The sequence below is a fragment of the Pelobates fuscus genome, chromosome 9 (genome assembly GCF_036172605.1).
Source record: "Pelobates fuscus isolate aPelFus1 chromosome 9, aPelFus1.pri, whole genome shotgun sequence".
Lineage (NCBI taxonomy): Eukaryota > Metazoa > Chordata > Amphibia > Anura > Pelobatidae > Pelobates > Pelobates fuscus.
Window position 1 is genome coordinate 86,854,281 of NC_086325.1, and position 144,179 is coordinate 86,998,459.

General features: G+C 43.1%; 1 protein-coding gene across 1 annotated transcript; it reads right to left on the reverse strand.

The window, feature by feature from the left end:
- Positions 1-6,914: 6,914 nt before the first annotated feature.
- Positions 6,915-120,173, reverse strand: CHRDL1 (chordin like 1). Its single transcript, XM_063432149.1, has 10 exons — positions 120,006-120,173; positions 96,237-96,357; positions 61,884-61,996; positions 60,175-60,268; positions 36,127-36,194; positions 35,527-35,704; positions 33,368-33,562; positions 21,999-22,166; positions 21,783-21,872; positions 6,915-9,131 (listed from the first exon to the last, which is right to left on the reverse strand). The coding sequence occupies exons 1-10, from the start codon at positions 120,009-120,011 to the stop codon at positions 9,001-9,003; spliced, it is 1,164 nt and encodes a 387-aa protein (XP_063288219.1). The 5' UTR covers positions 120,012-120,173; the 3' UTR covers positions 6,915-9,000.
- Between the last annotated feature and the right edge of the window lie 24,006 nt (positions 120,174-144,179).

Consider the following 144,179-nt stretch of genomic DNA (forward strand, 5'->3'; position numbering starts at 1 on the left):
ACTGTCAGCAGACTAGGTAGGGCGTGTGCGGGCCCGGGAGGGAGGGAGCGGGGGGACCTTGTGCTTTGTCAGGGGTCCCAAAATTTCTGATGGCAGCCCTGGTAATACATCATTGTTGTTTAAATATAATTTACTGAAAATATTATACCGTACTTTTCGCTCTATAAGACGCACCTGAACATAAGACGCACCTAGTTTTTAGAGTAAGAAAATAGTTACATAGTTACATAGTTACATAGTTACATAGCTGAAAAGAGACTTGCGTCCATCAAGTTCAGCCTTCCTCACATATGTTTTTTGCTATTGATCCAAAAGAAGGCAAAAAAAAAACCCAGTTTGAAGCACTTCCAATTTTGCAACAAGCTAGGAAAAAAAATCCTTCTTGACCCCAGAATGGCAGTCAGATTTATCCTTGGATCAAGCAGTTATTACCCTACATTGAAAGATTATATCCTTGAATATTCTGTTTTTGCAAGTATGCATCTAGTAGCTGTTTGAACATCTGTATGGACTCTGATAAAACCACTTCTTCAGGCAGAGAATTCCACATCCTGATTGTTCTTACAGTAAAAAAACATTTCCTTCGCCTTAGACAAAATCTTCTTTCTTCTAGTCTAAACGCATGACCTCGTGTCCTATGTAAAGCCCGGTTTGTGAATAGATTTCCACACAATGGTTTGTATTGGCCTCGAATATATTTGTATAATGTTATCATATCCCCTCTCAGGCGACGTTTTTCTAAACTAAATAGGTTTAAATTTGTTAACCTTTCTTCATAGCTGATATGTTCCATTCCTTTTATTAGGAAATAGGAAAAAAAAAACAAGTGTTCCTTACCACCCACTCCCCTCCCCTGTCCCATAGGGTTCCTTACCACCTTCACCCCTCCCCATAGTGTTCCTTACCACCCAATCCCCTCCCCCCTGTCTCATAGTGTTCCTTACCACCCAATCCCCTCCCCCCTGTCTCATAGTGTTCCTTATGAGCCACTCCCCTCCCCTGTCCCATAGCATTCTCCCCCCTCCCCTGTCCCATAGTGTTCCTTATCACCCACTTCCCTCCCATGTCGCATAGTGTTCCTTACCACCCCCTCCCCTGTCCCATAGTGTTCCTTACCACCTTCTCCCCTCCCCATAGTGTTCCTTACCACCCAATCCCCTCCCCCCTGTCTCATAGTGTTCCTTATGACCCAATCCCCTCCCCCCTGTCTCATAGTGTTCCTTATGACCCACTCCCCTCCCCTGTCCCATAGTGATCCTTACCACCCACTCCCCTCCCCGGTCCCATAGTGTTCCTTATCACCCACTCCCCCCTCCCCTGTCCCATAGTGTTCTTCCACCCACCCCCATCCCATAGTGTTCCTTACCACCCCTCCACCCATCCCTTAGTGCCCCTGTCTCTCTGAGTGAGCACTTCCTTTCAGTCCTGCTGGGTACAGGAAACAGAAGTTCCTGTACCGCGGTGCGCACTGCTCAGCCACGCTACAGTAAAGGTAGGAGACCTACCGGGGACCAAGGGGGAGGTTGAGAGAGGGGCACATTCGCTCCATAAGACACACAGACATTTCCACTCACTTTTTAGGAGGAAAAAAGTGCGTCTTATAGAGCGAAAAATACGGTCCTTGCACAGAAAATTGTAAAAACGGTTGCCAATTTTTAATATCTGAAATATACAATGGCACACATTTCTAAATATGAATAAATAGATTAATGAGAAACTCTCAGTAACATAAAAAAAACAATGCAGCTTGGTGTAGCGTTTATATTGCCTAGAGTTTCTTGATGCCATCCTGTGACTTATGTCAAACCTTTTAAATGCAATTTCACAAAATCCACACCACTGCCGTTTAAGACCATGACCGGGCCCTGTAGTATAAGTTGCTAGGAGGAACTGACAACCTTTTACTTCCTCCCAGACTTAGAGCTTGCTGGTTGGAGGGAGAGAGGGAGCAGTGGGGAGTGAGCAGCTGCCGACCTGGCAGACCAGCCTTAGCCAGCAGCCTGAAGGACTAAAGGCAGTCACCACCCTACAGAAAAAAACGTAAGTGAATAGGAGGGCGACTACTTTTTAATACACTGCAGGCTCTTTTTAAATGCTCTTATTGTGAATCAGTGCTTTTATATTTATATTAGTAGCATTGGGAATTAATTAATGAAATAGTTATTGGCCATTTGTGCAGCTGAAAAAAAGAAGATGGAATAAAAAAGATGACTGTAAGTATATATATATAAATATATATATATATATATATATATATATATATATATTATTACAGTAATTAGAATAATTGGGTCCCTTTACTATTATTAAGGTTAGTGGGATATGCAGTAATTTTATTTTAGGGAGTGGAGAGGGTCTTGCTTCCCGCCCTGGGGGGACCTGGACCTAGCACAGCTGGGGAGGACAACAGGTTCCCCAATTTATTATATTAATAATCACCACCCATAGGTGAGGCTAGGGTAACAATAGATACCCCCGTTTCTTATATTAGCAGCCAGCCTAGAACCGCCCATATGTGGGGCTAAGTCCTTCTTGTGTATTTTATTAGTAGCCCCCAACTGCCACTCGTGAGCTGAGTGGGAGAAATTTTAAGAAATGTTGCCTTTATAGCCATGCCATGCATATAATTCCACTATAAAAATAATGCAATTTGATTCTTTTAGTTATTTTCAATACTTGTCAGTAACCATTTCTAAGAAACGTGAGTGCACTACCCTACTGGCAGAGAAAGGGTATTTTTCTGGCTGTTTACCACTTCGAAGGAAATTAAATTGGCAGGTGTTAGTATAGTTGTATAATTTTGTAAAAACTTAGAATGTTGAGTTATCATTGAATTTTAATATGAAAATTTCCCTGTAAACCCAGGGTTACTGCCAACTTGCAATCACAAATCTACTGCTATTTCTATTGGAAAACTAAAACTGGAAGCTATCATCACTGTTGCATCTGCCCATACTTCAAAGCTGAGAATGTTATGCAACATCCTGTTTTTCAATCTCATTTACACATCTAACACATACAGAGCAGCCCCATCACTGGTGTTGTGAAGTGGACACAAGCTAGCAATGAGCTTCAACCTTTCCAGCCAAGAGCTCATTAGGAATCGTGTCTAAACCTAGGGAAATCTTCACACATGACATCCACAGTTCTGTTCAAATGAGCAGTCTTCTTTTGTTGTGCTCTGTCGATGCTTTCAGCTAGAAAAATCTGCGCCTATTCAAAGGACCAGCTGTCAGATGAAGGGTTTGGGTTTAAAATAGCTCTCATGGGCCGTAAAGACTTAATGATCGAACCTCTTTCTCATTTTGCAACATTTTGGAAATTCAGCCAGCTCAAACCTCAATTTATAATTTCCACAAAAGGCTGAGGTTATTGTTACCGTTACCTGATGGCACAGTTAAGCCAAAGATATATTATTTTTTACATTAATAATTAAAATGTTAAAATGCAATTACAAGGATAACCGTTTTTTACAGTAAATGATTGCTCCAGTATTTAAAGATTCTACAGATGCAAATTCTTCGAAAACATTTTTTTCAACATTAACCATTAAAAAGGAAGCATGCTGATTTACTGCTTGTTAAAAATGTGAATAAATAGTATTGGAAAGTGGAACATTTTAATAAAATTAGACTTTTTTTAAAAAATGAGAACGAATAATCAAATACGTACATAAAACTGTGCATACTTATTTTGGTATACCCTAATACTGAACTGATATTTAAAAATAGTTTGGTCAAAAACTATATAGACCACTCATATGTTAATATATACAATATTTTGAGTTACCAAAACATCAACATTATGCTAGAATTGTCTAGCTTATGTCCATTTGGAAATTACATATGTCATTTAACGATCTTATCTGGCTACAGAATAGTATTTAATGTCTCTTGTTTGGTAAACGTATTGGAAATTAAATAAATATGCCAAGGGTATTAAAACAGACTTTATTATTGTCTAACTAACAATCTGGGGAGCTGTACTGTAGGGGTAGTTTTACACACCAATTTGTCCCAGGTATCAATCGACACCTGGGGCTCTCCTCAGTCACCTTGGACCATTTTTAGTGGCACTCAAAGTGAGCCCTTTAAATGGGGATTTAAAGCTCCATTGCGGCAATGAAGTGTGAGCAGGATTAAATCCCTGCTGAAACCACAGATACCCACTTATCAGTCAATACCTGGGGCTCCCTTCTGTATCAGGTGGGGCCATTATAAAGGGCCTCAGATTGACAAAGGAGCTGTATGCGGTGCTCAAATTAAGGCTGTGGGTATTATCATTGAGTTAGTATTTTAAGAAACACTAAAGTCACCAAAACAACTTTAGCTTACTGAAGCAGTTTTGTGTGTAGATCATGCCTTTGAAGTCTATCTGCTCAATTCTCTGCCATTTAGGGGTTAAATCACTTTTGTTTCTGTTTATGCAGCTCTAGCCACACTTCACCTGGCTGTGACTGACAGCCTGCATGAAAACAAAATCAGATGTAACTTATTTTAAAAGTTTTTATCAACCTGCTCTGTAAATTGAACTTTAATTATATACAGGAAGCTTCTGCAGGGTCTTGCAGAGCATGAAATAAGAAATTATAAATGAAACAGAATGTGCAATAAAGGAAGTGTAAACATTAGATGACTCTTTACAGGATGTTTTTTAGGAAGGCTGTGATTTAACTCGTAAATGGCAGATAATTGACTGCAAAGAGCATGATCCACACTCCAAAACTGCTTCATTAAGCTAAAGCTGTTTTGGTGACTATAGTGTCACTTTAACTATTAAAAATGAATTTAGATTTTATACATTTGAGGCAATTAACAATCAGGACTTATACGTGAATCTATTTATTTTTCTTTATTTAGTTGCAGTGGATGTGTAAAATTTACTATAATCAAAAATGTGATAAAAATGTTTTGGTGTTTTCATTTGTTTCCATTTTTAACATTTTATTCACACTTAATGCTGTGTTTGCTATACATACTGTAGAGGGTATGTTCATCTTTTAAAAAGCAATATATATGTATTGAAGAGATACCATTAAATTACGGTGCAACATACACATACCACAAATTTTAGGACAGAAAAACATGGCTGATGCCCGTCTCCCTGCACACTTACTGCTCTCACTTACTGACGTCTTCCCATAAGTTATCCTTCTATTGCTTTCTTCTCTGCGAGGGTGGCTGTTCCTATGCCCAGCAGCTGCAGCAGATACCTTGCTAAATTCACTGAGAACATGTGCATCTGTGTGTATCAGTGTGTGTGTGTTTGTGTCAGTGTGTTTTTCAGGGTCCATGTGCTGGGAAGCGTATGTGCATATACCCCAGCAATCAAAAGCCAACTTTACATACAAACATTCAACACAAACACTACACACAAGTACACCACTGATTTCAAATAGCAACAATGCATACAAACACTCAACTGTATTCTACATTCAAACACACAAAACATGCTTACATTAAAACACAAATACGGAGCACATGGTAAATTCCCAGCTGGCAAAGCATTGTGGGAGTTGTATGACAGATAGGGATCTACATTATGCCCATGCTTGCGATAGTGGCCAAAATATAAAAATAAAAATAATTCTTACACCAGTGCCCTTACTAAATTTGTTCTGCCACAGTGTCAATGCGTGTGTCTGTGTCATAGTGTGTCTCTGTGCACCAGTGTGTTTGAGTGCATGTGTGTGAATGTATCAGTGTGTATATTTACACACACAAATACAACTAAGATCTATGTTACATATTGAGAAATGTTATTTATTTACAACTCTGTTTTCTTATATGTAACTTCATTATTTGGTACATTATTTTTTTTATAAGGTTTTAAGTCCAACAAAAATTTCCATTTTTATTTTGTCATTTCCATAGAATAACGTGCTATCTATGCATACTGAAACTAAAAATATATTAAAGCATTACTTTAACGCAAAAACATCAGAAACTGGGGTTTGTTTGTTTTTTTTCAAAACACTTGGTAGCGAAGGGGTTACATAAAACATAGATGATTTCCTCATAGATAAATTACGTAATTATCCAGTTCAGACAAGGTAAAGAAAGCCCGGCAAGCATTGCAAGCGTCTTCCCTGTATACTTTCTCTAAGTTGACTGTCAGGTGCAAAGGACAGAGCTTATAACAATGATTGACGGGAAGTGAACATGGAAGCACCCAGTTTGAGGATGAACAAGACTGCATTTCTGCATTTATTCTTTTAATTTTATTTTTTTACACCTCGCATATTTATATTTGCCAAATACAGTGATAAGTAAACAAAATATTAAAAATCCTGAGAAGTGACAGTTCTCCTTTAAGAACTTATCCCTCTCCAAAACCCAACAATTTTAATTGAAAGGCATGCCATTTTTTATTACATAACCCTTAGTAGCATCATTAAGTCAATATGATATATATTTTTTCTTCTTTGAATACAAAAAATGTGGAGCTCATTTTGGGGCCATTTTTGCTTATAAACTGATTGGTTACCATACTGATTACAAAAAAAAAACTGATGTTGGAAAAGTAAGCAAATTTGCATAAAATGCCTTGCGTTTTCTTTAATCAAAATGTATAGAAAAACATACATATAAAAAAATAAAACAATAACATGAACAATTGCTACTTTTATGTGCAGAATTCAAATATATTTCTCAGAAAGCACGGTCCCTTATAAGGGCACTCTTAGTACCACATTGACGACTTACGATAAAATTTACTTTTCTAGTAACTAAGCTGCAGCAGGTGGCCAGGGCTTTGGACATAGAAAAAGTTTGGCGCTAACCGTGACACAGCCGTGACACAGCTTCCAAAGACCCTGCACTATAAGCACTACAATAAGCTGTAGTACTTATAATACTGTGCCATGTAAAAACATAAATTTTAAGGGTTCTTGTTAATTATTATACGGCTGCCGCTTGTAAGTCAATGTAACTTAGTGTCAGTTGTACACAGTTACATCTATTAGCATTTAAAATCGTGGTAATAGTGTCTGGAGGCCCCTGGCATTATTCCTCTATTCAGCGTTAAAATGGTTTTACTGTTTTAAGGTTAAACGAGAGTCCCTAGCAGCCTCATCCCCTCTGTACTGCTTGAGCGAATGAGGAAGCAATAGGAAGCAGCAATAGGTAGCTGTGATTGCCTGAGACTGTCAGCTGACCACTTTCAGCCTATCACAGCACCCAGTGCTGGTATAATTTGGTATAGCTATATGTAGATGTGTTATCTCTGCCATAGCCAAACATCCAGTAGGGACAGGCTGTGTGTGAGTGGCCATAGACCCTTAGTTAGTGTTAAATTGCCTAAAAATGATTTAACACTGAAAGGAGGGACAGCACCAGATGACTCAATGCACTAAACCCATTTAATGAAACGGTTATTGTGCTTACATTGTCCCTTTAAGTCTTACACTTCATTTTTCACTATTTCCCACTGTCTGTCTTCGTGTTGATTTTATTCTAGGTTAGTGTTTCTTAACCTCTTGGGCATGTGCCAATTTCAAATTACCATGCTATATCAGTTGCCTCCCAATGGTTAGAACAGGCACATCACCATTACTAAGCCTCAGGTAATTTCTCAGCTAAAATGATTTACTCTGGCAGTCCAGCCTTTACTAATTCCTGACACTGGGAAGATTCTAATGACGTTTTGTTTTTAAAATTGTATTTTGCTCTACAGTATATCACTCTGGGTCACTAAAATACTTAAACAATTTAAGAGAGGGTCATCATTTTTTTTACAGTGTTTTACAGTGGGACATGTCAATACATAACAATTTTGGGTGAAAAAAAAACCAGATCTGTTTCCACATTCATCGTGTGTTTCATTAAATAGTCACATACAGGCATCATGTGTCAATACTTGAATGAGGAACTTACGTGCACTTTACTAATGTGTTATTTTGCTAGAGTGTTTTAGTTTTGAAGTATTATGAATATTTTTATCGTATCTGCACAGTACCTGTTCCAGTAAATGCTATGAACCCTATTTCATGCTTAGGCTGGCCAGCACGAAAACTGGGCAAATGCCCAGTGACCCGTCATATTCACCAGCCAAATGCCAGTTGGTGGTTAAATATAAAGCACAATTTTTGGGTACTATTCCAAAAGTGAAGCAGTTGGCATGTAAAACACTGATTCTGTTTTTTTATTTCCAATAATTGTAAATAACCCACATTGTGTAACCTCGCATCACAAACAATCAGCATAAATGAATTAGCAGTACCTTGCAAAGACTTCTCAATGAGCTGCATTTATACTGAAGACATTTTTTTTTTTAGTTGACAATAAAATACAGGGATATATTATATTACATGGACTATATTAATTATATTTTGTTAATCCAGTAAGAACGCTGGTTATCATCAAGGTTTTTTTCCCCCCATATTGAGGCACCGTTGGAATAGATTATAACTTTTTGGATATACAGCAACAGCAGCAGTGAGTGAAAGATTGAATAGGAGTCTGTCTTCACCCTATGGCATGTTATTATGTAACCTTATAACAAAACATCAGAAAATGATTACAGTTATTTATTATTATTATTATTATTATTATGAGTAAAGCTCCAATATATTCCACAGCGCTGTACAGAGAAAAGGGTCTCATCGACTCGGCAGCAATACAGGCAAAAGTCATTCACACACACATACACACATGTCCTCTATTTTGTACATCTTGGGCATTTTGTTCTTGAGCTAAGTTATGCTTATTCCATTAATATTAACTTTCCAAATAAACAGTTTTTTTTTCTCATAAAGAAGAAACCTGTATTTTTTTTCTGAGTTGATGCCAGCCCTCTAAGGCATAAGAGGAAGCATTTAACTGCTCACAGACTCCTACACACCGGGATCTGCCAATTACTTTCTGCAACACACCATGCTTAATAGTCCCTACATTCTGGGTCTGGCGACAATGTTGATTTAAGCAGAATCAGGCCGCAGTCCGGCTACCAATCCAATGTCTCTAGGCAGCTTCTGGTTTTCTCTTCCCTTTAGTACTGGTTTCAACAATGGCCCTTTTCAGGCTTGTCCAGGTACAGAATCTTGACTAAATCTTCCAGTTCTGTTCGGCAAATTTGCGTTTCACACGTGTGACTGATCTGTGTTTCTCCCTCACTGAAGATTTTCCACTGGCCTTAAAAATAAACATAAGTTGGTGAGAACTTTTATTATTTTTTTTTTTTTTTAAATTCTTTATTTATAACAAGGCAAAGCACCACATGGATTCAAAAAGACAACAGTAAACCAGCAGTGACTGATGGTTATAACATTGCATAGGAAAGCATCAAAAATACAGTTACTGGTACATGAAGAGAGTAGATAAATCACTGAGCGGATAATCCTGACGGAGTCTCCATTAATTGTTGTCTGTTCGCCATATTCCAACGGGATATAAATAGTCATGGTGCAGCGCCTTGGGTTTTTAATTTTTAAGAAATATAAAAAATGATCAATCCCCATACACCGTTCGATCTAGCGTAGCACTCGTAATCAGTAGGAGGTAGGGCATGTGTTCATATCAAATAGACCGTCTATCCCCAGCAAAACATTCGAAACCCCCGCGAGGGTGGACTGGCCCACTCTGTACCATCAATATGGTCTAGCTGACCAACCGCATCTACAGTGTTGCATCGGTTCCCTATGCAGAGGTCGTGAGAGTTATGCTATAGAGGGCACAGAGTAAAAGATGATATATGGTGAAAATGGAGACGATCGTAGAAAGAAAAGTGAGAGATAGATGAAAAAGAAAAGAGGAACTTCCAAGGGGGGAGGGGGGGGAGGGAAGGGGAGGAAAAGACGTAGGGAGGGGGGGGTGCAATATACTGCTAGCCGTCAACGACTATGAATGTATTCCGTGGGTTAAGCGCTATATAGCTATATGAGGTGGTATAGATCTAGAAGCCCAACGCACTGGACCGAGGTCGGGGCCACCTCCAGGGTATGAAGTTTAAGGCAGGGGAGGACCCTCTCAGGGCGCTGTCTCGTGGGCGTGGGGCGGGGTCGAGTGGTCCGCCCTCGAAGCGAGGGCTCAGGGGAGATATCGTATCCCTCCGGCCTTAATCGCCTATTCCGCTATCTATCCACGGGGCCCAAACCCTGTCAAACTTCTTGAGGGTGCATCTGACCCGCGCCGTTAGCTTATCCATGAGGAAAGCATCCTTGATTTTCTGTATGACAGCGTCAAGCGAGGGAGCCTCGCTATGTAGCCATGCTTGGGCGAGTGCTCTCCTGGCCGCTAGGTTCACTTTATGCAATAACGCCTGTTCCGCCCTGGACCAGTCGTCCAAAGATCTGGCCAGGAGGAACACCCAGGGGTCTAATTTAACTGCTTTGTTAAAGATATCTTTCAGAAGCCCGGCCACTAATCTCCAAAATTTTTGTGCCTTGGGACAATCCCACCACATATGTAGGTACGACCCTTGCGAACCGCACCCTCTCCAGCATAAGTCTGTGGGCGATTTACGCATCTTGTATAATTTTACCGGTGTGGTGTACCACCGGAAGATGGTTTTGTATGCTTGTTCCTGCATGGAGACACATATAGAGGAAGTGGCCGCAGCATCCCAAATTTCCTGCCAATCAATGCCTTCCAGTTCCTCACCCAAATCGGCTTCCCATTGAGATATGTAAGTGAGGTCCCCCCATTCTTTCGTACTCGAACTTAGGTGAGTGTATAATAAGGAGATTAGGCCCCCAGGGGACCGTTCTTTGAGGCATATAGTTTCGAAGAATGTGAGCGATTTCTGGGCACTGATCTTAATCAAAGGGGTTTGGGCAAAGTTCCGAATCTGGAGGTAGCGAAAAAAGTCGGCAGGGCGCAATGTGGCCCTATCTTTCAATTCTTCAAACGTTACTAGGGAGCCACCTTTGTACAGATGGCAAAGACGCTGTATCCCTGCGCTTTCAATGCCTCCGAAGTCTCTAGCCTCCAGTCCAGGAGTGAAGGCCGTGTTTCTCAAAAAGGGGGCTAGGGGTGAAAGCCCGGGTGATAAACCGTATTTGGTCGAGGTAGCGTCCCAAATTCTCAGGGAATTCACTATAGCCGGACATTCGATGCAGGTCGAGGGTCGGTTTTCCTTAGGGACCCACATCAGAAATTGAGGTAAGTCGGGACCCATGAGAGACGATTCCAAGTCTACCCACCGCCTTTCCTCCGGAGGGGAATGCCATAGAACTACCTGTGACAGCTGCGCCGCCAAGTAGTAAAAGTATAAATTCGGGAGTCCCAGGCCGCCCCTCGTTTTGGCCCTATATAGGATGTTTCGGGAGACTCTTGGCCTCTTATTTTGCCAAATAAATTTACCTATCGCCTGCTGGAGCCCGTCTAGGTCAGATTTAGTCAGCTTAACCGGGAGAGCCTGGAACAGAAACAAGATTCTGGGCAGCACGTTCATTTTCACCGAATGGATTCTACCAATCCAAGAAATTGGTTTGTCTATCCATTTCTCCATATCGGTGATCAGGGCGCGCAACAAAGGTGAGAAGTTTTGTGTATATAGATGTGTTGGATTCGCTGTCAACCGTACCCCCAGGTATTTGATCTGGTCCCTCGCTATCCTAATCCGGTAGGTATCCCCGATAGTTGTTATATCTGTTTCAGTCATGCAGAGAGGAAGTGCGCTCGATTTAGGCATATTCACCCTGTACCCGGCGAGCCTGCCATAGGTATCCAATATCTCCGCCAGTGTCCCCATAGAGCCAATCGGATCTGTTAGGGTCAGCAATATATCGTCGGCAAAACCCGACACTATGTACCGCTGACCCCTGATCAAAACCCCATGGACTCCCGGGTTACTACGTATCTCCTGCAAAAGGGGCTCCAGGGAGAGGACAAACAGCAAGGGGGACAAGGGGCATCCCTGCCTGGTACCATTCCCTAGGTGAAAGGGCGTCAGTGACGCCCCCGAAATCCGAACCCGTGCTTTAACGTCCGTGTACATTGCCTTGATCATGGTAATGAAAGTGTCCGGTAAGCCAAAATGGCGAAGGACCTCAAAGAGATAGGGCCACTTAACCCTATCGAAGGCCTTCTCCGCGTCGAGGGACAATAACAACGTTGGGATTTTTCTAGTTGTTTGCCTCCAGATAAGGTCGACATTCCGCCTGGTATTCTCGAAGAGTTGCCGTCCGGGTACGAAGCCCACCTGGTCCGGGTGTACCAATCTAGTGAGTAGGGGGTTCAGCCTAGAAGCTAATATTTTTGCCAGGATCTTTGAATCATGATTGATCAATGAGATGGGGCGGAAGCTACCCGGGGTAAGATCATCCTTCCCCGGTTTTGGCAGAAGTACGATATCCGCCAGTGACATATCCCGGTCCGGCATGCCTCCCTCCATTAGATCATTAAACCACGACTCCAAATGGGGAACAAGTTCCCCATGAAAAGTCTTGTAATAGCTGCCCTCAAAACCGTCCGGGCCTGGGGCTTTATTGCCTTTCAACATGGAAATGGCAGCGGTTATCTCTTCGGCGGATATGCGTGCCCCGAGGGCAGCAGATTCGACACCCCGCAATACCGGAAGGGATAAGCGTGCCAGAAAGGCCCGGGTATCCTCCGCTTCGCGTTGTTGGTCCAAAGCAGTCCCATTAGAGTGATTGTAAAGACCCGTGAAGTACTCCGTAAAAACCCGAGCGATTTCATTAGGATCCGTACAGAATTTACCCGAAGCACCCTTAATCCTTGTTATATGCGAATGTCCCTGTCTCGGGCGGAGAGACCTAGCCAATAACGTATCCATTTTATTGGATTTCTCGTAAAAGGTCCTCTTGGACCATGTCATAGCCCTAGCGGTGTCGTCAGTAAGTGCGTCGCGTATCGAAGATCGAAGGTTACGGACGTCCGACAGGTTGTCGGATGATGGTGCCGTTTTGTGCTTTTGTTCCGCTTTCCCCAGAGCCTCTAGCAAAGATGATAAAAGTTGTGTTTTACGTTTTTTCTTCAGGGAGGCCTCGCGAATTAATATACCCCTGATTACCGCTTTATGTGCGGCCCACACCGTGGCTGGTCGAATTCCAGCCTCCGTGTTTCGCGCAAAGTATTCTAGCAATTCCCTACGAACAGTTTCAACCACAGCCGGATCATGCAGTAATGAGGTGTTCAATTTCCAAGACCACGGAGAGGCCACACACAACCTATCCAGGGTCAGCGTGACCTCCGCGTGATCTGACCATGTAATGGAGCCAATCGCATTGCCCGACACCCTGGGTGCAGAACAAGAGTTAACTAAAAACAAGTCAATCCTAGAGTAGGTGTCGTGGGGCGCCGAATAGAAAGTGTAATCTCGTCGATCAGGGTGATGTGCTCTCCAGATGTCTATGAGACCGGTATGATGCAAGAAGGAATGTAGCAACTTATCTTGTCTGCCTCTCCCGTGTGACCGCGGGAGTCCCCTGCATTGTCCTCTATCCACCGCTGGACATGGCGTGGCGTTAAGGTCACCCCCCACCACCACCATGCCAGGAGATAAGCCGTTCACCATCCGGGTCATATTGTCCCAGAAATCCACAGAGGGGTCATTGGGGGCATAGATATTGAGGAGGTGGATGGTATGAGAGTATAAGTAGCCCGAAATTAATATAAAGCGCCCACCCGGGTCGGCCGTAACAGTGCCCACCCGCAAAGGGCATCTGTGATGTATAAGCACCGCTACCCCATTCCGTTTATTTAGAGCCCTCGCCTCGTGTACGGTCCGAAAAGTATAATCCCTAAGCGCGAATTTCGCTGAGGTCGGTATATGTGTCTCCTGCAGGAACGCTATATCCGGATTCTTACGTTTGAGATCCCTAAACATAAGGCGACGTTTGCTTGGAGCGTTGAGGCCCTTGACATTTAAGGTTAACAATTTCAAAGACATTGGTAGTGATTAAGGGGGTGGCCCAACCTCCTGGCTACATTCTTCTGAGTACAATACCCTAGGGGTAGTAAACAATACATTTCCGACATATAGCCACCCGGGTCCCACTGACCGGAGCAGCACTTCGAGGTGTAATAGAGTATATCAACATCCCCTCCCATGGGAAGGCTCAAAGAGGGGGGGGGGAAGGGAAGAGGGCTGTGAAAAAGGTGGGAGGAAGAGGGGGAAGGAAAATTCGAGAAAGTATAAGAAGGAAAAAGAAAGAAAAGTAACAATGAGAACAAACTCCTGGGCTTACCTATAGCCAGGGAAAATAGGGGAGTATGTTGAAGCTCTCCCGGAGTCCAAAAAAGGCTCCAGAGTAGCAAAAACATAGACCAACAAAAAGATAAGCACCCCTAGGGTGCCAATCTAAAAATATCCTAGAAAAACAACGTGCATATACCACGCCAATGCTAATGGTCCGGACCTTAAGAGCCGGCAATGAGGGGTCAGCCTTCCCGCCCCGTCAGCCCAAAGCCGCCTGATTTCAGAAGAATAAGAAGGGAGGGACTCAGCAGGGGTCGCCTGTCGGACGGGGGAACATATAACTTCTTTACATCCCCGCAATGGAATATCCCCAGCCGCCCCAGGGGGAGAGACCGCCCCCCATAATTAACCCTAAAGTTGTAAATGTGCAAAAGGGTCCAGGCCAGATTAAGGGGCAGCACAATTCGTACCCAAAGCCGGGGGGGGGGGGGGGAGGGAGGGGGAGGGGGAGGGGGGAGGGAGGGGAGGGGGAGGGGGGGAGGGAGGGGGAGAGGGAGGGGGGGGGGGGGGGGAGGGAGAGGGGGAGAGGGAGGGGGGGGGGGGGGAGGGAGAGGGGGGGGGGAGGGGGGGGGGGGGGGAGAGGGCACATATAAGCCTAAGGCTAATGCTCCGCAACACAACGCGGCCGTGAACCATCACAAACATATTACAGCACACACCCCAACTGCATCTGAAAATCCTCCGCCCGCCCCCCAGATCAGTCCCACAGTCCCCAGGCCTAGAATGCGAGATACACGTACGGCAATTGTTGAACCATGGATAGGGGAGATGTGGAAAACAAAGATGAAACATTTAAAACGCAAAATCGCCCACCGCCATGTCAGTCCAGCAAAGTTTGTGTAGACAGAGCCCACTAGCGACACGTTGCAAATCCCTCCCCTCCCGTGGTCACATTAGCAAACTGGAGCCGGGGCTCAAACCAGAGGGTCCATAGGGAAACGTGGGCGGGCACCGGCAGCCGAAGCATAACCACGACAACGATACTATCGGTGACCATAATAGCAATAAATAAAATCATAATGCAAATCAATGAATATAGTAATAACAACAACAGCATTAAAAATAGTAATAATAATAATGAAAACCCTAGCCCGCCCCAAAGAGAAGGAGCCCGCCCGGGGCCGAAAAAAAACCCGAACTTGCCATTCTTGGGGAGCCTCGCTGCCCATAACAGAGACCCGTGTCTGTATCTGACCCGAGATCTAAAGGAGGGGAAGGGAATGCAGCCCCTGCAGCCCGCCGACCCAAACCACAGGGACCCCCCCAGGAAAGCTCACCGCCCGGAGCCACCGGTAGCCGACCAGCATTCGCGTAGCGTAGACCGATCACACTCACTCGCCCGCCTCATACCATTCACGAGGGAGGGCCTGAAGGACCTCCGCCGCCGCTCCCGGAACTGCGAAGCCCTCCGGAGGTCGGATCCCCAGCTCTCTCAGGAAGCCCGCCGGATCGCCATCTGCAAACAAGATTCTGGTTCTGCCATCTTTGAAGGCCAGCAACCTGAAAGGATGACCCCAGGCATATTTGACTGAGGCCTGCTGCAGGAGTTCAGTGATAGGACGCCAGTCTCGTCGCTTCCGCAGAGTCGCCGGGGTCAGGTCTTGGTACAAGGCCAGGGAATTCCCCTTGTACACAATGGGTCCTTCCCTGCCCCGTTTCATCAAAGCCTCTTTCGTCTGGAAAGACAGGAACTTAATTATGACGTCCCTCGGCCGCCTGTCGTCCGCCCTTCTGGCCCGAAGCGCCCGGTGTGCCCGTTCGACGTGCCACAAGTATTCCGGCACCCCTGGAAGAAGCGGCTTGAAAATGTCCAGGACAACGTCTATGAGGGAGCCTTCCCCCTCCTGTTCCGGCAGGCCACGGAGGCGAATGTTGTTCCGCCGTGACCTGTTACCAAGATCCTCGATCGCTGCTTCGGCCGTTAGCAATTGAGATGACAGTGCATTGATCCGGGCAGCAGAGTCGTTATGGGCCCGGACAGTGGTTTCCATCCGGCCTTCTAGCTCCGCCGTCCTCGCGCCCAAGGTCTGGATCTCGGCCTTCACCTCAGCAGTATTCCGGACGATCTCGGTGGCCAGGTAGGTGCGCACTTCCGATAGTTTTGCTAAAATCTGACCTGTGTCCGTATCAGAGGCCCCGACCGTGGCGCTGCTTCCCGGGCTCGAGGGCGAGCGCGGCGTCCCCAGGCCTTCCCGTCCGCCATCTTGAGTGCTCAATCGTGCAGCACGGGTGGCCGCGAACATGTCAGGGACCAATGTAACCGTCTCCGACGGTTTTTTCGTCTGCTTTCTCGGGTTCTTTTTATCCATCACAGTTCCCCTATGCTGGCACTCCAAGTTTCCAATAAATTCCGTCGAATTTCGGCTATTGTAGGCTGTTGGCACCGTGGCTGCAGCGGAGCTCTATCCGGACACGTCCAGCTTGCTCGGCCGCCAGCCACGCCCCCTCCGAGAACTTTTATTATTAAATTAATTTCTAATTTAATTTATCTTATTTGCTTCAAAATATTCCAAAGCCAAACACAGTTTATTACATTGTTGTATGTTTCTGTTTGAATGTACAAATCTGACTCTCCCCAAGACAGGTAAAACTGTGGTGCATTTTACAGCTTTAATTTAGAGTTATGTAATTTCCCATGTTTGAAAGTGAACATTTGGAACACGGGCAGGCTAACAACTTTCAGCCCAAAAGGCAACCCCAGTCTTACTGCCCAAAGAGAAAAAGTTTTACTCCCCCAATTTTTGGGGGCTGAAGAACAGAGGAATTATAAAAAAAAAAAAAAAAGACTTCAGATGGTAAGTATTGTTTTCAGAGATATTAGATTAATTGCCCTCCTTCACAATTATTATGGTGAGAGGGGTAGGTAAGAAAATTGATTTTATTTTATGGGGGGTGACTAGTGGATTTGGGAGAGATGGAATAGTCCCTCCATTCCCTCATTGTTTCATTTGAGCCCCACTGCCCAAGGTGTAGGGCACTGGTGGGGAAACTAGGCACTCCACCTGAATATTATAATTAGGGCCCCAACCATCACCAATGGGTGGGGGATGGGGAGAACATTAGGTCCATCCCCCTTTCATATTAATATTTGGGCCCTACCCACTGCTAATAATGGTGTCTAGGGATGGAGATTAGGTCCTCCTCCATGAATAGTATATAAGTCCCCACTAGCTGTTCATTGGTGGAAACTGGGAGGACAACAGCATGTCTATTTGATCAATTAGCCCCTAGCCCATTCCCACAGGTGTGGGTACAAGGATGACAATGCACAGGGTTTAGTATGGATTCTACTAAACTAGAGGCCATATGTTCACAGCTGCTTCCACAGGGGCGAAAGTCATTCAATGTTTTATAGGTTTCTCAAATTATTATAGAAAGTTCATAAATCGTTTTTCTACTATAATCGTCCCTATAACTAAAATGGCAAAAAAGTACCAACACACACAAATGGACATCTGAGGCGCTAGGAGCTTTTAAAACTTTAAAAATGCTTTTTCCTTTAGCCCACAGTTTGGTTCATTCTGACATTGCATTACCCTTTATTGTAGAAGTGAATACCCCGGAATATGCTGTAGGTGCAGTTTTGTCTCAGAGAAAGAAACCAGAAGACTCATTATACCCATTTTGGGCCAATTTATTCAACCAAGAAGTATTTGGTAAGGAGATATTACGATTGCATGAAATAGTCTCTAACAGAGGATCACAGTTTATTTCCAGATTCTGGAGGTCATTTTCCTCTGCGTATCATCCTCAGACAAATGGAGCTGCTGTAAGAGCAAACCAATCAATGGAACTGTACTTGCGCTGTTTTTCTTCTGAGCATTAGTATAGTCCGACTGGCGTGCTCCCATGCTAGAAATTCAGCTCCTCATGCTTCTACTGGAATACATCAGATTCTTGTGTTCAGCTTAGTGTCCTTTCCGGTGTTTTTTCGTATAAGGGAATACCCACATCTTGCTACTTTATGTGCTATGTGGGAACAGGTTCCGAACACCTTATCTCAAACAGAAAAAAGTTGCTGATCGTCTTCAGGCACCGTCCCTCTTTTCTGCCTGGTGATATGGTTTGGTTATCCACTAAGAATATATGTCTCAGAGTTCCTTCCATGAAATTTACTCCTAAATTCATTGGTCCTTATAGAGTTCTTCAGTGGATAAATCCTGTCTCGTATTATTTGGATCTCTCTCAGTCACTTCGTATCCATAATACGTTTCACACGTCCCTCTTGAAACCATTGTTTTGTAATAGGTTTACCCAATTTGTTCAGCGGCCTGGTCTGAATGGCGAATTTGCCGGACCAAATTTTTTTTTTTTTTTAATTCTTTATTTTTATTGTGCACAGGTTGACAGATCGTTCTGCACTGTCACAACAACAAATGCAAGAACATGCATAATTCACAATGAAACATGTGATATCAAGGTTTAAACATTTAAAGCGGTCGGCACATTTTTATGTTAAGGTTAATGTATATTTGTAACAGCCGTGCATTTTGTGATTGAAGTGGTCTGGGCTTAGGTCGGTTATGCATAGCCTGCATGTCGTGCTACATGACAAGCTAATGATATGTGAAGCTTAGATATGTACGATTATGTGTGGGCTTAGATATTGTATGTGCCTACGTGGCTCGAGTATATAGCAGGTGAGATAAGCACAGATAGTGCCAGGCAAGCAGGCTTGTTGTCATTAAATTAGCGGATGACAGGCAATCTAAGAGCTTAGCTGACGCTTGTGTTGAGGCCGTATACAGTCGTTAGAAGGCTATTATGAGAGAGCTAGACAAAATGTAAATAAAGAGCATGGCTAAGTAACGTAAATAAAGTAAATTAAAACGAACAAGCAGTGGATATTACGTTAGAGTTCCATGTTGTTAGTTAGTCCCGGTTTAGGAGGCTGCAATGTGGTGTCGTTTGCGTCCTTTGTATCAGGGGTACCAGGCCCGGACCTCCACGTCTCCCAACACGTGGTTTCTCTTTCAGCCCATACCTTTCGTAGGGAAGGGTGACAGGGATGCTTGAAAGTCCTGCTGGTGCATGGTGAGCTGTGGTTTTGTAGGTTTCAGTGATTGCCCCCTCCACCTGCTGCTGTGAGGGCCTGCGTTGACATTGCAGGTATACAGTGTCTCTGGCTGTAACTTTTGGGCTCTCCATGTCCATGTCTAGGCTTGGTGCTTTGAGGGAAGTTTGCTTGCCTTTAGTTGCTTTGCGGTTCTCGGTTTCATGCAGGATCTGGCGGGTGCCAGCTGGCCCCCTCGCATCACTGTGCGGCGTGGTCTCGCCTAGGCTGTGTGCGTGTAGGAAAGGACTCCGCTGTCTGCGCCATCTTGTGGTCACCGTTGGGCGGGAGTCTTCGCGGCCGTGACTGGTACGTGTGGGATGTTTGCTGAGTGGGTGTACCAGTGCTTTGGGCTGCAGTCCTGTCTGTACCTTTGGCAACTCCGCCATCTTGGTGACAGTGCCTGGGGTGTGCGTCTTGGCGGCCCTGTAGCTTCGCCTGTCGTGCTTGCGGCGGTTAGGTCTTGAGAGTGGGGACCGGGATCACCCCCCCGGTCCAGAGGGGGGGGGTACGGGGCCGGTTCCCCGCGGGTCCGACTCTGAGCGCTGAACGGCGTGCAGCAGGGCAGCGGCCGTCCGCCCCGCTCGCCTGCGGAGTAGGCCTCAAATGTGTCAGGTAGGATTCCTCCTCCAGGGGACTGAAGCCTGTTGGGCCAGCCTCAACCTGGATCCAGGGCTCTCTGCCCATTAGGGGCCGCCGTTGCCGGTCAGTTTTGTGCCAGAAAACTTAATTGTATTGCTTGTTAGGCCTTAGGTTGCAGGAGCTGGTCTCACTTGCGACCATCCAGCTCGGCGGTCCAGCCCCGCCTCCCCCGAATTTGGGTTTGAATGGTGGATTCGCCAGACAGAATTTGGTGCATGATTATGATGTGGACCAATACAAATTAAGTACTGCTTATATATACTTACCTCTCACACTCCATGTTGCCCTGTTGCAGTTCTAGTAGCCCAGAAGCGCTTTCCTTGTGTATCTGATTTTGTCTGTTCATATGTTTCTCCGGATACTGTACTCTTTTGACCTTGGCTAGTTGTTCATCTGTATTTCTACTGTCCCTGACCTCTGCATTCTCTCTGACGCTTTTACCGTTAGTCTGGCAACTCTGAGGACCTGTACATGGAAAGTCTATTTGTTGTATAGGTTCACCTATATTCCTGACAGGATGTATTTGGCCCAACATTGTTTTTAAAACTGTGCTTTGTGAATCTTTTAAATTCTATATATGTATAGGATTCAGATGCAAAAGCACAATTTTTTCTGAACACCGAATGCATCCGGGCGATTGCTGCAGTTTCACTCGGGCTTGAACGAATTCCGACTGTATTTAGTTTCAGTAAATATGAGAATTGCCATTGCGAATTGGAATTCAGGTCTTTTTCACTAGTGCTTAGTGAATAACCCTGCGTTAGTTTTATTGCCGTGTTTCTCGGTGATATATACAAAGACACCAAATATTCTGAACCTGTAGAAGCAGAATAGAGATTTCATTCCTATAAATGACGTACCTCCAAAAAGAGAGATATAAATGTGTTCACTGAAAAAATATCTAAATTAAATATGGAAAAACTACTTAGCCCTTTTTTTTCCAAAGAATAAAAAGCTGACAAACATCTGAATTTTGAAAATAAAAGCAACGTTCAGCCTTGGGGGAACACAAAATCACAGATCTTTACTGGGATGTTTCTCGTGCGGAGCATTGGAGTCTGCTGGAGTTGAGAAGATTAACATCAAATATATCTGCAGCCTCCATCACTATGGTCTACACTGCATGACAGGACATTCAAATGGATTGAATTTAGTACAACTCCATTGACTATAATGTCAGCTGATTTGTACTATGAATGTATTGAGCACTGTCTCATCTCACCATGCAATCACTTGAAAGTGTATCCAGGGACATCATACACACACATCAATATGGCAGCCTGCTAGACTCCAGATACTGCAGGAGTACTGGGAAATATCCAAGTTGCCTGTCAGGCCTGGAGAACATTGACCAGTCCATGCACAAGCCTGTACGATGCTGGGCTCTCAAAGGCACTGCACCAATCCTACCTGCTTCCTGAGTTTTGCACTATTGTGACAAAATACACCTCCTGCTATTTTAAACTGCAAAAAATGGTGTGAAGCTGCAGCTCACAACCACTGAATGCTTGTGGCCAGGTGGGCAAGTGCCAGCCCTCTCCTGAAAAGCCAACTCATTAACCACTTCATGATTGGCATTAAAATAGGACTGTTCATTTCTGTTCATCTTTAATAGTCAAACTAACATTTTGGAATCTTTGGTTAAAGGTCTGATTTGTACATTGTTTTACAGGTTTAAATTAATGTTTTTTTTATTTGTTATTGCTAATAAATATATAATCTCTTTTATTGCTAATAAATATATAATCTCTGTGAAATAATTACTGCATGAGTTCGACATACAGCTTCACTACTATTGCGAATTAAGGATTTTTTGGGTGAATTAAAGTGTCCTTTTGTATATGCCCATGCATGCAATTCAAACGCAGAAACACAAAACCCTCTGGAAAACATTGTCCCCTTTATCCTAATTATAAAAAACACTCACTTAGTGTAGTTCTTGTTATCTGCTTGAATTCTTGCTGTTCTTCAAATTCTTCCTTAGACATTTTTTCTGTGTAAAACTGGCTCAGGATATCTACCAAAAACAAGAGCTCATTGTGTTGGGATGAAAGAGAACACGTGTTTGATTATGACCATGTCTAGCATAGATCAATGCCCCAGCTCTGTGCACCAGTCTGCCAAGAGTAGATTCTCTTATTACCTTTCTGAATTATCCACACATGAATTTCCGCCAATGGTGGGTCCTCGGTGACCACGGCTATTTTCCTGACTGTTTCCCCTTCCTCTAGTAATACAGACTCAAACACGGGGATAGTCTCCTCTCCACATGGGTAGTCCTTGTCTCCAGATTGAGGATCAGAAATCTCTTCTGTAGAAATAACATTCACAATGAACCGGAATTCTGTTATGCAAGTCAAGAATTATTGAAAAATGTATACATTTGGAAGAAACAAGAATATTTTGTCTTTACATGGTATTGAAAAAAAAAAAAAATGTTTTACCTTTAAGGGTGTTTAATTCCAAGATTACATTTTAAATGTTTTGAAGATTCCAAATCCTTGCTTTAAAGCTATCTTTTTCCATCACTACAAGATGTCCTGCTCAACCCTATTTTTAGAATTTAGTTATCATTAGAATATAAACCCTACTTAGACTCACTCCTTTCCTTTCTTAGACTCTGTCCCTTAAAGACAGGTTGTTTTATAGTTGGCTAATCTATGCTACATGCAGAAAACATCAATGGGTTTATATTCATTTTAAAAAAAGGATAAAAGAGTTTATAAAAACTCTCCAGTCATATATATTTTCAAACGTATATCAATCTATATTTATCAATCCAGTTTTAATTCACACATTTACTTCATTAGTTAATGAAACCACAGGTACCACCCAGGGCCGGTGCAAGGATTTTTGCCGCCCTAGGCAAAAAAAAAATTTCAGCCCCCCCATATGTCCTGCCCACCATGTGACATCACAATGCCCCGCTCATATGCTCTGCCATATGGGCCAACGTCAGTCTGCACAGAGTGTCTTTTATCTGAAAAGACAGTGTGTTTACATTAAAAAGCCTACAGGCACAGGTTATAGACACCAGAACCACTACATTAAGCTGTAGTGCTTCTGGTAACTATAGTATCCATTTAATGTGAGGTAAATTAGAGGTTAGTGCCACTATTAATATATTCGATTGCCTACTTACCACCAGATGAGGACAATAGGCGGATGATGGGATCAGTCTGGCTCCACAGGCCTGGTGTAGAACAGGAAGCAGCGCCATTTTTTGGGGCCCCTTACACAGCTCAAGGTCTGGGCCCCCAGGGCTTGACCGTGAGTATGCCTACAATGCCCACACATAAATCCACCTACATGGCCCACCCATGAGTTCTCTCACAGGTAGTGGAGTGTTTGTGTGTAGGGGATGTTTTATGTGTTATTGTAGAAGATGTAATGTGTGTGTTCTTATAGAATGTAGTGTATAGGGATACCAATTTGTGTAAGGGATGTAGTGTGTGTATAGTGGATGCAGTGTGTGTTTGCGTTTTAGGAATGCATTGTATGTTTCTGTGTGTGTGTGTGTAAGGGATGCAAGGTGTGTTTCTGTGTATGTAATTGAATGCAGTGTGTGTCTGTAAGGGGTGCATTGAGTGTGTAAGAGATGCATTTTGTTTCTGTGTGTAAGAGAATGAGTGTTTGTGTGAGCGTAAGGGATGCATTGTGTGTTTCGGGTGTGTCTGTGTGTAAGGATGCATTGTATGTTGTGTGTGTGTGTGGGGATGAATTGTGTATGTGTGTAGTGTAAAAGAGAGGGTTTGTGGGGTAGGATAGGGACTGAGAGGGGATCAGCTCTTTATTTTTTTCTATGTCATAGTGCTCTCCCTCCTGTCAATTAGTGATTTCCCCTTCTCTCCTGTCCCTCAGTGTTCTCCCTTGGCCCCCTGTCCCTCTGCAATCCCCCCTTGGTGGTCTTCTCACCCCCCCTCTTAGTGGTCCTCCCTCCCTCAGTGGTCCTCCCTCCCCCCCCTTTGGTGGTCCTTCCCCTCTTCCCCCGTTAGTGGTCCTCCCTCTGGCAAACCCCTAGTGGACCTTCCCCCCTCCTCCCTCAGTGGTCCTTACTCCCCCCCCTCTTCCCCAGTGGTCCTTGCTCCCCCCCCCTCCCCCAGTGTTCCTTAGTGTCCCCCCTCCTCGCCCAGTGATCCTTAGTGTCCCCTCCCCTTCCTCCCCCAGTGGTCCTTAGTCCCCTCCCCCTTAGTGGTCCTTAGTCCCCCCTCTTCCCCCAGTGGTCCTTAGTCCCCCCTCCTTCTCCCCCAGTGGTCCTTAGTCCCCCCTCATCCCCCAGTGATCCTTAGTGTCCCCTCCCCCTCCTCCCCCAGTGGTCCTTAGTCCCCTCCACCCCCCTTGTGGTCCTTAGTCCCCCCTCCTCCCCCAGTCGTCCTTAGTCCCCCCTTTTCCCCAGTGGTCCTTAGTCCCCCCTCCTTCTCCCCCAGTGGTCCTCAGTTCCCCCTCCTCCCCCAGTGGTCCTTTGTCCCCTCTCCTCCTCCCAAGTGGTCCTTAGTGTCCCTCCTCCCCCAGTGGTCCTTTGTCCCCCCTTTGTCCCCCCCTCCTCCTTCCCCAGTGGTCCTTAGTGTCCCTCCTCCCCCCAGTGGTCCTTAGTGTCCCCCCTCCCTCAGTGGTCCTTAGTCCCCCCCTCCTCCCCCCGTGATCCTTAGTCCCCCCCTCCTCCCCCAGTGAACCTTAGTGTCCCCTCCCCCTCCACTCCCCTTGTGGTCCTTAGTCCCCTCCACCCCCCTTGTGGTCCTTAGTTCCCCCCCCCTCCTCCCCCAGTGGTCCTTTGTCCCCCTCCCTCCTCTCCCAGTGGTCCTTACCCTCCTCTTCCCTCCTGCCAATGTAGCATGGCCGGGCGGCGCAGAACGCGGGACAGGAACCTCTGTTTCCTGTACCCGGCCACTGGCGGACTGAAAGGAAGTGAGCACTTCCTGTCAGTCCGCCGGCGGCCGGGTACAGGAAACAGAGGTACCTGTCCTGCGTTACGCGCCGCCCGGCCACGCTACATTGAGAGACCGGCAGGATGGAGCGCTCTGCGCTTCCCTCCTGCCGGTCACTCAAATCCGGCCGCCCCCACACAGCAGTGCTGCGCCGCCTGGGGCTTGCTAAAGCGCTCAGGTGGCGCAGCATGAGGAGACGCACTGGTAATGACTGGGTGCAGGGATCCGGCGCCCCCTGCTAAGTTGCGCCCTAGGCGGCTGCCTAGGTTGCCTTACAGGTGGCGCCGGCCCTGATACCACCAACTCCCTATAAAAAATATATTTTTTTACACCAACGTTACTATTGTTCCTTCCCTTTTTTACTAGTGTTCCTTCCCTTCCTTTCCAAGTGTCTTCATCTCCCTGTTTTAATCTCAGTGTTCACATCTCACCTCTTCAGTGCTGGCAACGTCATTTTCCCCCACCAGTGTCACCCTTCTACCTAGGCTGATATCACCACCTCCCCTCCCCCCCCCAAGTGTTACTACTTAACTTTATTCCCATCCACATGTCACCACTTGCCCTTACCATCTCAACATCTCATCCCACTATGTTACCATCTGTTATGTTCTGTTATAATTCCATTGTCAACACAGTGTTACCATCTTTCAAATCTCTGTAACTATATACAACCATTGTGACTATCTTCCTTACTCTCCTTTATATTTACCAATGTCACCATCTGTCTACCCCACTAGCATCTTCATTTCCACCCAAATGTTTTTGTCTGTCTCCTCCATAGGTCTCTTTGGCCCACCTCCCACAGCCTATTGTCACCACCTCTATCTGCTAAAAATGTGAATCCTACTTTGGGGTGCTGAATTCGACACCTGTTATGTTAATCTGTTGCAGTTAATCTAATGTAATGGATCTAATGTCCCACCAACACCCACCCATGGGTGGCAGTTTGGAGCTCTAATATTAATAAAGGGGAGACCTAGTGCCCACCATGGCCCATGCATAGGCAGTGAGTGGGGACTCTAAAATAATATAGAAAAGGAGGATGAACATGCCATTGCCAACCTTACAAATTGCCTTTATGTAGCTCCCCCCCCCCCCCCCCCCCCCCCCAGAGTCTAATGTTTCCCAAAGCCCTAGTAACTACCACCGCAAGTGGAAAACAACTACCTACACTACCAAGCTCCAACTAAATAATAATAAGGGGGTCATGTGACAAAAGTAGACTTAAATGTGTCACATGGCACAAGATGCAGAGCCTCCCCCCATGCTGAGATATCTGCCTGGCCGATCTAGGTATGCTTTTGTTGTCAAGGTGGACTTGCAGATCGGGGAAGGGAAATGTAATTTGTATATCCTGATGTGAAATGAAAATAAAGGCAGTTGCTGTTTGTACCAAGAAAGAAGCTGGTTTTCTCTTTCCTTCCTGCAACTATGCAAGATCTGCTTTAATGTGAATGCTGGTGGATTAAGAAATTCCAAGCCCAGGCCATAGCTCTGAGTAAAGTGATCAGCTGTGCAAGTTAATGGAAGTACCCACGGACGATATTAGGGCTGTATCGTCACAGGTCAATAGGTCTAAAGAACTGTAATTGACATTAGGCCCCCCTGCTCCCACACATTGGGGCAATTATGTTCCCCAGACTTCATAATTTTATTTAAAGCCCCACTTTGGTTACATGGTGTGCTCGCTGTTTTGCAGAAATTCCCCCACACGCAGCATGGACAGCAGCGAACAGAATCACGCTCCGCAATGTGGAGGTTTCCGGTTTAGCAAACTTTTTGGTTTTCTGAAAATTTGGTTGAGCTGAACAGACACCTATTCGAGCAGCTTAATAATTTTTTTGATCTGAACAAGTCTAGTGTCATGTGGAGGTGTCTATGTCTAAATCTATGTCAGACGTCATCTCCTTACAACTAACTAAATAATAAATAAATTCCTCAGGCACAGATCCTAAGAGTTTTTGTGAAGTATAACTTTTCAAATTCTAATAAAACCTGTACTGCAGGTCACCTTGTGTTGCTATGAAAGTAACTAAGCAGTTAAGTGTCAAAGAAAAGTTAAAATTTGAATACTCCAAGCACCATAACACTCCAAGCACCATAACCACCAAGGACGCCAGCGGCATAGGGCATAGGGCAAGGGAAGCCAAGTGCACCCAGTGGGACCATAGAGTGACAGTGCCTATACACATTATGGCTTTGCACCCCTTCCCCCCCCCCGAATTTATTCTGCTTCTGCACACACCTCTAATAACCTCTACAGGCCCCTGTAGAGGGTATGGTGTCATGAGTGCCTGGAAACCTTCCAGAGATACTTTTCACTCCATTTAAGAACTGTTTGACAACTGAGTCCCTATGGGAAACTGCATCCGCAACCCATTGTTTAGATTCTTCTGAAAGCATTAGCTTTATCAGGTGCAGCTTAGCTCTGCAAAGACATTGAGCTTCTCCTGCAGTGTGGGCGCCCAGGTGACCCCGATAAATTGGCAACACGTTCTTGAATTATTTAACTGCTTACTCTGGGAGGATGCCAGGTCACTCCTTGTTACCATAGTGATGTTGAGATTATGGTACTTGGAGTGTTTCTTTAAGAAAGCAGAGATGTATCTGTTGTGCCTACTGTCTTTAATAGGGCTCTGCAAAAAGCTTACATTATGACAATTACTCTGTGCATATTTATACAAAAAAAATAACTAACACTGCACGAGTGCGGTGAAAATCAATATATGGATGACTTAGTCACTTAAGTAAGTACAAGTTTATACATAATAGAAATAAGGTGATGGTTATGCTTGTAAAATCTTGTAATCTGGACATAACTTTGTAAATCCAAGCTAACATTACATCAGATGGCTTGGTATGAATATATAAACATGCTATTAATGGTATTCCAGGAATAATCTGTGTCTGTATTTTCCATGACACTAGTGATTAGGTATGGCAATAGTACAACTATATGGTTGCTGGGAGCACTGTTATTTCCTAAGAATATTCTGGTCCAGACAACACAGGAGCCTGGACAGAAATTGAACCTGCTAATTTCTGTGACTTGTAGGTATATCGATATGTAACATTTTAGAGACACACAAACACACACACACACACACACACACTCTCTCGTTACTTGATGAGTCATATGACTAGTCATACACACATACTAGGTGAGTAGCGTTATGATAATGTAATATTTTAGGTAAACCTACCCCTTCGAGTATGCTATGTGTGGTATTTTTCCAGCCCATATAAAGGCAGCAAAGATGGATTGCACTTTTTGAAATAATGCTTTTGGTATGGTTATTGGTAAAGTATGTAATAAATATAGCAGTCTAGGAAGGACATTTGCAAGTTTAAAAAAAAAACACAACAATTTTCCCACTTGATGCCGGTAGTCAAATAATACTTAAAATTACAATTTACGAATATGCATCCTCAATTTAGTTTAAAATTGGTCCTTTGTATATATTCTAAATCCTATACTTTGTATAGGGCTCAGATGTGAAAAGCACTGATTTGACACTGAATGCTGAATGAATATGTTATTATGTTATTAAATATAATAATTATAACCTTATTAATAAAGTGTATTAGTGCAAACCCTCTAGCTAGTGCAAATATTGAATATAACCTATGCAAAAACATTGCAAAACATGCAAAAACTATTTTTGTGCAGCAACCATCAATTACTGGCATCATAACAATTGATATTTCAACCTCCAAATATTATATGGTGCACAAAAATGTATAAGTATTTAATACCCTTGACGAAGGGTGACGCTAATTTTTGTGAGAAACTCCAAACCAGTCTTATTACAGGTATACTGCCACCCCTCTCCAGAGAAAGCTGACCGGATCAAATAATCCTTAGTGGGGATTATACCACTTACGCCTGATTCATAGAGCAGTGTGCTCTGCAAAGTGTGAGTAACATTCCTCTCTCTTTTTTTTTATGTGACCTACATCATATGAAGAGCAGTATCGTACTTTTTATTTTCGTTTTTGGGTTTCCTGGCTCCGATATTGTTGCGAAGTCCATCTGTTATATCCTCATACCATCACTACTAGATATTGCTGTTGTGTGCCAGTACTTTGCTGCGGACCAGACTCTAGGATCCTTGGCGGGGATTACACCACCTATGCTTAATTCATAGAGCGGTGTATCTGCTCTTTAAAGTGTGAGTAATTCTCCTTACATTACTTTTCTGGCTTGGTCCATACAGAGAGCACTATTGTTTTCTCTTTATTATTATCCCAAGGTTCCCTGGACTTTAGTTTGCTGCAGTATAACAATCCCATATCTCCAGATCTAAGGATCCCACTGTGCTGCTATACTCAAGGAAATAATTTTTCTCTATATATTTGCCACCTTATTATAGGCACGCCATCTTTTATACTTGGAACTCTTTTGAGTTATCCTTTGTTTTTTGTTGTTATAATCTGATTTGTAGGGATATTATCATGCCTTATTGTGAATTTACCTGTTGTTAGTATTATCTTCTTTTTTTTTTTGTCTTTTGGCGCATCCTGATAAATTGCAGCTATGCCTTCTCTTTCTGCTTATAAAATTGCAGATAACTTCATTAACATGACACTAAGACATTATTGTATTACTTTGCAAATGTTCTAGTCTGCTGTTGTTAGATAACTCTTAGAGGAACTATGCTGGAGGGAGCTAATGGTATATTATGTAAATTGTCAGTTGTCGGTGAAAGGAAAAACAATCTTTATTGAAATAAGCCAAATTTTCTCAGAATGACCCCATGTAAAATGTCAATACAGTGATTTTGGTATCCAGCATCAAACAGACAAGCTTAAAGGGAAACTCTACTGCACAAATGAGTCTAACCTTATTTTAAGTGTACCATTACATATTGATGCTGGGGATGCGCCAGGTCAAATACACCATATGAAACATCTCACAAGGATTTACTAGAAAACTAGTTTGTGCATCCAACCAACTTATGTTGCAATCCATATTTAATTATTTATTTTTATCATCAGTTCTTTATTAACTGAAGGTTTAAAGGGGAATTATCGCTTTACAGGATTTTTAATATGAAGGAGACTTATCTAAGTGTTCTTTTCTAAAAAGTGGTGCTTGCTGGTTCCATTAGTTTTCATGGTGACTGCCCCATTTTCAGTATTCAGTCATGTGAGAAAAAGGTTAAAGGACCTTATTTGTTTTCCTGGCACTATAGTGCCCTGAGGGTGCCCCCACCCTCAGGATCCCCCTCCCGCCGGGCTGGATGGAGAGGAAGGGGTTAAATTTACCTCTTTTTCCAGCGCCGGGCGGGAAACTCTCCTCCTCCTCTCCTCCTCCTTCTTGTCGTCATCGGCTGAATGCGCATGCGTGGCAAGAGCCGTGCGCGCATTCAGCCAGTCCATAGTAAAGCATTGTCAATGCTTTCCTATGGACACTGGTGTCTTCTCACTGTGAAAATCACAGTGAGAAGCGCGGAAGCGCCTCTAGCAGCTGTCAATGAGACAGCCACTAGAGGCTGGATTAACACTATTATAAACATAGCAGTTTCTCTGAAACTGCTATGTTTATAGAAGAAAGGGTTAAACCTAGATGGACCTGGCACCCAGACCACTTCATTAAGCTGAAGTGGTCTGGGTGCCTACAGTGGTCCTTTAACAGATTATAGGTGATTTTCAACGTTTTATTCAATGGTGTAGTTTCTATAAAAGTGACAGTTCTACAGGTATAGATTTTTACCGGACATTGAACTGTTTTAATCATTGCAAAACATTTGAACAATTATGGATATAAAACCAGGCCATGATACAAAAAAGTCATCTGGGTCATCTTAAATTATTATAATACTTGATTATTTTTTTCATATTTTTTTTGTGGATGGTTAATACAAAATAATCCTTGCATTTCTTCTTTGTGTTAACCAATGGAAGGTTAATTCTAATATCTAATACTCTTTCACTAAAGTAGCATTTCATCTTTCTACCTGTAAGTTCGAATTTAAATCATATAGGTCAGTTTGAGATTGGTTCTTATGGTTTTCTTGGTGTGAGAGGGAGGAGAGCTGTTGTTTGGAACTTAGATAACTTGTAGATTCCATTGTAGACATATAGACTGAATGTTGGCATAGGTAATATATAGACATGATTGTTTTATCTGTGTCCTGGAGCTGAACAAGGATATCCTCATCTGACTTGTGGGAAAGTCATCAAGAATTTGACATTCTCACTAGCCAAGAGAAACTGCTGTTTATCCACTAAATGAAATCAGAACATACAGCATTTCTACAGAGCCAGAAAAAAACTGCAAAAATAAAACAGCCCGTCTAGCAAAAAGAAATTGGATTTTTTTTTTTTTATGTAAAGAAAATGTGAACAAATTATTGTGTACCCATACACGATACTAACATTCATTGACCTTCTGTAGCAAGGACAAAATTTACATATTAAGAATTCACTTAAAAAAAAAATAAAAAAAAATATATAGTTCTTGATGCTTTGAATAGCAATAGCAAAAGCAATCTAGCCGAGGTTCCACAGACTGACAGAATGGAAGGTTTGAAGAAAATGTAGGATATATACACTGCTAATTTAGCAGGAAAATATCCAGAATAAGCCTGTACAGTTTAAAGAGAAAATTGAAAATTTATATGGGCCAAGTCGATTTTACCTGCTGTAAAAATCTACGTTTCTCATATAAATCCACCTTTTATATGTCTGTAATGTATGTAACTAAAAAGCCTTGAGGATTGTGTAACAAGCACTTTTCCAATTGACCACAAATTCCTTTAAAAATATTTTTTTTTACAAAATATGACATTTGGAAAACACTGGTATACGTGAGGACCTTCTGCATTATACTTTGTGTGTCTGGGTTTGATATCCAATTGCTGGGATTTCAGACATGACTCCTCTTTATATTTCTGGTAGTATTTGGTTCTTATTTCTATCTATCTAGTCACCCAGACCACTTCAGCTCAATGAAGTGGTCTGGGTGCCAGGTCCCTCTAGGGTTAACCTGCCCAGGGACGTTTTAGCCACAAGGCAAACAAAGCATTTGCCTTGGGCGTCATTTTCAAGGGGGCGGTAAAAAAAGCCTCCCCAAAATGCCCAGGGCAAATGTCTTGTTAGCCTTGCAGCTAACTGACTCACTCTGCGGGCGGCGTGCCCTGCCCAGCAGCCAGCCCATCAGCCCGACCGGCAGCCCCAGGAAGAGGGAGAGCCCCCCCCAGCATTCCTAAAGGTAAGGAGACTGGGGGGGTTAAATAAAAAAAAAAAAAGTGAGTGCTAATGTGAGTGTCACATTCTGCTCTGTTCTGTGGAGATGTCTGGCAATGGCTTCTGGTATCCAGTACTCTTTTTACAATTCTTGTTTAGTTTTTCTTTGTTTTTTGGTTTTCTATTCTATGTCTGGTTTTCTTTATGCTGGGATTTCTGGGTTCATTCCTAGAGTCCGTCCCTGGATTTCCCAGTCTCTTGGATTCATTTAAATGTTTGTTTTATGTTGCCACACCCGTTTGTTTTCCATCATTCCCCTTGTTTCAGAGTTCCTGCAGGCAGCTCCTCAAGGCTTCTGCCCTTTCTTGCAGGTAAGTGCTATATATGTATTCTTTGGTTGTTTTAGCATACATTAGGCAGTGTAGGACCTGCCAGATATGGGGTACATTGGCGTTGTTGGCAGGCTTATGCAATGTATGATCATATAGTGTGACTAAATCCCCATGATTTCCATATGTAGTACTTAAGGAGGAGCTACCTTTTTTCAAGCTTGGCATTGCCCCCAATGTGCAAGTACCTCGCTGACGTGTGCCCCTGGCAGCTGAAAAAAGCTGAACACGGTGCAGTGGACCAAGATGGCGCCGTCAGCAAGGTACTAGTTCAGGTACGTAAATCTCACTTTTCCCTGCCAGTGATGTCACTGTTGGGGGGGGGTCCTTACAAATTATGCAAAGACCCTAGACTGCAACAGAACCCCATCAATATAAGAGGATAGTAGAGAGATTAAGGAGGATTTTGGCAAAACAATTTTTTTTTACTTTCTCCATAATTTTATCCATGAAGGTGCAATTGTCAGAATTGGTTCCAAAGAACAAATATACATGGCCAATGTTTTGGCGAAAGACGACAAAACATAATTATTAAGGATACAATGGTAAAAAAGAACTTATACATCTAGCATCCAAACACCTATTTCACAGACACTTCCTCCCAGTTTAGAATTTATATGGTCCCCATCTTGCTTTAATGACGCTATTAAATGTTTGAGTGCATTTTGATGTTTTTAACTTATGCCAATATTACTCTATGTGGATTTTTGTTCCTTTTAAGGAGCTCCTATTCGCTGTATAAGAATTACTCTGAGAGCTATAGACAATAATTCTACAATATTCTATGCTTTACTTTTCTAACTTGCAACTCATTGTTTGGATTGTATAAATGCATGGCAACACCTTATAAAAAGTTTTATGTCAATAATGCTGGCCTAGGATGGTGTGAGAATATCGTGGAACTCTGGTTACAAAAGTATGTTTCTAAGACCCACGCAGATAAAAGTGTAAATAAGTGATTACATCTGCAACTGAGACATTTGACAAATCTATGGAAAATGACGTACCTGGGCAAAGTTTGCAACATCTCCCGTCAATTTTCTGAGGGTATTTGCAAGTGTAATGCTCTGGACAACTAATTTTCTTGCACTCCTGTTTAGTAAAGTTGCAGGTACACAACACACATTCCACTACTCCAAAGGCTCGCAAGGTCGGGTGCCAAGTCTCTCCGTGGGAGTATGTTTTTCCGTTAGAGACACATACTGCAAGAGAACATTGCAAACCTAAACTGATTTTGGAACATTAATGACAGTTGCTTGGGTTAAGTTTCAAGAATAAAAAATAATAAAAAGACATGGATTTGAAACAAAGAAAGTGTTGTATAACTGAAATAAATAATAGAGAGAGAGAGTAACAATGATTTTGGAAAGTAAGGAAAAATTAAATCCAATGATCCAAGAGGGGGAGGGAGGAGGGTAACAAGTATTTAAAGGAACACTATAGTCACCTAAATTACTTTAGCTAAATAAAGCAGTTTTAGTGTATAGATCATTCCCCGGCAATTTCACTGCTCAATTCACTGTCATTTAGGAGTTAAATCACTTTGTTTCTGTTTATGCAGCCCTAGCCACACCTCCCTTGGCTATGATTGACAGAGCCTGCATGAAAAAAAAAAAACTGGTTTCACTTTCAAACAGATGTAATTTACCTTAAATAATTGTATCTCAATCTCTAAATTGAACTTTAATCACATACAGGAGGCTCTTGCAGGGTCTAGCAAGCTGTTAACATAGCAGGGGATAAAAAAATCTTAATTAAACAGAACGTGCAATAAAAGCCTAAATAGGGCTCTCTTTACTGGAAGTGTTTATGGAAGGCTGTGCAAGTCACATGCAGGGAGGTGTGACTAGGGCTCATAAACAAAGGGATTTAACTCCTAAATGGCAGAGGATTGAGCAGTGAGGCTGCAGGGGCATGTTCTATACACCAAAACTGCTTCATTAAGCTAAAGTTGTTCAGGTTACTATAGTGTCCCTTTAACCCCTTAACCCCTTAAGGACACATGACATGTGTGACATGTCATGATTCCCTTTTATTCCAGAAGTTTGGTCCTTAAGGGGTTAAGGACACATGACATGTGTGACATGTCATGATTCCCTTTTATTCCAGGAGTTTGGTCCTTAAGGGGTTAAGGTTACATTTAGCACATTGAATATTGTTCTTATGTTACTGACGAGACTGGAGTCACCTAAACAAATTTGCAGTACAAATTGCTTGGAGGCAGTCAGCCCTACACTCATTGGCTACAACTGCCACTCCTTAAACCAACCAATCAATATGGACTTTAGAAATTAAAAATAGGAAACTCTGCTCTGGTTTTAACTTCACTGAAGTCACCGCTGAAATTGGAACTTCTACAGAATTGGTATTGCTATAACTAAATTCAGCGATATAATTATTTGTGTAGCACAAGTCAAAAGAGAAATACCTAATAAAATCACATGTGATAAAAAGTGTTATAACAAACATTTTTACTATTTTATACATGATGTAGCTATATGGATAATTATGATCTATCTATTTTGATGTAGCTATATGGATAATTATTATGGATAATTATTTTCCAGGAATTTGTATAACCTATCTATAGTAATATTTATACGCAGGAAGTTTGGTATATGGTGCAAACACATTGCACCTTTTCACTTGAAACATGCACATAATCCTCGCTTTTTCATTCCTAATTTCAAACTGGAGAGACCTCATCTAGCCATATTTACATAGAAACTCAGAATCCAATACCTACATCATTGGGGATTCATGCATAGGAAAAATGAATAGGTTTCTGTATTTTGTTCCTTTGCTGTAAACCCTGAACCCATTGGGCAATGGTGACTACTATTAGTGGAGTTCTAGTACTATTAGTGGAATATATATAAATCATAAGCAATCTCAGCACCCAACCTAACTCTAATGCAATATTTGGTTTACCTAGGTGCTATCCACGTGCACAACATAAACAAGTAAGCAAAGGATGAGTGTTAAAGTTTATTATGCCATAGGCATTATATCAAGGGTACTGGTCAACGTTTCGATCCTCATCGGTTCTTGATAAACACCCACTGGGGGTCAAAACGTTTTCACCCTTAACAGACCTGTTAGTGCATGTATACTTTAATAGGTCGCTGGTTGTTAAGACTTCATGTACAAGACCTGTGAGATATACCTCTACCATGCTTGTGGCTGTTGTTCATGACTATCTGCACAATGGTTCCAGATGCTTGCTGTGGATCAGAGAGGGCTCCTCGGTTAGTTCTTGTGCTTTGAAATTTGGGCAAGTTTCCCATATGTCTGCCAGAACCAGCACTGGAGGAGTGGTCATGAGAGCGTTGATAAGAATGTCTCTGTACCAAACATGAAATACATATTAAAATATTTGCAAGTTTATTTAATAATGTGAACTTAATGTGAAGTTCATATTTAAGGCCAGATTATCCAAACTGAAAGCATAGCTGGCTTAACGTTTCCAGTTTGGCTATTATGACCTTAAATTTGAAATTCACTTTGAATTCTCACTTTAGTGAATAAGCCTGTACGAAATTAGTCCCCCTAACATGCAGCATTTAGTCCCCTCTAACATACATGTGAACGCTGTCTGTAATAAATGATGCATCCATCAGTGCAGGATGTTCATTGACATGGTAAACCTGGGAGTGATTCAGTACAGAATGGATAGGCATATGTTTTTCCATTGACAGAAGAACCTTAGGAAATGAGCATGTTTAATGCTAGATGACTTTATAGAAATTATCTATTGTACACTTACTGCTTCTCTGTTGGCTGGCTGTCGCAATGTGTCTGGTTCATGGTGTTCCCAGGATATAACACTATCTCCTAAACAGAAAGGGACATGTTGTCTCAATATACACGACACAATAAAAGGTGAGACGCTGGGCATAATGAGTAGACAGGAGTCAGAGCCGGATTAAGGTTTCCCAGGGCCCTAGGCAGGGTGCCAGATTGGAGCCTCTTTTTAGAGCCCTGTTCTTTGTTTCTGGGCTTGGTGAAGTGAGGAGGCACAGGGCTGAGGAGCTCAAGGAGGGGTCCCTCACACCATTACACATTAGGTGGCCGTCTAGGGCCGCCTAATATCACCCCCATACTCCTTCCAATCACACATTAACCCCCCATATTCCTGCCACTATACATTAAATCCCCTCCTCCTTACTCCTTCCCGTCACACAGTAACCCCCCCATATTCCTGCCAGTACACATTCAATCCCACCCTCCATACGCCTTCCCATCACACATTAACCCCCCATATTCCTGCCAATACACATTAAACCCCCCTCCATACTCATGGTAGATAGACAGTGCCTAGGCTGTAACAGGGAATTCTGTTTTATGTGGTGTCTAACCTATAACAGGGAGTTTTGCGGCCACATAAAGAGCAGCACCTCTGCAGTCAGTAGACACCTCACCTGGTATCGGTTACGGTTATCTGCAGCATTTCACATGAAGCATTGCACATACTAAGATATTAAAGCTAGCTGCCAGAGGTGTAACTCCACCTCTGGCAGCGGCATTAGCCAAGTAATGTCGATTCATTGTGTGTATATATTCAATCGAGAAAATTACTATATTATAATAGGGGAGATCTAACAATAAATGAAACAATTACAAAATGATACAGGAACAATAAGTTGATGAGGACCCTGTTTGAAAGAGCTAGCAATCTAGAGCAGGGGTAATCAACCTTTTTATACCTACTGTCCACTAATTCATCTTTCTTGATTTCCTTACCGCCCACCAGTTTTCAAATTTTTTTTTTAGCACAAGTGTGGAATAGAAAGGAGGGTGTTTAAAAAAAAAAATGTACTCAAATGTATCTTTTTATTTCTACATGTTTATAATGTTTTTAACTTTATAAAGTTTAATGAGACAACAATAAAGTAAATTGAAATTACCTTTAATTAGTGGCTGATGCTGCAAGACTAAATATTTCTCTGTTCGCTCATAATATGATTTCTCATCCATGCATCAGCTCCCCTCCTCACTCCCCCCTCCCTTTTTTCTCCTTTATTTTCTCCATTACCTTTATTCGTTTATTTTACCTTCCTTATAGCAATGCACAGCAGGAAGGCTGAGCTAGGTAGCCCACTTATTATTATTATTAGCCAACAACAATTCTCTCCTTCTCCTTCCTATATTTTTTTATTTTTCTTATTTCTCCTTTTTTACAAGTACTCTGCTCCTTCTTTCTCCCTTTTTACAAGTACTCTGCTCCTTCTTTCTCATATTCTACAAGTACTCTGCTCCTTATTTCTCCTTTTTTACAAGTACTTTGCTCTTCTTTCTCATATTCTACAAGTAATCTGCTTCTTCTTTCTTCTATTTTACAAGTACTCTGCTCATTCTTTCTCCTTTTTACAAGTACTCTGCTCCTTCTTTCACCTATTCTACAAGTACTCTGCTCCTTCATTCTTTACAAGTACGCTGCTCCTTCTTTCTCCTATTCTACAAATACTCTGCTCCTTCTTTACAAGTACTCTTCCCCTTCTTCCTCCTATTTAACAAGAACTCTGCTCCTTCCTTCTCCTATTCTGCAAGTACTCTGCTCCTTCTTTCTCCTATTTTACTAGTACTCCACTCACTGCTATCATGTATCCCCTTACTCCAACTCCTCCCCTTCCTCTACCCGCGTGTTACACTCGATCGCATTTGCACGCCCGCACTTCCTGCTAACCACTGGTGCAGGCGGCCGGATGAGGCACCCGCCTGGAGCTCAGCAAGCCGCCCGCCTTCCTGCACGTCTGCCCAAACAGCCTGGCCAGCAATCCCACTGGATCCCAGGTAAAAGGGTAGGGGGGCTGGGTGGATTTAAATAAAAATAAACTAAAATAAAAATAATCTGTGAATGGGGTGGGGGGAATGTGTGTGTGTATGTCTGTCTGTCAGTGTTTGTGTCTGTCTGTGTATATCTGTCAGTGTGTGTATGTGAGTGAATGTGTGTATGTATGTCTGTGTGTGTCTGTGAGTGAGTGAGTGTATGTCTGTCAGTGTGTGTCTGAGTGATTGTGTGTGTCTGTGAGTGAGTGTGTCTGTGAATGTGTGTGTGTGTTTCTGTGAGGGAGCCTGTGTGTCTGAGTGATTGTGTGTGTCTGTGAGTGTGTGTGTGTGTGTGTGTCAGTGAATGTGTGACATTTTTTGTCAGTGATTGTGTGTGTGTGTGTCTGTCTGTGTGTGTGTGTCTGGGAGGGAGCCTGTGTTATTTTGTGTGTATGTCAGTGAGTGTGTGCGTGTCTGTCAGTGTGTGTGTGTCTGTGAGTGAGTCAGTGATTGTCACGATTCTAGGAACCAAACACGCTAACACACACACAGAGAAAAGGTGCAGTACCGGACCTTAGAGTGGCCGGGCTAAGCACACAAAGAATAGTCAGGAAACAAGCCGAGTAAGGGGAACCAGAAGACAGAATAACGAGAGACAAGCCGAGATCAAAGGGTTGGAGAAAGTCGCAAAGTCGGATACACAAGCCAGAGAGTACGTAACCAGAGAGAAACACAAGTTCAGTAGCAATACTAGCAAGCAAAGACCACAACAGGGCACAGAGAGACAGGAAAGGTAAGTATTTAAACCCATTGATTAATTCTGATTGGATAATTTCCAATCAGAATTAACAATCACACGTGGGAGATATCCAAACCTCCCACTGTGTGATTGAGGCACTGTGCCTTTAACGCCGGGTCAGGTGGCTGTCCCTGGCGTTTACAAAAATGGGCGGTCTCCCAGCGTGCAGAGGAATATGCGGGCGGCATCCGAGGCTGGGAGGATGCCGCCCGCCGAGCGTACGCCGGGAAGGGGACTGCGGACGGCTGGAGGGTGAGTGCCGCGAGCGGACTGAAGCCTCCCCGCGCAGCCGCCCGCGGGATCCTGACAGTGATTGTGTGTACCTGTCAGATTGTGTCAAATCAGTGAGTGTGTATGTGTATGTCAGTGTATCTGAGAGTGTGTGTCAGTCAAAGTTTGTGTTAGTCTTTGACAGGAAGAGGTGTGGCCTTGACAAGAAGGGGTGGGGCAAATGTAAATTAGAGGGTGCCTGAGTTCCGTCATGCCTAGGAAAGCACAGATCCAAAATACACCACTGAGTGTGGCCCTTTACGAGATAGCGAAAGACAGGTTAATCTGTCTGGGTGGGTTTTGGGACTTCTTAAATGAAGACTAGGGGAGAGTCTGATGGGAGTAGGTAGAACAAGCACGATGTAGCAGTTATGGTGTGAGTAGCTGACAATAGAAGGTTACCGACAGAGCAGAGCAACTGAGAAAGGGCGTTTCTACTAATTAGTTATGAAATGTAATGGGGGATAGTTTTGTTTAGAGCTTTATAAGTAAGGGTTAGTTTTTCAATAGACTCCTATGGGGTAGAGGAAGCAAATGTAAGGATTGACAGAGGGGTGAGCTGTGAGAGGAGCATTCTAGCAGCAGTAGTATACACTGTAGTGAGGCACTTCAGTGTGTGGGGAGAAATCCACAACTCAGCTAAGACAATAAACGAATGGCAGGATTGGCACCTGGCTTCTGAAGCTTGTTATGACCTTGCTGTTGTATTAGGCGTCTTGACAGCTGTGTTTGATCACTTTTTAATCTTGACATTTCCTTGCACTTGCTTTGGTGACTATTTTAAAGGACCACTTAAGGCATCATAACAACTTCATCTAAATTAAGTTGTTAAGGTGCCAGGAGGCCCCTGTAGGCACTCTTGCCTCAAGGTGTTAAATCATTCCCAAACTGTTTAACCCCAGAGTTGACTCAAGCGGCGATGCCCACTCCTCACCTCACCTGAATTTTCCAGACAGGGGCGCTGCTGAGCATTAAGCTGATGCTCTCAGACAATCAGTGACTCTCCATGCACTAAACTGGCCTAAGAAAGGTACATTTCTTTTTTAAAATTCAGAAGCTGGATGTTGCATGGGGGGGAGTGGAATTTGCAACTAGAGGCAACTTTAGGATTAAACCGTTTGAGAACGGTTGAACACCTTGATGTAAGAGTGCCTCCAGGGGTTCCCTAGCACCATAAAAACTTAATTTAGATGATGTTGTTTTGGTGCCCTTAAGCAGCAATTTCTTTCATTTGTGAGGGCCACTATGGTTTATACAGACTCCAAGTAAGAGCTTTAGGAAACTGCTCTGGTGCAGACAAAGCCAGTATAAATTAAAACATTATACCATTTTTCTAACATACAAGGGATATGCACAAGTAAACATCGAATACATTTTTAAAACTTTACAACCTTAATAATTGTCTGGGGAATTAACTTTTTAGTAATTAAAATTCTTAAAACGAGTTTTTAATAGTAGGAGCAAGAAATTTCAGGACAAACCCAAATGCTGTTTTGGGTCAAAATTCTCAATAAGGAGTAATCACGATGGAATATAATGTCAATCAACATTTAGTATTTTAAAATACATTATTACCTTTTATGCTTCACTTCTTTGCTATTTTTCTAAGCAATATCTACACCATTAATTTTAAATGTAAGAATTTGTATTTTATTTTTTTACTTACCGTATTTACTCGAATCTAATGCGCACCTTTTTTGGAATAAAAAGTTTCCAAAATTTGAATGCGCATTAGCTTTGATAACGCATTGCATTAAGGACAAAATGTTACATTTTCTGACGAACTGCAATCCAAGGAATAAAAACTGGTGAATTCAAACAGGTGAATTAAAAAAGGCAAATTCAAACAGGTGAATTCACACAGGAGAATTCGCACAGGAGAATTTATGCAGGTGAAGTCAAGCAAGCGAATTGCATTCCGGTGAATTTACACAGGCAAATTTTGTTCCTGAAAGAGGGCATAAGAATGAACAGACTTGTACTTGTAACACTAAAATTTAAATGACATAATGCTACTATGGTATATGGAAATAAACATTTTCATTGTAGCACAATGTTGTATAGTAATATCTTCTTGTATTAATGCACATTCCGTTCACCAGCAAAAACATTTTTCATCTTCCAGGTTTCAAAAATTGAGGTGCACATTATATTCAATGGCGTATTAGATTCGAGTAAATACGGTATTTTTTTGCAAAATAAAGGAGGTGTATAGGGTATCTTGTAGATTACCAAGAGTTAAAAAAAAAAAAAATTGTGTTGGACGCCATATTCTTAAATATTTAAAAAATTTAAATTTTAGCTAAAGCTTCTGAAAAGCAGTTCTAAGCTGCATGATATAAGTCAAAGGGCATTTCTTGGTTTTTCTATCAAAAATTTTGTTAAAGGAAAGCAAGAAAATTGCCGGTTTTGAGGCCACTCCATTACCTTTCTAAATTTTATGTTAAATGTTTTATACAAATACTGCAATGATAATAGAATATATAGTAGGTGCATATTATACTTAGTATTGAGCTGTAGGGCAATGGCCCTCAGACCTCTTAATAATGACCCCCTAACCAAGAGTCCCCTGTAATATTGAGAGAAATAACGCCACCTATAACATAATTGGTGTCAGTATCACTTTAATGCACAATATTTAAAGGACCACTAAAGCCATCCAGGCCACCTTATCTCAATTATGTGGTCTGGGTGCATGGGTCCTGTAGTTTTAACCCTGCAATGTAAAACATTTACTTCTTTTTTAAATGGTAATGTCTACATTAAATGGTTATGAATGCCCCCAGTGGCTTCCACCTCCATAACGAAGTAAAACTCAGTTCTACAATCAAATGCTGCTGATAGCAGCATTTGATTGGAGGAGCATGGAATTTCACTGCACATGTGTTCTCCAATCCACTGCGTCTCTATAAGATGCATTAATTTGACAAGATCATTGGTTACGTCAGTTTGAATGCTGACATAAATGAAGGTGGAGCTGGAGACTGCGGCATAGGAGTCTTGGTGCTGGAGATTAATCTTTAATTCTATAATTATTTTAAATATTTTTTTTTTTTTTTAATTCTTTATTTTTGTAGTGCATATGATGTTAACATATAGGCACGTGGTACCCCAAAGGCATTCCGCATGCACATTTCAAAGACAGAGTGTATTACATGGAAAGCAATTGAGTACAGTAGAACGATGCACTATTTTTTATATATATATATATATAAACATGTTTAACTCGTAGTGTATTAGAAAGCTTGAACAGCTGTAACACGTTAGGGCTAGCTTTGCCATCTTGGAGGGATATCCAAGGAGGAAGGGTATCCAAGGAGAAAAACAGCCGCTCCATAACCCTGACCGTAAGCAACAATATGACAAATCATGGCAACCATCAGAGGCATTAAACAACATAACAATAACAATAGTGGAGAAATGATACAGAAATTAAGTGCAATCTACAACCTCGCTGGTATGAAATACAACTAGCTTATACCCTGATTGCTTTAGGTCGCTTGTGAGTCTGCTTGTGGCGTTCAGTTTACGTCATGTATAGGCTCTGCAGAGTGTTGTCGCCCAGTACCCGAAAGAAGAGAGTATGTCACACATATTAAACAGTCAGGTTTACTTGATGCTCGTAAGGTCATGTGGCCTAGCTAAGATGTGAGCATGACAAACTGTACAATATTATAACTCGCTAGGGTCGTAGTCAGGGCCGGCCTTAGGGGTGTACGAGCTGTGCGGCCGCACAGGGCGCCATGGACCAGGGGGCGCCCTGTGGCTGACACAGCTCGCACTTTCTCCTAGTGACAACCTGTGAAGGAGAGCTCAGAGCTCTCCCCTAATACAGGCTGCGCTGTGTAGCGTGGCCGCGCTCCGCCCCCCTGCCTCTTAATGCTGCCCTCACTGATAGTCCCCAGACTCCCCACTCGGATCTCAGTGAGAGAAAGGGGGCGGGGTTAAACGCCGATCGGAGGCGGAGCTACATGGGAAGCGGGGCGGAGCTACAGGCAGGCGAACCCTCTGGTAAGTTAGGGGAAGCAGGAAGGAGTTCCTGTTCCCCCATCTACCACCACACTGCCCCCTGCTTCCCCATCCACCCTAACCGTGCCCCCTGCTCCCCCCCTACCCTAACTGTGCCCCCTGCTCCCCCCTACCCTAACTGTGCCCCCTGCTCCCCACCTACTCTAACTGTGCCCCCTGCTCCCCCTACCCTAACTGTGCCCCCTGCTCCCCACCTACTCTAACTGTGCCCCCTGCTCCCCACCTACTCTAACTGTGCCCCCTGATCCCCATTCCCCACCTACTCTAACTGCTCCCCCTACCCTAACTGTGCTCCCTGCTCCCCCCTACCCTAACTGTGCTCCCTGCTCCCCCTACCCTAACTGTGCCCCCTGCTCCCCACCTACTCTAACTGTGCCCCCTGCTTCCCCACCTACCCTAACTGTGCCCCCTGCTTCCCCACCTACCCTAACTGTGCCCCCTGCCCACCACCTACCCTAACTGTGCCCCCTGCCCACCACCTACCCTAACTGTGCCTCCTGCTCCCCACCTACCCTAACTGTGCCCCCTGCTTCCCCACCTACCCTAACTGTGCCCATTGCTCCCCCACCTATCCACTGTGCCCTAGCTACCATAACTGTGCCCCTTGCTCTCCCACCTACCCACTGTGCCCCTTGCTTCCCCACCTACCCGCTGTGCCCCTTGCTTCCCAGCTACCACCATTGTGCCCTCTCTCCCCCAGCTACCACCACTGTGCCCCCTCTACCCCAGCTACCACCGCTGTGCCCCCTCGCCCCCAGCAAGCTTATCTGTGCACTGCGCCCCAGCTATCCACTGTGCCCCCCTGCTTCCCCACCTACTCACTGTGCCCCTTGCTCCCCCACCTACCCGCTGTGCCCCTTGCTCCTCAGCTACCATCACTGTGCTCCAGCTACCACCACTGTGCCCCCACTCTCCCAGCTGCCACCGCTGTGCCTTCTCACCCCCAGCTAGCTTAACTGTGCCCCTGCTCCCCCAGCTACCCACTGTGCCCCTGCTTCCCCACCTAGCCTAACTGTGCCCCTGCTCCCCAGCTACCCACAGTGCCCCTGCTCCCCACCTAGCCTAACTGTGCCCCCAGCCCCCCACCTAGCCTAACTGTGCCCCCTGCCCCCCACCTAGCCTATCTGTGCCCCTGCTCCCTACCTACCCACTGTGCCCCCTGCTCCGCCAGCTACCCACTGTGCCCCCTGCTTCCCCACCTAGCCTAACTGTGCCCCTGCTCCCCCCGCTGCACACAGTGCCCCTCCTCCCCACCTAGCCTAACTGTGCCCCCTGCCCCCCACCTAGCCTATCAGTGCCCCTGCTCCCCCAGCTACCTACAGTTCCCCTTTCTCCCCCAGCTACTACCACTGTGCCCTTTCTCCCCCAGCTACTACCACTGTGCCCTTTCTCCCCCAGCTACTACCACTGTGCCCCCTCTCCCCCAGCTACCCTCTGTGCCCCTGCTCCTCCACCTTCCCACTGTGCCTCTGCTCCCCCAGTTACCCACTGTGACCCTGCTCTCCAACCTACAACTACACTACCACTGCTCCCCCAGTTACCCACTGTGCCCCTGCTCTCCTACCTATCGCTACACTACCCCTTCTCCCCGACTGTGCCCCATGTTCCCCCACCCACCACTACTTTACCTCTGCTCCCCCACCTACCAATACACTACCCTTGCTCCCACAGCTACCACCACTGTGCCACCTGATCCCCCACCTACCACCACTGTGCCCCCTGATCCCCTACCTACCACTACACTGCCCCTGCTCCCCCAGCTACCACTACACTACACACCTATTGACACACACAGTACATGGATAAAGGGGTATGATGGGGGGGGCGCTGTGAAGATTTTTTGCACAGGGCGCCTTAGGGCCTAAGGCCGGCCCTGGTCGTAGTGGGAGGCCTTCTACTCAATATCCTATAGGATCATAGTAGGTGGTTGTTTTGTCTCTGTGGGGCCCTGATAAAATTTCCAGTGGTCTGTGCGAGAAACGAGTCAGTCTTACATGAAATGTTATGACAGCATGCGCCTACATAATAGTATACAATACAACGTAGCTCGGGTTCGCCACCATTGCTAGTAAGGGGAGGGTGCGAGGCAGAGCTAGAAAGTTACTTGTGTGTGCATTTAGGTGTGCAAAGTGTTACGGGCGCATTCAGCCACATTAGTATGCTTAATCAGCGTATTAACAAACTCAGTAACCAAGCAGGGGTCATATATTTGTAGATTATGCGTGTTAATGGATAAACAGTAATAGTCGTGGAGCTGTGCAGCTTAGCCACTCCGGGTTAATCAGCCGTGGGTTAGTAGCCTCTCCCCCTAAGGTGTTGCCTAAAGTAAATTCTGTACTTTTGAACCGCGTTTTAACTAAACAATTTGCGTCTCGTGTATTCTGCTCGTGAAAACAAAATAAGTAAATAAGGGGGGGGGGGGTTGGTGTGTGAGGTCTACGGGTGAGAACGGCTCTACTTCCTAGTGTACCCCTGTATAAGTAAATCAATCAACTCAGGGAAGCAGTAAGTAAAGTAACCAAAAAGTCAATGCCCTCCAGACGTTTAGTGTCCACAATCCTGTTGGAAGTGTGCAGCTGTAATATTCTCAGTGAGTGTGGGGGTCGCCGGGGAGGGGTTAGTAGTCCCGTAGGGTCCCGTTGTGCCTTTCATTTAGCCCGTGTCTCGAGTGATCACCACTCGTACAGATTAGGTCTTCCCGCCAAGGTACTCAGCGGTCGGCCATTAGTCGGGAAAGGCGAGTTGAGAGTCTCGTTTAGGCCTGCGGGTCGGTGTTCCTGGGTACGGTAGGTGGGTAATTATGTAGTGGCCAACTCGGCCTGTCCATATATAAGTGCAAACAATAATAACAAAACTGTGGAACGGTATCAAGACAGCGCTACGCTTTGTGGGCGCTCTCTACAGGGGAGCTCAGGTAGGGGCTACTGTCCGTGTAGCGCGGGTCATGTCTCTGGGGACAAAGGTCTCTGCGGTAGCCGGGTTCCACTCGTGTGATCTGGGTGTAGTGCGGGGCTGTTGCAGTGCGTCCTGTGGAAGCCCAAGGCGACGAGATGTGACTTTGCCTCCTGTAGGTTCGTAATAAGGTAGGTATGTGCACCTTGAGTCACCAGAAGCTTGTGTGTGGGGCGCCATTGGTATTTCACATTGTGAGCGCGGAGTAAGGTGGTGAAAGGCCGTAAAGTTGCGCGCCATGCCGCAGTCCCTCTTGATAGATCTGCGTACAGCGATAGAGCCATGTCTTCAAAGGCTAGTGGCGCGCTACTCCTGGCAGCGGCCATTACCGCCATCTTGTCCTGTCGATTTTGAAACTTTACAATTAAGTCTCTGGGTGCCGCCTGTGGTGCCGTGGGTGATTTCGGGATCCTGAACATGCCGTCCAGTACAACCCCCTTGGCCTGCTTCGGTGGGAGTAGCTTGCTAATCAAACGCAGGAAAAAGTGGGGGAGTTCAGACTCGGGGACAGTCTCTGCTACCCCTCTAACCTTTATGTTTTGGGCTCGGCGTGAGTCTTCTAGCGTCGCCAGGGTCTGTTCCAGTCTCAGGTGTGTTAGGTGTAGCGTTTTCACCTCCTGTTGGAGCGTGGACACTTGCCTCGATTGGGTGCGGCAATCTTGCTCCACGGTGCTCATGCGGTGTGTTAGGCCTTGTATGTCCCTTTTAATTTCCGCCATATCCACCTGGATGTTACTGCGGAGCTCCGCTAACAGCTCCCTCATTTCAGCCTCTGTAACCGGGGCATCGTCCGGTTTCGCTTGAGGCTGTGTCAGGGCCTGCATGGCGGGTAGGCCTGTCTCCTCAGGCTCTGAGAGACCTTCGTCTGAGTCTGCGAAGTCGTCCATGTAGGCCTCCAAATCGGGCCGTGGCGCGCATCGTGCTCGCTGCCACAGATCCCCTATGCTGGCGCCTGGCCGGGGCAGGTCGGTTTTCATTTTTTTGTTTTTCCTGCCCATTGGTGGGTCTCCTCCTGCAACAGGTGAACGTTTGTAGCTGTTTTGTGGGGTAAATTAATCAAAATCTGCTTAAATTACTGCTATGTGTCTCGGAGCTCTCTTGAGATGCGACCAGTCAGTTCGGCTGTTGGCTCCGCCCCCAGATATGGTCATATGTTAACTGTTTAGAAGTCAGTTTGAATACTGGGTCAATTTCTTCCTTACTGGTGGCTTGGATCTTAAATGTATATAGATCTTCCTCCTCTGGCCCCTTCTGATGGGTCAGGATCTACGTGCCCTCTTGTGTATGAAGTTGATGGTTTGACCAAATCACATAACCAGACCTGCTGTCTGTTGATCTGCCTGCCGGGGCAGCCTGGGCTTTCAGTCATTCCCCTAAAATTGTTTTTCTTCAGGAGGGTGACTTCCTTCAGTGCTGCTAGCTAAGGATGGTGTGCCAGGTCAGCAGCTGCTCACTCCCCGCTGCGCTCTCTCTCTTAAATATTTATTTTATATGTATTTTTGTTATTTTCTAGACTATAAGTTCCCTTTAATTATACAGCATGGTGAGTGGGTATTGTTTAACGGAGTGGATGCAGGTTTAATACTGAAATGCTGCAGGTTTGAGATTATTATATCATGGTGTGAGTTAATACAACAAGTAGTGATGTCGCGAACATGAAATTTTCTGTTGGCGAACGCGAACTTCCGCAAATGTTCGCGAACGGGCGAATCGGGCGAACCGCCATAGACTTCAATAGGCAGGCGAATTTTAAAACCCACGGCGACTCTTTCTGGCCACAATAGTGATGGAAAAGTTGTTTCAAGGGGACTAACACCTGGACTGTGGCATGCCAGAGGGGGATCCATGGCAAAACTCCCATGGAAAATTACATAGTTGATGCAGAGTCTGGTTTTAATCCATAAAAGGGCATTAATCACCTAACATTCCTAAATTGATTGGAATAACGTGCTTTAAACCATCAGGTATGATGTTGTATTGATCAGGTAGTGTAAGGGTTACGCCCGCTTCACAGTGACAGACCAAACTCCCCGTTTAACACACCGCAAACAACCGCAAACAGTCCATTTGCACAACCGCAAACTCCCCATTTGCACAAGGTTGGACACCAAGCTAGCCATGTCCCGTTCCTTGTCCTCACTGATGTCATTGAAGGTCTCTTCCTCCACCCAGCCACGTACAACACCAAGGGTCCCCGAAAGGTGACAACAAGCCCCCGGTATTTTTTTTTTTTTAAATGTACACTACTGTTACACCAGATATGAGTTGCACTGGTGTGACACTGTGCCCTGGCAGGCCCTGAAACGCACACATGTGAAGGAAACTGACTGCTTTTATATTACAGTCAAAAAAGTTTTTTTTTGTTTTTTTTAAATGCAAGTTATTGTGACACCAGATATGAGTGGTGGCACTGGGACCACCTTAAAAATATTGGATATCGCTAAAAATCATGATCACTATATACTTTCTCTACAAATCTCTAAAACGAACCAAACTACTCATCCATCCGCTATACCACTTTTTCCCACCTAGAACTAGTGCCCAGTTAAAATACTTGACTCTTACTTACCCACACTCAGTCATGCCACACACATTTCACCACTACTCTCACTGAATCCCTCTGACTACGGCTAAATTCATCTTCTACATCAGAACACTACTCCTAAGATTGGGTTGTATCCATGTCTCGGGTCTTTCATTTAGAATAGGGGCAGCTTCGGTCTCCTTCAACACTGACACTCCAGTGCATATTATTAAAAGATTGGGCAGATGGAAATCCTTAGTCTACAACCGATATATTCCTCATCCCCAGAAAGAAATGAGGAAAGCTTTTAAAAGTTTGGCTTTGTAAATTTGATGCAATAAGTATGTTTTTCTTTAATACCTTTTCACCCTATTTGCATGAACCCGATTTACATATATTACTAATATGTTTCTGAACATATATATTATATATATTATATTATTCACTCACTCACTCACTCACTCCCTGGGCCGGCCTAAGACATCATGCTGCCTAGGTCCAACGATAAATAACTATGGGGGATAATGTATAATAAACACAGGTTACTGGCTATGGGGAGGATAATGTATAATAAACACAGGTTACTGGCTATGGGAAGATAATGTATAATAAGCACAGGTTACTGGCTATGGGGAGGATAATGTATAATAAACACAGGTTACTGGCTATGGGGGGATAATGTATAATAAACACAGGTCACTGGCTACGGGGGGGATAATGTATAATAAACACAGGTTACTGGCTATGGGAGGATAATGTATAATAAACACAGGTTACTGGCTATGGGGGGATAATGTATAATAAGCACAGGTTACTGGCTATGGGAGGATAATGTATAATAAACACAGGTTACTGGCTATGCAGGATAATGTATAATAAACACAAACACACAAAAAAAAAATGAATGCAGCTTCAGAATTAATCTAAATTGTATGCTGTCTAGGAGGTGGGAGGGTCTGGGAGGGAGGGTCTGCTGCTGATTGGCTGGAATGTGTCTGCTGACTGTGAGGTACAGGGTCAAAGTTTACTCAATGATGACGAATAGGGGGCGGACCGAACATCGCATATGTTCGCCATCCGTGGCGAATGCGAACACGCTATGTTCGCCAGGAACTATTCGCCAGCGAACCGTTCGGGACATCACTAACAGCGAGTGTAGAGTTTATGAATATAGGCTTAGAATTATAACAATTAAGTTTATACAAATAATACTCTGATTGTATCCCATGATGTATTGTCAATATGTGATAAATAGACTACGTCAAAATTTAGGATTGGACATAGGGCATAATTGTCATGGTACCTGCCTCTCACACCTCCTTCTTCTCCAGCAATTTCGGCACTTTGGGCGCCGGCCGCGATAGCCCCGCCTCGTTTTATGACACGGCGCAACTCTGCCGACGTCATCACGTCAATCACGTCACGACCCACGGAAAATCTCAAACCAGGACATTCTGGGGGCGTGGATATCAATTAAAGAGACAGGGTATAAAAGGTACTCACTTACTGTGAGTCATTGCCCTGTCGTGGTTTCAGCTTGCCTGTCCCTTCAGTGCGTTTATATTCTCCTAGTGTTCTACGGTTTTGACTTGGCTTGTTTCTTGACTTTGCTTACCTCTCCTATCCTTATACTCGGCCTGGCTTACGCTTACCTGTCTTCTCGTTCCCTCGACCTTGGCTTGTCCCTGACCATTCCTTGTTTGCTTGACGTTCGTCCGGCCACTCTAAGGTCCAGTATACGTCTTTATAGTTTTAGTACACTGCGTGTTGGATCCCTGTCTTGATCCTGACAATAATACAAGGTGGAGCGCTAAGAGGGACTTAAAGGAACATTCAAAGCACCATAACCAATACTACAGCCTGCTGTACCACACTTTATATTTTGCAAGATATCCTGCACTATTTAAACTTCCCTTTCCCCTTACATATGTGGCAACTTCTTTAACACTGATGTCAATACTAAGGGTCACTTACTTTGATGTATACTGAAAATCTGCAATACTTGAGCTGGTATAGTTGTAGGCATAAGAGTTTGTGTTTGGTCATATTATCATCCATAAATATATTTCTCAGGAAAAAAAATGGTTTCACTGTGATCTGTACAATTTTAGGTGTTAATGAAAATGCATTACTGGTTATTGTAAGTTGTGAAAATACCATGCTGACACATTTATTTTACATTAAGTTTATGCACTTTATTGACATGTTTTAGTGAATTTGTGGCACAGTTTTGCACTTTGCTAATTCTGGTTATAGTTACCCAGTGCAAACTCTGACCTTTTTAAATACTTCCACAAAAGGAAGTATTTTAAGGATGATTAAGCAAGACAATAAATTGGTCAACATTTCAGTGCAGCCCTAAAACGTACCCCTGAGCTGAAGCCTTAGTCTGTTTGCTAGACATGTGCAATTTGTTTCGTACTTCCGAATGTCATAATTGCCGAAGTGCCGAATTGCCGAAGTGCTGAATTGCCGAGGTCCCGAAGTTCCGAAATTACCGAATTTCCGAAGTGTTGAAGTGCCAAAGTTGCCGAAGTTCCAAAGCACAGTATGGCCTAAGTACTCATATACTTACCCAGTGAAAGTAGAAGAATGTTACATTGTATACAATTTTAAATAAAAAGTATACAAACATAGCCAGGATTCAGTTGTAAGCATTTGCAACAACAATCATGTAACACACATTCATATAATGAATATATACATTCATATAAAATGTAAGTTACTTAGCCAGTCATGTAATGACAGGAATGAATAAGTAGATAACCTCCCTAATTCCCATGGTATGGTAATGGTATGGTCTTTCAGCCAAATTTACTAATACTAAGTAAAGATGACTTAGTATTAGTAAATTATGCCCCTACTCGCTATACCGTGAGTAGGGGCCTGTGGCTGCTCACTGTTTAAAAAAAAAAAAAAATTGCCCCCCCAGCCCCCACCCCTGAGTGGCGGGTGGGGGCCCTAATGTAAAATAATGGGGGGGACCTATTGTCCTCCCCCCGGGCCCCCACCCCTGAGCGGTGGGTGGGGGCCCTAAATTATAATAAGGGGGGGACCTAATGTCCTCCCCCTTGGCCCCCACCCCTGAGCGGTGGGTGGGGGCCCTAAATACTAATAAGGGGGGGGACCTAATGTCCTCCCCCCTGGCCCCCACCCCTGAGCGGTGGGTGGGGGCCCTAAATACTAATAAGGGGGGGGAACCTAATGTCCTCCCTCCTGGCCCCCAACCCTGAGCAGCGGGTCGGGCCCTAAATTGGAATAGGGGGGGACCTAATGTCCTCCCCCCTGGCCCCCACACCTGAGCGGCAGGTGGGGGCCCTAAATACTAATAAGGGGGGACACCTAATGTCCTCCCACCTGGCCCCCACCCCTGAGCGGTGGGTGGGGGCCCTAAATTGGAATAGGGGGGACCTAATGTCCTCCACCCCTGAGCGGTGGGTGGGGGCCCTAAATACTAATAAGGGGGGACCTAAGGTCCTCCCCCCTGGCCCCCACCCCTAGGAGGCAGGTGGGGCCCTAAATACCAATAGGGGGGCCTATTGTCCTCCCCCCAGGCCCCCACCCCTGAGCGGTGGGTGGGGGCCCTAAGAATTTTTTACCCCCCCAGGTGACTAGGGATCCCCAAACCCCTTGTCACCCCCTCCCGCCCCAAAAACATTAACCCCCTACGTACCCCCCTCACCCTAAAAATAATGAGGGGGGGACCTTTAACTAAGTACCTGTAAAAAAAAATAAAACTTACCATTCGATGTTTTCTTTCTTCTAAAATCTTATTTTTTCAGCCCCAAAGAAGGCCAAATAAAAAAATCCATAATAACCGACGAATAAAAAAATAAAAAAAAACGAGCGCCCAAAAAAAAATCCATCTTCACCCATGGAAGGCTCCGCGCAGACTGAGCTCTGCAGGGCGGGGGAAGGCTTACAAAGCCTTGCCCTGCCCTGCAATTAGGCTCAGAGAACTCTGATTGGTGGGTTTAAGCCATCCAATCAGAGTGCTCTGACAGGTAAATCAAGAGACTGACAGGTAAGTCTGTACATTTACCTGTCACAGCACTCTGATTGGTTGGTAATTTGACTCATAACACTCTGATTGGTAGATTAAGTAACCAATCAGAGTGTTATGAGTCAAATTACACAGCGTGGGAAAATTCTAGAGAATCTAGAGACTTACCTGTCAGTCCCTTCATTTACCTGTCAGAGCACTCTGATTGGATGGCTTAAACCCACCAATCAGAGTGCTCTGAGCCTAATTGCAGGGCGGGGCAAGGCTTTATAAACCTTTCCCCGCTCTGCAGAGCTCAGTCTGCGCGGAGCCCTACATGGGTGAAGATGGATTATTATTTTTTATTTTTTTGGTTATTATGGATTTTTTATTTTGCCTTTTTGGGGCTGAAAAAATAAGATTTTAGAAGAAAGAAAACATCGAATGGTAAGTTGTTTTTTTTCCAGGTACTTAGTTAAAGGACCCCCCCTCATTATTTTTAGGGTGAGGGAGTAGGTAGGGGGCTAATTTTCTTTACCCCCCAGGTGACTAGGGGTCCCCAAACCCCTAGTCACCTGGGGGGTAACAAAATGTTTAGGGCCCCCACCCGCCGCTCAGGGGTGGGGGCCAGGGGGGAGGACATTAGGTCCCCCCCTTATTAGTATTTAGGGCCCTCACCTGCCGTTCAGGGGTGGGGTCCAGGGGGAGGATGTTAGGTCCCCCCCCTTTTTTACTGTAGGGCCTCCGCCCACCGCAAAGGGGTGGGGGCCAGGGGGAGGACATTAGGTCCCCCCCTTATTAGTATTTAGGGCCCCACCCACCGCTCAGGGGTGGGGGTCATGGGGGAGGACATTAGGTGTCCCCACCCAATTAGTATTTAGGGCCCCCACCCACTGCTCAGGGGTGGGGGCCAGGGGGGGCAATAGGGGGGACCCTATTTTTATTTTTTTAACAGTGAGAAGCCAAAGGCTGCTCACTGTTTACTAGACATGCCCCTACTCGCGCTATAGAGAGTAGGGGCAAAATTTACTAATACTAAGTAATTTTTACTTAGTATTAGTAAGTTTGGCTGAAAGACCAATTTAGGTCTTTCAGCCTTTTGGTAGATAACTCCCTAATTCCCACGGTATTAGGGAGTTATCTACTAAGCGGCTGCAAAAGAAGTCCAGAAGTGCCGAAGTCCCGAAATTCTGAAATTCCGAAGTGTCGAAGTGCCGAAGTTGCCGAAGTGCTGAAGTTGCCAAAGTTCCGAAGTGTTGAAGTGACAAATTGCCGAAGTCCAGAATATCGAAAGTCCTGAATTTCGGAATGCCGAACCGAACCGAACCGAAAATTTTCCCCATGCACATGGCTACTGTTTGCCACCTAGCAACACCCCGGGTTTTAATCAGGCTGTTTTCGTACAAAGCTTAATAATGCCTGGGGAACTCAAACTGACTGCAGACACTGTTTAACCCCTTAAGGACACATGACATGTCTGACATGTCATGATTCCCTTTCATTCCAGAAGTTTGGTCCTTAAGGGGTTAAATTACTCTTCATTTCACATGTTGTTTTTGCTAATTTTCTTTATATTTTCAGATACCGTATTATGGTAAGAAGGTATGGTAAAAATATGAATGTTAAGACATGAGATACAGGATTAGTCATTTTGTCATTTGACTCTGTTTATTTAAACAGTATTGTATAAATAATGTTAGTACCAATGTTTATTAAATAAGCTATCCATCTAATGGTCAAAGCTGGTTCATTGCCGATTGGATGTATTAGTAACCATCTACACCATTAAAATGATTACAGCAATTAATTGCCAATCATGTGTGTCAGTGAGTTAAGGTAATGACTATTGTTATTTTTTTTTTTAGAAGAACTAGAAAGTAAAACCATATTTCTGATCTCCCTTTAAATGTCCCATTTATTTCAGAAAAGAAATATGGTTATAATTTACCAGACAAGCTATCAAATGATCTGTTTACCTTGCAGTTTAGCATGGTTCATGTAGAGCCAAATTAAACAAAGAAACAATTCCAAAGATACTCCCCATATTTAGTTTCCAACCCCACAATACAAAACGCTGAATAGTATGTGCAAAGATTAAAAGGGACACTGAAGAGTTAGGAATACACATCTGTATTCCTAGCTCTACAGTCTAAATGTCCCTACTTGGATTTAGGCATCCACTATCTGCATTTACTGAAACAAATGCAAACTCAAAGAAAAGATTTTTACTCACCTTCTCTCTAGCGCCTTATCTCCCCAGGTGCTTGTGCAGCTCCTCCTTATAGAGGAGCATTATGGACCATAGGCGCATCACTGCACTTGATGCAATGTGCTTGGCGCAATGCGTGCAATAATTCTCAATGTAAGACCGTGATTCCACTGTGAATGCGTATGGTATGGTATAAGAGCCAGGAGATAACAGTCCCATCTCATCTAACATTTCTGGCCATTACGTTGGGGAGAACAAATGTAGGCCCTATAACAACTTCATTTAGATGAAGTTGTTATGGTAAGTACAATGTTTCTTTAAGCTGTGGATTTAAACTAATTGAATGTTGGACAATGTTACTGCCATTAAAGGATTACAAACATTTATTCCTATCAAAAGAATGGTATACTAACTATTTAGATATCCAGGCACCCCTAATTAACAAAAATAACGTGATTTACATACTTTATTTCCATTGGCCATTGGCTGAGATCATCAAGACTATTGCAGCCTAATACTAAATAATAAAACCACTCATAGCCTGTCCCCCACTGGAAGTGTGGCTATTGCAGAGATTACACACTTCCTTCTGCCCATACTAATTAATCCTAACAATGGGCACTTTCATAGGCTGAAAACATTCAGCTAGTAGTCTCAGCCAATTACAACCATCCATTGATGATCAGGCTAATGCTTTCTCATTAATCCAAGCAGCACAGAAGGGATGGGCTGCTGTGGACTCTAGTTTGGCATTAAAACATAAAAAATTGTTGAATTGGACGCAGGGCCTGACCGCCAACAGGACAAAGATTGCTTCGGCTCCTCTGCAACTTGCCATTAAACACATCTAATCTTTATTTCTATGCCCTACATTAAAATGAGCCTACACATGACTGAACGTGGAGTCCATGGGGCTTCCCTTTATGTGAGTGTCAGCTCTGCATATTTTCCAGGCTGGCAGGCGAAGCTTGCAGCCTAGTATGTGGCTGATCTTCCATGATCGGTCAGATCAGCTATACTCTGACCATATCAAAGGCTTTGTATTTCCCCTCTGTGGGCTGGTGGGGGTTATACCGGCCCTCACCAAGGATTCTTCTCTACTTTACCTGAGCTGGGCAGGTATTCGATTTGGGCCTGTGTGGAGGTCCCAAAATGGCAGTCGTCTGTACTACTACTAATGAACAGCAAATGGCAGTTAAGAAGCCTCGACTACAAAGCTACACCTTCCTGGAAGCATTTCACTACATATGCACAAAATTATGGACCCAAACTGAGGATTGACAGCGCGCACTTACCGCATCAGGGGAAGACTCAGCTGGCAAATCCCAACCTAGTCCGGAAGCCATGGTTACTAAACCAGAACACAGTCCATGCTCTCACCACCATGTATGGGTACTTTCTCTCTGGCTTGACCAATACTGGAAGGCCAGTGGGCACTGGGTGCCAACTTCAACTACGGGCTTTGGCTTGCCTCTTGACACAGTTCTATTATTTTTAGTTAAGGAATCAGTTGACTATGTGCAGCTACCTTCAATTCATAATTCTAGCAATGTTTCAGTCACTTCAGTCAGGCTTCGGGTCTATTGCCTGGTATATAGTATATTGATGCCTGTATAGCAATATAGTTTTCTCGTGTTTACATTTATACTTTAAAAACAAACAATGCCTTTCCCGCGCACTTATGCAATTATATTCCTCATGTTTGTGATTTACGTGCTTCACACTGTATAATGTCACTGCATATATTGTGTATAATGCTTGCACCACAATAAAAAGAGATTGACAAAAGAAAAAAATATTGTTGCTGAAAAGAAGGCCAGTGCAAGGGGACTCTAGACACTATAAGCACTTTAATGAAATGAAGCAGAGAGTCTACACTTTCCCCTTAATTAGTTAACTTCTCTAACAGCAGAATTGTGAAAAATCTTAACCTTTCCAAGCTGTCATTATACCAATGACTAATCCCTGTATGATGTTTTACACTTGCTTAATTAAACTTTGATTACCATTTCTCTATTTTTTCCACGTAGCCATAATGTGATATATATATTTTTTTCATACCACCAACTTTTCATGGCCTGGATCTCTCACAACTCGCTCAGGTTATAATTGCGAGGTTGTGACTTATACTTAAGTATACTCTGATTTCTGGAACTGACATCAGGTTTGTAACTCTCCATATAAAGTAAAAGTGTTTGCTACTTGGGAGAGGGTCACGGTGAAAATATTAAATATAGAAACAGTGCAGAGGAGGAAACAAGAGGTGTCTGTGGAATGAAAACCAAAAAACTAAAAGTATTTTAACACGTCTGTTTGAAGGGCCAGTGACTCACTACTCAAACTATTGCATAACTATAATTGTCTTCATGTGGACTTGTCACAAGTCTTTTTTGTATAATTCAAATGTGCCCATAATTCTTTTTTTTTTTTTTTTTTTTAATTCTTTATTTTTGTTGCGCAGGTGGTTACAGAAATATTGACGAACGCCACAACAGCGTATACGTGCAAATCAACGATTTAAAACAGTGGCAGCGCTACATGTGCATTTTTAGATTTTTAGGTACAGGCTTATCTATACGCCATAGATGCGTTCCTAGATGCGTATACATGCTTAGTAATGGCGTGAGTGTATGTATAGTTTAAAACATAACTGGTTAGACCTTTTCGCTTTAAACAAAACTAGTGGGGTGTTACGTTGCTACATATTACGATCATATAGTAGTAATAACAGTAGTATGGTTATCATATCATGAGGAAAAACAAGTGAACAAGACATTATGCTAGCAGAGCTGTACTGTATATAAAGAGTAAACTTGGGAGCAAATCGAGCATACACAAAATAGTGATACTGTATAAAACTGGCATTATAATTATGGGTATTGGAGTCACTAGCTTAGTAGGGACTTTACTGATCAATGATCTGCGTCCAGTCAGCCAATACCCAAGTCTGGGAAACAGAGACCTGGAACATGGGGGTTCAGTAAGGCGATCTTGACTGCACTGGGTGTGAGTCCCTCTCCGGTTTGTTTTCTCCCCATGTTCTTTGGTGCTGTGGCGTGGTGTGCCGATGGGGTCTGTTTCCAGGCGTACCAGGGGTGCAGCCCGCGGGAGAGTCGTGCGGATGAGTGCCCTTTAGTGGAGAGCGCTTGTGTGACTGTCCCTGTAGTGGATACTTGGTTTAGGTTAGGTCGAGGTTGGTACATTTTGCCTTTTGGGTGCTTTTTTCTTCCCCCTCCCTGGGCATATTTGTGCTGCTTATACAGGGTTTTTCCATGGTGTGCTTTGTACGCCCTGAGGGAGTATGGCGGTTTCTGCAGCTTGCCAGGTTTGGCCGCTCTCGTGGGACCTAGTGGTCTTTTCGGCAGGGCGCACATGGTAGCGCTGCTGTGCCCAGCCTCGTGTTCAGTGCTTGCTGCTTGCTGCAACCTGTGGGGTTCCCCCTGTTGTTGTCTGCCCCCGGGAGGTGAGTATCCCTGCTGTACCTGCTTCATTTGTTGTGCTTTGTGTCGGAGCTTTCGCCAGAATCTTTTGAACAGGTCGTCCAGACGCTGTTCCAGCGTTGTGTGCTGCTCGTCTGCCTCCGCCTCATGGTCAGCTGCCGCCATCTTGGTCTCTGTGGCTCGACCGAGTGTGCAGCGCTGGCCGACCAGTAGCGAGGTGTGGATGCTTGCGGTTGCTGTTCGGTGACCGGGATAACCCCCACCGGTCGGGGGGGGGGGGGGGGAAAGTACTTCGCTGTGGTCCCTGTTACTGTTGATATGCCCGGAGAGCGGCCGTCTCTCCGTGGCTCAGTCCCATGAAGGCCGCAAGCCTCGTCGTGTCAGGTCGGCTGTGCAGGGAATTACAAGAGGTACCATACGATTCGGTAGCCTACCCTGATTACGGGTACCGAGGTCTGCAGTCTGTGGGAGTCAGTGTGCAGGCGCTGTGCCCCGTTTTTTGTCCCCAGACGTGGGAGCTCTTGCTGGGCACGTCTGGGCTGCTTGCCTGCTTGGCTCCGCCCCCCGTGCCCATAATTCTAATTGATGCAATAATAGGACCTAATCAAGTTGAGATCAGTCGAATGTTGTCAAAAACAGTTCATATTACTAAAATGAAAGAAAGTATTGCTTAAAATATTTTTGCGCAACTGTATCTCTTTCTCCCACATCAACACTTCAGACCTAAACCTGTATATCACCTATCAAGTACTGAATGTGCAAAGCTGTAATAATGTATTAAAGCCAGTGATATATTTTGCAAAGCAATCTGCAGTGGATCACAAACTCATACTCAAAGATTTGGAGACTTTTTCTCCTGATAAGTAGGTAAGTTTTCAACTTAATTTTAAGTAATGGACCTGTTCCTGCAGATGCTGTTTGTTTTAATGGTAATCTTTAGTCCTGCTATTATATACCTGAGAAAGTTGCATGTGAAATTCAGAGCAGATTACTGCCCAGTTGCCAAATGTCCTGAATTTGGCAGGACAGTCCGTGATTTGGGATTCTGTCCTTACAAAAAGTAGGGTGGAACTACCAGTGGTGTAGCCAATGTGACCACCCAAAGGCTCAGATGAAGTTGGCTAGAAATGTGTGTTTTTTTTTTATTTCTGTGTGTGTATGCATCGGTGTGTGTATCTCTTTGGACGTATCTGTGTATATTGGTGTGTGTAAATGCCATTAAAAGTCCCTGGAAATTATTTTCAAATGTTGGCATCTATGTTATTGCTCTACCACCCGTGAGTGACTGCCAATATCCTGTGTAGATAACATTAGTTTTCTTAAATTAGTTTTCAGTATTGCACCATTCGTTTTTGCATCCAATCCCGTAGGACCATCATTTTGTCCACACTTTTCCCCAGTATGTAGTGCCATGCGAGTGCCTATATCTATGAACTACTAGTGCCATTTACCCACATAACATAAAAGTGTCAAAGGTTACCCACCCCGCATTACTACTGGGTATCCCAAAGTGCCAGAGAAGTTCCAAGTGTCTATAGATATGCGTAATTCCCCACACTACCAACAATATGCAGGAATGATGGTGCATATAAACTGTTACGTAGAGAATCATTTTTTTTTTTTTTTTGTGAAATCATTTTATTCTTACCAAATACTTATTTAACTTCTAACCAACCAAATAGATAATAACAAAAATAAAAAAAACACTTGAAGATTCACAGCATGTTTTACAAAAACATTCACAATCTGTGTGTGGCCTTATTTCACAACATGACTTGGACAATACTTCACTAGATTGCGGTACCTTATGGAAAAGAAGTTAGATTATGGAAAGACTTACCTGGGCAACGTGGACAGCACAGCTGTGGTACATACACTGGATTAGAACAGTGGAGACTTGGACACCTCACTCTGCTACACAGAACATTTCCACCCTGCAATGAGTGAAGAGATGTTCAGATTAGGCAGTTATAGTATTTAACACACACAGTAAACAGCCAATCACATGCCAAGTTTTAGATGATTTTGATATGCTCACAGCCATAATAATCATAGCAAGAAAACATTTGCTTCTGCAATGCTTAACAATAGAGTAGAGAAACCTGCAACTTTATGACCAAATGGCAAAAAGACAATTTGCTGTTTTAAGGATGGTCGCACAATTTAAGTTGAACTCTAAAAGTTCAATGAACGAGTTAGAAAAATATTAAAGTTGAATTCTAAAATCTAAAATATTAAAATCTAATATTACAATCTATTTCCAAAAGTCATTGATATAACATTGATTTGGGTTCCAGTTTGTAGAGATTATTATGAAGTACAGAGAGTACTTTGGTCCTAAAGATGCAGTGACATTTTGCAAATGTAAAGTTCGTAACAGGCAACTGAGAGGAGGAATCTGACATTTAAATAATGCAAGACTTGAGGTTTATTAGATTATGACACAATGAATTTCAAGCATAACTAATAAACCTATAAAGACTATCAATGCTCACATACTAATAACAGCAACCTCTGTGCTACCAAGATATTGGAAAACTCTGATGATTCCCACTAACAATGAAATTATTTCTTTGGTCCTTGAAAATGAGGACTATGAAATGGCCATTAGGCAATCTTCTCCACTTCACATAAAACTAGGTCAAGCATGGGAATCTTGGAAGGATTATTAGGTAATTGTGGTCAATTATTCTATAAGGTTTATTCCCAATGTATAATCATTGTATGGTACAATATTAATTGGAAATTGCTATTGATGGATCAATGTAATTGAAAATGTGAAGCTTTTCTTGTATTGTATCGAACAATATAATGGTTGAGGTTATGATTAGTTTGCCTTATTCCATGGTTTTCACCCTTTTTTTGTTTTTCCTTTCCCCCTTTTGTTTTAATTATTAAACATACTATGTTTATGTTTAAAATTGCAAAAAAACTTAAAGGGACGCTATAGTCACCCCCTGCAGGCTCACTGCTGAATTTACTTCCCTTTAGGAGTTAAATAACTTTTGTTTTTGTTTATGCAGCCCTAGCCACACCTCCCCTGGCTGTTCCCCTACCCGGTGTGTCAGGAAGTGCTCACTGAGAGTACAGAACTGCTTCCTGTCAGACCAAGTAGGTGAACAGAAGATATCGATTGGTGTTGATAAAACAGCAAATACTTGAAAGGCCATATTTTTCCTTTTTCTCTTGTTGTTGAATCATTCATCTTCATGGTTAAGGAAGTTACACCCCTTACCAGAGTGCCTGAAATGAATACTGAACAAAATATATTCCTGGAAAATAGTTTATAATCTTTCTTTTATAACACAGGCAAGATGTAACATTCCAATGCAGTGATGATGTGCATCATCAAATCTTTTGTTTCACAAACATCTGCATGTTTTTATTATTACTGGTATTGTTGTAGCTATCCATCACTGTTTGAATGCTGTAAAGTGGCAAAGATCATGTTGCAACAAGGGAGCGTTTCTGTCGGTAATATTTTACACATGCATGCAGATACGAGAAGACTTGTCCTTTTATTTACTTGTACCCTTATAACAACATTACCTCTCTGCATAAGCAGTTGACACAGTATACAAGTCCGTAGGGCTCCAAGTAAGGATGCCATCTTTCTCCAACCCGATACTTTCGGTCTTGAAATACACAGTATGCTTCGGTATCTAGGAATGACAGAGGCTTTCAGTTATTCAATTTCTAAGCACATTTATTGCAACGATTGATTTGGATAAAAGAGATTCCCTTGGCACTCCTAGTTTCCATTATATAGACCAATGCATATAAAGTTAATAAAATGTAGCTTTGCTCTTTGTGTATTTTGGCTTTTGGTAATGGCCTCTAATGCTGTTGGTCTCTGGAGTCTAAACAAATCTAAAGGGAATATGGCTGGTGTCAATGACAGTGGCTATAGAGAATACGGTATAAAACAGACCACAGAATAACTATCTATAAGAAGCTGAAATTGGAGGTTACCCCAAAGCTGTCAACACGTCTGACTGTGAAGCCTACCGAGAAGCCAAACACTTTAGCTGAAAGAAAACCTTTCACAGTTTGGCAGGCGGAACCCAAATTGAGAGCCAAGGAAATGAAGAGCAGTGGAGAAGCAGAACTACACATATTACAGCTCAGAAACACAGGAAATAATATTACGGCTTGCAAATAAAAATATAAATGGGGACGAGTTGGGATAAGAAACCTAAGGGTTCTGAAAATGTGTCAAATGTCAGAGCTGATTGAACCTATTTTGTAATAAAATAAAACTAGAATGAAAGACTCGCTACTCAAGGAAAATTAAGTTTTTTCTTTTTTTGCTGTTAAACACTTGGTGTTGAATATCCTCTTTTGTAATGTTGCTGTTAGCAAGTATGGCTTGTTTTAATATGTTCCTTTAGGGAGTTATATTACTGTACTGTATTTCAATATATTGGTCATTGTGGTTGCATTATTAAAGATGGATAGGATAAATTCTGTTTGACCAGAATACTAAATACTGGCTAAATTACAGCACGGTCCCCTGAAGACATGTAAGTCATATTATTCTTCAAAATGTCTGCAGCTAAAATGCTTCTGGTGTTATGCAATATATAAGTTAACAACCCTGTACTAATAAGTTCCTAGGGATAGATCATTCTTGGATAATTAAAAACTTCAGGTTGCTAGAAATAGGAGGAAACATACGTACTATAGACAAAAAAAAGGAATAAATGAATGCACTACACAGCAAGTTCTCAGTGGTATCTAAAATAAGAACTTTTGTGACTATTTACAGATACCAAATTAGGGCACTTTTTAGTAGATTGCTGTCTAATTCTGTGGGGTTGCCTATTTAAGGATACCAAATTAGAACACTGTTTAGCAGATAATTCATTAATTCGGTATCCTTAAAAAGAGCAATCCATATAAAAATGTGCCATGGAGCTATCTAACAGCGCCCTAATTTTGTATCCTAAACGTTATCCTTCCAGGACATTCCCATATAAGCGTATGAAATTAGGGAGCCTTCTACAAAACAGCACCCTAATTTGGTATCTTTCCCACATAAGGGTACCAAACCAGCAAAATTCTAACAAAATTTGATTCAAAACAAAACAGATGCTCAAGTCCAGTAGTCATCCGGCTAAGACGATGTATAGATGTAAGTTTTAAAAACATTTTTGGAATTCTACAAAAATAAAACTGGGTTTTATTTACATTATATATAGCAAAGTACCTTGACAACACCATTGTATGTGTAAAGATTTAAACATCATTGTATGTTTAAGTAAAGGGAATCACCTTGGTTTAAACATTTTAATTACATGTTTAGAGGTATATAGATAGAAATAAAAAAGTTAAAAGTTAATGAATCTGAAACAACAGATGTAAATTTGGATTTGGAGGGCTAATAGTAATATGGTCCCACTCTGACCCATAATGCCATTCAAAAGCTCTTAAAAAGATACTAGCTTTCCACACTGTGTGGAGTGACTGCATAATGTCACTATGTGATAATAAGAGTCAAGCCTCTTGCAACAAAAAAGTGCAATCAATACTTGAGTAATTGGAGCCTTATGACCTAATGTCTGCAATCACAGGCGTTGATTAGCTGTAACAGAGTCCCTCTTGGAAATCACTGAATGCAAAAAGAGATAACGGAGATTCGCAACTAATTAGCAGTTGTGTATTTTAAAAAAAGTCCTAGAAGTCTGATAAAATTCCCCACTGGTTAACGTTTTAATAGAACGTTCGGCTTGATTGGGTGTATTTTGAAAAAATTATTAATATGATCCAACACATAGGCGCATTCGTCAGCCCATCTGAAGATTTTAGGAATTCTTTACAGAAGAAGATTTTAAAGCAGCAAAGAAAAAAAGAGAGAGAAAGAGAGAGTGAGTGTGTGTGTGTGTGTGTGTGTTATTTTAAAGTGTTCAGGCTGACCTTTCTAGTATTGTGCACATGTGCATTTGCTCATTATATTTATCAACTTTAACACCAAGACTCTGATCCTTGTGAATTGAGCTGAAAATAAATTTTACTGGGCAAGCTATGCAAAGTTGTGCCAAGCATACTCAAGTGCCAGGTCAAATTGTCCTCCTTTCACCTTATTTGGGTCCATACCATCACGTTTTCAAATATTTGCATTAGCTCATCATCCGGTTGAAGATTAAAATCATTATACATATGACTTATCTTTGGGTTAGCATTTTCTTAAAAGAAAAGAAAAGTCATAACTTTTTATGTACGTGTGAAAGGAGACAATTAACTGATTGTAGTACTGATGGGATCTGAGAGGGTAGGTTTTAAAGGGGAACTATAACTTTTATGGAATTCACACCATTAAATAAAACATTGAAAATTGCCTAAAACATGTGTTAACCTTTTCCAGGCTTTGCTCCATTTTCCTTTGAATTTATATTAAAGATTTAGCAAATCACACAATCATCCAATACAAACACAAACACAAATGACTGATGCGTTTAATAATAAGCTAGAGACAGGCAGGTTTATACACACTCAAAGTGTTTCAGATCCCTATTACATGGCTATTTTAACTCACTGTAATGCTGCCTCTGACATGGTGTGAAATAAGGTAAATGTATCTATAGTTTGCATCATTCTCTTATCCTGGCCATAGACCATGTCAGCATTATACATGCACTCTCATTTTTTGTGAGTGTTGTAACTTATTCTAAAGGTCATGGGGGAGATTCTATCTGTGCATATTGTCTATGTTTTGTTTTAGGTAGTGTTTGTGGAGATGTACTTACCTGAATCCAGCACTGATTTTTCATAATTGGCAGTGTGGTGTTGTACATTGTTTCATTGTTTAACTGTGGTCCAACTGGGGTAGTCCAACTGACAGTAGATGCTGACCAGCTGTACTCAGATGGCACAAAAATGCCACAGGCAACACTATATTGTCCTGTGCAGGAAAGGGGAAGGGACACTTTAACCCCTTAAGGACACATGACATGTGTGACGTGTCATGATTCCCTTTTATTCCAGAAGCTTGGTCCTCAAGGGGTTAAACATCTCAACCATGGTCATTTCTTGCTGCTCTCATAGTTCAAGAAGTCTCTGCAGTCTCCATAGTTTTAGAATGGCAGTTTATTAATATAACATAACGTTCTTTTTGCCAAGTTCACTCACTACTTTTGGAAATGAGCATTGCGACTCTGCTCATAGCTAAATAAAATATTACATTTCTTTATTATTGAATTCATTATTATTTATGTTCAATCGGGATAACTGAATATTTATTATATTTAATATACCTATGCAGATCACATTTTAAAGAACCCTCCATTAAAAAAATTAACAATTTAGTATATACACTCCAAAGAAATATGTATGTCATTTGTTTTGTATGTTTTCTTTAGGGATATATGAAATCTTGGCTTGCAATAGCTGCAGATCTAGTACCTGCAGCGACTGCAATGCCTCCCCTTCATCCACTGATCCACTGATTGACAGCTAAGAGATGTAACAAGGTTTATTTATAAAAGTGCTAATTTCCATTGAAATTGGCGTTTTTATAAAATAAAAAAAAGAGGACACGGTCAACACGGACAAAGCACTTCAATAAGCCAAAGTTATATACTTAATAAAATATATACCTTATGAATGTACAGAGGGGGATATGTTGCATTCTATTATCATCTGAGATATCTTACAAGATGTTCTATTAACCATGGTTGGATATCATTTTGTTTTTTTATATGGGCTTGTTGGGCATGCTGTTTCCAAAAGAAACCTTAAAAAAAAGGACTGTATCTCCAGTCTCAAACTGAGTCATTCCTTTAAGTCCCCAGGAAGGAAACAGGATCAGATGTGAGGTGATTCATGAACAAGTCTGCTAGGGAGAGGAGGAAGCATAAACCTTCCGGAGACTCTTATAATCCTACTGTTAATGACGTTGACCTTTACAAGTGCCATGTTTTGGTTCTTGGAGCTGTAAATGAAACCTTCTTCCTCCAATAAATTAGGCAGGTGCTCACTGAGCCAGTTCTACACTTTACACAATCCAACTTCAATTTATTTTACGGACCTAAAATTAGATTATGTGCAAAGGCTTAAAGTCAATATTTGCAACAAAAAGAAAACCATGTATTACAAGAATATATAAAGTTACAAACTATCCTTAGATATCCTTCAAATTGTCCTGAATGCTCCAAATTTAGTTAGAACTTGTTTTAGACATACAGAGTTTTGACCTCTCTAATTAGAGGTCTATTTACACCCTGCTGCTGAAAAGCTTGAGTGTAACCATTGTGACTACCTTCGTACTTCTAAAATTCCCATAGAATTTGACAGAAAGGAAGACGAATGTCATAAAAAAGTGCTTATTTTTCTCCAGATACAGAGCTAACATAAATTATATGGGACACAACAGAATAAAATGCAAAGTGATCATCAGCATCTCTCTGTCTCTCTGCACAGAAATGTCTCAATGCTCCATGGGGGAATGTAGGTTCTGATATTACACTGTGCAGGTCTCACTAAAGAGATTTGAGCAATGTCACAATCTCTATGATCTCTCCCATGTCAGCTTAGAAAAAGCATGGGAAACATTAGGCAACTTAGTTGGATTAGTGATTTAACAAAACAGTAAGAAGCCCCAAGGCACTTGTATTTCTTCATCTAGTTTTTCTTAATATCTTTTCTCCTTTAAAACTATATCTGAAGCCCAGTCCTTACGCATGTTTCCCCTACAGACTTTATATCACAAAACCTTTCCCCTGTGTAGTTTTCCTCTTACTGGTCCACCAATATATTGTACTTTGAAGAATCTGCCTGTGCCCTAAAGTGGTTTTCATGAGAATACTTGAGAATAATGGTTAAAGTCAGCTAGCCATTTGAGCCCATGATACTAACACCTCATATCTGCTTCTTCTATGTTTGTCCAGTAATTTGGACTATAATGGACAATGTTATGTTTGCTACTCTCTCTACCTCACCACCTATTTTTTTATTTTTTTTAAATATGTATTTATGCACTACAAAATAAGAACAGAATATTGTATTTTAACACTGGCCTACCAAATTTTCTATCAGTTGATGGATTCAGTACTAGTAGCAGACAATCTGTGGGCAACTTGTTTGCATGTCTTTAAGCCTACACATATGTAGCAGTTAACTGTGGGAGATCAGTCCATGCAAAATAATACAAGCGGAGTAGTATACCAAAGTACATAATGTTCTAAAACCATGATTGTGCAACACATATAGATAATTTAGTAATACCATCCTTTAGGTCCAACCAGTCAATGGAGACTCTGTAATTTCTGAGGTCCAACTCCTGTGCTGTCATGTATGGTAATTCCAATCTCCAACTGTGGCCATAATATGATACTAAACCTTCATTATAGGTTTTATGTAAGAATATCTTTTTCCAATAAAGGTCAATTTAGAGTTGTCATCAGCAGAAACAGAAGGAAGCAGGTTCTGGATTCTCAATACATTTCAAGGAATAAATCTACACATGTGATGGATTGGTTGTCCACATATACAGTTGGTGCAACTTTGGAGCCCTATAAAACTACAATTTACCATATAAATAGCATTATCATTAAATGATGCCATACAGAAGTCTTTCCATCCAACATGCATTTTGCATCCGACTAAGGAGCCTGACTAGCAAAACGCATCTTGGCAATACTTCTGCAATTCATAATTTTAAGATAGGATTATTTTATATGGTAAAATTGGTTTATAGTGTTCCCAGCATGACAATTACCCTAAGCACAAGGCCAGGTTGACCCTGCAATGCTTACAGCATAAAATGGTGAAGGTTCTGGAGTGCCCCTCACAGTCTCCTGACCTTAATATCATCCAAGCCCTCTAGAGAGATCTCAAACATGTGGTTCATACAAGACGACCAAAGACTTTGTATGACCTGGAGGCAGTGGCGTACTAAGGGGGGGGCGGGGGGGGGGCGGTCCGCCCCGGGTGCCACTCAGTAGGGGGGTGCCACACTCTGCACCTCCTCCTGGTCGTCCTCTCCCTCGCGGCTCCGGCGCTCAGTGAGTGAGTCAGAACACAGGGAGGGGATTCCCAGCCTGTGTTCTGAGTCATCACTGAGCACCAGGGAGGTTGTTATGGAGTGTGCCAGCAGGGGGCGCAGAGCCTGTATTCGGACAGGTTTCTCCCCTGCGGTCACTCTGCCTGCACCTCCTGCACTGCCTGGGATGGAGACAGACAGCCCCTGAATCACGGTAAAATAATATTTTTTTTGTAAATTCACCCTCACCCCCTCCCTCAGCCACCCTGTCACCCCCATCAGTCAGCCTGTCACCCCCACCCTCAGTCACCCCCCATCAGTCAGCCTCTCACCCCCTCCCTCAGACACCCTCTCACCCCCTCCCTCAGACACCCTGTCACCCCCTCCCTCAGCCACCCTGTCACCCCCTCCCTCAGCCACCCTGTCACCCCCTCCCTCAGCCACCCTCTCACCCCCTCCCTCAGCCACCTTCTCACCCCCTCCCTCAGCCACCCTCTCACCCCCTCCCTCAGCCACCCTCTCACCCCCTCCCTCAGCCACCTTCTCACCCCCTCCCTCAGTCACCCTTTCACCCCCTCCCTCAGTCACCCTGTCACCCCCATCAGTCACCCTCTCACCCCCATCAGTCAGCCTCTCACCCTCTCCCTCAGTCACCCTGTCACCCCCCAGCAGTCACCTTCTCACCCCCTCCCTCAGTCACCCTCTCACCCCCTCCCTCAGTCACCCTCTCACCCCCTCCCTCAGTCACCCTGTCACCCCCTCCCTCAGTCAGCCTGTCACCCCCTCCCTCAGTCACCCTGTCACCCCCTCCCTCAGTCACCCTCTCACCCCCCTCCCTCAGTCACCCTGTCACCCCCATCATTCACCCTGTCACCTGCCCTCAGTAACCCTGTCACCTGCCCTCAGTCAGCCTGTCACCCCCCCCTCAGTCACCCTCTCACCCCCTCCCTCAGTCACCCTCTCACCCCCACCCCCAGTCACCCTGTCACCCCCTCCCTCAGTCACCCTCTCACCCCCTCCCTCAGTCACCCTCTTATCCCCCTCATTCACCCTCTCACCCCCTCCCTCAGTCACCCTCTCACCCCCTCCCTCAGTCACCCTCTCACCCCCTCCCTCAGTCACCCTCTCACCCCCTCCCTCGGTCACCCTCTCACCCCCCCTCATTCACCCTGTCACCCATCCTTAGCCACCGTCTCACCCTACCCTCAGTCACCCTCTCACCCCCCCTCACCCCGCCAGTCACCCTCTCACCCCCTCCTTCAGTCACCCTCTCACCCCCTCCCTCAGTCACCCTCTCACCCCCTCCCTCAGTCACCCTGTCACCCACCCTTAGCCACCCTCTCACCCCCACCCTCAGTTACCCTGTCACCCCTTCCCTCAGTAACCCCCTCCCTCAGTCACCCTCTCACCCCCTCCCTCAGTCACCCTGTCACCCCCCCTGACACCCCCCTCACACCCCCTCCCTCGGTCACCCTCTCACCCCCCCTCATTCACCCTGTCACCCATCCTTAGCCACCGTCTCACCCTACCCTCAGTCACCCTCTCACCCCCCCTCAACCCCCCAGTCACCCTCTCACCCCCTCCCCCAGTCACCCTCTCACCCCCTCCCCCAGTCACCCTCTCACCCCCTCCCTCAGTCACCCTCTCACCCCTCCCTCAGTCACCCTCTCACCCCCTCCCTCAGTCACCCTGTCACCCACCCTTAGCCACCCTCTCACCCCCACCCTCAGTTACCCTGTCACCCCTTCCCTCAGTCACCCCCTCCCTCAGTCACCCTCTCACCCCCTCCCTCAGTCACCCTGTCACCCCCCCTGACACCCCCCTCAGCCACCCTCTCACCCCCACCCTCAGTCACCCTGTCACCCCCCCACTCATTCACCCTCTCACCCTTCCTCAGTCACTCTGTCACCAGTCAGCCCCTCCCTCAGTCACTCTGTCAACCCCCTCAGTCACCCTGTCACCCCCCCTCAGTCACTCTGTCACCAGTCACCCCCCTCAGTCACCCTGTCACCTCCCCTCAGTCACTCTGTCACCAGTCACCCCCCTCAGTCACCCTGTCACCCCCCTCAGTCACTCTGCCACCAGTCACCCCCTCCCTCAGTCACCCTGTCACACACTCCCTCAGTCACCCCTCTGTCACCAGTCACCCCCTCCCTTAGTCACTCTGTCACCAGTCAGCCCCTCCCTCAGTCACTCTGTCAACCCCCTCAGTCACCTTGTCACCCCCCCTCAGTCACTCTGTCACCAGTCACCCCCCTCAGTCACCCTGTCACCCCCCTCAGTCACTCTGTCATCAGTCACCCTGTCACCAGTCACCCCCTCCCTCAGTCACCCTCTCACCCTGTCGCCCCCTCCCTCAGTCACTCTGTCACCCCCTCCCTCAGTCACCAGTCACCCCCTCCCTCAGTCACCCTGTCACCGCCTCCCTCAGTCACTGTCACTAACCCCCCCCTCACTCTGCGACCTGTCATCCCCTCACTCTGCCACCTGTCATCCCCTCACTCACTCTGCCACCTGTCACTCCCTCCTTCCCTCACTCTGCCACCTGTCACTCCCTCTTTTCCTCACTCTGTTATCTGTCACTCCCTCCCACGCTCTGTCAGCCCCTCCCTCCTACGCTCTGCCACCTGTCCCCGCCTCACTCTGCCATCCCTATCCCACCCCACACTATGTATCTTACCCATACTACATCCCTATCACCCCACACTATGTGTCTTACCCATACTACATCCCTATCACCCCACACTATGTGTCTTACCCATACTACATCTCTATCCCCCCCACACTATGTGCCCTACACCAGGTCTGTCTCCTAAATTACTATCAATAAAGATTTGTATCAGGACAAGTAGATTGTCACAGCAGACAAGTAGATTGGACAAACACCCCTGCCCTGCCATATACACCCCCGCCTTGTCATAATACCCTCCCTGCCTTGTCATAATACTCTCCCTGCTATAAACCCACTACCTGGTCATAATTCCCACCCTGGCATATACCCCTTTAACATGTCATATAATACCCACATTGTCATAATATCCTCCCTGCTATATACCTCCACTGTATCATAATACACACCCTGCCATACACCCTGGCCCTGCCTTGACATAATATCCTCTCTTCCATATAACACCCAATCCCATTGTTCCCACCCGTGACATAAAACACCATATACTCACCACCTCACCTGCAATCACCTCCTTAAATCCACTGTGTGCAATGGCACACACTGTCATAGTATCCACCACACTGTCCCACCCTGCCATATACCTTTCTCCTGCTAGTAATACTCACCCACTTACATATACATCCACGTTGTCACATTCCCCCCAGACAGGTAGGACAGATATATACTGGGAGACAGTGAGATTAAACATTTTTATGGACCATATAGGAGTTTGTGTACGCCCTGCAGTAAGCCGGCAGCCGGGGTATGACGTCATCCTGGCATCGGCATCACTACTTGTCGTGCAAGTGAGCTGTGAAGGAAGAGCACAGAGATCCCAGATCAGCAGCAACCGCTAGTCACTCCCAGAGTAAGGTAGGGAGGTTGGTTGGACCTCTTAATAACTAAATGTGTGTGTATATCTGTGGTTGTGTATATGTTTAGTAAATAGCTCCTAATTTGGTGTCCTTAAATATGTCAATCCCACATAAGGATAACAAATAAGTGAGTTATCTACTAAACAACCTAAAGATTAAAATTAAGAAAAAGGCTTTTTAAATGTTGATCTTTTAGCTGTCTAGTAGAGAATTCCCTAAATTGGTGCCCTTATGTGAGATTCCATATGTAAAGATACCAAATTAGGGTGCTGTTTAGCAGATAGCTCCCTTATTTGGTGTCCTTAAATATGGCAATCCCACAAAAGGATAAGAAATAGGGGAGTTATCCGCTAAACAAAGATCAAAGTTAAGAGGTGTCAGCCATCCCAGAAATCTAGGTGGCTAATGTGAATTCTATGCAAATGTGTTGTCTGATGCCAGCATGCACAACATGCTGTCGTCAGACAGCCAATGGCAGCACATTACCCCATTACCTAGTGAAAATTATTAATGCTCCCAGCTCCCACTGTTTATGTGCCTCCCCTATATATTGTTCCTAGAGTCACCACTGCTTCAGGGGCCCAGTTGTGCACTGTGGTGCTTTAATGGTGCGACCAGGCTTCTGTAATAATAAAATGGCAGTCCTGGGGGAAGTGAAATTCAGTCACTTCCTCCCAGCTAACACTGAGACACGCAGGATGGAGGGCGGCACTGATTGGGAGAGAACTAGAGCCCAACTCCCAACAGCCTCAGCCAGCAGGTACTAAACAGGAGGATGGCATTGTGTATCTGTATGTGTGTCTGTGTAGTTGCATGTGTGTCTCTGTATCTGTTTGTGACTGTGTGTCGTATCTGCATGTGTGTCAGTGTGTGTATATATCTGCATACATCTCATCATCTTGCCAACACTACACACAAACACATCCCTGCATTCCAGTGTAAACACTACATACACACCTCTGTATTAAAACATCACCATTATATATAACCACACCACTGCATCTCGCCAACACTACACACAAAAGCATGCCTGCATTAAAATGCCAACACTACATACAAACACACCCCTACATTCACTCACACTTACTCCATACAAAAGCATGCTTACATTGAAACATGCAAGCACTGCTCAATGCTACATACATTAAAAAAATTGTGGGTGTATTTTACATTTTAAAGTGCAGGGGGGAGGAGGGGGGGTGCCAAAACTAGGACCCGCCCCGGGTACCATTTGCTCTAGGTACGCCCCTGCCTGGAGGTATTTTGCCAAGACAAATAGGCAGCTATTGTACGTGCAAGAATTATGGGCATCATAGACAACTATTACAAAAGACTACACACTGTCATTAATGCTAAAGAGGGCAATACACAGTATTAAGGACTAAGGGTATGCAGACTTTTGAACAGGGGTCATTTAATTATTTTTTTTTGTTTTGTTTTATGATTGTGCCATTCTGTTATAACCTACAGTTGAATATGAATCCCATAAGAAATCAAATAAATGTGTTTTGCCTGCTCACTCATGTTTTCTTTAAAAATGGTACAGATATTACCAATACTCCGAGGGTATGCAAACGTTTGAGCACAACTGTATATCGGAGCGGATATTGATATTCTATAAGTTGTCATAAATGTGAGTGTGATAGTTTGTGATTCACATTATATACCATACATTTTTAAAGTTATATTTCACTATATTCTATCTTATACAATATATTATATTCTATATTCTACAACTGATACTCCCCAAATGCAAGAGTGAGTACAAAATAAATCACTGTATTCATTCAAAGATTGGGCGTCATAATGTGGTTTATAAAACATACTCTTCAAGCTTGTTTGAGCAGAGTCCTCATCAACCTATTGTTCCTGTAACACTCTGTAATCGTCTCATTTATTGTTACATTTTCCCTTTTGTAATATTGTAAAGTGCTGAGGAATAAGTTGGAGCTATATAAATGCCAATATTAATAATATTCAGGTTTAGAGTTAGACACTGGGCGTGGCATTGGTTTTTTTTCGACAAAAGTTCATTCAGTGAAAAACATGAAAATGTAAAAACTTAAAAGAGCATGTGTTTAATTTCACACTATAGCTTTCCCATATGTGGCAAATTCATGGATGGAGGATATCATTGTACTCAGGATACAAATTTAGAGCTTTCACGGCAAGGCAATCCCCTGGCAGGTAAGCCTACACTTTAATAGGCATTTGACATTTGACTGATACCAAAAACCTATATGTTTGCGCAATAGGGATTTGGTATAGTGCACGTATAACATGCAAAATGGTTTTATTCATGTAGTTGGGCTCATGAATTCTACAGCCACTGCTGCTGCCCAAGAACAGTGGGAATTTGACACATGGCATTTTTTCTGTTTGTTTCTGTGTGGTTTTATTAGCATTTGCATTACCCAGTCATGCTACAGGCCTGCCACCTAGCACATGTGTACCCAGTTACAGAGTTACAGGTTAATTAGGGATTAAAAAGAATACCTCTTTGTGTCTCATTAGAGATGTTGCCTTTTAGCTTACAGCACTAAAGTGAATTGTAGAACTCACCCACAAGGCTTGGCAAGTGAACTTACACTTTTTTGACCATTGCATTGTTACGAGAAACTGTTATTTAAATGTGCATAGGGACTGGAATATTGTGCAGGTCATTTTTATTGGCTTTGTTTTTTGTATTGGCGCTTATGAATACTGCAGTCTTTGCAACCGCCTTAGAGTAGTGGGAATTTGAGTGCAGGGCTAATTTCCTTGTCTCCATATTACAAGTCAAAATTAAGTAAACTGAAAAAAATTACTGGATTACATTTTCTGTTATTTTAGCTATCTTGGTCTTAATTTTACAATGTGCATGTTAACACATTTATGTTTAGTGCATATAGATATAATAATAAGAGAAATTATTAAATCACAGGAGTGGGTAAAAGAAATGAAAAGATACAGGTTCAGGGCGATCACTGGAAAGATGTGTGTTGGAAATAGGGAGGGAAAAATAGAAACATATAAAAGTGACATATGAGAGTGAAAAAAGGAGAGAAAGTAAAGGAGGTTGCAAAGTTTATTTTAGTTTCAAATAAAATGTTGATCATGAAGACTACTTTTTATATTATACTTTCCTTTTATATTTATAAGGATAACTTCTCCCTTACAACTCTGGAACAGTCATCCTTAGTAGCAAAATCATAATATGATGTGATGTCATGCTGTGATGTCATAAACACAACTGCTGCTATAACTGCTTGAACATTCTGTTTTCTTCATAAATCCAAAGCACGGCCATATCCACGGTGCTTAAACCCATCAATGACACAGATCTATACTTCAGTTGGGTTTGTCTGAAGATATGCCTATTCCATATTACGCAACGAAGGTTCTAGAAGGGACGAGCCATTTTATTTTAATTGATATCATTGAATTCGTTTTTTTTTTTTTATTTGGGGGTTATGACCCCTTCATAAAACTGTGAATGTCTTGAAACTAGAGTTAGATCTAAGAAAATATCAAACTCATCATAATTCTTTTTTATGGGGACGAAGGAAAGGTTAGCCTCCCTTCAAACAAATTGCTAAAATCCTCCATTATATAGATCTATAAGAAAAAATCACTTGGGAAAAAAAACCACTTGATCATACCTGATCTAACAGAGATCTATCCAGGTAATTTAAATATCTTATTTAATATTTAAATTGGAGGACTAACCTTGAGGTTATTTAGGCCTTAAATTTGACATTCACTTTGAATTCCCACCAATACTCACTTGTGACTAGTGAATAACCCTAATAGTGTACACTATTAATCAAGGTATCCTATTTATCTATTGATAATTTGCTAATATTTATTTTCTATATATCTAAATGTATATACACTGGCCTGTTTGTCCGTGTTCCGATTTATATAGTTTTATATAGTTCAGATTAATCTCTGTATTTGCCTCTTAACCCCTTAAGGACACATGACATGTGTGACATGTCATGATTCCCTTTTATTACAGAAGTTTGGTCCTTAAGGGGTTAATGCCCAGAGGGAAGGGCTGTCCTTCAAGCCATAGTTCCCCAGAGATTTCCTCCACAGGATGTTTTTCCTGTCCTGAGTGCTGAAGGATGACTCTTCGTAAGTCCTGAGGTACCCCAGCAGCAAAGACACAGTTAAAAGTGCAAAACAGAATCAACCATTCAGAATACATATATTAGTAACATAGGGTTGCGAGACTCCTCCCACTTCCTCTTTCTTTGCTGCTTGCCTCCTTGGTGAGTCTATTCTAATTAAATTGCATTCAGGTTTTTATTTAAAATACCTTTTAACTTATTATAGTTTCCTTTTAATATATATTTTTTATTTCATACATATTCCTTTGATTTCTATTCCTTGTCTTACATGACTAAAGGGATTTCCTTTGCTACCCTTTAGCTTTTAATAGGCCCTTTCAGCTGTCCATTTTTCCCATCGTTTTTATCACCTCACACAGTGTGGCTTTTACCTGAGGTGAGTCTTCTCTAATAAATCTTCATCCTTCTGACCTCAGTTGTGCAAACTGTTTCAGGCAACCTTTATAAGGTAAGTCCCTCTACCTTTTTTCAACCCATATATTTCTGTGTTTAGTTTTAATCTTTAGGTTTTTACCTAATGCTCCCCTCCTTTTTTCTTTTCTCTTTCAGGTTACTGAATAACCCTTAGCTTTATAAATACCTCATATAATTACCTGTGATGATTTAAAATTCACTTATCTGTATCAGCTTATTGTTATTACATCTGCAGTGGGTGACCCCCAGTTCACTGTTAATGCCTCTACATTGTGGGTGACCCCCACTTTTGTCTGCATTATTTAACTTCTGTGGCTGAACCCACTTTATTGTATACATGTCTGCATCGTAGGTGACCCTCACTTAATTATTACTATTGAGTGATTCCAATATATATATATATATATATATATATATATATATATATATTTCCAATATATATATTGTTATTTTTCATTATTTACATTAATATTACATTTATTTTACTTTGGCTATTGCCACCTTGCCACCTTAACATGTCTGAGCAATCAGACCCCTCTGTAAGTGCCGAGCTTAAAGTCTGGCTTTTCTCTACTATCGCAGAATCCATCCTTAAAGCACTAACTGCCTTCCAAGAGCAGCCTGTTCCTGTCCACAAAGCTACACTTCAACACCTTTCTGACTCAGACTAGTCTTAAAAGTTCTCTGATCATGACAGGGCTCCCTGCAAGCGCCCCTGGATGAGTAACAGCACGTCAGCCGGAAAAGTGCCTGCTAAAACGTCTAAATTAAAACATTATTCCTCGCCCAATCATCAGGATTTAGATCTTTTGGAGGACTCACCTGAAGGGGCAGCACTGGAACCCATTGCACAAGTTTGTAGATTATGTCCAAGCAAGCCTCTTGAGAAAGACAGCAGAAATAAACTAGGGGCGAAGCCTAGCTCCCAGGCTGAATGGACATGCAGAGACTAAACTCCTGACAAACTCATACATTTGGGGGGGACAGAAAATCAGCACGTCCGCTTCTTGAAGGGCTACAGACAAGACCAGGATACCCGGGTGAACCTCCCGATACCTGATACAAGCTACTCACTAACCGGGAACCCAGAACAATCTGCTGGGGCCTACTGGGATCGAGCTGGGGAGAGACAACCACTCTCCTCGCTGGCAACCCTGCATACAGAACCCTCAGCTCTCTTACCTCCTAGACAACCCCCCGCCTTTGGACCGGGGGGGACATCCCGGTCCTCACTGGGTGTCCGGAGCAGCCAGCCCAAATCGAGCCCTAAGCCTTGACCAATGAAGCAATGGCGCTTACCTCACATGGAGCATTTAAGATGGCGGCTGATAGCTCAACACGCACGCCGAATCTGCTCCCATTTCCAAGGCATGGCCTCATGGCACCACCGAAGATACCCTGCAGCGCCTGGAGGAAATATTCCATTGCTTCTGAGAGAGACTCCAGGAGCGTCAGCAGGTAGGCCAGAACACGTAGCAAGACATGACACTAACAGGTGAGCAGGACTGCAGGTGGTGGGAAGTGAAGGGGTTACCCTCAGGTGCAGCTTCAGTACACCCACCCACACGCACTCTCCTTGGCTCACGTTCCAAACTCCTCTCGGACTTGACAAAGGAACCTTATCAATTTTGCTTAGCGAGCGATTGGCAATTGGATCTACACATGTTCCATCATATTCATTTAATCTGTGGTCCTCTTTACATAGACCTCTTCGCTTCCTGCTTGAATCGCCAGACAGACTTTTTCTTCAGCTGGCTACCAGACCCGCCGTGCCGTGCCATCGATGGCCGATGTCAGGAGCTTACGCTTTCCCACATTTCTCTATGATTTCCCGACCTCTTTGCAAACTCAGAGCTCTTGGGGTTACAATCCTCCTTTTCCCTCCTCTTTGGAGGGCACAACCTTGGTATTCCAAACTACTGGAACTGTTGGTAGATTACTCTCTTCCTCCTCGAACATACAATCTTCTCTGAGGTACAACAGGTGAATTTCACCCTTTTGTCCTTTAGGGTTACCTTCAGCTTGTGGCTTGGACCATTTCAGGGGATTCTGGAATGTGTCAGGACTTTTGAGCACTGCTCGAGGACTACAACGGGATTCATAGATTGTTCCTACCTCTCTGCGTGGAAGATCTGGAATAGATAGTGTGTGGAAAGGGATATTGATCCCTTTTTAGCATCTTTAGTACACATTTTCATGTTTTCTCTCTTTGACCAAGGTAAATCCTATCGATTTATTAATCTCTTGCATTCCGCCATTTCCACGGCTCACGTCCCTATCGATGACTCGTCCGTGGGCAGGCATCCTGCTCTCTGCAGACTGCAGACTCTTAAGTGATATAAGACTTGCCAGGCCTCCTACTCCTCAGTTCTGGGATTTGGCACGTTTTTACCTTTTTGGAAGATTGGCCTTCTAATTTAGATCTCTCTTTATGACAACTTTCCACTAAACTGGTGTTACTCCTTTGTCTGATTTACTTTAGAAGAGTCTCTGATATTAGAGCTTTTGATTTCCATGCTGTAGTTTCTACACCCGACAGTGTTCGTTTTTCCATCCACCGAGGCATGAAACCTCTTTCAACTTCCGTGTTCTATTCATATTTCCTGGCAGACCTTCTATGTGTGTGGCTCGTTGCTTATAATGGTATATTTGTCTTACTACGCCACTTCTTGCTCCTATGGGACCACTCTTTGTTTATTAAGTTTGTCCGCACCGTTCAGTTTCTTGTCTTACTATTGCTCGTTGGATCAGATGACTTATCGTTCTTGCGGGGGTTGACACTTCCTTTGGTGCTCATTCATTCCCCTCCTCGCAGGAAGCTCCCGTTCTGACATTTGGTCATCAGTTGATTGATCTAGGAGTCTACTTTCTGTACCTTTTATTTCTGACCCTCTTCTCATGCATCTTTTCCTTTGAATATACAAAAAAGAAAAAATGGAGGATGCAAAACTTTACATATAGGAATGGAATACTAAAATGGTGAAATTACCATATTGAATGTAAAACTTAATAAGTCTGGGTAAAAGGTCCATCTAGTGGACTCTACAATGAGAACTGGCAACAAAAAGAAAAGAGAAAAATAGTACTATTGTAAAGAAAAGAAAAACACATAAAAACATAAATTGAGGTATAATGGCTTTAACCCCTTAAGGACCAAACTTCTGGAATAAAAGGGAATCATGACATGTCAGACATGTCATGTGTCCTTAAGGGGTTAAAAGCCCACTGATAAGAGTTGTCAAGAGACAGCTTAATAAGGCACTTGTTTTGACACAAAGGGGTTAGGGTTAGGGTTGGTTTAGGAGTAGGGTAGGGGTAGGGTTAGGGTTAGAGGTAGGGTTAGGGTAGATTTAGGGTTGGGCTAATGGTAGGGTTAGAGATAGGGTTATGGTAGGGTTAGGGTTGAGATAGGAGCAGGGTTAGGAGTAGTGCTAGGGTAGGGTTAGGGTTGGGTTAGGGTAGGGTTAAAGGTAGGGTTAGGGGTAGGGTTAGGGTAGGGCTAGTGGTAGGGTTAGGGTTATGGTTGGGTTAGGGGTTAGGTTGAGTTAGGAGCAGGGTTAGGATTAGGGGTAGGGTTAGGAGTAGGGCTATGGTAGGGCTAGGGGTAAGGTTAGGGTAAGCATAGGGTTAGGATAGGGTAGGGTTAGGGGTAGGGTTAGGAATAGAGTTACCCTAACCCTACCACTAACCCTACTCCAACCACTAACCCTACCTCAATAACTAACCCTACCACTAACCTTACTCCAATCCCTAAACCCAACCCTCTCCTGGTTTGCCACTTTTCAGAAATCCAAAGCACTTCGGCACTTCGGAAATTCGGCACTTCGGAAATTCAGTTCGCCATTCTGAAATTCGGAACTTCGGCAATTCGGTTCGGCATTTCGAAATTCGGCATTTCGGAAATTTGGCACTTCGGACATTTGAAGGCATCTGAATGTTAAAATTCCGAAATTCGTCCGAATTTGCATTTGGAACGAAACAAATTGCGCATGTCTAGTTGACAACTCTTATCAGTGGGCTATTACAGCCACTATACCTCAATTTATGTTTTTATGTCTTTCTTTTCGTTACAATAGTACTATTTTTCTCTTTTCTTATTGTTGCCAGTTCTCTTTGTAGAGTCCACTAAATGGACCTTTTACCCAGACTTATTAAAAGTTAAGTTTTAAACTCAATATGGTAATTTCACCATTTTACTATTCCATTCCTATATGTAAAGCTTTGCATCCTCCATTTTTTTATTTTTTGTATATTGTAATAAACAGGGGTAAACCACCATCTAGGAGGTTTTGCAATCATTGGCTCCAGTTTTCTTCCTTTCTTTTTATTTTCTTTCAAGTAGACTATCTTTTCCTTTGATTTCCAGGCATTAAAATAGCAAGTAAAGACAGACTCATCCTTCAGCTAGCTACCAGAAAAGTTGTGTCATGCCGTTGACACGTTCCTTCAATCATGGCCGATATCGGGAGCTTACACTTTCCCACCTTTCTCTATGAATCCTCGAGCTGTTCACAAACTCAGAGGACCCAAGAGGAAGATTTTACCAAGGTTGGAGGGCCAAACCTTGGTATTCCAACCTATTGGAACTGTTGGTGGATTACTCTCTTCCTCCTCGAAGATACAATCGACTCCGGGGTACAACAGGTGAGTTTTACCCTCTTGTCATTTCGGGTTATCTTAAGCTCATGGCTTGAACTGTTTCAGTGGATTCTGGAATGTCTCAGGTCTTTCATGCACTGCTCGAGGACTACAATAAGACTCATGGGATGCCGGAACACAATGTTCCTACCTCTCCGCGTAGCACATCTGGAATAGATGGTGTGTGGGAATGGATATTGATCCCTTTTTAGCATCTTTAGCACACATCATGAATTTCTTGTTTTCCCTCTTTGACCAAGGTAAATCCTATTGATGCATTAATCTTTCATTCCGCTATTTCCACGGCTCATGTCCCTATCGGTGACTCGTCTATGGGCAGGTATCCCTCTCTCTGCAAACTCTTAAGAGATATCAGACTTGCCAGGCCTCCTACTCCTCACTGCTCACAGTTCTGGGATGTGGCACATGTCTTTACCTTTTTGGAAGCTTGGACTTCTAATTTATGACAACCTTTAGCTAAACTGGCATTACTCCTTTGTCTGATTTCAGAGTCTCTGATATTAAAGCTTTTGAGTTCCATGCAGGGCCGGATTAACATAGGGGCTGATGGAGCTGCACAGTACTCTTAGGGTTGCCAGGTATTTCTCATGTATTTTTTATGGTTGCCAGGTAGTTCTCAGAAGTATTTCTCAGGTATTTGAGGCTGCCTAGCCAGTGCCGGTATTGCAGTAATACCGGCAATACAAATGTCTGTCTCGGTATAAACAGAGATTATTCTGTAATACCAGCGCCAGCCAGTAGGGGTGGTTGTTTGTGTGGAGAGAGGCAGGGATAAGAAGTTACAGCATCTCCCTCCCTGCCTCTCTCTGCTCACTGATCCGCGGGGAGCAGCTCTGCACAAAGTCCAGACAACGGCTCCGAGCCTGCAAAACATGGGGCCGGTGAGAGACTTGGGGATGCTGAGACTTTGGGACACTGGGAAACATAGGGACACTGGGGAACATGGGGACCCTGAGACACTAGGGACACAGTGGCCCCTAGTGTCTCAGTGCCCCCATGTCTCCCAGTGTTCTTGGTTTCTCTCAGTGTCCCTGGTATCTCCCAGTGTCCCTGGTGTCTCTCAGTGTCCCTAGTGTCTGTGTCCCTAGTCTCTCAGTGTCCCCATGTATCTCAGTGTCCCCATGTCTCTCCGTGTCCCCATGTCTCTCCCAGTGTCTCAGTGTCCCCATGTCTCACAGTGTCCCAATGTCTCTAAGTGTCCCCTAGTGTCCTAGTGACATCGGGAAACTGGGAGACATGGGGACACAGACTCTAAGGGACACTGGGAGACATGGGGATACAAACACTAGGGGACACTGGGCGATATGGGGACACTGAGACACTAGGGGACACAGAGACATGGAGACACTGGGGTACACAGGGAGACATGGGGACACTGAGCGACTTTGAGACTTGGGAGATATGGGGCACTACCAGTGTCCCCATGTCTCCCAGCCACTGTCCCTAGTATCTCAGTATCCCCATGTCTCCCAGTGTCCCTGGTGTCTCTCAGTGTCCGTAGTGTGCCAGTGCCCCTAGTGCCTCAGTGTTTCCTAGTCTCCCAAAATCCCCTAGTCTCCCAGTGTCTCAGTGTCCCAATGTCTCCCAGTGTCCCCATGTCTCCTAGTGTCTCAGTGTCCTCTAGTATAAAAGAAAATCTCAGGCACTCACTGTGATAGATTTAAGCAGGTTTATTGGACACCGCAACGTTTTGACCAGTACCCAGGTCTTTATCAAGTTTCCAGTGTCCCCTATGTATCAGAGTGTCTCAGTGCCCCTGGTGTCTCTCAGTGTCCTTAGTGTCTCAGTGTCCCCTAGTCTCTCAGAATCCCCTAGTCTCCCAGTGTCCGCATGTCTCACAGTGCCCCCAAGTGTCTCAGTGTCCCCTAATCTAAAATAAAAAAATCTCAGGCACTCAGTGTGATAGATTTAAGCAGGTTTATTGGACACCGCAACGTTTGTACCCAGGTCTTTATCAAGTCTCCAGTGGCCCCTATATATCACAGTGTCCCCTATGTATCACAGTGTCTCAGTGCCCTATGTCTCCCAGTGTCCCCTCATGTCTCAAAGTCACCCAGTGTCCCGATGTCTCCCAGTATCCCAATCTCTCTCAATGTTCCCTAGTGTCTAAGTGACATGGGGACACTGGGAGACATACAGACACAGACACTAAGGGACTGGGAGACATGGGGACACAGACATGCCCCCTTTTTGTGTATGTTCGCCCCTTTCGACAGAATGCTTATGTGATTTGTGTCAGTGTCCCACCCTTTTACCCCATCCATAGACTTCCTGCTTTACTGGACACTTCTGTTAGGGGGTATGGGTTTACTTGAAAGATGAAAGTGTGAAATTAGCATAGGGAATGTGTTTTCCCTCCAGCACCATCTCCATCAGATACATGATGCTTTGGAGGTAGGACTATTAGTAAATAAGATTTTGTAATTAGGCCCATCATAATTGTCAGCACCAGGCCCATTGGGCTCTTAATCTGGTTCCATGCTGTAGTTTTTACACTCGACAGTGTTAATTTTTCCATCACCCTAGGCATGAAAACTCTGTCGCCTTTCAAGTTCTATCCTATTAGTATATTTATACTAGCAGACATTTTGTGTTAAGACAGAAATTAAAAGTGTATACTGTAAGTCACCATCAGAACAGAGGTGACTCCATTTTGTAAACAAGAAAACCAGACACCAAATGACAGATAACACTAATTAATTTTACTTTCTAAAAACTAAAGGAATCCATTGTAAGGAAGGGTTAAATTAAGGTTAGGACATGTCAGAAATCTAAAATTTAAAGGTATATGACAATAAAATGCAGACACAAGTCTGGGTAAGAGTGAACCAAACGCTTTGAAGATTGAAGGCTTCTTTGATGGATAGTAGCCATAAAAGATAACCAGATGACGTCAAACGCATCACGAAATTCAATTAACCCATTATACAAAAAGGTATATGGACCCCTTGACAAGAATTTTCGGTGATGTAATTACGCCATCTACTGACCAAAATCTAGACGATATTCTGTAGGGAAGACACGCCCACAATTCGCTATTGGTTACTATTAACTAGTGATGTAGAGAATTTTCTCCTTTAAAAATTAAGGACAAAGGAGAGAGAGGGACTGGACTCAAGACTCTCACTCTCAAACACTCTTACACTTAAAAATCACTCTTAGACATAAACTCAAGACTCACACTTGACATCTAAGATCTGACATCTGGAGCCAAAGCTGGGCACATCTAATTCTTAGTATTTTCTTTTCCAACTAACACAACTTCAGAAAATCTGAAAGTTTTTATAATTTCATACAATTCTCTCATCATAATTGCATTCAGAATTCCTGGGACATATTTACACATCTGATAGAAAATCTGCAACCTGACTGGTAATTAAGCTATATGGTTATAAAAATTCCATTCATGCAGGTGGAATAAAGATAACGACATATTAATGCTAAATTTGCCAAATGTTAGTATACCAATTTTTTATCCAGAGGTATTGACTTGTTCTGAAATTAAGCATAGTGAATCTTAATTATGAAAGTTAAAATTCTGCAAACGTAAAAGCTGGTTAGAATTATTCTTAGTGGATGGACATAGGAAGGGTGAATGATCTGGTATGAGAATTATTGTAGTTGTAAAATTGCAATATAATAGGATATATAGCCTATGAGGATTGTAGCTAGCAGTGAAAGAGTTAATTCAGTGTGATTTGACTGTCAGCCAAAGTTTTTTTTTTGTCAATCTTTCTTTTATTCAAGGCATATATGATGGGGTACAGAAGAAAAAATATGGGAAACGTACCAGTAAGTTACATCAAGGGGTAGTTACATCGGTATAGTCAGAACAGTACAGTTTCAGAATATTGATGCCTCATTTTTTTTTTAATATTTAGTAAATAATAACATGAAAACTTCAGTAGTATAATATAGTTATAGGAATTCCACTAGCAATATGTCTAAGCCTGAGGGTAGTTCGTACTCTAACTTTAGTGGGGGGACAGAAGGGGGTCGGTAGTATCTTGAGGATTATACACCATCTGAGTCTTTCCCCATCCATGTAGGGTTCTTAGTTGCTCAAGCTGTTTTGGGGTAATCTCGGCCCCTAGGAGCCGTATATTAGGTCAGCGGCGTTGTGTCTTAGTGGGAAACTTGAGTATCGAGGCTTAGTGCCGCTGTGATGCGTCATAGGGGGTTATCATAATGGCTAGTCTCTCTTCTGAGTCAGTCTAGTGACCCCGTCCCCGTGGGTAACTTGGCGTTCAACTCTGTTGCCTTCTAAGGGCCAAAACCTGTCATGGTCGGGGTAAGTCCTCAGTCATCAGGCGTCCCAGGTCCCCTAGGGGTCTGGGAGAAGGGATATGCAGGTGTGGTTGGGTGGTGAGGAGGGAGGGGGGGAGGGGGGGAGAGGGGGGCCATCGCCAAGCGGCGCGTCCTGGGGAGCCCACTATGTCGATCCATTAGAGATATAAGATTTCCAGGGGTACCATTTGAGGGCACATGTGTCAGAGCGCTCCTGCAGGGAGGCGGTCATGATTTCCATGTCATAGATGTTTTCTACTTTGTCGACCCATTGTGTGAAAGTGGGCACAGTGGTGCGTTTCCAGTGTAGTGGTATAAGGGCTTTCGCTGCAGTGAGCAAGTGTATGGTGAGGGAATTTTTGTATGTACGCGTGGGTACGGGTGTGTGGTGTAGCAACATCGTCAGGGGTAGGAGGGGGAGGTCCGAACCTGTGATCTCCCTGATCTTTGTATTGATCATCTGCCAGTATGGTGTGATGCGTGGGCACGTCCACCATATGTGTATGTTCGTGCCGGATCCGGACCCGCATCTCCAGCAGTCCCCTGTGGTCGCGACCTGCATGCGTTTGAGGGCCTCTGGTGTCTGATACCATTGCGTCAGGAGTTTATAGCTGGTTTCTTGGAACTTTGAGCTTATTGAGCATTTGTGTGTGAGGAGGAAGATTTTCCCCAATTCCCGATCTGTCAGTTGGGTCCCTGTCTCTCTTTCCCATTTACCTGTGAAGCCTAGCGGGCTACCTTCCAGCGATGTCAGGAGGATAGTATACATGTGGGAGACGCCGTGTTCTATGTGCCTCCTGTTGGTGCACAATTGTTCGAAGTCTGTGAGCTGCCTGTGGAGGTGGGCTCTACCCGCTATTTGTGCGTGGTATGCCTTCACCTGGTGGTGGTGGAATGTGTCTAGCTGAGTGGGAGATCCCTCCATTAGGTCCGCCAGCCGCCTGACCCCGCCCCCCGAAGTCCATTGTTGTAGGTAGATCCAGTCTGCTTTTTGGATGCGTTTGAGGGCAGCCGGAGGGAGGCCCCCTGCTAAATCTGGGTTGTAGGTAATGGGGGTAAGGGGGTTCGGGGAGGTAGTCAGGCGGCGGGCGAATCGGAGGCCGCACCACACTCTGAGCGTGGCGTCAGTGATGGGGTTGCCTGTTTGCAGGTCCTTGAAGGTGAGCCGTCCCAGCCAGAGTTTGGATGGGATGGTGCCCAGGGACTGTCTTTTCTCCATCTGCACCCAACGTTTGGGGCTGGGATGGGCGTGCCAGTCCACTATTCTGTGTAGGTGAGTGGCCTGGTAATAGGTCTGTAGGGATGGGAGTCCCACACCTCCAGCAGCCTTGGGGCGTTCCAGGGTGGTCCTGCGAATACGGGTCGGTTTCTGGTTCCACACGAAGCGTCTGATGGCTGTCGTCGCCGATTTGAAGAATGCCTGTGGTATCCTCGTGGGGAAGGTTGCGAACAGGTAGAGGAGGCGAGGCAAGATGTTCATTTTGACCGCACTTATGCGTCCGAACCAGGTGATGTATTGTCCTGTCCACTTCGTCAGGTCTTTCTGTATAGTCGAGAGGATGGGAAGGAAGTTCAGTTGATAAAGCTGAGCCAAGTCTCTCGGCAACCAGGTACCTAGGTAGCGAAGTTTGGTAGGGCTCCAAGAGAAACGGAATTGGGAGCTGAGGTGTTCGGCGAGGTCCTCGTTCCGTGTTATGGGCATGGCTTCGGACTTATCTATGTTCAGTTTCAGGTTGGATAGCCGTCCGTAGGTCTCGAATGCCTGCAGTAAGTTAGGGACAGAGATCAACGGTTGTTCCAGAAAGAAGAGCATGTCGTCGGCATATGCCGCCACACGATGCTCCTCTCCTCCCACCTGAACCCCCCTGATGCCCCCGTCTCTTCTCACCGCCTCCAGGAAGGGTTCCAGGGTGAGGGCAAACAAGAGGGGCGAAAGCGGGCATCCCTGGCGAGTGCCGTTGCTTATTGGGAAGGCGTTTGTCAGGGCTCCATTGACTCTGATCCTGGCCGTCGGCGTGGTGTATAGCGCCGCTATCCATGAGCGCATGTGTGGCCCGAAGCCCATATGTCGCAGCGTTTCGGCCATGAACACCCAGTCCACCCGGTCAAACATCTTTTCAGCATCAGTCGACACGAGTACAGTGTCTCGGTTAGATATTCTGGCAGTGTGGATAACGTTGAGTGCACGTATCGTGTCGTCTCTGGCTTCTCTACCCGGGATAAATCCCACTTGATCCGGGTGGACGAGGTATGTGGGTCAGTCTGAGGGATAGGGCTTTGGTGTATAGTTTCAAGTCAGCGTTTAGTAAGGAGATGGGCCTGTAGTTTGCACAGACGGTCGGGTCCTTGCCCTCTTTGGGGATGACCGTGACAGTTGCCGCCAGGGTATCCATGGGGAAGCGTCCTCCGTCCCGTAGAGAGTTGAGTCCAGCAAGCAGTTTTGGCAGGAGCGTATCTCGAAACGTTCGGAGGTATGTGAGCGGTAGACCGTCTGGTCCCGGAGCTCGGTGTGGCTTTGAGTTCTTTAGTGCCAAGGCCAGCTCTTCGAGCGTTAGGGGGCTCTCCAGGTCTTCTGCGAGTTCCGGTGACAATTTGCGTGTAACGTGTTGCGACAGGTAGTCCGTGATTCTGCGGCGTTGGGACTGGTCTCGTGTGGCTTGTTTCTGGTTATAGAGATCCGTGTAGTACGCTTCAAATGCCGCCATGATCCCCTTGGGCATATTAGTGTGGTGGCCGGCCCGCGTCTGGATCTTATGGATGTGTTGAGACCGTCTCCTTGAGCGGAGCATCGTCGCCAGGAGTTTGCCACTCTTGTTGGAGTGTTCATAAAAGAACCTTGTGGATTTTCGCAGTATTTGTAGGTGGCCTTGAGCAAGGTGTTCCCTGAGTTCCCTTCGAGTCTCTGTCAGTTGAAGATAGGTGTCGTCGTCCAGCGTCTGTTTGTGGGAGCTCTCCAGGTCTGCAATCCTCCTCGTCAGGTCTGTGATGCATCGGGACTTCTCTTTCTTGCGTTGTGTGCACACTGATATAAAGTGCCCACGCATCACACACTTATGAGCTTCCCATAAAGTCAATGGGGGCATGTCGGGAGTTTCATTTGTTTCAAAATAATGGGTGATAGTGCGTTGTGCCGCAGTGCGGGCTACTAGATCGGTCAGTAAGGATTCATTAAGTTTCCACTGGCGCTCCACTGGTTTATATAGGGGGGAGCTAATCTGCATTGATGTCGGGGCATGGTCTGACTGGCGGACTATCCCTATGTGTGCGTCCCTGAGGAGCGTCAGGTGTTCCTGTGGCATGAAGATGTAATCTATGCGGCTATATTGTTTGTGTACAGACGAATAGCAAGTAAAGTCCCTATCGTCAGGGTGGGCCGTTCTCCAGCAGTCAACCAGTCCCGCCTTGTGCAGGGCCTTCCTGGCAGTGAGAAGGCAGTGGGGTGGGATTGTGCAGGTCCCTTTCGAGGTGTCAATGTGGGGGTCTAATGGCAGGTTTAAGTCCCCTGCCAGGATCAGGAGGCCGTCCCTGAAGCGTTCGAGTTTGGACAGTGTTTTGGCTAGGAACGTGTGCTGCGCTCGGTTTGGGCTATATATGCATGCGAATGTGTATGTGTGGTCAGCTATGGAGCCTTTGATAAAAATGTACCTCCCATTTGGGTCCGCTAGCGTTTCTTTGTGTTGGTATGGGATCGAGTGTGCGACTAAGATCGCAACCCCAGTTTTCTTAGCGTCTGGGTGGTTCGCAAAGAACCCCTGAGGGAAGCGGCTATTCTCAAGTTTCGGCTGGGTTCGGCTCACGAAGTGCGTCTCCTGCAGGAACGCTACTGACACTCTCTCGGCCCATAATAGGCGCAGTAGATGGGCGCGCTTTTCAGGGGAGTTCAGGCCTCGGGCATTGTTCGACCAAAGTTTTAGTTGAGCTGGGCGTACGTCCGACATGGCCACGCAGACCGGGGATCCCCCCGGGACCCGGAGTGTATCAGGGGGAGGGAATAGGTCAGGGGCGGAAGGGCAGGGGGGCCGGAAAGAAGGGAAAGGGGGTGGGTGTGAGCGGGTAAGGGGATAAATGCAACGTCGAACCGCGGTCGGGGATAATCGTCGGTGGGTACTAGCCTGTAGTCCCTCCGAACTCCGACCGGTATATACAAAACAGGTTCGTTGCGTGAGGTGCAAGGGAGGCAACCGATGTCGTCAGTCATTCGGTTACGTCAAGTCCGTCAGCAAGTGTCTCTCAGGGCACCCAACCCGCTGGTGGCGGCTACTAGTGTCCATAAGTAACTGTCTAGGGTAGTACCTTGTGGGAGAGGACCTTAGGTCTATGCGGGCGGTAGGCGTCCTAACAGAGGGCATCATGAGATAAGTTTGGGGGGGCGTCTCCCTACCCAGTGTCCGTCTGATCGTGTCTGGGGTCTCTGTGAGTTGGTGCCCAAAAGGCGTGTCTGTGTATCAGAGCGTCGTCTGCGGAGGTTGGGACCGTAAGCATGCTATCTAGGTCTACCCACATCCCCGGGTCAGTCAGTTACGTTCGCGGTCCCCGACTGCCTAGTCACACCGTGAACATGAGGGTACATAATGTAACACATAACAAGAAATAAAGATTAAGAAATACAGTAAATTGTGAACATGTAAAACACCTTTAACATTCCCCAAGCCCGGTTACCCGGGGTGCGCGGTCGCCGGACCCTGTTTCCGGACCCTGCTCTTGCTCCCAAATTGGTTAGCGGGGGGGGGCCCAAGAAGCTCCGGGGGTGCGGCGGGCGTGTCCCCATGACCCGTCCAACCCGACCCTCCCACCCAGCCCAAGTATTCAGGGGACCCCCGATATCAGATCAATGACCAGCCAACGTACTGGAGCTAAGGGGGTCCCAGGCCCTGCGTGGTATAAGCATTCAAGTCTCGGCTAAACTAGCATGCAGTCTCCAAGTCCCTCTGGTGGGGATTTCCGTAATGAACCTGTAACATGACAGGTGTGTGGCATGGTGGAGACCTGTAACCCTGGGAAGTTTTTCCCGCCCCGTCCACAAGCCCATCCACCCAAACTTGTGATGTGCCCCCCATAACTGTTGTTGCCGGGGGTGAAAGCCAGAGTCTTGTATCCCCAGTGGGCCCGCAACCCCCAAGACCCTTCCCCCACCCAAGTGGACATAGTTCCCGGGCTAAGATTTGAGCAAAGTGTGCGGGGGGGGAGTGCGGTACATACCAGATTGGGCAGATCTTACCCCTTGGGTGCCCCCGGCTCCCCCCGTAGGCGAGGTGGGTAGTTGTCAGTCTCAGCTCCGCTGCTGTCGTGTGGGCCCAGTGTCCAGTGTCCAGGTAACCGCTGCCAGGGGTCGGAGCTTGGGGTACTTTCGCTTATTCTTCGGGGACCACTGGTCCGCCGCGCCTTTGGCTCGGGCCCGGGGTGTTGTCTGTGAGGTTCTCAGCTGGGACAGCGGGGCCGGTGGGTCTGGCTGGAGGGCAATCCAGGATCCAGTTTGAGATTGTCATGGGAGGGTGGCCAACGGGCCGCAGGAAGCGGGGGAGATCGTTAGGCCATCTCAACACGTGCCACTGGTTGTCCGTTCTGGCTTGCAGACTAAACGGAAACCCCCATTTGTAAGGGATCCGTTTCTCTCGCATAAGGTTGGTAAGTGGTTTTAGGGCTCTCCGGGCATCTAGTGTAAGCGTTGACAAGTCCTGGTACAGGGACATATGGGCGTCATTATACCTGATGGTGCGTTGCGTTATGGCAGCCCTCATAATGGACTCCTTCAGCTGGAACGACTGCAAGCAGCATATCAGGTCCCTTGGTAGGCCATCCCTGCGCGGTGTCCTGAGCGCTCTGTGTGCTCTCTCCAGGCCGAAATCTGTAGGTGCGTCTGCTCCAAGTATGTGGGTGAACAGTCCCGTTAGCAGTTCCCGGGGAGATTCCCCCTCTGATTCCGGGAAGCCCCTTATGCGAATGTTGTTCCGGCGTCCTCTATTATCGAGGTCTTCCATCTGCCGCCTGAGGTCTAAAAGAATATTGCCTTGCCTCGAGGCTGCCAAGTCGGCTGTCTGCTTGTGGTGTTCAGTATGCAGGCGGTGTTCTTCCAGGGCATCTACCCGCGTTTCCAGGACCGCGAGGTCCCTCCTCACTGCGGCAACTTCCTCTCTGATAACGGACCTGAGCTCGGCTATGAGCTCCGTTTTGTCACTGCGAGTAAGCATATTGGCAGAAATTGCAGCAAGGTCCGCGGACATCTGGGATAGTGCATCCTCTCTCGGGGAGCTCCTCGTGGAGTCAGCCCGGCTGCTTGATCCCAGGGATGCGGGCGCCATCTTGCTTTGGTCCCGCGGGCCCCCAAACGAGTGCGGGGAGGACAGAAAATCGTCCATCGGGCCCGGAATCTGGGTAGCTGGTGTGTGCGGAGGTCTAGGGGTAGCCCCTCGCTTTGTTTTCCCCATAAAATCGGCACTTTTTGCGGCGTGTTTAGTGTTTAGGCGGGTTGGGGCCTAGGAGCTCTTGCCGTCTGCGTCCTACTCCATCGGCTGTCAGGCCACGCCCCCCGTCAGCCAAAGTTTTTATTGCTTTATGCTGTGCTGCTGTGAGATTTTGTGTTCTGTGTTAAGTTGATTTCAAAGAAAATTGTCCTTTCGTAAATCTTAGACTGCATACGTGTTGATAACTGTTTGCTATTTAGCTATCTATATTGTGTTAAACCACTGCCATATTGTATACTTATGTTATACCTAAATATTCACTGATTGTCCGGTACATTTTATTATTATTATTGTCACAATAAATTAAATTTTTATAATAAATTTGTGATTGTGTGAAATAAAATCTTCTAATGAAACTTATTCTAGGATCTAGGAGAATTAAAATAGTGTGTAGTTCTCAGCTTTAAATGATTAATCGTGGAAACAGTGCCAAGATATAAATTTCTGATATAATACAAATTATTAAATTAATTTTGATAATTTTTATGAAAATACTATTTTTTATATTTATCACCCCATAAATATCCTCACAATCTGTATTTTCCAGACACACCTTCTCTCTGTGTGACTTGTTATTTACAATGTTATATTTTCCTAACTACGCCACTTTTTGTTCCTATGGGATCACTCTTTGTTTTTTACGTTTGTCCCCACCATACGGTTTCTTGTCCTACTATTGCTCATTGGATCAAATGGCTTAGCGGTCCGGCAGGGGTTGACTTTTCCTTTTGTGCTCCCTATCTGACATTATGTCATCAGTTGATTGGTCTAGATCCCTGGGATCTGAGGAGATCCATTGGCGAAACGCGTCAACGTTTACGTCTGCACACTGGTTGGAAGCCCCACCTCCCAAAAGAGCCAAGTACACAGTACCCAGTTTTGGAGTTCCGTAATAGCCGGAAACGGACCCGCTTTCCCGGCAATGCTCTGTGAGGACTAGCTATATGCAACAAGAGGTCTTACCTGCCAGCCTGCGTGTTCTTTAAGATAAGCTGAATAAAGTATTTAACTGCAGCACGGTAGACTCTCTGATCACACTGACGAGCCTTTACAGTTAGAGCAGGCTTCTCTGCTCTACTTTTGTGAGTGTTACTATTTCCCTCTTCCCTCTTTTAATACTTATTTGTATTATTATTATTATTGCCATTTATATAGCGCCAACAGATTCCGTAGCGCTTTACAATATTATAAGAGGGGATTTAACTATAAATAGGACAATTACAAATAAACTTACAGGAACAATAGGTTGAAGAGGACCCTGCTCAATCGAGCTTACATTCTATAGGAGGTGGGGTGTAAAACACATTAGGACAGGAATTTGCAATCAAATAAGGTGGGCTGCCCTTTAGGAGAGGGCAAGAGACAGGTATGTGAGGTAGAGGTTAGTCTTGGAGGCCATAAGCTTTCCTAAAGAGATGGGTTTTAAGGCACTTCTTAAAAGATGCAAGACTAGGGGAGAGTCTGATGGCGGTAGGCAGGCTATTCCATAGGAAGGGAGCCGCCCGCGAGAAGTCCTGCAAGCGCAGGTAGTCACGGGCAGAGCGGAGAGACCGAGAAGGGACATACCTAGGGATCTGTGAGGAGATATAAGAGGGGCTAGAGTTGTACTATATTACCCTATGTTTTTATCTTATTATTTTCATGAGATATCCCTGAAGTGATCACTCCTTGCTGAGGAAAGTATGTATATAGTGTTCCTATAAAGACACTATTTTTGAGCTAAATCTCTTACCCTATTTTTACAATTTATTGTGTTTGGTTACATGGTGCACTTTATTGTATTTATTGCACAGTGCACCTTCACATGTCTTTCTGCGATTCACTTTGTATTCACTATGATATGAATATATGTTAGCACTTTATTATTGAGTGAAATCACCATTCACTTTGTAATATTTTAAATATACAGTGCACTTTATTTACATGTTTTTTTTAAAGTCTACTTCCCCTACCTTTTATTTCTGACCCCCTTTTCATGCATCTTTTCCTTTTGATTGCCAGGCATTAAAATTACAAATATAAAATGTCTTGCCATAAAATTAGAGATTATTCTAGCTTTAGTAACCAAATAATCTAAAAAAAATGTAAAGGCAGGAGGTGACTATTTTCCCACCCTTCCTTTTTTTCCCTCCCTGAATTTAGCTCACTGGCTCTGTTGCTGGTTTTCTGGTTTGATTTAATTTATATATTATCATTCCATGATTGAGTATTTCATTGATGTCTTATGTTATCATATCATGAGTTGTATTCCTTTTGACATATTTTTCCATTTTTGTGAAGGGTTTAAAGGTTATTGCATGTCTTTGCATGTTTGTCACCCTTATCAAGAAACATACTTTCACTTTATTTTCTCTGAAAAAAGAATCAGGAGAAACATACCACAAGGTACCACAACCGTCTCCACACTCAAGGTGCTTCTCTTGTTCCACCAAATGTTTCCTTTTTACATGGTTGACTACATATTATCTCATTTGGACTGTTCCGGTTTACATGGTTGACTAAATTGGTAAATTGGTGCAGCTGCATCCAGAAAGATGAAGTGGGAAGCGTCTCACAGCCCTATGTTACTGATATATTCATTCTGGTTAGCTGAATCCGTTTTGCACTTTTAATTGTGTCTTTGCCGCTGAGAGGTTTACAGTAAAGAAGGTTAAACAAATATTCGCCTCCTTTCTTTAATAAAAGTTGGAGTATTCGGTCACTAAATCTATAATAATTCCCAATTCTTAATAATAATGATGATACGTATGGTTGTTCGTTCCACCCTATCAATGAGAGACTGTAAAATAACATTAATTCTGTGAAATACATTTAATAAATGTAATGTGAATTAAACATTTTGTGTCATGTTGACTTTTATAACTTTGGGCAATGGGTCTGAAGGGAGTAGAATGGGATCTGACATAAATTGAGTTCAACCATCTTGAATTGAACAGTCTTTTTATGGAGGTAATAGTGTGTGCAAAATGAGGAAGGTATATGAAGTTCCCAAAAGTGAGGAATTATTTTGGAACATCAGGTACGAAATTTGAAAGAAAACAGAAAACATTGGATAAATACCTGATCTGATGATGTAGGAACTGTCAGGTCCCTTGCCCCTGCGCCACTTGCGGCGACCTTGCTTACCCCGTGACCGCGAGTGGCCTCATCTGGTCCCTGTCTGCAGTGTGCGTCTGTCCCCGCCACCGCGCTGCAGACTGGCAGTGTGTATGACGCTGCACGCTCCAGAGCAGCATTCATATATGTGTGCCGGACCCGGTCATGTGACCCAGCATACAGTGATGACCTCTGAGACCACAAAGTGAAGGAAGAAACTCCTCCCACGTGTTGTGATTAACTCTAACTGGAGGTTAGCTAATTAGACACACCCTGTGTGTAAATAAGTTAACCTCCCCCTGGCCTCAGTGCCCTGTTGTGGTCTTTGGTTTACCATTGAGCGTTACTCTGTATTTGGATTTTCTGGCTTGTCTTACGATTATTCTGTCCTCTCTATCCCTGACCTCGGCTTGTCTATACGTTACTCCGTCTCTCTGTATTCCCTTGACCTTTGACTATCCCTTTTGCATAGCCTGGCCATTCTAAGGACCGGTATTGAAATTTTCTCTGTTGTGTCCTGTCTGTGTTGGGTTCCCTAGTGAACGTTACAGGAACAGGTGAAGAAGAAAAGTATGACAGGAGAAAAAGAACCCATAAGAAAATCTCTTTGAAGGGAAAATGGCACTATTTGAATGGCAGGCATTAAATAGTTTATACTAGTCTCTGGATTAATAACAGAGACATATTCTGGTGGGCTCGTGTTCAGAGAGTTTTTTTAACTCTTTAATTAATTGTCTTGTGCAGACAAAAAAAAAATCTTTTTTTTACCCTCTTATCCCTGGAACCAAGTCACAAACACTTGGAGTAGTGTGTAGCCGTGACATTCCCCTTCCGCGCAGTAACTCCTCCCTGCAGCAATCCTGCTTAGCACCCACTTCTATCTAACACCCCACCTGATGTGTTCCACTTATCACAGCCAACCCAACCTTTCAGAACCTTATACAATCTCCCCATTCCCCTGCATTTAGAAAGGAATACAAAGGTCTAAATACCCTGTTTTAATTACATAATCGAAGATAACCAATGACTACTTCTCTGAATAAATACCTGACTGCAGGAGCAATATAATTACAAAAACAATCGAAATATGGCACAATACCCTCAAAGGAAGGGAAAGGCAAGGCTTCTGGGAAAGAAGGGAAGACTAAGACACTTAGAAATCTATGCTCATGAACCTCTTAATGGGAAGATGAACGCAGCTAACAAAGTAATAATACATCTACCATTGCAGTTTCTATCACTGGTGTTACATGATGTTTGATAGTTGCACAATATTACCTTCGAGAAATTGAAAAGAAATTGCATATTTCTGTGTAACTGAAGAAAAAGTAAACAATGTATGACTTACTTTTTACATGTTCTAATCTGCATCCATCCATCAGGAGAAAAAACAGCAAACAAGAGTAAACAAAGCTTCTCCGCATCCTTGTTTGTTTTGGTAACGTTGATTGAATAAATCTGCAGATAAGCTATTTTAATAAGAATAAAAAAATGTTTTTTTAATGTCAGAGAGTAAAATGTATTTGCATCTACATCAGCGTTTCTCAAACCAGTCCTCAAGACCCACCAACAGTCCAGGTTTGTCAGTATCTCCATTGGAATAAAACAGGGAAATACATAAATCCTGGACTATTGGTGGGCCATGAGGACTGCTTTGAGAACCACTGAACTACATTGAAGACATTGCAAGTTTATCAGTAGACTTGTTAGACCAAATTGTTTTTCCTGTTTTCATCTTAGAGTCTTCTATAGTCCAGGTCATAGAGTTTTCCTACCTAAAAGTACATGATTTATTAACAGGTATAAAAACTCTGCAATATCTTTACTATCACTGACCCAATTTGTATTTATTTTTTTATCTTCATGTCATTTCATTCCTATTTCTATTTGTCATCACCACTGACGGAAAGTTTAAATCAGACCTCGGACATGGTGGTATACATACAAGTGTCACACCCAAGTAATCACCTTATACACACTGACCAGCCACACCATTAAACCCACTGAATAACATTGATTATATTGTTACAATGATACCTGTCAAGAGGTGGGATATTAGGCAGAAAATTAACAGTAAGTTTTTGATTTTCATGTGTTGGAAGCAGAAAAACTGAGCTAGCAAAAAGATCTGAGTGACTTTGACAAAGGCCAAATAGTGATGGCTAGGCGACTGGGTCAGAGAATCTCCAACACGGCAAGTCATGTGGGATGTTCCCGTTATGCAGCGTCCTGGCATCTACCAAAAGTGGTGCAAGGAAGGACAACCTTTAAACCAGAGTCAGGGTTATGGGTGCCCAAGGCTCATTGATGCACGTGGGGAGAGAAGGCTAGCCTGTCTAGTCCGATCACACAGAAGAGTTGCTCAAATTGCTTACTAGCCAATATAGAAAGGTGTCAGAGCACACAGTGCATCACACTTTGCTGCATATTGGGCTGTCCGGTCAGCGTGCCCATGATGACTCCTATCCATTGCCGAAAGTGCCCTGAATGGGGACGTGAGCATCAAAACTCATCCATGGAACAATGGAAGAATGGTACCTGGCCTGATGAATCTTATTTTCCACAAAATATATTTACGAATAAATAGGGGAGTATCTGCTAAACCAATAACAAACAAGAAGAAATAGCATATAACTGCCACAAATCTTGTAATCCCAAATGACCACTGTGATGGAGCTCCTTGTACCCTGGCTGGGCACCTAAGCCAGGGGCCGCTTCCTAGGTGTGTAGCGGATAGGGGACTTGCTCTATGCGCACCCAGGTGCTGGACAACACACAGAAGTAATAAAGCCTTGTACATAAATCCCCTCCAAGGGTTCAGTCTTATTCTGAAAAAGGAAAAGGGGGGGCTTACCATCTAGGAAAAGAGAAAAGAAAAGTATTTTATCTTATATAGGAATATGCATATTTTATAGGAAGACCTAGCATTTTTCCATTATATACAAACTTATTTGATGGGAACAGTGCAATACACTGCATTCAAGTTTTTGTTCCTTTCTATGTCCATTGTGATTCCTAACTTTTATCTTGCATTCTATATAATTATTTGTTTCTATTAATTTATTTCATTTTTGCTTTTTATCTTTTTTTATTTCATATTCTTCATATTTATTTTTAGTTTTACTTGTGGACCTAGCCTTGTTTATCCGGCATTGCCTGCAGAACTAGGGGGCTGGACTTCACCAGTGGCTCCTACCGTCAATCTAAGTCCACCTGAGGCAGATGGATCATTATCCCAGGTATACTAAGAGCAGTGTCAGTTTGTTGTTTCATGGTTAAAGTTCTTGTTGCTTAAGACTGACTTGGCTTGTGATCCCTGCTTCTGGATCTTCGTTATTGTCTGTTCGCTGCCTGCCCTGACCTGTGGAACTGTGTATGACTACGCTTCTGGATTTGCCCCTGTCTGTTTCCTCGTACTCGGTTAATGTTCCTGCCTAAGCCCCTGTGCACAGATTCATAGCCCAGGTAGCTTCTTATCTGATTACCGTGGGCTGTGTTTTTCTGCAAGGGTGAGCAAACATCTCTGCACTTCGGACTCCAACCAAGGTAAGACCGTGACATAACGAACTGACCATCATGGAGTTCGCAGAGATGTGCAAACTGCTTACCCAGCAAGTGTCCAGCCTGGCCCAGACTGTTTCGGAGTTGCAGTGAGAAGTGCTAATTCTTAAAGACACAGTACGCCCAGTTCCAGAACCTGCTTATCCTGAGCCGTTCGTTATTATGAGAAATCTGATGGTAGCCGTACATCCTTCCTGCACTTTAAGATGGACTGTGAATTGTTGTTTGCCTTGAAGCCTCGGACCTATGCTACTGCCTTCATAATGGTCAGAGCGGCTATCAACCTGTCTGGATGGATCAGAACATGGGCACACTAGATGTTGCAGGCTAAGAGTCCTGTCCTTGACAGTTGGGTTCCTTCATGACTGCTATAGACTCACAGTGCAAGACCTCTAGTAAGACCGATGTGCCAAAGCCTGCTCCACGTTCCAGAGGATCCCAGATTCCTGGAAACAGGGAGAACCAGTACCAAAACTACTCTCCCGTGTTGCCTCCTTATGATCCGGTTCCTAGGAGTGGTGTCCTATGTTCCTCTTGACTCTGAGGAACCTATGGAAATAGGGCTAGTCCAGCTCAAAGTAACTCATGAAGAAAAAGACCAGAGAAGCCATGGCCTTTGTTTTTACTGTGAAGAAAGGAGTCACTTCATCACTCATTGCTCTGTTCGCCCACCTAGGCCTCCAGCTCTCCGACTGGCTACCACCTTTTTTCGTCCTACGAGCTCTGCATGCCAGCCTGAAAAACCTCAAAGATGCCGACATGCCTCTCCGTGCTTGGCCTCCCTGAGCAATTCTTCATCTTCATTCAGAGATGTCTCCACCTCCTCCTGAAGACACTCATGTTGAAACCAGTACCATCACCACTTCCTGTCTGCTCAAAAATCTACCTTCGGATTGTACCTATGCTTCTAATGGTACTAAAGTCTGCATAAAGGATTTGGAAACTTTTGAAAAGGCATTGCAAGCCGCGAACTCCATTCCTGTTGATGTACCTAAGGAGAAAAGTTCAGAGGATGTTCCTTCTGGAATCAAAACACTTCCCACCTGCACCCAGATCCTCAAAGACCATGACGACTCTCCAGCAGTACCAGAAGTTGGTACTATGGAGCTCCTTACTTTGAAGGAACCCCTCTCTGGGGACTCTGATATCAAGGGATGTTATTCTACGGATGGGGACTCTGACAGTGAGAAATACTACCTCTTCGCACCCAGAGGGCGTTCTTAAAGGGGGGGGGGTACACAGTCACCATCCAGCTGGCCAGATGGCCAGGCGTGGTTGCCCCACAGGTTCCAGACAGGAGATTTGAACCTGGGTCCTTCTACATCCTAAGCCTGCATTCCTGTCTCTGAGCCACTTCAGTACTTGTGGACCTAGCCTTGTTTAATCGGCATTGCTTGCAGCATTAGGGGGCTGTACTTCACCAGTGGCTCCTACCTGTCAATCTAAGTCCATAAGGGCAGTTTCAGTTTGTTGTTTCCAGTTTTTTGTTCCTGTTGCTTAAGACTGACTTCGCTTGTGACCCTTGCTTCTGGATCTTTGTCATTGCCTGTTGGCTGCCTACCCTGACCTTTGGAACTGTCTATGACTACTCTTCTGGATTTGCCCTTGTCTGTTTCCTTGTACCCGATTAATATTTCTGCCTAAGCCCCCGTGCACAGATTTACAGCCCAGGTAGCATCTTATCTGGTTGTGTTTATCTGCAAGGGTGAGCAAACATCTCCGCACTTCGGACTCCAAGCAAGGAAAGACCATGATACATAAAACCGGAGGAACAGCTGAAACAGATTATTGACTTTTTAAGGACACTTGAGGGGATATAAAAGGACTGGGGAGGTGAGGTTTATTATTTATTCTGGATTGTTATTCATCACTGTTAAAGTCCCTGAGGAAGTTCTTTACACTGATGAAATGTGTAGGACGTCTAGTGGTGATTCTGATCAACTACATTCACAGTTTTTAACCCATATATAAAGTTAATAAATTGTTTTTCTATTACTTTTTTTTATTACACACTCAATTGTGCACTACAATTTTATCTATTTTTTTGTATATGTGCTCCAGCCAACACATGGTGATCTGAACATATGGTGAAGACTGAACCCTTGGAGGGGATTTATGTACAAGGCTTTATTACTTCATTGAAAGTGTGAGTGGCCATTTGGGATTACAAGATTTATGGCACAATATCCACACAGTTATATGCTATGTCTTCTTGTTTTTTTATTGGTTTAGCAGATACTGCCCTATTTTTTATTAACCTATTTTGTGGTAGTCTTCAGGGTACTTTTGGAAGCTTCACCTCATACAGGGAAGTTTCTGTCTGCTAACATTTGCACTAATTGCACTTTGGTTTGTGAACACAAATATTTTGTTTTATTTAAATCTCATTTTCTTTTAGATCAGGTGAATGGACAGGTAAGTGTGCGTTGGTTTACCTGGGGAATAAATAGAAGCAGTATCCACTAGGGAAGAAGGCAGGCCGGTGGAAGGGCAGTGTTATGCTCTGGGCAATGTTCTCCTGGAAAACCTTAGGTCCTGGCATTTATGTGGATTTTACTTTGACACGTATCTACCTAGAAATTGTTTGTAGACCAAATACACCCCTTCATAGCAATGGTGTTACCTGATGGCAGTGGCTTAATTCAGCAGGATAATATACTCTGCCACACTGCAAAAACATGTTCAGGAATGGTTCAAGGAACATGACAAAGAGTTCAAGATGCTACCTTGGCCTCCAAATACACACATTTCAATCCAGTTGAGCATCTGTGGGATGTGCTGGAACAACAAATCCAATCCATAGATGTCCCACTTTGCTACTTGCAGGGCTTAAAGAATATGATGCTAATGTCTTGGTACCAGCAGCACAAGGTGGACCTACATGGTATTAGGCAGGTCGTTTTAATGCTGAGACTGATGAGTGTATATTGTATAATTTCCACAAAAATCCCTTCCAACTTTTCCACTTCTCTCCTAACTCTAGTACTTTTAAGCTCTGGGATCACTTCTTTGCTCTTTTAAAGATCCTCACTTTTTCCAGCTTTGTCCCATTTCTCACTTTCATGTCATGCCATATCCTCCCAAGTGTCTCTGTCTCTATCTTTATCCTCTATTCTCTATTGATCTCCTGAAGAAATCGCATTGTTCCCTTTCTGTCTCCTCCATCTTCTTGAAGCAGTATATACAGTGGGACACTGAAATGCCCAGTTGAATTGGAGAACCATAATATCACACAGTATAAGGTTAAAATTATGTCCAGAGGCTCTCATATATATGCTTTAAAAAATGGCTTACAGGGCACTCCAAGCACTAAAACCAAGCCAATGAGATCGAATGTTTACAGTACCTACAGTCTCCCTTTAATGATTAAATGCATCAGCTTCTTCTGTTTGGACACAGATCTATCAACATTGTTCATACATTTATACTTTGGTTTTTTACTTTGTAGCACAAACAAATTGTTATAAAAAAGCATCAGGATTATATTAAACTATGAACTGTAATGTTTTGAATTTCAAACCACACACACTTTTCAAGGATTTCTGTCCATACTACTTACAAGTCAATAATATGGTGTCAGATCACTCATATTCTGCTCTGGAATATATAGTCATAAAACTGTGAATTAGTGGTTATACTATTGTCTGTGTATTTTTACTTTTATACAATTTTTACTGCTTGTTCGAGATGATTCTGCCTACAGTTTTCCACCTACCACCTAGAGTTTACAGATTGGAGAGTGCTATTTGGGCAGTTCAAGAGGGCTAAAGTTGTCTCGCTTCTGTAATATGTGTTAATCTCTGCTATTAGTTAGCAGTGCAACTATTGCAAGCTGACTTAAAAGAGCTTACATAAAAATCACTTTTGTCAACCAACTTTCCTTCAATAGTCAATGGACAAGTGGAGTTTTCATGACTAGACCTGCGATTTGTTTACCAGCATTACAGTTCTCACTGTGAATTAACCATTAATTTGTCCAATATTCTACATAATCACAGTTTGAATTCTAGTAGCATTCTCAAAATTATTTGTCCCATAAAAGCAAAACATTTTATAATTTTATTAACCAGTAAGATAAAATATATGAAATAATTAATCAGTCAGTGAATTGCATTCTAGGCACACAGCCAATACCCATGTAATGACAGCTAGTACTTTATATAATCGCTTTATATGGTCGCTTTATATTCCTTGCCTTGGTGTTGGATGAGGAGTATGTGTGATGGTCCCCAATGATACTTCCCTCCCTTAGCCGTCAATGCCGCTGTAAGTGGCCATTAAAGCAGCTTTGTCTTGCCCGTTTTTAAATTTGACCAGGAGGTCACTTGTTGCTGAGCTTGCGAGTTGTGATGGCTTGGGCAGGCGGAACATGCCATCCAGCTACACCCCTTTAGCTTGTTTGGGGGACAGGAGGGCTGTGAAAAGCCGTCTTAGAAGATGGGGAAGCTCGGCCGGGGTTATTGCGTCTGAAAGGCCTCTGATTTTAACATGCTTCCACCTCCTTTAATACTTTTGATTATTTTTAAATTAAAAATCTGTTAACCCATTTCAATGAGAAGTGTCATTTACCAAGATGTTTCATATTATATTCACTTACCTCCATCTTTAAGGGACACTGTAGTCACCAGAACAACTACAGCTTATTGAATTTGTTCTGGTGAGTAGAATCATCACATTCAGGCTTTTTGCTGTAAACACTGTCTTTTCAGAGAAAATGCAGTGTTTACATTACAGCCTAGTTATAACTTCACTGGCCACTCCTCAGATGGCTGTTAGAGATCCTTCCTGGGTCATGGCTGCCTAAAATGCATCCAAACATTCAGTATCTCCTCCCTCTGCATGCAGACACGGAACTTTCCTCATAGAGATTCATTGATTCAATGCATCTCTATGAGGAGATGCTGATTGGCCAGGGCTGTGTTTGAATCATGCTGGCTCTGCCCCTGATCTGCCTCTTTGTCAGTCTCAGCCAATCCTACGGGGAAGCACTGTGATTGGATCAGGCTACCACTTCTGATGATGTCAACAGACTGCTTGTTTTTCTGAGGCAAACAGCATGCAGAGCTACAGCTTCAGGCTTGAATACAGTAAGACTCTGCTATATTTATGGAGGCGTGAGGGGCCCAGGGGAGCTAGATGGTGGTTTTGTTTGTTCCTGTCAACCAGCATATATAGAGAGAGGGGGGAGGGAAGAAACGGAAACAATGTTCCTGATTTTTTATCCTCCAATACAATGTGTGCCTAGCGTGATCAAATTTGTAAAATCAATAGCTAAAAGGTTACTCCAAGTGCTACGATAACTTCAGTGATTTGAAGTGGCCATGGTTTCTGCAGTTTGTATTTGCAACAAGGGCAGCTGCAATGTCTCTCTTCCCAGCCCAGCCCACGTCCCTTCTTTTCTTAATTTTGTTTATAATTCCCCCTCTCCCTCCCAACTTGACTACTCGCCTACTTCTTCCCCACACAGAGTGGGTGCGGCACTCTGATCCAATCAAATGTTCCCCTATGAAAAGCACTTGAATGGACATCGCCAGGGAAGCAGTGACATAAGACGAGGGCGTGGAAAAAAGCAAGGGGAGTTTCACTGCTAATGCCCAATAATATAAACAAAAAAATAAATGCATTTAAAAAGGGTTTGAGATAAAACTCCACTTCTGGCAACATCAGAATCCACATGAATGCCAGGACCCAAGGTTTCTCTAAAACCAAGGTTTCCCAACAAAACATTGAGCAGTGCAGAACACTGCCTTCTTCCCATAGTGGATCCTGCTGCCACATTTTCTCCAGGTAAATGATGCACATGCACCCAGCCATCCATCTGATCTAAAAGAAAACATGATTCATCAGAGCAGGCAATCTTCTTCCATTGCTCTATGGTCCAGTTCAGATGCTCAAGTACCCATTGAAGGAATTTTTGGCAATGGACAGGGGATATCATGGGCACTCTGACCGATCTGTTGCTACTAAGCAAACTGCACTGTGTGTTCTGACACCTTTCTATCATGGTCAAAACTGACTGTTCACTGGCTGCCTAATATATTCCACCCATTGACAGGTGTCATTGTAATCCAATGATCTACTCGCTGCAAAATCTCATGGTCACTACTCTATCCTAATTCTCCTTGACCTGTCTGCGGCTTTTGACACTATCGGTCTACAAGATATTGCTCTCTCCTGGTGCTCCTCCTACCTCTCCCAGCGCTCTTTCAGTGTTTCTTTCTCTGGCTCTGCTTCTTCTCCCCAACTCCTCTCTGTTGGTGTCCCCCAATGTTCAGTCCTTGGTCCCCTACTGTTCTCCATCTATACTGCCTCCCTTGGTAAACTCATTAGCTCCTTTGACTTCCAATATCATTTCTATGCAGATGACACACAAATCTACCTGTCCTCTCCTGATCTCTCCCCGTCCCTCTTGACTAGTGTCTCTGACTGCCTCTCTGCTATTTCTAACTGGATGGCTGCCCAATTCCTTAAACTAAACTTGACCAAAACTGAAATTCTGGTCTTTCCTCCCTCAAGTGTTGTTACTCCTGTGTCTGTCTCCCTCCAAGTCAACGGTGCTACCATCCGCTCCACCACGCAGGCTCGCTGCCTAGGTGTTCTCTTTGACTCCGACCTCTCCTTCAAGCCTCATGTTCAATCTATCACCAAATCCTGTCATTTCCATCTTAAAAACATTGTGCGCATCCGCCCCTACTTAACGCCAGATGCGACTAAGGTGTTGGTCCATTCCACTGTCCTTTCTCGCCTTGACTACTGTAATCCGCTTCTCAGTGGTCTTACGTGCTCCCAACTTGCGCCGTTACAGTCCATAATGAATGCGGCAGCGAGGCTCATCTGCCTGTCCGCCCGCACTTCCCATTCCTCACCCTTCTGTCAGTACCTACATTGGCTTCCTATAAAATATAGAGCTCAATTTAAAATTCTGGTTCTTGTTTTCAAATCTCTACATAATGCTGCTCCACCTATCTATCCTCCCTTATACACAAGTATGTCCCGTCTAGGCCCTTACCATCTGCTGAAGACTTACGTCTATCTTCTGTCCGTACTCCCACCTCAAGATTTCTCGAGGGCTGCACCGTTCCTGTGGAACTCGCTTCCCTACTCCGTTAGATGCTCACCCAGTCTCCACTCCTTAAAAGATCATTAAAAACCCACTTCTTCATAAAAGTGTATCAATTAAACTGTTAATAGCTCCCAACTGATTCCTCTTCTGCAACTGTCACTAGTCTAATACTATCCTTACCTTTTTGTGTCATTTTACCCCACTCCCTCTAGCATGCAAGCTCATTGAGCAGGGCCCTCAATCCCTCTGTTCCTGTGTGTCCAACTTGTCTGGTTACAACTACATGTCTGTCCGTCCACCCATTGTAAAGTGCTGCGGAATTTGACGGCGCTCTACAAATATCATAATAATAATAATGATATAATCAATGGTATTCACGTCACCTGTCAGTAGTTTTAAAGGAACAATATATCATCAGAACAATTACAACTTATTGTATTTGTTCTGGTGAGTATAACAATTCCCCTCAGGCTTTTTGCAGTAAACACTGTCTTTTCAGAGAAAATGCAATGTTTACATTACAGCCTAGGGATACCTCTACTGGCCACTCCTCAGATGGCTACAAGAGGTGCTTCCTAGGGCAGTGCTGCACAGCATGACTGATATTCAGTGTCTCCACCTTCTGCATGGAGACATTGAACTTTTCCATTGATTCAATACATCTTTATGAGGAGATGCTGATTTGCCAGGGCTTTGTTTGGCTCTGCCACTGACCTGCTTCCTTGAAAGTCTCAGTCAATCCTATGGGAAAGCATTGTTATTGGCTCAGAAGAACACTTCTGATGTTGTCAGCCAAGATCAGTAGCAGAGCCAGCAGCTGCAGTCTTGAACAATAGTAAAACATTACTATATTTAGGGGGGTTAGGGGACTAGATGGTGGTTTCAACACTATAGGGTCTGGAATATATGTTTGTGTTCCTGACCCTATTGTGATCCTTTAATGTTGATGCTGATCAGTGTATGATGTATACATCATTGTGTTACTCTTCTTCGCTCCTAACTGCCAAGCTGCGCTAGTAGCGTTGGCTAGATAGTTACCATAGCAACTGCTGTGCATGTGCTTTAGTTGCTATGCTTTGAGAGCACAACCACCACCTGAGGAAGGTTTTCTCTAATCACCCATGTCAGTAAATTGTTCATAGAGTCTATGCTGAAGAATTAACTGAAAAGTAGGAGAAAAACGTATTTTTAAATAGGTTTCTCTCCCAATCTGTATACTCACTAGCAAATTTTCCAGCACAATCTATAGATGGAATTTTATGCTCTTTAAAAAGAGCATAGGTTGTAGGTAGGATGAAAAGCACCCTTTAACTCCTATTCATTTGCTCCCATTTCACAAAACACGTGATTATCATGCTATATTAAATTACTATAAGAACATACAGTAGTTCTGGGTAAATCAACATATCAAATGTTCTGTTCTTTTGCTAAAACTCATACACTACAAGATAAACCAAATGTATTTTATTGTATTAGTTATGTTTTTATTATAATAAGTAACTGTTTATTTTTACTGGGAACACCTTGCATAATTGGTAAGATGGCAACAGATGTATATTACTGAAATATTGACTGACAAAATGACCTATTCCATCTGAAAATGAATGCAAGTGTTTCAAATAAAACCCTCCCATCCATCTGAAAGGAATCCCATTAATGTGCTCTATATGAATTATTAAGCATTTATCTAAACAGCTTAAGTAATAGGATGGGACACATCAAAAGAATTACGCTTGCCACCCATGTGACCTCTTCTCATGGCTCTTTTTAAATAAAATATTTGCCAAGATCCATCTGAGCTTTCATATGAATATTGATCAAAGCAGAAATGTCTGAACTAACATAGGATTTAGGAAACTCCACAAAATGGAAATAAGAAATGATCGGCCCTATTTGTAAAAAGTCTGAACTATGATATGGAATGAGGAGGGGAAGTTTAATAAAGCCATTTGCCCTACTGAAAATGTAAAGTGAAGGAACTTAAGAAGTGTACACTGAAGTATTTTTTTTTTAATCTAGTATAAGACTGTTCCCTACCAGGTAGAAAGAAAAGGTAGGGGGTAATGATGACATGCATATAACCATAACTTAAAGTGGCCTTGTTTAATACATGGATTTCCAAAACGAGAGAAACCGAGACTGGGGACACCAGAAGTACACCGAATAAAATAGTTAGTCAGCAGAATTGAATTCAGAATAACCAATAACAATGTGACCCAGGAAAAACAAAGGATGGTAGAATACACTACAGGGTACCAGGGTCCATGCCTGGACATCTATATTGGGGAGGAGATCTTAAACAGGCAAGATTGATAATCTCTCAATCTCAAGTGCTTCAGTAAATACATGCAAAAAAATGTGTGCAAAGCTGAATTGACAGCTTTACTGGTAAGGATGGGAAATGCCTCTCAAAGTGAGTGCTAACACCTGGTGCAGTATTGGAGTGTCTCATAACTCATGAAGCATACTGGGAAAGATGACATTAACCATGCTGCCACAGGCACTTGCATCAAACTAGCTGGTATTGTGACAGTACGTTTGTTGGTTACCTCCTATCTGGTTTGGCTTGGAGAGCCTCAGCAAGGTGAGTGGCCTAACAAGGGCAAATACAGATGGACAGGAAGAGGCGTATTACCGGGTCTTAGAGTGGCTGTTCTAATGTAAAGGTGAAACCATGAAATAACAGGATTACACCTAGAGAAGGATACAAACAAGGAGAGGAACAAAATGCAAAAAAATAAATAAATAGCAATAGAAAATAAACTAACCCAGAAACAGGTAGGTAACATGAATACTGAAACCAAGGTGTAGTCAAGAAAGTCAAGGGTCAGGAGCACAGAAAAGAGTAATGTCAGTAAACAAGCCAGGGACTGGTACATGGCCAGTTAGTCAGACAAGCCTGAAGACTTGAACACAAAGCAGGCAGGAAGTAAATAGGATGTGTCAAGTACACAAGGGCAGGAGAGCAGAAATGTAGTCAAAGTAAACAGTGTCAAAAATATCAGAGATTTAAAGAACAAGACAAAAGAGCACTAAGCACTCACTGGGTCACAAAAAGGCCTAGATGAGCTAGAGAGCTATCTTTAAATCAGGTAATCCTGATTAATTGATTATGCTTCCTGGGAGTGATTAACACTGAAAAGCAGCACCTGTGCTATCCACAGGTGCTCTGCAAAATGAGCGATTTATGTGGCTAAGTAACCCTCTATAATTTTACCAGGAAAGCAGGTTCCACAGCAGCATGGTAAGCAAAGCTTAGAGGCAGAAAGTGGGAAATAGGTCTTACCAGAGCCAGATTGTAGTAGGTTTCTTGACACCTCCAGGTATAAAAGGAAACTTGGAACGGAGTCAATGTTACCGGAATGTGAACAATTGAAGGATGAACATCTGATGCGTGTACTGACGATCTCTACTCAGGGCCATATTTCTTCCACTCTAACAAATATTGCAATCTGCCTCTACAAAAGCATCATTATTTGAAGACAATAATGTCTTGACTCTCACACTTATACCTGGCCCAATGAGTTGGGGAGCCAATTTTAGAGATGAAATATGGAATCAAACATGAAATCAATAAAAAAAAAATCTATTAACTCATAGGTAGATGCAACTTGGTGGTGATGATCAGTTTTCTGTTTCAGGAGCAGCTGGAACCTTTCTAGGTGGGTCTTAACTAATCTCCTTAGGCCCTTCAACTTTACCAGGTGGTCATTGAGAATATGTAAAGTCCCCTGAAACTTCAAAAAGAAGGGACTAAATTGTGAAGACTCATGATTGGCCTTGCTCCTGGTGAATTCAGCCCAAAGCAACAGGTCGGACTAATTATCCTGGCAATCCGAGATAAGGTAATGGAAACAGTGTTCCAATGACTGACACACTCTTTCACCATGTTAGTTTGGGGATGATTGTCAGGATCGTATCCTGACAGCTATGTTTTATCTTCCTTTTGTTTCTGTTCCTTTAAAAAGTTCCAGCTCTCAACCACTAGTAGCCTCCCTAGCCACTAGTCACCTCAGTCCTCACCTGCCTTGAACGAATTACTTGCTTCAGCTACATAAGGCTACACACATAAGGCCACACCCTGCTCACAACAGGGCCTTTACATTTAAGTTGGTGATCTACCTGAAAGACTTCAGTTCCTGGCTCCTGTGAACCTGCTCCAGACTTGCCTTCTACCCTGCTCCATACCAACCTGCTCCAGACTTACCTTCTACCCTGCTCCATACCAACCTGCTCCAGACTTGCCTTCAAACCTGCTTCACTCTCACGTATGATTTTGAACTCTGTATCTATTAAGCATCTGCATGAAGAAAATTTTCAGTTCGATTTGGCATTCCGAAATTCGGGACTTCCGCAATTCGGGACTTCCGCAATTCGGGACTTCCGCAATTCGGCACTTCAACACTTTGGAACTTCGGCAACTTCGGCACTTAAGCACTTCGGAAATTCGGCAACTTCGGCACTTCAACACTTCGGAACTTCGGAATTTCGGAACTTCGGCACTTCGGGACTTCTCTTGCAGTCGCTCAGTAGATAACTCCCTAATTCCTACGGTGTTATGGAGTTATCTACCAAATGGCTGAAAGACCTAAATTGGTCTTTCAGCCTGAGCGGCAGCTGGGGACCCTAAAGTAAAATGAAGTATTGTCCTCCCCCCGGCACCCCACCCCTGAGCATTGGGTGGGGGCCCTAAATTGTCCTCCCCTTGGCCCCCACCCCTGAGCGGTGGGTGGGGGCCCTAAATACTAATAAGGGGGGCGACCTAATGTCCTCCCCCCTGGCCCCCCACCCCTGAGCGGTGAGTGGGGGCCCTAAATACAAATTTAACCCCCCTCCCACTCAGGTGACTAGGGGTCCCCCCAAAAAATAATAATAAAAAAGAACTTTCCCATGCTGTGTAAAATGACACAGAGCACTCTGATTGGTGGATTTCAAACCAACCAATCAGAGTGCTGTGACAGGTAAATGTAGAGACTTACCTGTCAGTCTCTTCATTTACCTGTGCGAGCACTCTGATTGGATAGCTTAAACCAACCAACCAGCGTGCTATGAGCCTAATTGCAGGGCATGGCAAGTCTTTCTAAGCCTTCCCCCGCCCTGCAGAGCTCAGTCTGTGTGGAGCCCTCGCTGGGTGAAGATGGATTTTTTTGCGCTCGTTTTTTTTGTTTTTTTCAATTTGTCGGTTATTATGAATTTTTTATTTGGCCTTCTTTGGGGCTGAAAAAAAGAAGATTTTAGAAGAAAGAAAACATTGAATGGTAAGTTTTATTTTTTTTTACATTTACTTAGTTAAAGGTCCCCCCCTAATTATTTTTAGGGTGTTGGGGGTATGTAGGGGGTTAATTTTTTGGGGGCGGGAGGGGGTGACTAGGGGTTTGGGGACCCCTAGTCACCAGGGGGGAGCCAGGGGAGAAGACATTAGGTCCCCCCCCCAATTTTTATTTAGGGCCCCCACCCACCACTCAGGGGTGGGGGCTGGTGGGGAAGACAATAGGTGTCCCACCCACCCCTCAGGGGTGGGGGTCAGGGGTAGGACATTAGGTCCCCCCCCATTATTTTACTTTAGGGCCCCCACCTGCCGCTCGGGGGTGGGGGCCGGTGGGGAGGACAATAGGTCCTCCCCCCTTTTTTTACTTTAGGGCCCCCACTGTTTAATAGACATGCCCCTACTGCGATATAGCGAGTAGGGGTGTAATTTACTAATACTAAGTAATATTTACTTAGTATTAGTAAATTTGGCTGAAAGACCAATTTGTGTATTTGTGTATATATATACATATATATACACACAAATATATGTGTGTGGGGGCTATACAGTTTTTGATCCACCCAGTCGTTCAGCCACTGTGGCTAGATCTATTCTTTTTACTTATATATATATATATGTGACAAAACACCTTTTGTCACTGGATTGTTAGGTGACAAGCTGCCTTTTTCCCCTGGCTGTTGGAGGAGCCTGATTGCCAGCCTCCTTCCGCATGACTATGGCCCCTGGGAGATTGGGCCCTTTAAAAACATTATTTGGGCTAATGGATTTATATTATGCTGCTGCTGGCCCTTTAAGAACTGCATTGTGGCTTATGGACTTGTATTGGACCATGCTGGCCCTTTAAGAACCGTCTGGGGACATATTGAGACTTTGTGTGACAATGCCCCTTTAAGACGGTGTCCCCAGTGTCCCAGACTTAGTTAAAATATTTTGTTCCTGGCTGTTTTCCACTTGGTTCAGTAAATGGGGCTTACTGAACCAAGTACCACACAGGCGGACCACCCAGAAGTGGAAGTGTGCAGGCAATTTACCTCCCAGGCTGGGAGCCTGCTCTAGGTAAATTGCTGACCACTGGGGGGCCGCCGTTCGTGCAAACCAACACGTGGCGGCAGCCATCTTTGTTCATTCAAACGAGGTCAGCGGTATGTGTAGCCAAATCCATGGAACTGAAATCGGCTACACATTTCACCGAACACCGCTGACCCTTACCTTCTCCTACACTGAATTTTCAGCTGCAGAGACTAAGTCCCGTTTGGCAGTTCGAACTCACGTCATTTTTCGGTCATAAAGGACTTCCACCTAACTTTTTATGTACTAGAGGAATTTGTATGATTTTTGGTTATGTTTATATTTAAAGTATGCTGATTCTGAATATGTATGTTTTATGTGAATATGATGCATATTTTTAAAGTTACAGTGTATGTATAAAAAGTGTATTTTTCCTGCCTGTGATAAATTACATTAACACATTGAGTGCAGTAATTATATCATTGAAGGGAGGGATTATATGCTGGTGCTGGGTGTGTTTTAAGGTGTTCCTGTAAATGATTGGTTGTACTGTGTCCCACCCTGTGGGATGTCCCCTTGCATGGGGACTTGCATAAAAGTCAGTGTGTGGTCATTAAAAGTTCAGATCATCTTGGACCTTCATGAAGTTTCGTCTCATGTTTGGGGGATTGGAGAACTACACCCTGGGGATTGCTATAATCACTATACTCCCCAGGGTATAATCACTAAGCTCTGCTAAGAGCTTGTTCTTGTTCCTGCTCTCTGGAATTCGGAGAGGTCCACCTACTGGAAGCTGGACCCTGGTCTTGGGTCCAGAGTGGGTGGAGACGGCGAGACCCCAACCAAGCTGCGGCGGTTCATGGGGTCTGCAGTGGTTATGGTGTCAGGCAGAGTGCTTGGAGTCCTCGAAAAGCACTAGGAGCATCCGTCAGCGGAGGGTACCCGGTCAGGGTGCCAGCGGTTCCGTTACAATATATATATAGACATACTTGCAAATCCCTGCACACAAGCTCAAAAGTCCTTTAGATCACCCGATGCCAAATACCGTGGCTCCAAAATGTATACAAATCAATAATGTTGGCTGCACTCCGGTGTTTATCAAATTCAATGCTTTATGTAATGAAAAAAATTAAAGATCAACATTTCAGTCCCTCCTGGGACTTTCTTCAGGATCAAAACACACAATAACATTTTATGGTAAACAAGTCTTAATAAAGGCTCAGAGAGGAGCCGAAATGTTGACTCCACTTCCTCGTTTCAAATAAAAACTGCCTTTTAGAAGAAACCTCAGGTGTGCCTGGATATTTCATCTTTTCATTTGATGTCTTCAGAGATTGGCCCTCCCTTTCTGGAGCACCCTGCAGGACGTATTCCCCTCTTTTTTAGTGTGTGTGTATTTTACTCTTGAGTGTGTGTGAGTTAGTGTGTGTCAGTGTCACAAGGTTGTACCCCAATTTACAGGAAATGGCGAAACTGAGATTCTAATATAGACCTCAGGTCCATGTTACCAGGCCTTAGAGTGGCTGTACTTCACGTTAATAAAGATAAAGACAAAGTCAGGAATAGCCAAAGTCAGGATAATAGATATATGGAAAGCAAATAAACTAGCTGGGCCAGGATTCCAGAAATACACTAAGTTAATACACAAGCCGAGTCAGGATACCAAAAATACACAAAGTCAAATACAATGCTTGGCTGACATCATCAGAAGTGGTGATCTGAGCCGATCACAATGCTTTCACATAGGAAAGCATTGGATTGACCGAGACTGTCAAGGAGGCAGATCAGGGGCAGAGCCAGTCAGTTGACTTTTTTTTTCCAGTTTGAATTTTTGATAATAGCGAATGCCCAAGTCTGCAACTGGGCATACATGGGGATTATACAGTGCTAGTTAGTGTGAGGTGATGACGTGTCCTGCAGGGCTTTCATCTGGGAACACTAAGATGGCAGCGCTTAGGACCTAGATCCGGACAAGAAATAAAAAGGGGGAAAAAAGGTGAAATGGGGGAACTAGAAGCATTTTGGGGTGACTACGGGGACGATCAAATGTAATGGAGTCGTGGGGGGGATAAAAAAAACAAAACATGCGCCCATCACAGTGCACTTTAAACATTAGATCTCTCTTTACAGGACATGTTTAGGAAATCTGTACAGATGCCAAAAGGTGTGACTAGGACTGTATAAACAAAATTATTTATCTCCTAAATGGCAGATAATTGAGCAATGCATGTTCTACACAACAAGGAAGAACCATATGGGATGGGAGGGGAGAACACTATGGAACAGGGGAGGGTGAAAGAACACTATGGGATAGGGGAAAGGGGGGAAAGAACACTATGGAACAGGGGGTGGTAAGGAAGAACACTAAAGGACGGGGGAGAAAGAACACTATGGGACAGGGGAGGGTGAAAGAACACTATGGGATAGGGGAAAGGGGGGAAAGAACACTATGGTACAGGGGGTGGTAAGGAAGAACACTAAAGAACGGGGGAGAAAGAACACTATGGGACAGGGGAAGGAGGGGTGGTAAGTAAGGAACACTATGGGACAGGGGGTGGAAGAGCACTATGGGACAGGGGAGGGAGGGAAATAACACTATTGGGGAGGAGAAGAAAGAAAACTATGGGACGGGAGGGGGGAAAGAACACTGTGGGACAGGGGATGGGAGAAAAAGAACACTATGGGACAGGGGAGGGGGGATGGTAAGGAACACAATGGGATGGGGGTGGTAAGGAACACAATGGGATGGGGGTGGTAAGGAACACAATGAGATGGGGGTGGAAGAACACTATGGGACAGAGGGGGCGGGAAAGAACACTATGGGACAGGGGAGGAAGTGAAAGAACACTATGGGACAGGGGATGGGGGGAAGAACTCTATGGGACAGGGGAGGGGGGAAGGGAAAGAACACTATGGGACAGGAAATCTGTACAGATGCCAAAAGGTGTGACTAGGACTGTATAAACAAAATGATTTATCTCCTAATTGGCAGATAATTGAGCAATGCATGTTCTACACAACAAGGAAGAACCATATGGGATGGGGGAGAACACTATTGAACAGGGGAGGGTGAAAGAACACTATGGAATAGGGGAGGGGGGAAGAACACTATGGGACAGGGGGTGGTAAGGAAGAACACTATAGGACGGGGGAGAAAGAACACTATGGGACAGGGGAAGGGGGGTGGTAAGTAAGGGACACTATGGGACAGGGGGTGGAAGTATGGGACAGGGGAGGGATGGAAAGAACACTATTGGGGAGGAGGAGAAAGAAAACTATGGGATGGGAGGGGGGGAAAGAACACTGTGGGACAGGGGATGGGGGAAAAGAACACTATGGGACAGGGGGGGGGATGGTAAGGAACACTTTGGGATGGGGTGGTAAGGAACACTATGAGATGGGGGGTGGAAGAACACTATGGGACAGAGGGGACGGGAAAGAACACTATGGGACAGGGGAGGGGGGAAAGAACACTATGGGACAGGGGAGGAAGTGAAAGAACACTATGGGACAGGGGAGGAAGTGAAAGAACACTATGGGACAGGGGAGGGGGGAAGAACACTTTGGGACAGGGGAGGGGGGGAAACACTATGGGACAGGGGAGGAAGGGAGAGAACATTATGGGACAGGGGAGGGGGGGAAGAACACTATGGAGGAGGGGGGAAAGAACACTATGGGATGGGGGAAACACTATGGGATGGGGGCACCCTATGGGACAGGGGATGGGGGAAAGAACATTATGGGACAGGAGAGGGGGGAAAGAACACTATGGGACAGGGGAGGGGGGAAGAACACTATGGGACAGGGGAGGAAGGAAAGAACACTATGGGACAGGGGAGGGTGGAAGAACACTATGGGACAGGGGAGGGGGGGCACTATGGGACAGAGGGGGCAGGAAAGAACACTATGGGACAGGAGAGGGGGAAAAGAACACTATGGGACAGGGGAGGAAGTGAAAGAACACTATGGGATAGGGGAGGGGGGGAGAACACTATGGGACAGGGGAGGGGGGGGACACTATGGGACAGGGAAGGAAGGGAAAGAACACTATGGGACAGGGGAGGGGGGAAAACACTATGGAGGAGGGGGGAAAGAACACTATGGGATGGAGGGAAACACTATAGGATGGGGGGACCCTATGGGACAGGGGACGGGGGGGGGGAAGAACACTATGGGACAGGAGAGGGGGGGGAAAGAACACTATGGGACAGGGGAGGGGGGAAAACACTAAGGGGCAGGGGCATAACACTATGGGGGAGGGGAGAAGAACACTAAAAAAGAGGGAAGGGAGAGGAACACTAGGGAGGGAGAGAGAGGAACATTAAGGGGGGAACTAAGGTACAGGGGAGGGAAGGGAAAAGGAACATTGGGTAGGGGGGCACCACTAAAAGAAAATGGAGAGGAACATTAAGGTGAATGGGGGTCACTAAGAGACAGGTAAGGGGGGGGGAGAGGAACACTAATGGACATGGAGAGGAGGAGAGAGGAGCACTAAGGGACATGGAGGGGAGAGTGGCACACTTTGCATAGTTAACTTATTTTGTTGTTACAACTGTTCTATGTTTATTTGTTTATTGCATAGTTAATTTATTTTGTTACAACTGTTATATATTTATGTGTTCATTGCATGTGAATTTTGGAGATGTCTTTGTAAACTTTACAATAAATGTTGCAATGTATTTTCTGAGAAATATATATGCATACGAGCGTATCATTTTTTTTTTGGGGGGGGGGAGCAGGGGGGGGGGGGAGTTCCCACACTTTTTTCCCCAGGACTTGACCACTGCCTATAACTCAATCATTAAATAATGATAAAACTGCTATTTAAGCATTTTGATTATTTAAGAGTGTTATATACATATCTATTGGGATTGTATACTTTGATGTTTGCCAGGGGCTCCCTTTACACAGACAGTTGTACACAGCTATTTCATATTCAGTTATTCCATTTGGGAAAATGGATTATGATTTATTAAGAATGTTTTCATGCCATGCAGAGAGCCAATGAATCCTCTCAGACCGCATGCGCACGTCTTAATGCACATAATCACTTATTAATTTGCTATTAACGCTATAAAGTCCTAGTTATTTAAACATAGTTAAAATAATGTACAATATTATACTTTGTATGATAAATCTATGGGAATTATTTATTATGTCTAATCATGCATACATTCTTATTTATTTAAAATTACTCCAGGTTCAGAACTAACATTTGTTTTTTTCTGCTTTAAATTTAAGGTACGGAATGATGGGTTGATAAAGGTAGTTTGACAACCAGGAGAAAAAAAAAATAGAAGAAGAAAATAACAAAATTTATCTTATTCATCTGTTACTATAGCTGCTTAATAATTGTGGTATTCATTTACAACTTAGTTGTTAGCTCACTGCTGTTTGGTGAATAAACTGAATGTAATGAGACAGAATACGGTAAATATTTTTGTGGTTTAAAAATTGAAGCATGCTAATAGTTATATCGCTTTGTTTTTTCCCCAAGAGATATTATATTCTTCTAGGTCACAAAACGGATAAATATGGTGAATTGAGAAGCAAGTTTCACATTTTAAGAAAGCAAATAACATTGTAAAACATTCTCCATTTTAAATATTTTTCCAGCAGGTATTTTGACCTAAAATCAGTAATGCAATGGTCAGTTTTCACTTTAGATAATAACCTACGGTTCTCCAGTCTAGAGCGTGCGTGCAAGTTAAACAAATCACCAAGCATTCTATTATCTTGATGAGTATAGACTGTAAATAACAGGTGAATGTAACTACTTAACAGACTTATCTGCATTATAATGCTACAACGCCCCCTAGCAGGATAAAACAAGGATATCAAAAAAATCCAAGTTAGCACTGGTTGCTGCGTGGTTTTTCAGAAGTGGAATGCACAAAACAGTCGCAAGTGTTACTCTGCAGTTTTTTTTCACTAGATTGTGAAATTCAGCAGTGACTTCTGGTGACTTTAAATATCTCTAATTTATAATCTCTAATTCTAAATTGAATTATTGTTTTGGGTTGTTTTTTTTTTCAAAAGCTGACATTTTGGTCTTTCAAGACGGTCGTTAAATCACAATAATTCACTGTCTAGTCAATAGATCATTATTTTTTTCCCAAGCCAAATGTCTTTATTGAAACGTCAAAGGCATAGCATGTTTTTCACATTTCAAACACACAGATACAACTATGTTGTTGTAATTCTAATACCAATTATTTTTATTTTAATTACACCGGTACTTAGGATAACCATTTCATGCATATATTCTATTTTTGTGAAAACAGATTCAATAGGGCTTGACACAGGGTCCCGAGTCCAATAGAAAGGCTTATTTGAATTACATATACCCACCACTACTTGAACTGGGCAAGCAGTAGAAAGGATGACTCCATTGGGAAATACATTGTCTGCTGATTTCAGTTATTACAAAACACAAGAGAAAGGGTAAGCAACCTTAGGCACTCCAGATCTGTTAGACTACATCTCCCATAATATAAAGCTGGCAACACATCAGGGGAGATGAAGTCCACAACATACGGAGTGAAGAAGGTTGCCTACCCCTGAAGTAGGGATATCTACCACAATATCAATTACGAACATTCTGTAAGGATGCAATGAGTATACAGGTAAATATATTGGGTGCTAGAAAGACTGATTCTAGGGCAACGTTCTTCACATGGAACCATTAGAAGAAACTTTTCACCAGTGTCCATGGCATGGCATTTTTTTAAATCTCTAGCTCTATGTACGCAAAAATCTGAAAATCATAAACAGCTTGAAACCAACATGATCGCATCACTGGCTGTAAGTGCATGTTAAAGCGACATGTTTAGCGTGACTAAAAGTGTCTGAAACATAAAAGTTTGTTTTGTTAAGTCATTTTAAAAATCCCGCCATTCATTTGTTTTACGTTGTAAAATATTTATGTTATTCGCGTAACTGGGATTTACGGAGAACTGCCATGGGACTTGTACATATTAGATATATGAAATTTATATATTTTTTCATGTATTTTGACCTATGTTTTGCAATTTCTTTGATAACACAATTTATGGTTTAGTAAATAAACCGTAACAAATGCTTGCAAGAGAGAATACACCGGGGTTTCTCTTGTTTCAAAGTATTTCCTTGTGACTCTATAAAATACTGTTTTAACAATGTAAACATAGAACATTAATTTTAATTACAACAAAACTGATACCTATTTGCAGGACAAGCATTAGTTATCATGGAATGTAGTGTACTGGTTGCATCTGGAATCTCATTGGGTTATCCAAAATATATCTAACGTCTTGATATTTTCTTAACCCTGTGGGTGCAGAATTGGTTAAATAGTCTATCTCTTATTACGAGTTGACACCGTTGCCTTAAAGATGCTCCTAGTCTGGTCTACCCTGATTATAACGGTCAATTTCCAAAATTATAATCACACGTCACATAATAGAGAAGTGTTATAACTGAACACGTCAATAAATATTTTCAATTCTTTACAAAAAAAAAGTTCTGCTGCAGGAATACTAAGAACACTACTTAGTACTAAAATGTTTGTATCAATAGAAGAATTATATTGTAATGCAACAGTAAGGACATGTGATCACGGTTAATATTAACAGAAAAGTGAATGTAACGATTCCATTTTATAACACTAATATTGTCAAATATTTCAGAGTATGGCGCCATTGAGATTTATGGTTTGAAATAGTTTAGCATCATCCTTGCGAAATGTAGTCTATAGCTCACGTCTGTACTGTAATAATACATATACAACAGGGAGTTAAAACCTGTATGTTAGTAATACATATATAATATTAAAATAATCCCTGTACTTTTAATAATACATTTAGAATAAGGAGGTAAATTCTGTTCTTCCATAATACATAAACACAAAGTTAACCCCTGCACATTAAAAAAAAAACAAAACAAAAAAAATTATATATATATATATATATATATATATATATATATATATAATGGGAGTAAATCCATGTACTGTAATAATACCCCTTGTACTTTAATAATGCATATCTAATATGTAGATACATCATGTACTTTTATATATATTTAAATCATGTATAATATGTTTTGCATTTGTTAATAAACCACAGCTGGCATTGAGTCCAACAAAACTGGGAAACTGTATTTTTGCATGGAGAAGTTTTAAAATATGCAAGCTATGTCTAGGTTAGTATACCATATGGACTGAACAAATAACTTACCTTCATAAGCAGTGTCAGTGTATGGTGAGGTAAGTCATTTACTAATCCAGCATGCTGTCACCATGAGGTTCCTGTAACTCTGTGCTGTGCTGTTCTGCAGCCTCGAGTTCTATGTCTCTGGGGAAGGCAGTTTGCAAGCTGTGTGTGCAGAGAGAGGCAGAGCTTGTGTCTGACTGACTGATTGCCAAAGCTTGAGTACCTGCCTTCCTCTTATTCCTACTTCTGCCCCCTTGCTGGAGGTGCTGGACACCTGCCACCAGTCAGAATAGGAGTTGTTCATACTCAGCCACCCAGGAATCAAGGAGAGAATGATTGTATTATTTGCATAGAATTGTTTAGAGTATGGCTCACTTAAAGGCATATATGTCCTGCATGTCTTACTCAGAATTGGTAGTGCAGTACATACATTTTTGTTGGAAAATCCATTGTTTCATTTTACTACATGTTTGAGGCAGTAAGATATGAGAAGACAGTCAATATATGCAGGGCTGCCTGCAGAACTTATAGGGTCACAGAAATACACATACAGACATGTCCACTCAAGCATTCTCACACATACACACTGCCAAACATATAAAGAAACAGGAAATAACAAAAAAAAGGCTGCGCCAAGGGGAATCAATATATACACGACAATAAGTCCAAATAAAAAAGAAAGTCTTATCTAGAAGAAGCTCCTATGGAGAATGAGAAATCTGTAGATCCACGGTCAGGGGAAAGTTCCTCGCTGATCTTCTTCTTGGGAATTCACTCGTATGTGAAAAGATAAAACAGATACAAAACAGGATAGTGCAATATGTCTGGTAGTAAGATGGATAAAAAATGAAAAGCTGGTATAAAACTCACATTTGAAAGAGCTATAACTCGCTCTAGTGTAGAAGGCGTACAGCGGTACAATCCCCGCTTATGGGATATATAGGGAAAATTTCCTCCGTCAGTGATGTGTTCCACGCTCAAAGATAAAAGAGAAACAACCAATAGTGCTCACTGGGTAAAATAGTAGATAAAAAATACGTATAAAATGGTACTCACAAGAGAGGAGCAGACCGACTGCTCCTTGAAGATAGCGCTGGTGGTATTATCCCCACCTCGGATTACTTGGAGTCCAGGGAAATAAAAATGCCAGGTAACAAAATAATATACGGTGTAAAAAAAGATAAATGGCACTAAATAAAAAGTGACCAAATAATCTTTAATATTAAAATACACCGTAAAATTCCACAAACGCGTTTCGCCAATACGGCTTTATCAATATGGAGTAATTGCTCCATATTGATAAAGCCGTATTGCTCCATATTGATAAAGCCGTATTGGCGAAACTGTAATGTTATTTCACTGTGATCTTGATAAAGACCCCAGCAGGGTCGAAACGTTGATTTCGTTTACACAGAATTTGTATCATGCTTTGATACTGTAAATATATATTTTCTCACTTAACTGAAGACCTGGAGTGCTCCCTTCTTTGATTAATTGTTATATATTTTGACGCGGGATTGCACCTAGGCACTTGTTTTATAAGATTTGATATAGGAGGAGTGCCTTGTTTACCAATTTTTGATATATTGATTCCCCTTGGCACAGCCTTTTTTTTGTTATTTCCTTTGTCTTAGTTCCTAAGGGTTTTTGAGGGATTCCCTTATAGGGTTGCTGCCTTTTTGTTATTTAGCGCTTACTCTCTTTCCCTATTTTATATAAAGAAACAGGTACACATTGCAAAGCGCAGATACATAATGCCACACATATATACAAATAAGTACACCACCACACAAAGATACACATATACAATGAGCATACAGGTACACACGACCACACACATACACAAACAGATACATACTGCCTTACACACATAGGCACACACACTGTCATAATATGCTTACAATGACTGACATACAGATACCACCAACTGAGCTCTGTTTTATCAACCCTCCTCTTTTCCTAGCACTGCCTAACACTTGCAGGCACCAGGGCACCCCTGACAGTGGCTCTGAATATTTTTACTATATTATACTGGGTTATTTACTAAAAGTGTGAATTCAAAGTGAATATCAAATTGTAGGTAAATATGGGAAAGCAAAACATGCGGTCTGAGTTGTAGAAATTTTACATTTAGGTTACTGTGACCTAAATGTTAAATTCACTTTAAATTTACATTTTAATAATTAATCCTTTATTAATACGGGCAAAGTTGATTTGGGTCAACTCTAAAAATGAGGTGATTTGAGGCGACATAAGCCAATTCTAGAACTCCTTAACTACTGGCTGTTAAACAGTTGTCCTTGACTGACTTCATGTAGGGGTTTGAGTTAACTCACTTAGTGGGGGTCCTAATGAACCCCTTTTTTCTCATCACTATAACTGAACCTTTTTATTGGTTACATGTGTCTGAGATGTTTTACCTCATTGAGCATATTCTGTAGGCGTTATGGATTGTTTTTGTTTTTAAATGTGTGGAATTCTTTTTTTGTGCATGGTTCAATATATCTCCCTCCTGTATATTATTTCAGAGGGTATCAGTCTATTGAACACTTACCACTGCTTTCTAATCAGAATACATGACATGCCTGCCAACATATTCTGGATGCAATGGAACACAGTGGTAATTCTTTAATAGACTAGTGCATTTTGGTGATGTAATCAATCACTGTTTATGGGGATATGCAAGTTAGATCCATAGCCACAAGCCATTCGCATCCTAAGCATCCGCAGGGTACCTATTTATTGATTTAGCAGATCCAGGATACAGTGCTGTTTGAGAATGTGTCAGGTTGTTTACTAAATACTCCAAAATATAAAAAATTGGAGACATTCTAAGCACAACACAAATACTTTTTGAATATAACAAAAAAATCTCAATTCTTTGCAATGCCAAATTTAGTGAATAAAACCCATCTGTCTTTATATCAGTAGAGTACCAGCTGAACTAATCATTTCCCCTTCGTGTAGGGCTGTATATACCAGATATAAAATAAAATGTTATATAGGTAATATGGTGATATAGTTCATTTACAGTCCTGAATATAAATTCATGTAACTTTTGTTTTGTTTTTTGTGTTTTTATTGTTTGCTTAATAAAATATGTTTCATTCTACATCTAGAGGTTTTGATTTTGTTTTCATGTCATTAGATATCCAGTGTTGCCCCTGTTTCCTCCTCTAATCAGGGTGGGATTTACAATTTAGGTGTTTGTAGGCACTGAAGTCTTAGGTCCTCCTACCTCTGCCCCAAAATAAAAAGCAATGATGTATCTTCTGCTTGCTCCATGATTTAGAAAAATGCAGAAGACTAGAATTAGGAAATACATCTGTCACTCAATTTTCAAATAAAACAAAACGCAATTATAAAACAGTAATATATAGATCATATATTTCAAACTATATATAAAAAGGCAGCTGTCTACATTGACTATTTAAAACAGACAGTTTTATTGGAGAACACAGTTATGCAAATATAGGGATCGATGACCATACTAGCCATGGTTAGCAGCATTTCCGCTACTAGTAACGAATAATAGGAGAAGGTGGACATATCTATTTAAACTGTCCCCATTGTAAGGTAAAAGTGAATATCTTGCTCATTGTCATGCTGCTGGGCATGGTTACATATCTTGCAGATACCTTGTAGTAACCAGCTGGGTCTGCATACTCGTAAAAATTTTTTTTAATAATTCACAGCTTTGGAAAGAGTCAGAGTAATTACACAATAATTTACAATATTACAGTATGTTATACATAGACATTGGAGAAATAGGCTTTTAATAAAATGCGTAATGCAGCATGGAACCAGAACTCAGAATTGCACACCATAGTAGTACTAAATACTCCATGGACCAAATTAATACCCATTGTACTGTCCAACTGCATAAATCCAACTCACACCATCCCACCCTAAAAGGTGTCCTCACAAGGGGGTGATCTGTGGAATGATTGTGAGGCTTTGTTGAATGCACAACATGGTCAAGTTTCTCTTGTGAATTCTTCCCATGAGAAGTTTCATAGCTCTCAAGTGTGCCACATTTAGGGGACCACAAATGCCCTATTTCATGGTATGGTGATCTCAAGCTTTTATTAAAAATATGACTAGTGGGTTTTGCTTTTAAGTTTGGCAAAATGTGCTACAAGAAGATGGAGGAAAAAATCAATTCATATTAAATACTACTTATGTAAGAGATAATCCTTTGAACCTTCAATTTTGGGAACAAAGAATGCACCGTGTCTGGAGGCTTTGGATCATGTAATGTGTTAAAGAATTGTGTGTGTTCTACCCACGTCTGACCAGTCACTATGTATTATATAGACTTGTCCATTCAGTTTCAAACTAATTATGATTTGTCCACATTTTGGGTGATTAGTGGTCAATCTGAATTCCACAACTCCAGAATGTCATATGGACATATCACAAAGCAATAAACTGGTAATAAATGTAATTTCATTTGCACTGTGATACATGTGTAAAGATGATTGATGGTCCGGAGGCAGTCATTAAAAGTTGATTTTATTTACAGACCAAGTAAGAAACGACCAGTAAAGAGAAGAAAAGGAAGAGTGGTCCCCTTGGTCTACTATTTTCATCCTCATTAAAATCCAGACTTGTTGTTTGAGTTTTGCAAAAGCTACCCTATTAAAAATAAAGGCTACAGTCCTTTTTAGCATCAAACGGTGTACGTGGCATAACATCGAGAGAAGAAAGCTTTTTGTTTTTACAATATAAAAGTAGTAGTGATGTTTACTGTTCAGTTTAAAGTTTAAAGCTATTTTTAAGGTCTTCTTAGAAATCAGGTGGAACAAATTCCCAATTGTATCCGAGACGAAATGGCCTCGGTGGGCTTCCTTCTGCTGTTCTGTTTTCCCATGTAAGCAATATGTGGATCAGTAACCTGAGTGAATGGGAGAGGCAGAACCTCTAACAGAGTAACATAGTAAGCTTGAAGGAAAGAATATTGCATTCGTCCTTTGAAAGAAGATCATTTGTGTTCCAATGGTCTTGTAATAAAAAGGGAATCTTACATTACACTTCGCTCCCAATAAGAGGGCCTCTTGCAAAGGTATATAGGAACTGTAATAAAGCAAAAGCACTCAGCCATGTGAGCTTTGGCATTTGAGGTTTTAAAGTTTGTCAAAAGTCAAGATATTTATGACTTCCTTTAAAAATGAAACACGCAAGTCAACAGCAGTGGGAATATCATGGAGGAAACTACAATTATTTAGGCATTGTGACAGATAAATCAGATGGTCTATTCTAGCAGTTTGTCTGCCTGTCCATTTATCTATCACTAGTGTACTTATACATGTGTCTATTTAGCTTCACAATCTTCTGAAAGTCTTTCTTTTTTTTTTTTTTAAATTCTTTATTTGTGATGTGCAGAGAGTAAACAGATACATAGAGGTGGCCACGATAGCCGAGATAAAAATCTTGCAAGTGTACATATACAACAATACAACAATGTCGTGGCACATACATTAATAGCTGCACAGTTTTCATTTGTAGGAAACATTTGAAACTAGTCAGTGGTAAGTTATAACATAAGGGTATTCAGTTTAAACTTAGTAGACGAGTCAGTGGTTATTTATGATATATTAAGGGTTAAAAGTTTCACGTGCTGCATAGATTCCCAGGCGAGTGGGGGGATATGGCCTACGCTAGTGTGTAGTGTGTGTCGCACCCTGCCCTGTTGTAATTAAGCTGACGTATGTCTATATACATGAGACTTGTTCCATATTATCTGATTTTGCCTTCCTGGGGGGAGGCACTGGAGGTGGACCTAGTCTCTGCTGTAGCTTGGGTGAGCAAGTGAGATGTCTATAAGTGTTCTATACGGGTACACCCCTTAATGCTGCCGACATATATTAGGTTCAGCTGCCCTATGCCCGGGAACGTAATAACATACTAATTTACATGCTGCATAATAAAGTATCTGAGCAAGTCCAGTGTCTTATCAAGGCTGTCGGGGAACATACAAAACCTGGGTCAATTTGCTTAGAGGCGTCTAAAGTATATGCTCTCTAGGGCATATCTACATTATCTAATAGTTAAAGCCCTGGCAACGGGTATCCGCTACGTATTTTGTCACCTAGCCTACATTCTCGGTGTAAACAGGTTAGATAAACATATTCCATACATTCAATAGCAATTGGCAAGACAGAGGCATTCAAACTTTAGAGTTAGATCGCTCACTAATTGCCTACATACGCAGGTTGGCTAGGAGATACAGTCTACATACATTGATTTCTTATCATGCCCTGTAGTACATACGGACTGCCAAGGGGACACTGGTTGCTGAAAAAGCTGAGAACTAAAAAATTGAAAAACTAAAAAACAGAAAAAACAGAAAATCAGGGGTAGTCAAACACTGTGGGCAAGACCCGACTCAGTGGATTTAGGTCTAAAGTACTCGTGTTTCGGAGCCGCTGCTGTCTCAGGTTCCTGCTGGGCCTGGAGTACTGGAGGTGCTTGTAGTACGCGTAGCTGTGGTCCCCATGCGACGGTGAGTGTGCAGGCTGTTATCTTTGCCCCTTTCAAGTCCGTGAGGGGTTCTGTGGGTGTTGTGTTCACGAGCTCGCACTGTCCCTGTGCCACTGTCACTGTCCCTGGTATCTCGTGTGTCTTCCACGGGTTTCTGTCGTTGTAGCTGTAGGGCTCGAAGGAATTCCGCTGGGTCTTCGTCCGCCGACAATGTCAAGATTGAGTCTTTTTGTGGGACGACCAGGGTACCCGCCACTCCCCATCGGTACCTGATGCCCCTGTCTCTCAGTAGTCTTGTAATCGGTAAGAATTTCCTCCTTTCCACTAGAGTTAGGAACGGGAGGTCAGCAAAGACTTGCACCTGGTGGTTGTCCTTTGTGATGGAGGGAGTCTTCCTGGAATAGGCCAGTAGTGCAGCCTTAACCGCAGTGTCCCGGGTAACGGCTATTATGTCCCTTGATGCGTCTGCTGGAGCGGTTGGGGCTTTGCGGATCCTGAATGCTGCCTTTATCGGCCAGGCGTCGCCGTCCTTTTTCGCCCCCATTAGCTCGGCCAGGTTGTTGACATAAGACAGCAGGGCCTCTGTGCCTACGTCTTCTGGGGCTCCGCGGATGCGGATATTCCGCTTGCGGTGGCGAGTTTCCAGTGCTGTGACGGAGTGGGTAAGTCTGTGGATTTGAAGTGTTAGCGTGTCAATTTGTGCTTTGGCTTCAGCTAGCCGAGTGTCCCTTTCACTCCCTTGCGTTTCAACCTTGTCCAACCGCTCTTTGATGCCCGTTACCTCAGTTTGGACCCCCGTGAGATCCGCCTTCCACAGTGCCCTTAGGTCCAGGAGAAGTCTTTTAATGTCTCCCTTTGTAGAAGGCGAGTCGTCAGGGTCGGATATTTCCGATTCAGACGGTTCTGCGTCCGGGTTTGCAGCTTGAGGGTTCTCCCCTTCTGCGGATGAGTCTGAGTCGCTGGAACTCCGAGGCCTGTCCGGCGCCATTTTAGGCTGTGGATGCGGTTGCGGCCTTTCGAACGATCGTCTGATATCAGGCTGATAGGGGCTCTCCCGGCAGGCGATTTTTTTATTCTTTCTACCCATTCTAATGTTGAGGGGTTCACCTCTTGATGTGGCGTGGTTTTCAGGTGATTGTTCTTCTTTTTGCGGCAGTTATAGACTTTATTCAGGCGGTGAAGCAGGAGCTCCCTGAAAGCACGTCTGCCATGCAGCTCGGCTAGCCACGCCCCTCTGAAAGTCTTTCTAACATGTTATCAAATACTGTATAGTAAAGGTTCGTGGACCAAAATTCCTTTAATGTAATAGAATAAACTATGTATCTGCGCTTAGTGAATATACCCCTATCTTTAAACTTCAGCACAGGTCAGCACAGAAAATGTCTATCAAACAAAGAGTTCCAATTTCAGTCTTATTTTGTGGGTATTTTCACAAGTCTGCAGGGATTAGGTGTTGCAATAGTAGCACATATGAACAATCTGTGTCTTTATACGTATCCAAAACCTTTAAAATAGAAAAGATACTGACATAGCATAATATAGTTACAACTTTATTTCCCATATGAAAAATCCCCCATAAGAAGAACTCTTACAATAGAATATCGTGACGCTTATTTCTAAGATTCACAGTAAAAGCGTGATTTAAACAGAGTATTGGTTGGAGAGTTGATTATTACCGCTCTGTGAATGTAGATTTTTCAAACCAGTCTTGTGCACTTAGATCTGTCTCTCACAGAAACGCCAACTCCCAGGTACTACTGTAATCACTGCAGATTCAAAAGTCCCACCAAAAACACGATCTACGCGTTTCGCTCGTTAAACCGAGCTTTTTCAAGATGAAGTGCCTTGGGGGACTGTAGGTGTATATAAACACCTTTCAATTAAAAAAACTTTAATATTTAAGTCTTTTGTGGTTCTTTATGCTCCATAATTGCAGTTATATTTTCATCTTTAAAGTAACATATAAATATAAATTTTCATCCTTACGGCTTTCATATTTATACATGTGCATATATTGAAACGTAAATCTCAAATTCATTCCCCTTAAATACATTTTCAAATACAATTAATAGAGATGTCTCGAACATTTTGCCAGTTCGCCTCGAACATAGCTTGTTCGCGGTCGCCGTGGAGGGTGAACATATGCGATGTTCGGTCTGCCCCCTATTCGTCATCATTGAGTAAACTTTGACCCTGTACCTCACAGTCAGCAGACACATTCCAGCCAATCAGCAGCAGACTCTCCCTCCCAGACCCTCCCACCTCCATGACGAATAGGGGGCGGAGCGAACTTAGGGAAATTGACACCTGATGGGCATCTTTGATCAGGGGACCAGTTGAGTGCTGTAGTACATTAACAGTGTGCCTGGGCACTGTCAGATCGGCAGTGCTGGGAGGAAGTTAATGCCGGCCCCTTCATCCCAGCTAACAGAAAAAACTGCATGGGGAGGCAGAGAAATGAGGGGGTAAAAGGTCTTGATCAAACTCACAGCCTCAGCTACCATTGACACAAACAAATCAACAGTCAAATCCACACACCTGCACCTAAAATGTATGAAAGTAGGGGGATGGGTAAAATATTTTAATTAAGACTTGTATGTGTGTTTGTACCAATGTGTATCTGTGTGTGTGTCAGTGTGTATGTATATCTGTGTCCGAATGTGTGTGATCTGAGTGTGTCAGTGTGTATCTGTGTCTAAATGTGTGTATGTATACTTGTGCCAGAATATGTGCGTATGTATTAGTGCAGGGGTAGGCAAACCTTTAGTACTACTGTGCCAATAAAAGATCTTGAAGTCCCTTGTTGTGCCGATCCTATTTCTTTTTTAATGGAGGTGTGTATGTTTAAATATTCAGTTTGTGTTATTTATGAGTGCTGTAAATGCTTTGTAGTATTGTGTATTATACCTGTGCATGTGGGCTGTGTATGGTGGCTTCTTGTGGAATTGTGTGAGGTTGTGTAGATATGTCACATAGTGTGTTTGGTGTATGCATGTGAGGGGCTGTTTGTGGAATTGTGTGTGTGGATTGTCAGTAGTGTTGTGTTCGTGGAGACTGTTTTTTTGTGGGTTGTTAGTAGTTTTTGTATAAGGTAAAGGCTTCTTCTTCAGCTTTGCCTGTGTCTAGCATTGTGGGTGGCTTTATTTGGGTTCAGTGGGGACCATGCTTGCCAGGTGCAGGTTAAGGACAGGAGTTGTAATAGCTGCCGCGGGATGCTCTATTCTAGTGCAAATTGCCCGTTCACAAGTTCTGGGACGAAGTTGTCTGAGATCACTCTCTCTAAGTGCTGTAATGCATAAGTTGAGGATTGTCCCTCACCACTTTTTTGTATTAGCAGATATCTGAAGCCACACAGGAATTTCTGAATCCAGAACCAGTTTGGCCCTAACCGCCTTGAGTGACGTGCAAAGGCACCTTGAATGCCATGCACGGCACACGTGCCATAGGTTGCCTACCCCTGTATTAGTGTTTATGTTTATCTTTGTCAGTATGTGTATCTGTGTGTATGTGCAAGTGTGTGTATATATCTGAATATCCTAGCATTCAAATGCCAACAGTATACACAAATACACCCCTGCATTCAAACTATACACAATTACACCCCTGCAGCCAAACACCAACACCACATACAAACACAAATATACAACTGCATTCAAATGCAAACACTACATATATGCTTACCCCTGCATTTAAATGCAAGCACGGTAGGCAAACACACCCTTGCGTTCAAACATGACACACAAGCGCTCCCCTGTATTTGAATGCTAACATTACATACAAACACACGCGCATACAAAAAATACTTACAATCAAAACGTACAGACACTGCTATTAAAGATAACCCTGCAACAATGGGCAAATGGTAGAACACCAGCTGGCAAAGTATTGTCGGAGTTGCTCGAGGACCTACCTTTTGGCACTCTTGCGATAGAAGGAGGCCCAAAGAACTTTCTTGCACCAGGGCTCTCTTTACATTAGTTCCTCCAGTGATGGGGAATGGTATTTACTAGATAGGCTAAGCAATTTAGGAGTGTAAATTAGATATATTTATGCCAGAAATCCTCTCATATGCTAGACAGGCTACAGTCACCACTTTTAGGAAGTAGTGGCTGATTACCGCCTGCCAATTTCACAACAAGCAACAAGGAGTTACCGGCAGCTGCTACTAAACAAAAACAAAACAGTCACTAACCGCTCCCGTTATTCCTAAGGGAATCATTTAGAGACTGGTTCTAACACTCGGCTTCTGCTAAGCCTAAGAATTGACTAAATTATAACATGTGCAATTCTGCTGTTAGTAAAAAAGTGATGGTGGATTATCAATTTCCCATTTATAAGCATAGCACTGCAGCTAATACCATTGTTACTTAAAAGGCTATATACCTAAAACATTATTATGCTTGAGCTGTACATGTACACTACTTTCCAATACAACAAGTCAGACTAGTAAATCTTCTGGATTTTTGAAAGAAGTAAAGCTTTTTCTTGTTTACGCTGGTATTTACATGCACTTAAAAATTGAGCCAAAGTTGGCAGGAGGTGTGTTTGTGCTTATGTATGAAAACACATTGCCTCTTTTCTTGCATGATACAAAAATGAAAAAGTCATTACTTAAATGTGTCCCCAAAGACCCACGCTTTACCGAGGTTTCCGATGGATTTGAAAGTCCTGGTTTCTGCTCAGAAAAAACATTTACCTCCCTCGTGTGTAATTTTATGAAATATACTTCAGCTTTTATTTTTTATTAAAAACACATGGATCTTGAATGTAAATAAGCATCATCTTATATTAAATGCTTTAGTCCGTTAGTGACAGATCGGTTTCTACCTCATATAGCCATAATGCGTTAATAGCTAGGCTTCTATAATTTATAGGCGTTTGGCACGACCTAAGCTGACTTTATTAACTTTATAGACGTTGGATATTACTTAATAGAAAGAAATAATCATTAATACATAAAAATATATATATATGTACATGTATGTGTACATATATATATATATGTGTATATATATATATATATATATATATATATATATATATATATATACACACACTTTATATTGTTTTAATGGGGCATAGACCATACGAGGGCTCCAGGGGTGAATCTAGGTACTAAGCAAAGTGTACATGAGCATTAATCATTTTTGGAGAATATGCCCAGGAAGGATTTGAAGGTTGTAGAGGAAAAATGCACCCTGTGTCTTAACACCTCGTACAGCCAATTTTAGACCTTTTAATATATCACTATGGAGAGCACTGCAGATCTAATAAAAGAAGAAGAAATACTGGCTAAATGTATGTCAACTGCAACATTTGTTGGATTGGATTTATTAAACTGTGCCATCTATTCTGTATTTATTGGTGTGTGTGTCTATGTGTGTGTGTGTGTGTTCGCATAATAATTATCCTTTATAAATACATTTTTATTTTAGTTTTCAGCAGGGCCAACAGAGGATGCATCAACATATTTTTCTCTGCCTACATTGATTATACTAATGGTTTTGAACCCCTTGTTTGGCAATTTATTTAGTTTATAAATTAACATTATTATTTATTTGAAACATGCAATGTATAGATAGCACATAAACGTAAGCTGAAATAACTTTTTCATGCATACATTATTGTTCAGTGATACCTGCACACATTAAAATTAGGTAACATTTACACAGTTGTAATTATATATTAATTTGTCCTTATAGAAATATTGGAGGAAAATAAAATTAAAAATTAAAAAATGTTTTGTTATATGTTACACGGCAATGCCCCCAGCACTTTAAGGCTATCACCGCACCACCCGATATATCAAGTGGACAGAGAAGGACACTTTGTGAGTGGGTTGTGGCCAAGTGTAGGGCTATTGTCAGACATGTTTGCTGACTTACTAGTAACACTTTATGCAACTAAACTGTAATTCAGTACAAGAACAATGTATCTTATTTACACAGACACATTTCTAAACACATTTATTGTAATTTAAAAACATTACTGTTTGCATTATTGCTGTGAAGCTCTGTTATATATGGGTTGCAACAAAAACTAATTCAACCGAACATTACATGTCTCCAGAGACTCCCACCGAGATGACCAATCACTGACTTTCTACAAACCATTTGCGACTAAAAAGAGATGAACCACAGGATTTTGAGCTTCTTGTACAATTTTCAGAAAGTATGGAAACATTGGAAACCGATAACAGATTCACCTTCAGCCTCCTGTGTCAGCCTCTCCTTTGGATACCTCCTCCTCTTCTTCGCCACACCACACCAAATCCAGCTTAAGCTTACATTCCCTAACCAACTGTATAGTTGATTCTGAATATATATATATTTATATTTAGTAGAATGGTTTATGGCTATTAATAAAATTGTTTGCGCTTATGTACTACTGCAAATTCTCAATAAATATGACATACTGTATAACAAAATCAGCATTATCAGTGTAAAAGTTTACATGTCGACGTCTGGGTGCTTAAGTTAACATTGTTTTTAAACAAATCAGGCAGAGGGAGGCTATCTGTGAGCTAGGGCCAGAAACCATTCCAACTCCTTGCTCACATACTGCCCTCAATGTTTGTAAACATAACAGCCAATCGCTAAACTCCTTATTAAATTAGTCCATCCTCTAATGAAAGCACTGAACTGCTGTGCTGATATAGCTCAGGAACCATTTTCCCCCTCTCCTATTGGTCTATGGGTCTTCTTGTAGACTCATTCAGTTAAATATTTAGCATACCTCCCAACTCTGCCGTCCAGAGAATTGTGACGGCAGTTGAAGGAAGATAAAGGGTGTGTATCTGCCAAAGTGAATATCTGCCTGTTAATGATTTTGTCCAGACAACAGGAGTGCAGGCTCCTAGTGACCCCAAACAGAGAACAAGTGTATCTTATACTGTTCTGGTGTCCCCAGAAATGGGACAGTAGGGAACTAAGGCTGGATAGTGGGACGAGACCTGAAAACTGTGACTGCCCCGCTGGAATCGGGACAGTTGGGAGGCATGGTTTAGCAATACCTCAATAAAAACAGCTTTTATTTAAAACAGCACACAGAAAAATCTACATATATTGCAGAATTTGACTGTCATGCTTTATACTGCAAGAAACCCTATATTTTATTGAAATGATACAAGGAGACAAAGGAGAGAACAATAATCCATTAAAACTAAAAACTGTTTTGACTGGTTATTGAGTACTTACAGCCAATCAGAATACAGCTAGGATTCAACTTGCGGTCAATGACCTGAACATTCACAAGTGACTACAAACCCAGTCTGCTGTAAAATACAGAATTCCTAGAACAATAAATGGAAAATATGCATGTTCCATAGCTTTTCCATATGTATTTGTATTTCTCAGAATGTTGCAATCGTACATTTTCAGGAAAATCTGTTTTATAAATCCCATGGCAAAATATCACCCACAGGTTTCTTCATGTCCATTTCAGAGATCGTGCAAGCCGTAAATGTGTCTCCCTATCTGATGACTGGTTTATTGCATTCAATACTTCCAAAGCAAACATACTTCAAATTCCTCCCATTACATTCAAGAGAATATTTTTTCCTCCTGAATATTATGTAGATGATCTTTGATTTTGTCCCGAGGCAGTTGATATTGTTGATACATCAAAATCCAGTGTTATAGCTCATAAATTTACCCGTGCTGTGCAATTGGACTCTTGAATGTAATGCAAATAAAATGGACTTAATTACAAATTAGTGGCAATTTACAATACATATACATGCACTCTACAATAATATTATTTACCGTCATCTCTGTCTTTTGTGTATGTACCATTTACAAATATTCTATTGGATGTTTCATCCTACCGCAACACTTTTTTGTTATAGGTTTGGTTAAAGTTCTGAAAAAACTACGGGCAATTTGAGTTATATTTAGTTTCTGTTCAGTTTAAATTTTCTGAGACTTACCTGGAGCTCATACTTTTTTTGCCTCTGTGTTTATCTATATACTTTATTTCATTTAAGCACATACTTATCTCTTAGTTTTCCCTTTCAAAGGATTTAGTATTGGAATAAATCCTCTGGTGTATTTTGAATACTCTTCATCCAATATAATTTATTAATGAATGTGGGTTTCCTGTTCAGGTCTGTCCTTGTGTCACCATTAAGCTGTAAATCCTTGAACATTAGAGATTAGCCTGGCCGTGGTGAAGGTATGGTCTAAATTTTAATAAAGACAGGAGGCAAATATTTGCTTATATCTTATCATATTGAAGATCACCGATGGATAGAGGAAGGTCAAACAAACAAAACTTAACCGGAGAAAAATGTCAAATACCAAATGAACATTCACGGTCTAAGGAGGAAGGGGTGTGTTATCCATTGACCAAAAAAAAAGTGAAAGTATTGGGCAAGCACCATGACAAAGCATAAAGACCTAATAATAACTAGAAACATTATTAATGCATCCACCATCACAAATTTCAACCGAGATAAAGTATATGGTCAATATGCCATACAAAAACATAAGTCTATATGAAAACAGGGAGGGGTGATGGGTGGGAAAAATATTTGCCTCCAATCCTTATTAAAACTTAGACTATACCTTAACCAAGGCTAGGCTAATCTCTAACTTTAACACAAGACAGGAGGCGTATTGCTTGCTCTTTTAAACACCTAAGGACCAGAGAAAAGTGTGGATGAAAATAAAAGGTCCAAAACGTAGATTTCCTTGACTGCCGTCAAAATATCTGAAAGATTGCTTCCTGTAGAAAAAGCAGAGGAAGACGCTGTGCCACGGACTGTATGAAAGCCAAAAGATTCTTTGACACCTGACAAATAGGAGCCGGCAAATACAGCGAGCCACTGAAGTAGAAGAAACAGGCCTTGATACATACGTATCAAGATAGAGTCCCTACATCCATGTAAGTGTGAACACAGCAGGCAACGTATAACTTAGGAGAAGAGGAAAAATAGGAATAAAAAACTGGAGTAATGGGTTTTGGTACGATGACGAATGGTCATGGTCATGACGAACTGTGAAAGCCTGAATATCATACACCGGACAGAAGAAGACCAAGCAAAGGAGCAGAGGCAGGTAATTTCAAAGAGTTAAACTACTTGAAACAGCTGGAATAATCTGGTAGAGAGCTGCTAGAGGCATTCTTATCCCTGCAATGTAAATATTGCAGTTTCTCTAAAACTGTAATGTTTTACATTGCAGGGTTAAGGGGACAGGGATAGTACACCCAGACCACTTCAATGAAATGAAATTGTCTGGGTGCCTAATGACAGGAGAAGCAAATCATCATGCCTGTCAAACAAGAGAACGGCGCCCTTTATGGACCATTTGTAAATTATTCTTTGTGTGCCCATGTGTGTTTAGATAGATAGACATCTTGGATTAAACTGGATAATGACCTTTTCTAAGTAGAGTCTTGTAGAATTTACAAGCTGTAAACAGTATGGAGAGAGTTAAACCAACTTTTTTTAAATACCAAATGACAGCATTAAACAAGTGCAATGTTCATCCCACCCCTCCTTCTCTTCATTTAGCTTGGTCCTGTGTGAACATCAGTCCCTAGGCTGTGAAATTATCAGACCTGGGCCAGGGCCAACAAAACCTAATTTATTGGGGCAGACAGTTAATCAAAACCTGGAAAGCTTGATTAATTGTGGCATAGCCCAGCAGGGAGCAGTAACAAACAGGCCTCAGCTGTGTGCACTGTCTATGGCCCTACATCCCAATTTACACAGCACTTACAGAGAAGTTTCCTCTTAGCACCAAGTGTGAAATGTGGACAACACTTCATTATGCTGCTGAGGGGGGCTGGGAAACAAGCCCAAAGTGACTAGTCCTTATGCAATCATGCATTCCCTCTGCAGTATTCCGTATTAGGCATTTTGCAGCTGCAGTCCCTTCATAGTAAATGTTTCCTAGATTTATAATGAGGATTAAATGCATATAATTAAAAATAGTTTCTAAATGTGTATTACCATTTTACAGATTATGATATCATCACAACATAAACTAGAACATTGTTTTACAAGTTAACATATTTTATTAAAGGGACACTATCATTTTTGAGGTCTGTTTGCATTTTTTTACAAAGACCTCTCCACAAGATGACATGTCTGTAGCGGAGTGCTAGTCCTGGCAGGGGCTCTCCTCCACTGGTTACTCCAAGATGTGCTCAGGAACAAGTAGAATACTCCAAGAGAACAGCCAAATACAGCAAAGTAATCCAAGAATCTTCCACCACCTCCCCAGCAACTGGACGACACTCAGCTCTGGGGGTATAACTAATTTTAATGGAGCCACACACGGCCTTTTATGAGAATCCCCATGCAAGAGGTTTCCAAATACACATTACAGGGGCATTCCCCACTGGACCTGAGAGTAGACTGAAGCAAAGTACACAGTATATTACATTAACTCTCAGGTCCAAGACATGTACAATCTTTACCACCCCAAAACATACAATTCCCCACAAGGTACCCCCTCAAGTCTAATATCCCCAGATAGCCTGGGTCTGAGCACCCAATATAGCCAAAAAGTGCTCAGATCCCACGAACACAGCCAAAACGCCATCGGGGTATAAAATACATGAAAACTAATACAAAACTGTTTGTGTATATGTTCATTATAAGTATCTGCTCCCCCTGGACACCATTCTGTTTGACTGAATCTTCACGAATGTAACAGAAGGTGGAAGTCCCAGCGGTGTTCGTGCTGTCGAGTGGCCGATTTTAGTTCCATACACTCGAAGACCAAACACTGCTGTATCTGTTCGTATTCCAAGATGGCCACCGCCACATGCTCGCACATATGAACGACTGCCACCCAGCCGACCATTTGGAACGTTCATGTTGTTGTGGTTTGTGGAGGTGTGAATGGAGTTATTGGTGATAATGAGCGGCACACTCCACATCTGGATGGCCTGCCATTCGGTATTTTGTTTGGTTGAGATCATAACGGACATATGCAAACATGAGGAGCTAAATAAGTGCTAACAACACCCGACACACCAGGCCACACTACTGCAATTGCAACAGGACCTGACTTCACTACTTCATTCTAAGTATCATAGAGACATAGTTAGACATAGGGCCTTTTTTTTCCTACACGGGAACAAAAGCGGTTAGCTGCCACCCAGAATGTAAGTAAGGCGACGTATATACATGAGTTCCGGGATAAACAAGACACCCTACACCGCCTACCTGCCAAAATCATAGAGGAACTAGCACTTGCAATAAAAAACACCAAGCTAGACAAGAGCCCCGGCACCAACGGACTACCGCTCCGCTACTATAAAAGCATTGTTGATAGCCTGTATCAGCCGCTGCTGGCTTCATTCAATGCTGTGAGGGACGGCCACCGCTTGCCCAAACAAGCACTGACTTCCCAAGTAACTGTCATCCCTAAGAGGGGCAATGATGGAGAGCATTGTAGGAATTACAGACCCATCTCACTCATCAACTGTGATATCAAATTGATGGCGAAGGTTTTGGCCACGCGTTTACAGGCACACTTCCCTTCCCTGGTCCACCCGGATCAGGTGGGATTTGTGATGGGACGCAAGGCTAGGGATAACACTATACGTGCACTTACACTCATGCATGGGAGACGGAGAGACGCTGGGGACCTTCTTTTGCTATGGACAGACGCGGAGAAGGCCTTCGGCAGGATGTGTTGGGACTATCTCTTTCAGACCCTCACTCACTTCGGATTAGGGCCCCACATTAGAAATGTATCAAAGCCCTAAACGACAGGCCCACAGCCCACGTAATAGTCAATGGGGCACTAACTGCTGAATTCTCCATGCATAACGGCACCTAAATGATGCCTCCTATCCCCCCCTTCTCTTTGCCATTGCCCTAAAACCATTCATGACAGCCATTAGACGTAACAGGGACATCACCGGGATAAAGATAGGGGGGACATAACATAAGGTGGCTGCATATGCCGATGACCTTCTCTTCTTTGTCTCTAGCCCGGAAATCTCACTGCCAAACATCCTTAAAGCTTTTAAAGAATTCGGTGCCATCTCCAATCCAAAAATCTATTTTTCCAAGTTATATGTCTTAAAAATTGACTTGCCCAGTAGCCCCGCCACTCATCTCCACCAAAGATTTGCATTTCAGTGGGTGGACCATAAGGTACGTTATTTGGGAACATGGTTGGCTAGATGGAGTGGTGATCTATTCAAGGAGAATTTTGCCCCCTTACTGGCTACATTTAAGCTGGAGATGGCAGAATGGTCCTACCCACACATATCCTGGCTAGAGAGAGTCCAGGTTATAAAAATTAACTTCCTCCCTCTCCTACTTTATCTGCTACGGGCCATCCCCATTATGGTTCCCAAACCCTTCTTCACCTCCCTCCACTCAGCGATGGGACACTATGTATGGAACGGGAAAAAACAGAGGGTTAATCTCCATTTGCTTCTGCAACCTAAAGACAGGGGAGGCTTGGCAATGCTGGACTTCTACCTCGATTATGTGGCCTGCCACCACCAAAGGGTAATGGAATGGATGAAGACTAATGTCCATAAACTATGGAAGGTAGTGGAAGAATCGGAGGCAGGCAGACCCGTATCTGTTCTGCCATGGCGACCCGCGGGGTGGACGTGACACATCTTAGAAATATGGCAGAGGGTCTCAGGGTAACACGGCCTATCGCCATACACCCTACTCCTGCTCCCCCTGATGCATAATGAGGACTTGACCCAAACGCATTTCGGGACATATTACGTACACACACTCCCTGTCTCCATCATGTTCACACCCAGGAGGGCCGTAGAAAGTTAAACGACCTCCTTGCGGGAGTCACCCCCACCTTTTTACAGATGTTTAAGTATAAACAACTGATGAATTTCATTGACACCCTCCCTAAAGGATGAGCACTTAACAGGGAACCAACCACATTTGAAAAGAGTTGTATGCACCCAGACCCCCAGCCTCATGGGATCTCTTTCATATATTGCATGTTACAGAGGGAGACCCCGACGGAGAAACCTACCTTCATGGGGAAATGGGAAACAGCCCAAGGCAGATCATTTACTTACAATGAATAGGAAAAGATGTGCTATCTCATGCACCACTGTTCGGTTTTCAGTAGAACACAGGAGACGGCCTTTAAACTGTTAACTAATTGGTACCGCACCCTGTCCCTCTTACACGCTATAGACTCAAATCACACCGACCTCTGCTGGAGGTGCGGGAAGGGGGTGGGGCCAAATACTACACCTCTGGTGGGACTGTGAAAAAAATCAGGCCTTACTGGGTGGGAATACACGACATGCTGGAGAGGTTCTCTGACGCACCACCTCCCCTGGACCCAGCGGCAATGCTCTTACACCACACGGCTAACCCCTTGGAAATCCCCCACTAAGGGTAAACCCAAAACCCATAGCATGAATCCATGCTAAAATATTTCCTAGGTAACGGGTTCCGCAGATACCGCTACAAAGGCAGCTTCTCAGTATAAGTGGATAATAGCACATTTACTAGATATATGCAAAACGGATGGGAGATCCTAATTGTTGATCCCACACATGACTATACGTTATTGCATTAATTTATGTATGCTATAGGACCTGCGAGTCCATCACAGTGATGCTAACTACGAAATATTGAGACCTGCGCATCTCTAAAGTATGCCTTTAATGATAAAATTTTTCCTGTCAATCGGATGTCTTATATAATTGATGGGACCTGCGAGTCCACACTGTACTTCTTTTTACAAAGTTACAAAAGATAAATGTTGAAAATGATTCAATTTTGTAGACTTACTTTGGCAATAGCAACATTGGTGGATGGTATACATCTAGGATGTTTTTGTATAGTTGTAATCCTGTCTTCCTGGCTACACTTATTACAGCCGTTGCCATTCCTTATTCACAATTTCAACTATAGATCGTGGTTTCGATGCAGGGTTACGCACCTGCACAAATTATGCAAATATGGAATTGTATTACCTTTTTCAGACTTAAAATGTTCCCTTATAGAACAAAGTATGGGAGTTACAATACCCAACACACTTCCAACTATTATATTATTTATGTTTATACAGCCATACCTGAAACCAGTTGAATATTTAATTTTCCACATACTTATTGCTGCATTGACTTTGATAGCTGAACACTGGTTGTCAAAGGACAACCCTACAAAACCAGAACTTTTAAATCGCATATCACAGACAGGAAAATATGAGCTAGCAGTGAGACAGAATAATCAAAAAACATAAATACTGGCAAATTGCCTGGAATAATTGGTTCAAGAAAAATCCCAAGTGGCGGAGGATTTTAACCTTACCTATTGGTATGTTACTGTATAATTGATTTGCATTTATGTATCTGCAATAACTTGGAATATATGAACGCAGAACAAGATTCTGATATGGCCATAGGGATGGAAAACCCAGAGGTTATATGGCACATCTGATGTACAGGATATATGGTCATAAGGCCCAATTTAGAATTACACATTTATGAACAGAGAGATATGTATCAACATTTAAGTGATAACATATGAGGAGAGGCAGAACACTCATGAGGCATGTTCTCATGACAACGAAGGTGCCACTTCTAGCTCAAATTGAGGAGCTTAAATCCCGAGCACAAACCAAATGTGTGATGACATAGCTACTGTATGACCACCCTTTCCTCCCTCTCCCCTGTTTAACTTCTGGTTAAAATTTGTTAAATCCTTAATGGTCAACTTAATTTGCATATGATGTTCTCAGATAAAGATTCATACATAGTTACATAGTTTTATAGTTACATAGCTGAAAAGAGACTTGCGTCCATCAAGTTCAGCCTTCCTCACATATGTTTTAACTGTTGATCCAAAAGAAGGCAAAAAAACCTAGTCTGAAGCGCTTCCAATTTTGCAACAAACTAGGAAAAAGATCCTTCTTGACCCCAAAATGGCAGTCACATATCTCCGTGGATCAAGCAGCTATTACCCCACTAATTAGAAATTATATCCCTGTATGTTATGTTTTTGCAAGGATTTATCCAATTGCTGTTTAAACATCTGTATGGACTCTGATAAAACAGCCTCTTCAGGCAGATAATTCCATATCCTTATACTTCTTACTGTAAAAAAAAACTTTTCTTTGCCCCAAATTGCACACCATATTCAAGGTGTGGTCTTACCAGCGATTTATAAAGAGGCAAAATTAAATTTTCATCCCGAGAATTTATGCCCCTATTTCTACATGACAAAACCTTACTGGCCTTAGCAATTACAGATTGACATTGCATATTGCTGCCTAATTTGTTGTCTACAACAATTCCCAAATATTTTACCCCTAATTCACTACCATTTAGGGTGCATTCTTGACCCCGAAGTGCATAACTTTGCATTTCTCTACATTACATTTAATCTGCCATTTTAGTGCCCAGTCCCCCAATCTATCTAATTCCATCTGCAGCAAAGCTTTTGGGTCATCTGCTTTACAAAGTTTTGGGTCATCTGCAAACACTAATACATGGCTTTTAATGCATAGTTCAAGATCATTTATAAATATGTTAAATATAAGCGGTCCTAAAACAAAACACTGAGGGACACCACTTACCACTTTTGTCCAGCTTGAAAATTTACCATTAATGACAACTCGTGGTACTCTATCCTTAAGCCAGTGTTCTACCCAAGAACAAGAATATTCATCTAGACCAATTTCTTTTAGTTTGAAGACTAACCTATTGTGAGAAACCGTATCAAATGCCTTGACAAAATCCAAGTAGATCACATCCACTGCAACACCCTGATCTATACTTCTACTTACTTCTTCATAGAATGCAATTAGGTTAGTTTGACATAACCTATGTTTCATAAAACCATGTTGATTATTGCTAATAACAAAGTTTTTCCCAGTGAATTACTAAATATTATCCCTTAATAGCCCTTCAAATATTTTCCAGAAGTGCTCACAGGTCTATAATTTCCAGGCAAGGATTTTGACCCCTTTTTAATTATAGGAACGACATCTGCCTTCCTCCAATCCTCTGGTACAATACCTTAAACAAAAGAATCTTGAAAGATTAAATACAGAGGTTCAATTATTTCCCCACTTAGCTCCTTAAGTACTCGTGGGTGAATACTGTCAGGCCCCGGAGCTTTATTTACATTAATTTTCTTTAACTGCTGTAGCACCTTATCTCGAGTCATCCAATCACAAGTTATCTGCAAGTATTTTGCAGCAATCATTTGCATATCTCTTGCCATAGGATCCTCATTAATATATACTGAAGAAAAATAGCTATTTAAAATGTCTGCCTTTTCCTGGTCTTCATTAACTAACAGACCCATCTCTGTTTCCAGTGTACCTACACTTTCATTTGTATTTTTGGGGGGAATTGAATTACTTGAAAAATCTTACTTTTTATTTTTTCTTGCATATATTTTTCTTTTTCTGTCCAGCTCTTGCCTCATCTAGTGTATAATTCCCCGTTCCATTAAGATGCATGTTTTGCAAGTGTGCCTATGACATAATGTCATCCTAGGTCAACTTGAGCATGCAAAACATATTTTACCATTTGTCAATCTTTTTCCTTTTGTTTTTTAAAGTATGATATTAAATTGGATGAACTTTAGCTTAAAGGACCACTATAGGCACCCAGACCACTTCAGCTTAAAGAAGCGGTCTCGGTGCCACTTCCAGCTAGGTTTAACCATTGTTTCTATAAACATAGCAGTTTCAGAGAAACTGCTATGTTTATAATAGGGTTAATCCAGCCTCTAGTGGCTGTCTCATTGACAGCTGCTAGAGGTGCTTCCGCGCTTCTGACTGTGATTTTCACAGTGAGAACATTGCCAGCATCCATAGGAAAGCATTGAGAATGCTTTCCTATGGACTGGCTGAATGTGCGCGTGGCTCATGCCGCGCATGCGCATATAGCCAAGGAGGAGGAGAAGAGGAGGTGAGGAAGAGGAGAGGAGGAGGAGAGGTAAATGTAACCCCTCCCACCCCCTAGAGCCTGGCGGGAGGGGGGCCCTGAGGGTGGGGGCACCCTCAGGGCACTATAGTCCCAGGAAAACGAGTATGTTTTCATGGCACTATAGTGGTCCTTTAAGGGCCCCTCTAAAATAGTTGAATAGATAGTTTTTAGTCACTTTAATTCCCACGACGCGCTGATTAGCCACTGCTGCTACTCCTGCCCTGGTTGACATCATCACTTATTCATAGGGAAGCATTGGGGGGAACCTGGGCATTTGTGGCATTCAGCATCCTTTACTTGAGATGCGTGTGAAGGCCCCAAATGTCATTCCTTGAAAGATTGCAGAACCATACCAAGAAGCATTTCTAGCCACTAGAGGTGTCCATGTAGCTAATTGTAAATACTGCCTTTTCTCAGAAAAGGCAGTGTTTACAATTGAGAACATGCTGATAACTACAAGTGGTCCCTTTAACATTGTTTATTCAATCTTCACGTAAACGTAAGATAGACAAACTGTATTTGATAATACAGAATCAGAAATCTGTAACATAACCAAGGGTAAAACTTGAGACTCATTAATGAAAAACAAATCCCACAAATGACGTTGCTATGTACAATTGTCCTGTAGTTTGACGTCCTGTCCTGAAGGACTATTGACCTTTCATCGTATGTATTATTGTGATGCTGGTAAGAGAACACGTTCCGTGACGGTCATTAGCTCTGTAAACCTTTCTGGATAATTTGTTTAAGCAAAACAAGAAAAACTGTCTCCACAGTTTATATGAGATTTCATAACTGAGAAGATTTGTG

What these genes read in the sequence shown, in the direction of transcription:
- CHRDL1 (XM_063432149.1), bottom strand. An exon ending in ATGTTGCAAACTTTGCCCAG is followed by an intron (nt 22,167 to 33,367) that starts GTACGTCATTTT and finishes TTATTTCTACAG; the next exon opens with AAGAGATTTCTGATCCTCAA. An exon ending in GATAACAAGAACTACACTAA is followed by an intron (nt 9,132 to 21,782) that starts GTGAGTGTTTTT and finishes TTTATTTTTAAG; the next exon opens with GCCAGTGGAAAATCTTCAGT.